Raw genomic sequence first — 135,135 nt, forward strand, 5'->3', positions numbered from 1 at the left:
GTGGTGGTTGGGTGGCTCTGTTGGTTACAGTGCGAGCTCTCAACAGCAAGGGCGCTGGTTCAATTCCCTCATGGGATGGTGGGCTGTGCCCCCTGCAACTAAAAATTGAAAACAGCAAATGGAGTTGGAGCTGAGCTGCACCCTCCACAACTAGATTGAAGGACAATGACTTGGAGCTGATGGGCCCTGGAGAAACACACTGTTCCCCAATATTCCCCAATAAAACTTATAAAAACAAAAACTTCCAGACCCTTTGATCCAACACCTCTACATCTAGGAATAAGTCTAAGGCGGTCTAGGAAGAATAAGTCTAGGAAGAAGATCATTAGAAGCACAAAGATTTAGGTGTCGTAAGGATATTAATCATGGCATTGTTTATAGTAACAAAACATTGTAAGCATCTTAATGTCCAACCACAGAAGAATGTTTAAATAAATCCGGGTGTAGTCAATGACAGAACGTGATGTAGCTGTTAGAAATCTTATTTTTTGCAGAATATTTGATGATGGGAAATGCTAACAATGTAACTGCAAGAGGGAGCTGTTCTATGAGCAGTTAGAAAATAAGTGGCAGCAATCTTGAACTGAGTTCTTGATAAAAATTCCAAAAGATAAATCATAGTATAATGGGAAATTCTGCAGCAGCTGCTGCTTCCTTTAGGGCTGTATTTTAGTTTCTAAACTGTGTCAAGTTGTTATTCTTAATAAAGAAGGAAACGGAAGGAGAAGGAAATGGGAAGGCAAGGGAAAGGAAACCTGTGGAAATCCATGCACCTGACTGAATCCCGAACTTAATGGTACCTCATAAGTGCTCGGGGTCTCACACCCGATACAACAATTCACTTTCCTTAAACTTTCATGAAGCCAGGTCCTCACAACAGCTCTGGAAAGAGACAGCCCCTTTCACAGGACAGCCAGACCGAGGGCGGGGGGGTCACGGCCCCAATTCCTGGATCCAAAGGGCAGGACTGCAAAGACCTGGCCTTCAGATTCTCTGTCCAGTGTCTCTCCTGTGCCCACCCCACCCCAGCCAGGCCCTCCTGGGGCAGTGCAAGGAACCTAGGGTCTCTGAAGCCCCACAGCTGCAAAACCTGCAAACTTGGGTAGTTGCATTGTTTGAACTTTAAATTGGGTAGGGACTGCGCGGTCCCTGAGGGCAGGGAGCAGGCAAGCTAGGTGTGGCAGGGGACCAGGAGGCTGGTCCTCCAGGCTTGGCCCTGGCCCATCCCAGCACAGTGTGTCTGCTGGTGATGAACTCAGCACATCCCAGCTCTGCTCCCCCAAACCTCGGGCAGCTCACCTGGCAGCCCAGTCCAGTCACCTGCATGCACTACTGCCCCCGGGCCAATAGGTAGGAGGCAAGGAGAATCCATAGCATGTTGGTTATTCTCATGAAATCTTTTTTAAACACATATTTAAAAGCAGAATATTTGCTTGGGGAAGAGGACACAATGATACTAATAATACCAGCCACCTCTCGTTGATTCCTTACCGTGGGCCAGTCGCTGTGTAAGAGCTTCGCGTGCATCATCTCACTGGATCTTCAAAATAACCTCACCAGGAAATGTTATTCTTATTTCCACATTACAGGTAAGGAAGGTGAGGCAAAGAGATGGTCAAGCAGGAATCCTAGATCCAGACATGTCAGGGAAATTGGAAGACACGGTTTCGTCTTGTTATGTCCCTCACCTTTCTTTTATAAGAAAATAATTTGTGAAGCCTAAAATAAGTATTAAATGGTTCAAACTAGATTTATCAGCCAATAAAATTGATGTATTTACCTTGCAAAGTAACCCCGGGTCAATTAGACCTCAGGGTTGGAAGTTGCTAGAAAGATGTGATGAAATGTTTTAGACGTTACAGAGAAGCAGAGACCACCTGCTACTTGAATGGCTCCATTTCACAGAAGGAGAAATGTGACTGTCATACAGCAGAATCAGAAAAAGGCAAGACTCAACCCCGAGTCCCTCACTCCCAGTCCAGGGCTCCCTGGCCAGGCCCATGTCATCAGCCTGCCTCTCAGGAAAAGTAAAACTGGGGAGTGGAATTATTCCTGGGGACATTCCATTTCCTATGTCTCTGTAACCTAATTTTCCAGGACATGACAGAGTGTGAGACATGGGAAGCTGCTAGAGTGGTTTTCTAAGCGTATTATGAAACGCCGTCATACCCAAATACTCAGCAATATTTCCGGTTCTCCTCTGGGCATGTGGTAGGATTACACAGGGCCAGCAGGTTGTGGGCAGATGCGACAGGTGTCGCTCCTGGGTCAGAGCATTTAACTGCTACTGTGAGATGCTCTGGTGTGTTCTTTCCAAGCTCTAACAACTGATGATGTCCCAGATGGTGAAGCCTCAATCAGCCAGGGTCTCTGAGGAGGATGACATGGAATAGAGCCCCTGAAAACCTACAATGGTGATGTAACATGAAAAAGAAATAAACCTTTGTCATGGTAAGCCACTAAAATTATGAGGTTACTGCAGCAAAACCTGGCTCATCTTAATTGATTCACGAAGGGAACAGCAGCTGCTCCCTGATGTCCCGTTCTGTGCGCGTGTTACAGAGTCAAAGCTGTCAGTAGCCGGCAGCATGGTATTTTCTAGATACAGACTTATTTCTTTGGGGCCCTAAGCCTGTGGCCTCATGGGCTAGTTCTAATTTCCATGAATGTGTTATGATCAGACTCTTAAATTATGAGGAAACTCGCTCTTCTCCCAATTTAGCTCTTCAGAAAGAGCACCTGTTACTACAGGTAGGAGACTGGCACCCCCAGAGTATTTCTCTCAGCAATCACAAGGGCTGCATTGTTCTGTCAGTGTGTGTTGGGAGGGAGGGTGATCTCAAGGTAAGACTTTTGGGATCAGGATTTTTGGCAGAAGAATAACAGTAGGTCTCCAACGGCTATCACTGACTCCCTGAGTGCAGGCACGAGGGTGGCAGTGATGAGTCGCTGTTAATGGCTGTGTCAGCATCATGTTGTGGGGATGCTAAGTGCTAGGGAGGCATCTGAGAAGACTGCACAGAGGAGGTGTGTGCTAGCTGGGCCTTGAAGGATGAGTGAAAGAGAAAGGCCACTCCAGGCTGAAGAAAGAGTATGAGAAGGATGAGACAGGAGAGTGTGCAGTTTGTCCATTAAGGGGAGTGGTCCAGGCATGTGTGAAGGGATGTAGAGGGAGACGCAGGAGGGTCGGCCAGAGCCTGATCACGAAAGCCCCCAGGGACCTCTGCCATTCCCACTTGGTCTTTTGTTAGAGACAAAGGTGAGGAAGACAGATGCAGAGTCATCTCTACCTGCTTGAAAACACCCCCACTCCTATGTCCAAGGTCAGAATTTGGGGTTTACATAGGTCTTTTTGTAGCAACACACCCAACAAAGAGCAAGCCATTACACTTGAATCTGAAATACTGTGGATACAATTCAGCCACATGAAGTCATAACCTAGAAAAACAGACGCTTTCTTTTAACTTCTTTCCAGATTTCAGGTTTTACTTTGTCTTTATATCCCAGACTCAAAGAAAATCTCAGAGGTTTCTAAAGCCCAGAGAGAGGGAGGGATGTGTTCAAGGTCACTGATATATATATACATATCTATCTATCTATCTATCTATCTATCTATCTATCTATCTATCTATCTATCTATCTATATATAGAGAGAGAGAACTCTGTTAGGGCAGAAGCCATGTCTGCCTCTCCTGTATCCCAGCACCTAGCACATAGTAGGTGCTCAACAAATATTTGTTGACTGAGTGAATGGATGAGCCATCACACTCAGGCAATTCTTTATCTTTTCACCAAATCTTAGCAAGAGAAACCCCACCTTTAAAATGTTCATGTGGATAAGATTTAAGGTTAGTTGCTGACGCAGATTAATCCCCTGCCCCTGTATGTTCCAGAAACTCCATTAACAATCACCCAGATTCTGGCTGGAGGAGGGAAAACCGGCACAGACTCTGGGGAGAGAGGGGGTTAGGACAGGTGCTGGAGCTCTTGTCTGGAGATGCTGAGCGCAGACCTGGCAGGGGCCTGTGGCTGAAGATAGTCTTTGATCTGGAGCCTCGGGGACATGTTAGTGTTGGGCGTCTCACCAGCACCTTCACATGTATGTCTCATCTGATTTACACAGCATCCCTGTTTTTCAAAAGGAAACTGAGTCTCAAGAGAGGCCAAGTGACTTGGTCAATATCACACTCCTAGTTAGTGCTAAAGCTGGATGCAAAGCTAGGTTTTTTGAATCGTGCATTGATTATCTGTTGAGTGACTGTCCTTGGCAGCACTCACTGTTGGGGGTGCTGGAAAGGAGACAGAGTCCTGCTGCCAAGTGTAGTCAAGGAGACAGGTACACAGCACATGAAACAAGAATACAGAGGGATGGCCAAAAGCTGACAGCAGGTAAACTCTGCAGGGGGCAGGAGGGAGAAGAAAGGAGGACAGAGAGAGCTGGGCTCTGAGGAACGAACAAGAAGGCCCCACTGGGGAAGGAAGGACATGCCTATAAAAGGGAACTTCGTAGGTAGAGATGTAGCACTGGGAAAAGACATGGTTTACTTAGGAGAGGGTGAGCCCTTCGACCCGTATAAATAGTAGATGCAATTAAGGAGGAAGGAGGGGAGAAATCCATCCCCGTGCTTAGACGGCGCTCCAGGGCTGCCACAGGACATTGGCTCACATCCATCCCGGAGTGCAGGGGCCAGGGTGGGGTATGATTATATCTTCTGAATGACAAAAGTTCACATTCAGCTCCTATTTCTGCTTTAGACCAGAGGTCGCCTGGGCCATAAGACAGCTTTCCTGCCTAACAAGACTATACAGTGCCTTGGGGACATTTCAGCTCCCTCCTGTGAACACCTGACACTGGCACTTTCCAAGGAGGCAGTGAGACCCACTCAGAAGAGCAGTAAGGCCGCCTGGGAGAAAGCTGCAGCCGCTTCCCATCCCTCCCTGTATAAGGCTAGTCAGTGACTGACCACACCTCTGCCAGATGAGAACCTGGTCTTCCCGGCGTGTGACATCACTGCCCGTATCATTTACCCTAAAAAGCAACAGGAAGGCCAAGAAGGAGTCATTGGCTTTCACGACCAGGGTTAAATCCTGTGACCAGGGGCTCTGTTGGGATATGTATGTTCTTATATGTTCTTCAAAAAATCAACAGACGGTCTATGATTCCTTAAGGAGCGGTGACCAGAAATCAGGCTTACTATGTGTATGGAGCAGAAATGCTCAAACTTTAAGGCCCAAAGGAACACTGGGGGAGCAGCACCCACCACCCACCTGCCTTCCAGCGCTCATCGCACCTAATGAAGGGAAGAGGAGAAGGCCATGTGATAGGTGTGGCATTTTTCTGTCCACTTATTTTTCTTACTGCTGTAGCCCCAGGAGTTAAACAATACCTAGCACAGAGTAGGTTTTCAAAAAATATTCAGCAATGAATGACTCTGAAATACCATGACATAATTCACCATAAGTCATAACCTAGAAAAGATGCTTCTTTCTAATAGAGTGTCAAACAGGAATCCAACTCTACTGTCTCCCCAGAGTCCACCCTGGGGAGAAGAGTGAAGACCCTAAGGGACTCGCACATGCCTTACCTCCCCTAAGTTATGTCACAGCTGCAGAGCTGAGAGGGCCAGCTTATAGACCTGAAGTCCCACTCTCTCATTCTATAGATGGTGTAACTAAATTCCAGAGGTGGGGCTGACCTGCTCCAGCTCACACATCCAGGTTGCTTGGCTCCCAGCCTAGCCAGAGCTTTTTCCAACACCTGTGTGGTCCAGATGCAAAAGGAGGGAGAATGAGATGGGTAAGGCCAACCAGACAACAGTGACAGAGTATGTCCTGCTGGGACTACACGAGCACCGTAACCTAGAGACGGTCCTGCTTCTGCTCTGCCTGGGCGTCTACTCCATGAATGTGCTGGGGAACGCCCTCCTCATAGGGCTGAATGTGCTGGACCCCCGCCTGCACAGACCCATGTACTTCTTTCTCAGCAACCTCTCCCTCATAGACATCTGTGGCTCGTCCTCCTTCGTGCCTCTCATGCTGGTCAACTTCCTCAAAGCCCAAAGGACCATCTCCTTCCCTGGCTGTGCCCTGCAGATGTACCTGACCCTGGCGCTAGGCTCCACAGAGTGCCTGCTCTTGGCTGTGATGGCCTATGACCGTTATGTGGCTATCTGCCAGCCGCTTAGGTACCCAGAGCTCATGAGTGGGCAGACATGCATGTGGATGGCAGTGCTAAGCTGGGGGACAGGCTTTGCCAACTCACTGCTGCAGTCCATTCTCACCTGGAGAGTCCCCTTCTGTGGCCACAGTGTCATCAACCACTTCTTCTGTGAGATCTTGGCAGTACTGAAACTGGCCTGTGGGGACATCTCTCTCAATGCGCTGTTCTTGGTGGTGGCCACAGCTGTGCTGTCGCTGGCCCCATTCCTGCTCATCTGCCTGTCCTACGTTTTCATCCTGGCTACCATCCTGAGGGTGCCCTCTGCTGCAGGCTGGCGCAAAGCCTTCTCCACCTGCTCTGCCCACCTCGCAGTGGTGGTCGTTTTCTATGGGACCATCTCCTTCATGTACTTCAAGCCCAAGGCCAAGGACCCTAACTTGGATAAGATTATTGCATTGTTCTATGGGGTCGTGACACCCTCACTGAACCCCATCATCTACAGCCTGAGAAATGCAGAGGTGAAAGCTGCTGCCATAGCTCTGCTGAGGGGAGATCTGCTTTCCAGGAAAATGCCCCACTTTTGCTGTTGCTCTCCGACTCTATCAGGCAGGACAGGCTAAGTTATATTGTGGCAATGACTTCAAAATTTCAGTGGCGTAAAACCACAAAGGTTTATTTCTCGCCCAAGCTGCAGGCCCATTAGAGGTTGGCTGGCGGGGGGATCTGCTCTGCATCATCTTCACCCCTCTGGGACTCAGGATGATAAAGCAACTGCCATCTGAAACATTGCTGGTCGCCATGACAAAAGGAAAAGAGAAAATGACAAGACCTGCACTGACTCTTCAAGCTTCCACTCCTGTAGGGAAGATGTTGAAGAAAATTTGCCTTCATCGGTTGATGTGAGCTTCTCTTAGCTTTTATCTGCTCCTGTATGTGAGGTGATTTCTGTGCTGTGATCGGGGGTTGAGTAAATTTCCCCTCTTGGTCTCATTCTCCCAGGCAGGGGAGACATGAGATGAGGTCGCTTTTCTGCCTTTTCTGGTTGTGCTGTGATCAGGGGTTGAATAAATTCCCCCTTTGGTCTCATCCTCCCAAGCAGGGGAGATATGGGATGATGTCTGCTGTTCTGTCTGTGCTGTGAGGTGAGGGTTAGCTTAGGGTTAAAGAAATTCTTGATCAGGGGTTGAGAGAATTCCCTCTTTGTTCTGTTTCACCCACATTAGCAGATGAAGTGAAGAAGTAGCTAAGTTATATCAGGACGACGTGACAGGCACGTCGCCAGGCTTTGGAAGACCTTGGGCTGATGGTCCCAAGAAGGAACGGTAGGTATTTCTTGTCCAGATGAATTAGCCCTTCAGCCAGATAAGTAATATTTTTTCTTTTTTTTACCATTGACTGCCAGACCCTCCCAGAACTGGCTATTCCTTGAGAGGGGGAGGCAGGAACACAAAACTTGGCTCTGGGGTGCATCTGAAGTGATATATAAGACAGACCTCAGGTGGACTGATATTGATTGATTGCTGTTTCAAGAGATTGCTATTCAGAAGATACGCTGTTTCAGGACTGCTCTTCAGGATTGGATTGTTTCAGAGTAAGAGATCGGAATTTGCCTCAATGGACAGCAGACATTTCTTTTGTTGATGGATTGTCATCGTTCTAGCATCTTTGGGAACTTGAAAGCAGCTTGCAGCTTGCAGTCTCAGAAGACTTCCTAACTTCCAACAACAATGTTCTTGGGAACTAGCGAGCAGAGGCGTGGGAGACGCCTGAGTTTCTCTCAGCTACAGACCTGGCAAGGTTTGGATTTATGACTTTTCCAGTGTTGTTGCCCACCTCCCCCGGTTTGGTGAGCTTTTGGCATCTACTGTAATAGTTACTATCTCATAAAACTTATTACTGTTCTTGGATACTCCTTACTGATGTTCTTTGTGTATTTAGCCAAGTGATTTTTGATCAATAGTAAAAATGTGTTGGGATCTCTTAAATTTATCTGTATGTATACTCCTTTGACATGACATTGTTATCAATGTATATAGTTTAGTCTTAACCACCTTTACTTTCTGTCATTAGCACATCTATTAATTGCCTTTGTCTTTTGCTATTGCATATTGCTAAATAAATAGATTAGATATTGCTAAATAAATTCATTAGCTCCACTCTAGCCTAGGATCCCCCCCCCTTTTCTTTTCCCCGCCGGTCATTACAACTCTGAAGTGGCATGTTCCCTCCACTTCCCTCTCATTGGCCAATACAAGGCACATGGTCACAGTGAACATCAAGGGGACAGAAGGCACACCCACCACGTGTGTAGGAGGGAGGGCTGAGAAAGTCGTAGAGAGCCTAACGACTGCCACACCACCATCCTATAGTCAGCCCAAGAGCGGTTGCCTTCCTTTGCTCTGACCACCCATCCCTCACTGGCTGCTGCCAGGTTTCCTTCCAGGAAAGCTCTCGTTAGTCACTTGCGGCGGCTTTGTACTGGCTCAAGCTAACTAGGTGGGATGATGCCTCCCAGAATTGCCTTGCCCGTATGGTCTGGGTTAGGGTTGACCGAAAGCGAAATGTGCATGAAACTTGGAAGGCAAAAGTGAAGCTGCGCCAGACACTGCGGGAACACTCACATACTCCTGCTGACCTGCTGGCTCACCTTGTCGTCAGTGCAGCCCCTCCATGTCCCACCAGATCGCCTCCGTCAGCTGTTCAGAGTCCTGTGCCACGTGCAGCTCCTGGCAAAGAGTGCCAGCTTCTCCTGCAGGTCACCAGTGTCACTGAGATCGAAGGCAGTGAGAGCCAGACACAGGTCCTCCTGGGAGCTAGTGTGCCCTTCCCCGCCCCCACGTCGTGCCCACTGGCCCAGCTATCTACAGCAGCTTCAGGCCCAACACCAGATGCAGAGGTAACAGCTTTGCACAGGCTTCTCCAACTGCTCCCAACTGGCTAGGTCCCTTCTCCATAACAAATCCCTTATGTCATTCAGAGTGGCTCTGCTTCCTTGGTGCAATCCTGACTAATTCATCACTCTTTTGATCAAGAACTTCGATGGCTCCACAGCATGAAGCCCCAATTCTCCAGCTGAGTCCTCGGGGCCGTCTGGAATCCAGCTCCTGGCTCCTTCAGCCTGACGCCCCACGCAGCCCCTCACAAGCCCCCTCACTATGTCGCCTGCACCGCCTGCACCACCATCTTGTCCACACTGCCCTCTGGTAGGACCTGGGACAATTGTTCAAAAGCCTGTTTAGACACCACCTCACTCATGCGTCCTTTCCTGACGCACTTTGAAAGTGTTCTCTTTCCCGTTCACCCTACTGCACGATGGGGGAACCTTTCACCTGGTATCTATCCCATTCTGCTTTGCATTCATGGTATTTCACCAGGAAGTGAGCTCCCTGAGCGCAGGACTCAGCCAGGTCTGGCTCATCTCTGCAGCTCCCCCAGATCCTCCCCCCACCCCATCAACATACTCAACACAAAGCCCCTCTTGACCCCTCCCAGCTGGGCGTGTGTGTTGAGTCTATGCCAGCTGTCTCCCTCTTCAGCGCCATCTATCTTCTGCTGACTCTGTCCTGAATCCCAGCTATTTGGGTCAGGCATCCTGGTGACCTGACTCTATACATCTTAATACGACAGCGTATTTCTGACCCAGGAACAGACACCTAGCCCACACCTCTCACTCCTCCTCACCATTCAGTTGGCCAGATCACTCTCTACTCAGTGCCCCAAGGAAGAGATGTGACTGCAGAAACCAGAGAACAAAGGGATGTTGTCCCGGCTTTTGGCCTTCGAAGGCCTGGGCTTGAAAGGGAACAGAAAAGACTTAAGGCCTGGACAACAGATTGGGGAGAAAACATGACAAGTAAAAGTAATCTCAATTGTCACCCCAATAAATTTAATTAAAAAATAAATAAATAAAATAAAATAAAAAAATAAAAAAGTAATCTCCCCACCTGCAGATTAACAAAAGAGTCTCTAAACTCAGGAATAGGAAGAGAGAGGAGGAGGGAACATAATGAGAGCATTGGGCCAGAAGGGTCCAAAAAGGGTGGGGGGGCTCTGAGCCTCACTCCCCAAGCCAAACCCCTGGCCAGGTCTGCAGGACCTGAAAGCTACAGCAACTCATGCCTTGGTGGTCAAGGAAAATCCAGAGCAGGACCCCGGAGTAGAAATGGTCTCTAGGCGTACCTGGTAGCCAAGGTCTCTCAGGTCTTTGCACATGGCCCAGCAGTCGTAGAGAGCATCACACTAAAAATAGTTATACAGACAAGAACAAGAAAGTGCTCTGGGACGGCCTACCTGCACCGCTGACTGGGGGCCAGGTGGAATGATGCAAATCTCAGGGAATGGGTGCCATACGGACCATGGTGACCACTCTCCCAGTACCTTTGCATTATGTAAGACCCTTGGACCTCAGCTGTGACCCTTGTGGAAAGAGAAGAAATCCCAAATTGACAAAAGATTATGTTTCTGACACTAAAGCATCAGAAATGGAGCTTCAAAATAGAAGTTATATTTTTGTGATATTTCTTGCACATCTGAGATTTGTACCTGGTAGTCCAATTTCCTGGGACCTCAGCTTCCTTCCCAGTTGAGTATGGTCACCACAAGGGAGGTCTGTCTCACTGGTTAAAACCATCTCAATGAGCATGCACACACACACTCACACACATACACACTCACACACACACACACACACACACACACTCACAACTCCCTACTCCCAGCCACTGTCGCCTGACATGACGGTGCAAAATCCTCAAACAGTAGGTCCAGCAGCTCATTCCAGCAGGGCTCCCATCACCCCTGCGGACCTCCTCAGGTTCCCTCTTCCTCTCCCCTCCCCCATGCTTGGCCCCAGAAAAAAAGGCAGCGCAGAACCAGCAAATACTTCATTGGAGACACAGCAGACTCCACCTGCATCAACTCAGGATACCAGCCCCAGTCCCACCGCCATGTATCCTGCAATCCCCCTCCCAGCAAAGCACAGCCAAATGCTGCCTCTGGGAATGAGGCCTGAGACCAGAGTTGCTGAGCTGCTGGGGAGATTGGAAGACTCAGTTTCCCCAAGATGGACTCCATTTCCTCAGGCATGACATCATGTCCCAGGAGGGCTTTATCTCCCCAGGAAGGAATCCATGTCCTCAGGAGGGCTCCGTATCCCTGGGAAGGGCTCCTGGTCCTGAGGGGGCTCCAGTCCTGAAGAAGGCCTCCGTGGATACAGGAGGACTCCGGGTCCTCAGGAAGTATGCCAGGTCCCTGGGCGAGTTCCATGTCCTTAGGAAAGATTCCTGTCCTCAAGAAACACAACTTGTCTCTCATCCCTGGAATGGTTCCACATTCCCAGGAAGAACCGCAGGAAGGGCTCTCTGCCCCTAGAAAGGGTTCATGTTCTCCATGGGCCATGCCCAAAGCCCCTCTCAGCTGGCACAGATGCTGCTGACAGTGGCCCCTCCTGAACCCACAAGGCCCAGCTCTTCCTGCTCATTGATGCACAGCTGGTAACCACATCCCCGGGCCCGGGCTCCAGATGGGACCCGGTGGTCAGTCTTGGCACGAGGGGGCAGCAAGAACCCCACACTGCCAGCGATGAGCATATGCCAGATGCTGTGAATGTAGAAGTAGTTGTCTCGAGTCTCCACAAAAGCATAGAGTAGGATGGCACTGCCTGCAATAAGGCTGCCTGGGCACAGGTAGAAAAGCCAGCGGCGCCATGTGGGTGGGTAGCAATGCCTGCGGCGGACGCTGCGTACTGTCTGGGAAGGGCAGAGAAGTGGGGCTCAGGAATGCAAAGCCCTAGAACCCAGGCCAGAGCAGCCACTCTCAGGCTTCTGATAAGCCCTGGTTGTGACCTGCGGGCACCTGCCAAGGCTAGAATGGGCACCGTGAGCAGTGGTGATGATGACAGGGTCTGAGCCCACCTTAAATTTGGTGCCAGATACCCAGGGCCCTACACCCAAGTCCTGCTGGGACACCCCCCTCCACAGCCCTCCCCACCCTTACCCAGGCTGTGGCCAAGATCCCCAGGGCGAAGAGACTGGGTCCAAGCAGATTCCAGAGTCCATGCCGGTCAAGCTGCAGAGCCATGGACAGGAGCATAGCCCCCAACAAATACAGCACCTAGAGAAAGAGGACTCGGGGGCTGGGGCGGGGGTGGACAGAGGCACCCAACGCCCCCGGGAGAGGCTGGGAGTGGATTGCAAGTAGACTTTAGCTACTGTTGTCCCCCAGGGCCCGCGCTGGACTGACCTGCTTGACCACAGGTTGTAAACGAGCCATGGCAATGACAGTGACCCACACAGACATTAAGGAGCCCAGGAAGTCACAGAACTGCAGCACGTCGTAGTCCATGATGCAGAAAACCACAATGCCTGGCTGGTCACAGGCATGATAGAACTGGAGGAAGAAATGACAGGCATTGAGAGAACTGGGGGCAGAGGTTCAGGTCTACAAAACTGCTGTGAGAGGAGCAGAGGTCAGAGGTCAGAGGCTGCACAGACTGGGGCAATGCCTGATTCCCCACTCCTGAGAATATGGAGAGGGGGCCTGGTCTGCCTCAGAAGCCACATGTATCTGGCTGCCCTGACCCTCATCCTCACCGTCCTAATCTTCCTGCTTCTGGAATGTACTGTAGAGAGCACCAGGCCAAGGAGGTCCAGGTCTCTCAAGCTGAGGCCAATCCTTGCCCATCTCCTGGTGCTTACTTACTGTGGGTCCCATCTATAACCCGTGTCCATTGCTCAAGCTCTGGGGCCAGACTCTGGCCTCTTGGCCAACCCAGACCCCAGACCTCCCCTTCATGTCTCCGTCTCCCCTGATAGCTCGGACTCTGAGTTGGGCTTCACCCCCAGGCCTTGCTCTAACTGGCCCTCTTCATTCCCTCCCACAGTAAGAAAAAAGACAGTCCCTAAGGCCATGGAGAAGAGCCTGGCACTTCACACCGTGGGGAAAAACACAGGGACAGGGCAGTGTCCACCTCTCCTACACTGTGGGGAACACAGTAAAGAGCAAGGTGTTGAGGAGCTTCAAAGGGGGTGCAGGGGGCACAAGTGGAATTGTATCAAGCTGTACCAGGAGCCTCAATTAAAGAACCAAGGCCTGCCATCAGCCCCCCTTGGTCTGTGGTCCCAACTCCCGTGTCTGTCTGGACAATGCTATCGTGGCCTCTGGCATCCTGTGTTCCCTTATGTGTGAAAAGGGGTACCCAGGAGTTACCTGAGTCCTCCCTGTCTTGGAGCATTTGCTGACACCTTTCTCTGAACTTCCTATAGAATTCATGTGATCTGAGTACTTGCTGATGCCAAACACTGAGAGCACGTCTGGCTGTAAGAATACCTTTGGTGCAAAGATGATGGGAACCCCTCTGAGGATTTGTCATGTGCCTTATGAGGCCATCCGAAGAAAAGATACTGGACAGGACCTCTGAGGACAAACAGCTCCAGACAGAACAAACACCACAGCGGCAGGCTCACTCTTCCCAACTCCTGCCATCCTCCCTGTTCCATGTCAGGAAAAACAGGTTGCTACAGTGACGGAAGCAGGGTTAAGAAGAAAACTAAGAAGCTATAATGGAAGAGAAATGTTTTCGACCTATATAAACTTGATCAAAATCTATTCATTGCAGCTGAGCCTGAGACATGCCAGCAGATTTTAGGGGACAAAAAAAGTGTAAGATTCTGTGGATCAATCTGCTTAATCTCTGTTCCTGCATGTTACCCAGGTCCTCTGTAAGTTTCTCTCGAAGGGAGAAACAAGTTGGTGTAGTTGCCAGGGTTGGACTGAAACATCAGGATGAACTAAAGCTGGGGCAGGAGGGCTAAGTGCTGTGGCATACAAAGGTGGCCTTTGAAGTGTCTTGATCATTGACAGAAGGGACCCTTTAGGCCGTGCTTTCAGCCCAGGTCAGTTTCATCATCATTCTATTAAAAAGCAACCCTAAGTCACCAGGGCTCTGAGCCCTAAAGAGAAGTAGCTTTACAGACCTCAGTGAGACAGGTTTCCAGGCCCTGCAGAGGTGTGGCCTTGGGTAAGAGAAGAGGGCAAGGATATCCAGTCCTCAGCTGAGGAAAGAGAGGGCTCAGCAATATCGCAAGTCGTTCACTCACTGGCAGCAATGGGGCCTCTGTAACTTCTGGGAGGTATGGAAATGGGAGAACCTCATCTCCCGTTTGAATGAGTTAGAGCTGAGAACAAGAAGGTGGAGACGAGGTCAGGAAAAAGAATTCAGGAAGAAAGAGCATTATATCCCAAACTCATATTACAAACCATGACACCCAACCTTAGTCAAATACCAGGTGGAAAAAGCAGGTGGGAAATTGAAGCAAGTCTGAAAACTGACAGAATCCAGCCCAGATGCAGAGCTGCCACCAACAGAATCGGAAAACAGAGTTGAAAGTTTAGTCTTTAGAGACAAAGGACAAGAAATTGTTAATGTTTCTTTTGAACCTGTTGAAGATTTCATCCAGTCGTTCAAATTATAAAATTATAACTTCAACAGACAAAGTGGAAAGAAAAGATAAATAACTTAAGTGCAGGGAGAAGCTAGGAGTTTTTGAAAAAGAAGAAGAGAACAGGAACATTAGTCCTGGGAAACCCTGGGTTTGGGTCCTTCAGATTTTAGGCTTGAAACTTAAATCTGTGTTCCTATCTTTTTCCTTTCCCGTTACATTGCAGGTAAAGAATGTTGTCCCTTCAGGGAAAGACTGCCTTGAAATGATCGTTTTAAGCGAAGTTTTCCCAGACTTCTGAAAGGCCTTATATGTTTGAGGACATGATTCCCTCTTAATGTATCATTATACTGAGAAAATTAGTTCTTATTGGGAAACTTTGAGAGACTTTTCATGCGGGTCCATGTCAATATCAGAATATTATTGTTTGAATATGCCTAAAAGATGATTATTTTTCAATTCTTTCTATGTGCTGATTAATTGAGAGTTAATTTGGCTCCTAAACACATTCAATGTTTTGGACTTTTTTCTATTTTAGCCATAGGATATTGATTAATCTCTACCTCCAAGACCAGATGTAAGTGCAATAGGCCACTAAATTACTCTGTACTATGTTGGATTTTATTTGAAAGCATTAATTTTACATGTCAGGCTTAACCAAGCACTTGCTCCATATGTCTGACTTTCAAGTATAGAGACGGAAATGCCCAAACATTTCTGGAAAAGGGACTTGTAATGAATCCTTCAATCTTAGCGAAGAGAGGATATATAACAGCAGAAGAAAAGCAAAGCTGAATTACCTAACACTGAAGACACACCTAAGGGAATCATTAACTGAAGGCTGATTTTTCTCAAATTTCTCTGCACTGAAAAAAGAATGGTGAATAATGGAGAGTTTGTCACTGGAGTGGAGAGGCTTTGTGAGGAAATCATCTCACTAATATTCTAATTACAGAATAATAATGACTGATCATTCTTCAAGTATACGAAAAGGTCAAGGAGATTGTTTAAGGTTGTAGAAAACTCACAGGGGTAGAGTTAAATTAAAATTGCAGTGTGAGGGAATTGTTAGTCCACTAACGTGTGGACTAATTTTTAGATTGGTATTGCTTTTGTCAATGGCAAAAAGGGAAGTGGTAGAAATGACAGAACAAAAAATGAAGACTTTAAGACAGACTACAAACTGGCTTCATATTAATATTATTCTAATCTAATTTGATACTTTCCTCAGCTTTGGACATTTCTTTACTTATGAGGTAATTTTAGAAAATTATCCCAGACTATTTTTCTGTGAAATTTTATATTTTTATAACATAACTATATAGTTCACCTAGTGCTCCAAAACGGAGTATCCAAGCACCACAGAATGTAAAATTAGAAATGCTAGTATATTTAATCCACGCAAAGACTGGGATATTTGCATCCAGGATATTACAGAACTTATTGCTGTTCTATTATTTTCTGCTTGCATTTTCTCTTGGAAACAGTCATGGGATTTTGCGAGGGGCCACTGAGAACTGTTTCCCCGAAAATAAGACCTAGCAGGACAATCAGCTCTAATGCGTCTTTTGGAGCAAAAATTAATATAAGGCCTAGTATTATATTATGTTATATTATACTATACCTGGTATATTATATTATATTATATTATATTATATTATATATTATATTATAAAGACTTGGTCTTATATTATAGTAAAATAAGACTGGGTCTTATATTAATTTTTGCTCCAAAAGATGCATTAAAGCTGATGGTCCGGTTGGGTCTTATTTTTGGGGAAACACGGTAGCACTGGGAAGGATAGGTGGCTTTAACTGTACAGGTTAGAGTTGAACAACTGCAATGTTTGATTTATGTTCCCTGATGATTTCTTATATTTGGTTTGGTTCTATTTTCTGATCTTTTGATTGGCTCTCCTTATCTTTTAAGAGATTGAGAACTACTAAACTGAGGTCATGAGTTTCTCTACATACAACAAGATTTCTGAGAAACTGAAGTCAGGTGAGAAACTTATCAGTGCACACTCACTGCCCTGGTGCCAGGGGAACAGCATAGCTCAGTGCTTACATGGGAAGGGTCTGGAGTCAGGCTGAGGAAAAATTCTGGTTCTTCCACTCCCCTTATACCTTAAGCAAAGTATTTAAATTTCCCTCATCTGCAAAAAGGGATGATGATAATAAAAGTACCTATTTATTATTATTGTGAGGATTCAATTAGCAGTGTCTGATGCACAGCACACAGTCAGTAGATGTTATTTTGCTGTTGCCATTATCTAAACTATCTGGCTAGACACAAAATTAAGCGCTGGGTTTGTGGCTTGTGTTTGTGTTTTTTAAATATTGTACATCACATAGAACACATTGTACACGCTTACATCTCGAACTCCTGAAGAACAAACCTACTGTCTGTTCCCATGTCCTGGACAGGATGTGATGCACTGCGCCCAGGTGCAGACTGTCCTGGATTTGGAGACAGAGAAGAAGACTGTCGTCTACTATCCTAGGATTGTGACCTGCAATGTGACCATGAGTCCTTAAACGGAGACTGCTGAACAACGGCATAAGTCTAAACTAAGTAAAGAATGGGAACGGAGGGACTACAGGGAACCTGTCTGGGAAAACTGGAAGATCAGTAGCTCTACACTTTGGCCCCTGTGGAAAAGAACAGGAGTTACAGCAGGACTTCTGATAACACCTCAGAGCCGTTATCTTTTCTTTGCTCTTTGACTTATTACCTTACTTAAGAAAGTAGAAGCTCTGTATGTGGGGCCAGGCACTTCAGGCTCCCTTAGTGTTCCTACTGGGTGAGGGGGGAGGAGGTCTTTTCTTTTCAGGTTATATGCCATTGTATCCAGAAAATGAGGAGTCTCTGGGACTGAACACTGGAGCCAATGCCCAGGCTGCTTGTGCGAAGTGCAGGAGAACAGATACGTTCCCCGCACATGCCCCAGGCTCCTGATACACTTAGCAACTCTTACTAATTGTGAATCACATTAGATCTGCATGTGGCCAAGAGTGGGCTGGTGGAACAGCTGTTGCTACAGAATTTGGTAAGCAACAGTGTAAGGGCATCTGGCAAAAAGAAGAAACACAGTGTCTGATATAAAAATAGAATGAGGCACTGTCAGAGCAGGTCTAAAAAGGGGGCCAGTAAAGCAAAACTGAAGTGTACTCTTCTCATACAGCTTCAGGGCTCAAGGTCTCTCTACATGGCATGGGCACAGCTTACTCTTCCTCATCTGTGGATGAGCGTCTAGAAGGAACCTATGACATAACCCTCCGTTTCAGGACATTTGCCCCTCAGTTTCTCCTAAATGATAAGTAGGATTTTTGTAATTTGGAGATATCTGATCTATTAATACTGAACAAAAGAGCGGCATGTATTGGTTTTCGTGATATGTTTGTTGCCAAAAGAGGAGGAAAGTCTGAATCCATCTAAGATTTTTGCAGTGCTCATAGGTGGGCACTGTATATCATAAGACGATAAGAGCCCAGAGATGAAAAGATTCCTAGATGCAGAATCTCAGGGGGGAAAAGTCTACATGGAGGTTAAGTCACTCACTCCTCTACCTTTCCTTAGAATATCTGTGACTCTTGCTTGTAATATGAATTTTTCCAATTATGGAAGAGTGGGAAGACACAGAGAAGAGACTGTGGAGATTCTGTAATAAGAGGGGAGGGGTTTAAAACGATACCATCTTCATCAAAATATGCTCCTTTTGAGCTAGGATTTTATATCACACTGACACTTCCCACAATGCCTCAGGACACAGTTGAATCTGTAAAGTTCTTAGGATTCTGAGAGCCCGACTGTTCTATAAATTACCTTGTTGTAGAGATCCCCTCTGCCTTCCAGAAGTTCCCATGAGAATTCAAGGAGGCCATGGCTATTGATTGGGAAACTACCTTTTCATACCATAAGAAACAACAGACTAACATCGCGGAAATCCCCACTACAATGGAAAACATGAGCACAGTACAGCCAGCTCTCACTGTGTGAAAGAACATGATAAAAGCGAAGCCTCTCCGTATAACACATGGGTGAAAGTGCACATTTCCTGGCCCCATGCAGATCTTCTCTCACGGTGAATGCACAATTCCACACTATAGGACAGAGTTTCTCCGCCAGCGTACTGAGGTGTATATAGGTCCCCTGGACTTCGGGGTGGACAGGCAGGGTGTGAGACAGCTGGAGACCCCACACTGTCTCCAGTGGCTGATGGTTATTTCAAGTTACAAACAGTCGTGTTCATTGATCCCAATGTGCCTTACAAAATTGACCATATTACTATATTCTACGCATGCCATGATATGAAAGTGGGGAAGCACTTCTGTGAAAGGCACTGAATTGGAGACATCCCCAAACCCGTGTTGAAATTGGTTAAAATGTAGACCCTCACCCACTACCACGGATAAGGATTCGGAGAAGACATCCGCAGGCACATACCGTCGAAAAGAACATGGTGAATGTGTAGACGGCAGCTTCCAGAACATATCGGCTCCGAATGGCCAGGGCCACGGGGGGCAGAAACATGAGATTGCTCAGGCAGAGCAGCAGCGTGGACAGCAGCTGGAATCCGTAGGTGAGCGCACCCGCACTGTCGGTGCAGCCCCAGCCCCGCCACCCTGCGGGTGGGGAGGACCCACGGTGGAAGAGGGCAGAGGGCAGCCATGGGTTCAGCAGACACTTCTGCTGGCGAATTCTAGCTAATTCCTACGCCACCGCCAGTGGAGGGTGTTCTCCGCCCTCCCATTCTCTCCAAACCCAGCCTCAAGGCAGGCTGCCGCCCCTCGCGACGGCCCCTGAAGCCCAAGAAGCCAACCGGCCGGCTCCCTCGCCCGCCCATAGCGCTCACCCGCCTTGCACTCGCAGGCCGCGTACAGGTAGTTGTGCGTGCGCAGCAGCTTGCACTGGCCGTAGGGCCCGCAGTCGTCCACGCACGGGGACAGAAAGGAGCGCAGCCGCACCTCGGCCGTGGCGTTGCGGCACCGCACGAACCTGCGCGCAAACAGGCGGTCACCCGGGGCCTCGCAGCGCACTCCCCGGCCCCGCCCCACCCCGCGCCACTCACCGAGGCCCCGCCCCGCACAGCGAGCGCAGGGTCAGGAACCAGGTTCCGGTCTGCGGGAAGGGGATTCGCAGCCTGGCCACTCGGGAGGTGGCACTGACGGAGAGGAGGAAGCCAGCCAGGGATTCTGAGGGGAGAAGAGAGAAGAAAGGAGTCAGTGAGAGGGAGGAGGGGTCAGTGTGGGGTCAGGACCTAAAGAACCCTTACCTAACTGCCCCCACTTCCCGGACTCCCTAGCCCATCCTTGCTCCTTAACAGCCTCACCCTAACCCCGCCCACTGCCCCGGACTACCATCCGCCTCTTCTCCCTTCATTCCTCACCCTCACCTTTAGAACAGGTCACTGCTGCATCCCCCAGGCTCAAGGGCACCTCGTGAGTCAGGCATCCGAACACTGTCACGTTTTCCTGGCGTAGGGAGCTCTGAGCGCAGGTAAGAAGATGAAGCCGTCACACCCTCCAGGTCCTACCACCACCACCACCCCGACTCCCATACCTGTAAACCCCTCCCCATGAACTCCTCCAGACTCTCACTGGACACCCCAGACCTGCAGGTGCTCTCTCCACACCAAAGCCTCTCTCTCCTCCATTTTTAGAACCAAAAAACTGGGAATCACCAAATCTTCCATAGCAGAGGTCTTTCAAAGACTGATGAGACGGCAAAGCCAATTCTGAATCCTTTCTTTGGGCAGAATTGTTTAAACTATCCAGGCTAGAGAGAACTCCCTCTTTTTCAGTCCTATCAAGCTTGCTGCAGGGAAGGTAAGGGGTGCTGTTGTTGGATATAGAAACTAGTTGTGAACAAAAGTAACTGTAAAGTTTTCAATCATCTTCACCTCTTCACCTGGGCCTGAAGGAGGAGGCCGGTAAAGAAACATACTCTTCCTCACGTGAAGTGATCCCAGTTACTGAAGAGGGGTAATAGAATGCCTGAGGGATTAAATGTAGCAACCTGGCTGGGATTTAAAGAAACCAGAGATCCACAAGAGTAAATGTAAAACGGGTTATCTACGAGAAAAGGTAACAGGATGCCATAAGCTCACCTCATTCAAGAAGGATTTGAGACAGCTTATTAAATACATGTGACAGGATAAAGTAAATGCACAAGGGAAATTTAAAAATCAGGATAGGAAAATAAAGTCTGCCCCTAGCTGTGTGCCGTATGTTTGATGCTGACTGCCAAGCAACCTAAGCAAAGAAGGAAACATGATGAGTGACTAGATTTGTGAGTCTACCAGATAAAAGTTAATCAGAGGCACAGGGGAATATAGCACCCAAAGGGGTGGTTCTCAGGTAAGTCCTCATCAAAGAAGCACTGTGTGCTGTCATGCATCCTGTCCTCAACTAGAGAGTGAATGTCATAAAACTTGCTCATAACTTTCCTCAATGCAAGACCAGCGCAATATGCCAAAGTATTATTCAGTAAAAGTCAGGGGGCGGGGGAGGAGGGAGCCATGGAAAAAAATGTCCTCTAGGTATTCAGTTCTCTGATCCAAATGTCTAGTTCTTGATCCAAGGGCAAAAATCAAAATACCTGGAGGCAAAGTTCAGAGTGGATGTGCCAATATACCTCTCAGAATAAAGACAACAGCTGTCTGAGGTGTGTAGCAAGGGTTATAGCATGCAGATGGGTGGAATGTAAGCAGATCCCATTAGAGTAAACAGACGAGAATAAGGATAGGGACAGGGTGAGGGGCTGGCTTCTACTCTAAGGATACTGAGGAAGAACAAATATGGGTGCAGCTGGTCTCTGATATGGGCTCTATGATTTCAAGGTCAAATCAAGACTTCACTGTCACTGGCAATAAGCAAACACAAAATACATACAGTTTTAGCCAGAACAGAGTCAGACAGCATTTCAGTATGAAAATAAGGAACATCTTTGGGTTGAAGAATTATCTCTGTCCTAACCAGCAGGACCACCAGAAAGTTCTGAGCCATGTCCCATAAAAAAAGCCACATCAAACCACCGACCAAGTCTCAGGTTGGCTCACAGGAAAATGTTCCCTGCCCCCAGAGCTAGGAGACAGTAGAGTTACAAGGATCCCTGGCTGGAGGAACAATACATACATTATTGGATCAACACCAATGTGAGACAGTCACTAATGGCCAGACACAGGCTGTGCCCTCAGCCCACTCTTATTCAATGCTGAAAATAATCACTATGAGGTACACAAGGCTGGCTTTTCAAGTGTGTGAATTACACAAAGCAGAGAAGGCCCAAGACCCAAACCAGTATTAGGCAGTGCTTCAAAGATGAACATAAATTCTTCTATTCAGGTTAAAAAGTTCACTATAAAAATATGAGATGGGAATTGGCAACAGGTCACATGAACCAGGCCCAGGGCACAAAAATGTCTACGCCCCTTGGTTACAACTAGATAAACACAGCAGTTAATGTGGAAAAGCTAAGCAGTTGTGTTATAAGGATGTCTTAGTCTATTTTCCAAAGCTTTACATGTGATCCTATTATTTTTATAATTAAAAGCAAATGGTTACAATTGTTTTGAAGAAAATTAAAAAGAAGGAAAGGAAAAGGACCCAGAGATCTTAGCTCACCACAAGCCCCAGGTGACTACAGTGTGATGGGAGCAGCTGAAAGAGGTAACCTGATCCCAGGCTACCTGAAGGCTGCCTGCCACCCTACTCGGACCACCTCAGATCACTTATTTCAGAGACATAATGACCAAAACTTTGACCAGAGGAGACAGCGGAGGATGGGGACAGTTCTAAAGACACTCATGTTGTTCAGCTTTGAGGAGGCTGAGGGGCATCTGAAGAGCTGCTAAAATAGGATAGGGATGAAACAAATGTACCACGTTAATGCAAGATGCGGATAATAGGGGAAACGGAGGAGAAAGAGGGGAGATATGGGAACTCAATACTTTCCACTCAATTTTTCTGTAAGCCTAAAACTGCTCCGAAAAATCAAGTCTATTTTTTAAAAAAAGAAAAAAAAAAAGGACAGGGATAAATTTACTGGAATATAGCTTCTGGGGTAAAACAAAGATCAGTGGGTAAAAATCCATGGAGGCAGGTTTTGATGGAATGTCAGGACTGCCTTTAGCAATCAGAACTGTCTAAATATGGACTGCATGGCCTCAAGAGGTGGTGAACTCCCCATCACAAGAGATATACAAGAAAAGTCCACACCTGCCATAGAGAGAGGCCCTTAGTAAGTGGGAGGTTAGCCTACAAAACTGGGGAAATCTGGACCACTCTGAATTGCCCTGGCTGACCCAGCCCATTTGTAGTAGAGTCAATACACAGGGCATGGTTGTTGACCAGAATTGGCCTGACATGTTCTTTAATCATAAAGTTTGGTGAAAGCAACCTGCGTAGGCTTCCAGGAGGAGGTAAGTGCCCCCACGCCCCTGCCTCCTTCTCCTTCAAGTTTCCCCATAGGGCAACCTTCCCGCTCTCCACACAGTACCACATTGAGATGGAGCTCCAGGCTGAGGACACCTCCGCTGTCCAGCACTGGCAGCAACCGCAGGGCAAACACGGCCGGGCGCTCAGGGGGGAGGGCCACGCTGGGGCCAAAGAAGATGTAGAAGTGGACAGAGAAGGTGTCCAGCTCATTGCGCAGCGTCGGGCGCACTGGCCAGCAGTGCTCAGGTGGAGATGTGGCCCCAGGCCCCTCCACAGGGGCCCTGAGGGATGGCGGCTCTGGGGGCAGTGGCTGGTTGCCCAGTGACAGGGGCATGTTCATGGCAGCTCCAGGGACCAGGGCACGGGACAGACTGGGCTGTGGGCACTCTGTGGGGCAGACGAAATCAGAACTGAAATCTGCTGTCCTCACAGCCCTGCAGCCCCACCGCAAACCAGATCTGAGCCAGACAGGATTTAGCAAAGGGTGGGGAGGGGTAACAACTAGAATCAAATGTCCCTGGGGAGTACGGGGCATCCAAGGTCACTGGATAGGGCCCACGGGTTTCCTACTGGTCACAGCTAATGGAATGTCATGTTGGAGGGAATCAAGGTCATCTCTTTCTCCCCAAGGACAGTGAAGACACTGTTGAAACAATGATGGGCCTTCTCATTCATTTGCAAGGGCTTTCAAAAGGACAGTGTCCTAGAGGTCCTAGCTGTTCCTACCTACCCCAGGGAACTGAAAGAGAGATTAAATCAAGGAGAGTAATCAGGTCCTTTAGTGAGCCCCACCCAACTCAGGTGCAAAAATTGATCTGAAGGCCTTCCAATGACTTGAAGTTCCAAGTGGGGGTGCTTCAGAGAGTGTGAAGGAGCCTGGGTGGGGTCAGGGAGCTGGTAAGGACATAGCAGAGGGGCAGTGAACACAGCCACTACACCTAACTCTTCCCAACCACAGATGTCAACACAGGCTGGGTAGTGGGGCAGATGTGGGGCTTCTGACCTTGCAGCCTCACACACAGCTGGAAGCGGATGGTTCTGCCAGGGCCCCGGGATGGTGTCTCCACACGCACGTAGACCCAGTGCCCCCAGGGGGGCAGTGCCAGCTCCAGCTGGCATACCGAGGCACCTCCACAGACCATAGAACTTGAGTTGTGCAGGGGTGGGGCCTTGGGACGTAGGCGCAGCATCAGGGGACAGGCAGATGCCCCATGGCCCCCCACACACAGCAGCTGTGCTGAAACCCTATAAGTGAAGCTGGGCACAAAGACCCTGGGCAGAGGAGAGGTTGGGGGTAAGAAACGACAGGGTACAGAAAGGTGGGAGAGACACCAGAATGAGGGAAACACTAGGAAGAAGGGGGCAGAGGAGTAAGGGCCACAGGAGAACAGGAGGCCTTCTCGGTGCCTCCCCTCTGTGCTGGGAGAGAGGGAGGTGGGGGCCCAACCCACCCTGGAGGCTCTGGGTGGCCCAGCAGTCCAGGCTGGCCAGAGGGAGAGCAGGAATAGGCAGGCAGGTAGGCTGAGAGGCCAAGAGAACCCTGTTCCCTGTTTGAGGCCAGGAAAGGAAAAGGGAAAGGACCAGGCCTGGGGTGGTATTTGACTTACTTGTACAGAGCTGAGCGATTATGGAGGGAGAGGGTTTGCTCTGATGGACGGCCAGGCACCAGCACAGCAACGTCCAGCAAACGCCGGACAATCAGCTGCGGCTGGAGGAGGTACTGACACTCATCCTGGAGACCCTGAGACAAAAAGCAGTGGTGAGGGGAGGGGACAGACAGCATGAGTGCCACTAAGGCGAGGCAAACAGCAAGTGCTGCTCATGGGGAACAAACCTCCTCTGGCCTCCTGCTCCCAGGGCCATGACTGAGGTCTAAGTGCTGGGTCCTTCCTAGGTCCAGAGGATCTGCTGTGATCCTCAGCATTGGCTGAGGTTTGGGGATTCAAACCCAGGCCTTCCGGACAATCAGGCCCAGGCTGCTCCTTCTCCATTCTAACCCCTCCTTCTGCTGAGCATTCCAGAACTGCCCTGCCTTCAAGAGAATTTCAAACCACCCCATTCCCCCACCAAGCCCTCAGGAACTTACCAAGTTTCCCCGAAAATAAGACCTAGCCGGACCATCAGCTCTAACGCATCTTTTGGAGCAAAAATTAATATAAGACCCGGTCTTAATATAAGACCGGGTATATAATGTAATATAATACCGGGTATAATATAATATAATGTAATACTGGGTCTTATATTAATTTTTGCTCCAAAAGATGCTTTAGAGCTGATGGTCCGGCTAGGTCTTATTTTCGGGGAAACGTGGTATCTAAGCCCTGCAATTGTAGCAGGTCAGGGAAGGAGGGGCCTCCTGAGTAGGCTTCTGTGATCTGGACAAATGGCCTTGTGCTGGCCTAATAAACTAGAGGCCACTTTTCACTTATGTGGTTATTCTGAGACCTTGTTCTGGGACAAAAAATTTCCAGGCTCTGACATCCCACAGAGTTCCATGCCACAGAACAAGCCAGCCACGGCAAAGCTCCACAGGCTGGAAGAAGGCCTTGAAGGATGATAGGCCAGAATATCTCATTACCCTCTGCCTGGAATGTTCCGGTGCTTTTGCATCATTGCATGCCCAATGCCTAGCACACCGCCTGGCAGACACAAGGTGCTAAAAAATACCTGTATGTTAAAGAATGTATGTCAAAAAGAGTATCTGTTCAGAGCGCTCCTTAACCCACCTAGTTGCTCAGATACCTCCATCTCTGATATGCAAAGCAGATGTCCCTCATCTTGGGTGTCAAACCCTAAGGACCAAAACTACGACAAGTCATTTCATCAACCCCACTTCCTATGGCAGGAATCACCACCACCTAATTTTGTAGTGAATGATCCCCAAGAGTAGAGGCTCATGCTCAGGAGGTGGCCTATTTCCTTGCTGGACAGTCCGGGGAAGAAACACTTTGCTCCACATTTTGCTGGCTGTGGCTTAACTGAAGGGTCAGTGGACATGACCAGCATGGTTAAGAGGTGCTCCTTCCTTAAACTGCATAAGGTGCTCATCCAGTCCCCCTCCCTGTCTGCAGAGGGGGGCATTCACTCAGTGAGACCTGGACAGGCGCAGAGATGCAGCAACCTTCCCCCTGTGATAGAGCCAGAGAAAAGGCACCAGAAGTCAGGTCCTCAAGAACTGCCAAGGCAGAAGCTAAGTGAGACTCCAAACTGAGTCAACATCAGCAGTCGTGGAAGGAACAGGGCCAAAACCAGGAAACTGGAGAAACCAGGAGGGCCAAGTGAGATGTGGTGTGGGAAACAGTCTGATAGATGCTGGAGTAGAAGGCCTTAGATTGATTCCTAAGCTATCTTCGTATGGGTGGGCTGGGTTTCTTTAGAAAGGCCTGAGCGGGGTGGCCTGTGCCAGGCTCTGGATGGGGCTTGGGACTGAAGATGCCAAAGACACTTCGCTTTTGCAGGGGAATATCCTAGCACACAGTACAGCCCCTGGCCCAGTCAGTCCGCAGCAATCAGTGGAAATAAATGAGTGCTGGACAGACTACAGGGGGCAGGAGTGGAGGCAGGGAGATCACTTACGTTACTGTGGTGGCCCAGGAGGAAGCTGAGGGAAGGTGTGCTAAGAGTAGGAACAGCGAAGTAGAGGCATTCGGGGCATGCTTTAGAAGTAAAGTCAACAAGACTTTCCTTTACAGATTGATTGTAGAGAAATAGGGGAAAAGAAGACTCAAGTGTGACAACTACATTTGGGGTTTGAGCAATTGGTGAATGACAGTGCCATTTACTGAGAAGAAGACTAGAGAAAGGAAAGACTTGGACTGGGAGAAGTGAAATGAGAATTGAAGAGATTTTCACTTTTGGCTTTGTTTTGATTTCTACCTGCTAAGTTTGAGGTATTTCTTAGATATCCAGTTGGAGATGTGAAATAAGCAGTTGGATGTAAGTCCGAGACTCAGAGAAATTAGGACTCGCTGAATATACTTGGAAGGCATTAACTAATAGGTAGTACTTAAAACGACTGTGAAGACCCAGCAAGAGAGTGGAGAAAGAAGAGAGGAGCTGTTCTAGGACCAAGCATTGGGGCCCCACATGTGTGGGAAGAGGAGAATCCAGGAAAGCAGGCAGGGGAGTGGGCGGTGGGCAGGAGGAAAACCAGGACAGTGCTGTAAAACCACAAAGGCGCAGAGGAGAGAGTCTTTCAAGAAGGGAACAGTTATATAAGGAACTAGTTAACAGCTAGTTACTCGTTAACTCTGGACAGGAGAAGTGGGGACTGGAAGGAGATGAAGAGAAGAGGAAGACTTACTTTTCACTGCCTTTTGTACCTTTCGAATGTTGTACCAGGAGCATATATTACCTATTCGAAACACAAATAACATCATTGAGGAGAAGGAAGAGCAGGAGGAGCACTGTTAGCAGATTTTAACCCCTTCAGTTGAGCTCCTCAGCCACGCTTCCTTCTGGTTGATGGATTCAGCTGAATCCTTTCTTCAGTACAATGTTCTTTGGTTTCCTTATCATTGTTTTTGTTATTTTACCTGCTTTCATGTACTTTCAAATCTTGGAGCTGGGAAGAGGAAGCCTGCAAGGAGAACTGCGCCCCAGGCATTTGGAGACCTTTCCCTAATGAGCCATTTGGGTGCCAGATGTTACCCACAACCCAAAGGCAGCCCCTCAGAGCAGACTGGCAGCAGAGCACCACAGGATGAACACACGTTCCAAGACAGGAGAGGCAAGGAGACAGAGGGCACGGGTCAAGATGGACGAGATTGAGAGGGAGAAGGAGAAAAGGAAAGGAGGAGAACTGAGATCAGTTTGGGACAATGTAAGTTTCAGAAGATGCCAGAAGGACAACAAATATGCCATGCCCCCACTCTGTGCCAGGCTCTGTGCTGGGTGCTAGGAATACAGTAGTGAATAATACAGAAACAGGGGCTAACAGAAGTGTGGGACCAGAGCTCAGGAGAGTGGCTTGGACCAGATAAGTCACTTCCCTCTTGCAACCTCTTAAGGCTCTCTGTCACTCTCAGGATAAAGTTCAAACTTCTAGGCCCTTCATGATCTGGCCTCTGCTCCCCGCTCCAGCTCCCTCACCTACCCCAACAACCGCCCCCCACTGAACCACCTCAGTTCTCCCTTCTAAGCTTTATCCCATACTGCTCCCACCACCTGGAATGGCTTTCCTTGCTTTCTCAACTTCAGACCTCGCTTCCTAAGTTTCCTAAAACCACCTCTACCATACTACCAAGCTGCATTAGCCATCTGCTTTGTCCTATTAAGGCCTATATCTCCTGATATACATCTTTTTTAAAAATCTGTGTCCCTAGCACCCAGCCCAAGGCCTGGGACAAGGCAGGTACTCAAGGACTAAGGTCTAAAGGGAGGTCTGAGCTCCCCCCAAAGCTGAGGAGAGCCCTAGAAACAGCACTGCCTTCTTACTGCTGGGACTCTTCAGTTCCCACCCAAGAATTTCCCTGAACGCACATTATTTCCTGTGTTGGCCAAGCTCAGAGAAGTGAGGACCATAGTATAAGGAGGAAGCAAGTCGAGAAAATGGAGCCCTGGAGGAATGGTTTAAACAATCCATTCATGGGCTTGTGTCTAGTGAATTAACCAGAGAACTTAAGAATCCTTACGAGGGGGGTGAGGGGATCGGGGGGGGAGAGAATCCTTAGAGGCCCACATAAGATTCCAAAAGGTAATCAAATTCTCAGAGGGACCACAAAGATGATCCTTCCCACCTCCACCTTCATCCCCACACCCACCCCAAGCCTCTAGAACAGGCCTGACTGAAGAGCTACATCTTTTGTGGTGTCCAGGTCTGCTGCCATTCATGGGCAAAGTGTCACTGTGCCCTCTTCTCTCTAATCTCGCCACACCGCAGGGAGCTCTGCTGGCTAGGGCTCCAGCGTACAGAATGAAGTCCCCGAGCCCCACTTGCTGTATCTAGTTATAAATGGATGTCAACCAAACCTGGTTCTGACCTCTCCTAACCAGGCGTCAGCTCCCATAACGCCAGCCCAGGCCTAGGCCCCAGGGATGTCCTGCTCACCCCGAAAGGATAACTAGAGCAGGGCTTCAGAAGGATTTTCCCTGTCCGTTCTCACAAAGGGAGTCCAGGATCAGAGTTGGGATCAGGAATGGGCTCTTTGGGATTTGGTCAAAACCCTAAGACGTTTCCCTGAGTAGAATAACCTTTAGTTCTTATGGCAGTCAAGACCTACCTAGAACCCAGAGCCATTTCCAGGCAAGCCCCCAGCATGCTCTCATCCAGAGGGCTCCCGGCCCTGACAGGAAGTTCTCTTGCATGTCACTCTCAGGAGAAACAGGCCTATCACTGAGTCCTCAAGACACTCCCTCAGCCCTAGTTCCCCTCGTGACAATAGCAGTGCCAGTGCCCTTGTCCTCGTGCAAGTGTCAGCTCATTCGAAAGCATTAGAACACCTTCTCTGAACACTGAGCTACAGCAGGAGAAGGAGACGTGAGTCTAACAGTCACGGAACTCCTGCCCTCAAGGAACTCAGCCTGGAGAGATGTCTCTGAGTCAAATCTTCACCTGATTGGGAATATCTGCCCCTCTCAATTCTCAATGGCCAAACCACACTAGCTTTCAGGTTCTTCAGCATCCTGTTCTTCATCCTCGCTCCGCTCAGGCTTGGTCCTTACCACTGGACCCACACATGTGGCCATCCCACTCTGACAATGGCCTGGTCATCACACCCTTCCCACCAACAGGCAGGAGTAAGAAACCCAGACAGATCGTCCCACTACAAGGAGGAAAGCTCGCCTGCCCAACACCTGGGAGTGGCAGGGAAATCCGTGGCATTTCCTTCCCCTCCAAACCAGAATAGAGGAGCATCCTGACCTTTGAACCTACACGTCAAACTTGGACAACTTCTGCTCTATGAAATGAGTGCAGATATTTGGAGGAAAGGGAGGCAACGGTCAGGAGGGATACCAGCTTCCCAAAGCCTCCTTTGAACAGGAAAGCGCTACTTGCCCCAGAGCGTTCTCTTATGATCTTCTAGAGGGTGTAGGAAGCTGAAACTATGACAGACGAGGAATATATTCTCCCAGATGGACTAACGACTGGGCTGCAGCCTTTGAGAGTCTGCTGGGCTATCATCAATCAAGATGTAGAACAAACCCAGTCCTGGCTTTGTGCAGCAGCAGTTGATCTGCCCCTGGCTGGCGTCTGACCACCTGGATTATCCTCTGAACCTTCCAATAGCAGGGGACACTACTCTGCAGTGCCGGGGCCTCTGGCTGATTGCAGACTCTGGACTTTCCCTCCAGCTTATGTGGACCCACCATGTCCTCCCAAGGCTCCCAAATTGCCTCCTATACATCATGGCCTCTGGCCCACCAAGTGACCTGCTGGCCTCTAGCCAGGTCCCACTCCAGCCACCCGCATGCTGTTGCCCACCCTGGTACAGGCTATATGCCAGGTAGCCCATGGGGGGAATTCAGCAGAGACAGAGAAGCAGCTCTGGCCCCTCTGGCCCTAGAGAGCATCAACCCACCTTGACAGAGATGTGGCCGTGGGCCTGGGGAAGGTGGGCAGCCAAGAACCAGTCACCAGGTAAGGGGCTGCTGACGTTAAAGATGCCTGAGGTGCGGTTGGGCAGTGTCCAGCTGAGGGTCAGTGAGAAAACCCCAGGCACAGCTGTGTCCCCTGGGAAGTGTGTGTGCAGGGGATTGATGACAGGGGGTGCCCCAGACCGGAAATACCTGGGAACGAGAATGAGGAGAGGAGGACAGCAGGCAATGGGGTGGGAGATGGGAAATGGGGGAAAGAAAGGAGAACTGTCACTCATCACCAGGAAAACAAGTGAATTCCCTATACTGACAAATACAACAAAATGGTCCTAGGTCAGGGGTCGGCACACAAGGGATAAAAGGTCAGCTCAGGCATCACACAGTCAAACAGTCAGGAGACAGAGGTTTTGACCCTCACTCAGTCACACTTCAATCTGAACACGGGTCTGGGATCAGAGTCAAGAGGTCAGGTGAGACACTCATAAAGTCATACTTTAGTTTGAAAAGTTGTCTAGGGTTAGAAGTGGGGGTCAGAGGTTAACTCAGACACTCACACAGTCACACTTTGGTCTGGGCAGTGGTCCCCAAAGTTTCCCCCCTGCTCCTTGAAGATGAGGAGGTTCCAAACAGCCAGGAATGTGTCCTCGGGAACATGGAAGTGGAAGAGTTCGGTGCTGGCAAAAGAGCGGAAAGGACTCAGCTTGCGTGGTGAGCAGGTGGAGTAATCCGTCAGGAAGAGGCCTCCTGGGGAGCAGGCAGAAGAGAGAGGAGCAGGGTAGGACAGGCATTTCCATTAAGCAGCAGGCACCAGTCTTCCTCAGCCATAGCACCAACTCAACAAATGCTCTCCTCTGAGCCAGGAACTGAGTCTCATGCTGCCCTAGCCATCAACTGCTAGAATCCTTCTAAGGACCTCAGGAAAAAATGACCTGTTTTTACAGGTAAGGAAACTGAGGCTTAAACCTAGAGCAAACTGAGGATTCAAACCGACGTCTGTATGAATCCAAAACTAGGCCCCTTTCTATGACCCCACAGCTGCCCCTCACTTAGGAGCCATTGTTCTCTTACCAAGCCTGACAAAACAGGGGTGTGGACCGTATGGATGGAGAGTATGTGTGTTGGCATGAGCTCTGAGGCCACTGAGCAGGCTGGAACTCCACCTGTGGGGCTTGGGAGTCGGCACGAAACTGTGTAACTTCCTTGTTTATTTTCTTCCCCTTTCTGTCCCCCTGTGGTCAGGAGCAGTAAAAACCCTCAGAAGCTTCACAAGAGCTGTCTGTATACTGACTTAGGGCAGGAGGGGGAAGGGGAAAGTGTGGTGAGGCTGCAAGGGGCCTGCTTGGGTGGCAGAGGCAAGGACAGGAGCTGGCAGGCCACCACAAGAGCCCCTGGGAGAGGAGTCATCAGGCCCTCTAGGTTTCAGAATGAGCAGCCAGAGGGCGCTTCCCAGGAGGGAGGCCCAGTGACACAGTCAATATGAGACTCAGTAGAATCTCAAACCGTTTGGGAATATTCACATGGAGGGTGGGGGGCAGTCATCACTAACTGAAATACCAAGGTTCCTGATCATGATTGTCAGGAGCAGAGCCAAGGTGAGCAGGAAGGTCTGGTGTCAGCAGCTAGCCAGGCAAACACAAGGTAGCTAGGACAGCTGTTATAGTGAAAATAACCCAGGAGCTCAGCTGGATAGAAGAGAGTCTGAAATGGCAGACAAAGTTCTGGGGAATCTGACTGCTCGGGAGATTTACGACCAGTCCCAGGGAAGCCCAGACAATGCCCACAGGACAGTGAGAAGGTTGGGAACTCAGCAACTTCAGTAGTGGGGGATAGGTAGGGGAGACCCTGGAGCAGAGTTTTCAGCCAAGTGGGAAATATCCACAGGGCTTATCTAGTCTGACAACCGTCCTCTCTGGAAATGTGAGATATAACTCCAAAAATGAGGTATTTGAAATAACAGAGAAAGAGGCATCTGGGAAAGAGAGGCTGCTGAAGGAGGGAACACAGGTTAAGGTTGGCCCTACTGAACTGCAGCAACCTCAAGAGTCACCCTGCAGAGGTGAAGGCCACTGGCCCTAGATTGGCTTGTGCTCATCTTCAAAGACCATGGTTACACCCAAGGACTCGTCTGCCCAGCTCAGACCACATGATCAGTCTCAACTGTCAGCAAGGAAGACCTGCTCCCTTGCAAGCTGAGCACTGCCCAGGAACCAGAGGCTCACAGAGCATCATTCAGAGAGCAGTGGTAATGTATCCAGAAGGGATGAAGGGAAATGAACCAACTAATGGGGAAGACAGGTTTCCTAGGAGCCCTGGCTGTGACAACCGGAAGGCAGAAAGCCTAGAGTTGAATAGCCTAGACACTGCTGTTACAAGAAAGCGTAACTCTGAAGCACCTTCTGCAAGGGTTGGGTGAGGTCTTCTCTCAAAGCTGGTTCCAGAATGGGTCATCGAATGAGCCATTGCTACTGTTACAAAGAAATCTTGGCCAGCCCCCCCAGTGCAGACCCTCAGAGAGCTGAACGACCTTTGGGAAACATTGGATAGACAAGCACAAAGCGTTCTGTGATTCAAAGGAATATGTCACAGCCTGGAGATTTGGGGAACTAGTTAAGCCACTCCAAAAGTGGGCATGGCCTACCTAGGTCACAGAATAGGCTGGTAGAAAAGGGAGTGAGCAACAACTGGACATGGTGGGAGGAACCAAGAAGTTCTGAGAGCGGAAGCTTGAGAAAGCATCCATAGTCCCATTCACTCCAAGCTTTGATTTGGGGTTTCACCAGGACCTACAGAGCTGTGTCCCAGAGGAAGCATGAGTCAGGATCTAACCAAGCACAGATGAACCTATCCTGGATGCCCCAGTACTTTCAGATGAAGCTCAGGTGATTCTCTACCACCTCCTGAAATATACACGCACATACATACACACACACACACCCCAAGGCTGAGGCTGGCCCTGCTAGTGATAGCACTGGGTAGAACAAAAGGCCATTTCCTGGAATGGCAGGGCATGCCCGGGTGATGCAAATGCAGTCAGCTGTGCCCAAGGAAAAGAGCAGAGGATTGGGGTAGGAGCAGGAGACCCAGGGGGTACCTTGCATTCCTGAAATGAGATTGAAGCCAACAGTATGCATTTATTGAGACCAACTGTGCTATGACGGTGCTGTGACAGTCGGCCTCTCCTCACACAAGACCTGTCACCAGCACTAGGTCGCAGAGCACCCCTGCCGGCTAGAGCGCAACTGTAAGGCAGTAACTATTACCAGCACTAAGGGCAGCCCTCTTTTCCGTCTTCATTACAATTCTCTCAAAACACCTGCAGCTGCTTCTGGACAATCATGTTTTCATCTACATCTTTTAGTTTTCTACAACTCCGTGGCTGTCAATCACCATCCCCTCACCAGCTCATGCTTGCTCAATGGGTTCATGAACAGAGAAGCCATGACGACAAGGATGGAAGCTGTGAATTGAGCTCAACAGTATGGACTCACCTTCATCCAAACTGGAAAACTGACCTGGCTGCTACCCCTGCTGAGTGCCCAATTTGCCAGAGCAGTAATCAACACTCAGTCCTTCTGTGGCTCCTTCCTTCAAAGAGTCAGGCCGGGGGCACATGGATTACTTACACTTGTTGTGGGAGGCATTCAACACTGCCTGAAACCAAGGAACTATCTACTGGGAAGGTAACGCTTCAGTGCTGTCTACAGGAGGAGCAGGAAGAGCTGAAAAGGACATGGATGGGCCACAGCATGTACCCTCCCCCTCACACAATAACATAAGCATTCAGAGGACACACAGACTCACATGCACCCCACACAACATACATGTGCCTACACTCACCAACGCACAAGCACGCACACACACTGCATACGCCCAGCATCCCCACAGATCCCTCAGACACATAAGTGCCCAAATACCCATCAGCATACACAGAGAGCTCGGACATCTCTGCAGGGGCAGTGACCTTTGGCATGCATTGGTCTCCTCAAGCTTCTGTACTGAACCAGGCCCCCAAAGCTCACTTACACTCAGCCCCAACCCTCAGCTGCTTTTTTAGTTGTTATTGCCAAAGACTCCCTCAGGCACATCTCCATCCTAGCTAGAGTGCCACCCATCCGAGGTGGCTGGGGGTTAGGGCCATGAAAATCATAGTCGTCCCCTCATGACAGGGCCATCTTTATGGCACATCTCCTATGGCCAGGACCTATCCTCCTCCCACATTCCACCCATTAAGAAGTCAGACCTCTCCCTCTCCTATCCAAATCACTTCCTTGATGGATGATGGCCCTAGGTTGACAACTGGCAAATGAGGAACAAGTTAGTTTGTGGATGAAGCCCTCTTGTGGGCAGACAGGGGAGAGGACAGGTTGTGCTTTGAGCCTTTCCTCACTTGCAACTGTTTTCCTATTAGGCATTTATTGCAGTGGAAAAAACCCATTAGTGTGGGATAGGAATTAGGAAACTTTTTTCTAGCCCCTGTATTGCCATTTACAAGTTGTGTGACCTTGGGCAAATTGCTTACTACTGAGCCTCAGTTTCCCCATCTGTAAAATGGCCTCTGAATTTCAACCCTACTCTAAAAGTATTAGGAATTATTCCTAGGCAAATCACGCTTTCAAGCTTATTGGAACAAAATTCATTACAAGAAGAAAATTTATTATAATGGCGACTAACCCATGTCCATCTGTTTGCTATATGTTATTTTCAAAACTGCTTTCTTAACCTCGTTTTAATGCATACCCAGTATCTCAAAGATTTAGGCTAGGTCTTCCCACACTGGACTAGAGGCCGTCTGGTGTGGGACTATGTCTCCCCCATCAAACTTCACCAAGAGTAGCAAGAATCCCTTGGAAAAGCAATAGTCAAAGTGGGATCAAGATGGACACCAGGAAAGAAAACCTTGGAGTTTCTGTCCTAAGAGCTATCAACCATCTGCTGGACCTCAAGCCCAGTTACCTCTCTTTTGACCTTCCCACTTCCTCTCAAATGTGTAAGACCTCTCTCCTCTCTATTTCTCCTCACTTCTTCCCCAATTATCTAATTACCCAGGTCCCACCTCTGCTGAATCCCTGCAGTACACCCCTCCCTGCCAGAACCGATTCCCTGCCTCAGTCTTTGCTGCTTCTGCACTCACCAGCCCCTGGGCCAAGGACAGAGAACAGCAACAGCAGCAATAGGACTGGCGACAGCTGGAGCCCAGACCTGAGTCGAGGCTGGGAGAGAGGCAGAGTGGGAGAAAGAGGGGTGGGTAGTGGGAAAGAGAGAGATGAGGGCAAAGGACTGGATAATGGGTTGGGCTGGGCTGGGCACTGGGGCTTGAACAAGGGCAGAGGATGGGATGGAAGGAGGGGCTGTGATAGGGACTGCAGCAAGGGCAGGGTTTGGGCCCTGGGCTTAAGCAAACACTGGGGATGAGGTTGGGACAGGGCCTGGGCTGGGATTTGTGACAGGAGGTGAAACAAGGGCAGAGGCGGGGATGAGGGCCGTGCCAGGGCCTGGGACTGGGATTGAAGGGGGGGCCTACACTGGGACCCGGATCTGGGCATTCGCTGGTACCCAGGTCGGGACTGGGATCGATTTGGGAAGCAGGGCGAGGGAGGGGCCGGGGGCCAAGGCCTGGATCGGGATAGGACGAGGGGCCGGGACAAGGGCTGGGCCATGGCCCGGGGCGGGGGCGGGGCCGGACAGGCCAGCGCGGGACGCCCGCAGAGCTGACCCGCGGCTCCGCTCCCCACCCCCGTGGAGTGGCCTCCGGTGTCCTCGTAGGCCCGGGGCCAGGGTTGGGCCGGCTGAAGCCAAGCCGGGGACCTGGGTGGGAGTTCGGGCCTGGGCGACTCCGGGCTGCGCTGAACAGGCGATAACAAGGCCCCGCGGCTGCGGCCTCGGCCTGACGTCGCATGGCGCTCCGCCCCCCGGTCAGTTCGATTGGTCCTTCTCAGCAAAGCCCGCCCCCTGCCCTATTCCATTGGTCTCTCAATTGGTCCAGCTGGGCTCCGAGGACAGACTCCGTCCCAGCCCCAGCTATCTTGAGTCCTTGCTCTCACCCAAACCACCAAGCCAGGATACCCCCTTCAGATCCTCACAGACCCCACTGGCCGCCGCACAGACGTCTCTTAGGAACCCTGCAGAGACGCTCACATATCCAGACCCACGGATGTCCCCAGAGATATCCGCAAACCCTACCTAGAGACTCTGAAAAAGATCTTGCAAACCCTGTTAAAAGAACTGAACCCTCTAGGTTTGTCCTCTCCAGGTCCAATAAGACGCACACAGGAGACCTCACCCACCGGGGATGTGATCAGACTGCTGTTGACACTGAGATTACTGGGCGTTCTGGTTGCTCTGGTGACGGATGCCTTCTCTCCCCTCCTTGGTTCCAGAGGATTCAGTGAAGTCCCTCCTTCATCGGCCCTGGATCCCCTCTTCTCCCCTCCTTCCACCCTTCCCCCAGATCTGGCCAGAGCTCTTTTGCAAATTTCTGCAGGTGTCCAAGTCTCCTCCACAAATCGTAGACTTCAGGCAAGTCCAGTCACCACACAGCGCCCTGAAGCTGGGTCTCATCCACAACCAAGAGCCTTCCCTCCCTCGGGTCTAACACTTCCGCTTCCCAGCTTCAGACAACACCCTGACCTAAGGACTTGTAACAGCCAAGCCAAAGCCCAGAGGTATGTAGTCTCTCCAATGGCCCCCACTCCAAACCCTCATCCTATTTCCCTCCTAACACTTTCTGTCCCTTCCCACCTTAGTCCAACCCCCACCTATTCTCTTTATCTTTACCCTCCCCTTCCCACCAGTTCCCTTCTCCTCTTCTTTTCCCCCTTCCTCTCTCCCATCCTCTGGTTCTCCACCCCCAGGTCCCTTTTTCCTCTTGCTGAAAGTCTGGTCACCTTCCTCCCCACCATCCTACCTCTCCCCCTACTTCCTGTCTTTGGAAAGGCTCTAATGAGTTTAAGTGATGTATTTAGTATCTCTGGAGGGGGGGGGGGAGTAGGGCACAGGGAAAGTTAAGGCTGAAATCCTTAGACACCGTTACAAATGACAGGCCTTGAATGTCAGAGCCAAGAAATTCACACTTAATCCTTAGGCTGAGTCACTGAGTATTTTTAAGCAAGGGCATGCCATTGTTAGACTGCATTTTGAAAGCTCTTGATTGGGTCATTAAGGAGGACTCTCTTTTGGATATAACTTACAAGATAAATTAGGCACAGCCCCCTCCCCACAGCATCCTGGACTTACCCCAGCACAACACCAGCTCATGTGTATTGTCATTCTAGTTAACCTGTCTCCTTCCCAGATTCTTTCAACTGAGTCCAGTGCTTGCACAGTGCCTGATTAAAAGTGTAAGATTAGGCTCTTGATAAAAGTGTAAGTTTTCGATAAATCAATGAAAGAATGGGTGAGTGGATTAATATGCTGGGGAAGGCAGCAGAGGGGCAAAGTTATTACATAATCCAGGTAGAAAATGATGAGAAGTTAAACAAAATTGCAGGGAAAGGAGAGGAGAGAATGGACTTCGGGGATATTTAGGAGAGAGAAATACAGTCCTTCGTCCCTATTTGAAGATGAGGGCTGAGGGAAAAAGAGAAGACTAGGATAATTCCCAGAGTTCAGTTTTAATACCTTGTGAGACATTTATTTAGCCATGTCCAGCGGCAGTGGGGTATGAATGTGAAGTATAGGGATTTAAAGAGGTCTGAGCTGGAATTATGGATTTAGGAGTCATCGGCATACAGCTGGAAATAGTTGAAACCTCGAACATGAATGTCATCCTCAAGGGAAGGTGCGTGTGGTCCCTAGACAAAATTAGACTGTGGACAGGACCCTGCCATTGTGGCATCCTCATATACTCTTGGGAACAAACTCCTACTTTGGCTTGGTATTCCTAGTCCCTAGGCTTCTAAAGGCTGACTCCCAGAGTTCTAAGGTATACCCAGGACCCTGCTCTTCGACTGGCCAAGTTGCTATGTTCAGGCTCCCTCCTGGGGCATGGTCCTCTGCTACCATCTACTGATGGGATTCTGACTGCATCAGCCATTTAAACTCCCGCTCCCTCACAAACCACAGCAAGTTGCCATATGGGGGTCTAGGCACTTGGGTGAAACTCCTGGCACTATACTCTGATGCAGAGTTCATCTTGCTTTCCTCTTATATCTCCAGTGCACTGAGAACCTTATCCTAACTCCATACCCTACTGTGAACCCTGACTTGCAGACCCTCCAATCCCAATCTAATGAAGCCTGTACTCTATTCTACCACTAGATGGAAGCAGACGAGGTCACAGAGGAGCCTCCTACCACCACAGATGCAGAGGAGCACCGTTCTTCAAAGGACCCCTCAGCCGAGGACTCACAGGAGCCTCCTATCACTGAAACCCCCTTGGAACCTTCTGTCCCTGAGACCCCTTTAGAGCCCCTTACCTCTGAAAGTCCTTTGGAGCCTTCCAGTCCTTTGGGACCTTACCAGGTCCCTTTAGAGACCCAGACCTCTGAAGCCCCCTTGGAGCCTTCCATCTCTGAGACCCCTTTAGAGCCACACACCTATGAATCCCTTTTGGAGCCTTCCATCTCCAAGGCCTCTTTAGAACACTCTATCCCTGAGAGCCCATTGGAGAGTCACATCTCTAAGGTCCCAGAGAAACACTTTACTTCTCATAAATCATCACCAGGCCATGTGTCTGTGTCTTCCTCTCAAGTTCTGAAGGAAGACCTCTTCTCTGGGGCTTCGTCCAGTCAGGTCTTATGGACAAGGAGATCCAACCAGATCTCTGAATCTGAGGTCCTTCAAAAGCACTCACTTTCAGGCTCTTCAGCCCAGGCTCACCTGGACACACCTGAAAAGGAAAGGGAGGAGAACGGAGAGGACAGGGAGGGGGTAGATGCCACTGAAAGCACTGCTCACACAGCTCAGCCTGGACATCATCTGGGAAAGAAGACGGAGAAAAAAGGAGTTAGCCGTAATTACGCCTGCCCTTTTTTTCATTCTCATCACTCACTGTCTTTCACCTGCCCTATGAGGAAAGGATTGGGTTACTCTTTGACCTGGCCCCTTCTCTTAGTTTTAGGGCCTCCTCACTTCCCCTTTGTCACTCAGCCCTTCCCTTCCAAGGTTACACAGTCAGCCCAGTGGTCCCTGCTAAGCAGGCAGAGTTGGTGGAATTGGCTAAGGCAATGCACAGAGAGAAGTTTGGTGCTCACGTGAATCATCTTTTCCAATGGGAGAAGAATGCAGCCCTGAATGCCATTCAGACAGGTGAGCCCAGGCAGCCTTCCAGAGGCCTCTTACAGGCCCATGTCCATTCTCCAACCCAATGTTCTAGGAACTTGCCCATTCAATGGATAGCTGTCTCTCATGGAAATAGCAATGCCACCTGCCTGGAATCCGGGAGGGGAGCAGGCAAGTGGGCCAAGGTGGATGGCATGGATGCAAACAAAAAGTGGGATATTCACATAAAGCCCAGGTAGGGACAGGTTGCCTAACTAAAGGTGTTAAAAACAGAAGGGCCACAGGCCAGCCCTAGATCTAGGGCTCAGATTGCCTGTACCAACGGACCCTAAGGCAGAGATGGCCCAGGACCCTACACAATCTCCAAGTGACTTGTTGCTCTTACATGGCAAAAGGCCTTCATCTCCTTGGTGAAACTCCATTAAAAGGCTGTCACCCCTGCATGTGAGACCCATGATCAGTTGGGTACCCAAAAGCTGTGAGTCTCCACCAAAGAGTATCTTCTAGCCCTGTCACTTCCAAGTCTCATTCCAGAATTAATACCCTTGACAGTCCTGTTAGTGGCCTGCTGTGCTTCTCTATGTCTGTATATAAAGAGTGTGCAGATGTACTGCGTAAACACATGCCATCCTATGTACCTGTGTTACTGAACTTCATATCTATAGGGATTACCTTCAGTAAGAGGGCCGTCTGACCTGCTATGAGGATTCTGGGGTTTCTAGATTGAATTCAGTGCATGTCACTTCATTTTGGTTTTTCATGCTTTCTTTCCCCTTATGATGGGAGTAGAGTTATGTCAAAACTAGATGGCCTAAGATATAAAGATAACCAGATAATTCTATGACCTTATACCTCTTCAATGTAACTTACTCTCCTCAGTCCCATTCAGGGACCCCTGGACAAGAAAGTCACAGTGATCTCATTTGTTTCTCAGCCTTCCTTCAGTCATTGAAACATCTTTGTTTGTTTATATCTTCTGTCACTCTTAATTATATTTCTTGCAAACGTAGAGTCTGTTCAGTCCCCTCATTCTCCTTCTCAGAACCTCCTGTCTACGTCCCACTCTTCAAGGCCATTGCACTTCTTGAGATTGGACTTCATTTTCCTGTTAAAACAGGCATTTTGATACTAAAATTTAAGTGTCATTCAATCCTGAACAAAGATATTTGGGGTTCCTTTCTAATACTGGGGCTCTTCTGTCATTGGAAAGTCAGTCTATGAGCTCTGTAGAGAAATATCAAGTGTAAGCTTTTCTCTTATTTGTTTAATATTTATTGAGCACCAGCAACGTGCCAGGCATTGAGCTACCCGTGGAGGTGGTGGTGCTGGTGGAATTTCAAAGACAAAATCCCTCAAACAATTTACACTTTAATGAAAGACACCAATAAGTAAAAGGACAATTACAATTCATTCTAATAATTACTATAATTGAGCTCAGCCCATGAAAAAAGTGGCACCCAATAGTGGGAGCTTGGGGAGCAAGCCTTGGAAGAGAACTTCTCAGCTGAAATCTGTAATATGAGTCAGAAGAGGTAGCCACATAAAAAGTGGAGTATGGTAAGACATGAGAGGGCAAGTCACTGGTAGGGAACTGTAAGAAATGCAGTATGCTTGCTGCATGGAGTGATGGGCAGAATAGCCCAGCTCAGCTCTGAAAGCGCAGCATTGCACAGGTATTTCTGTGCCAAACTCAAGAGCGGGGATTATATCCTCAGGGTAACGGAGAGGCGCTAAAGTATTTTAAATAGAACAATAACATGAACAGATTTGTGTTTTTGAAAGATCCCTCTGGCAATAGGATAGACTGGAGAAAGACAAAATTGGAGACAGGAAGACTACACTGTGGGGCACTGGTAGTAATACAGGTAAAAAGTGGATGGGTGGAGGTAGAAAGAAGTAGGCAAATTTGAGAAATGCTAAGAAGGTAAAACCAACCTTTGGATTACTGGACATGTAGGATAAGAGAGTGGGCCATGCCTGGAATGACATCTAGGTTATTGGCATAAGTAGCTGATTGGATGATGGTGCCAATAACTGAATACCTAAAACAGAGTAGATGCTTGCTAAGTATGTGCGGGATGAACAGAGGATAAAGGATGAGGGCCAGGTTTCGAAGGAATCATTGGATATAACACATTTGAAGTGCTTGTGGAACATACTGGTGAAAGAGTCTAGTAGATAGCTGGCTATATGGGTCTGAAGCTCAGGAGAATGGTCTGGGCTGGAGACATCCTTCATGTAAAAATAGCTATGTGTTGTATGGAGACATTCTAAGCATAAAGAAATGTTCTCATGCAAATGTGATTATGTGATCATGGAATTAACTGTGCTGTACAGAATCAAAACGGCATCCCAGATAATGTCTCCTCCCCCTACCAATCCTTGTCCACTCATAACAGGAAGAAGGTTTGGAATTCAGGGAGAATGTAGAGGGCACCACTCTGGAATACACAGCCAGATGTCAACTGTCCCACTTTAAGGGCACTGACATCTGTAATAGAGTCTGAGGTATAGTTGACAGTCTCCCTGTTCAAGCTCCAGTCTTCATCTGAAAGCTGGGCACTGACTTCCACATCAGTACTTGGACTTGACTCTTCCAGGCCCTCAGGCTGGGCCTTGATCTCTGGGCACTGACCCCTGTCCACTTCTACACCTCACCTGCTCCTCCAGTGTGTCCTGCTACTATGGACAGAATTCAGAATTCCTACATTAGAATCCTGGCTCCCCCACCCACCCCCATTGTGACTCTGCCTATAGCCTATCCTTTCAACCAAGGCTCCCTGGTGTAATGGGCCCTGGCACTACAGGCTGTCAGCATCAGGACAGAAGCAGCAAAGCCAAAAGCCACATCTGAACAGGCTTTAGACCCTGAGAGACCATGGGTAAGGCAAGAAAGCTTAGTCTGACAAGTAGATACAGAATTGTGGGGTATGGCCCTGGCCAGAGCCAAAGACTAGAGGACACTAACTCTTTCTCATCTACCTTATAGAACTTCAAGGTTATGCCTCGCATACAGGTTTCTCTTTCCTCCTGAAGGAATTTGCTCATTCACTTATTGAGTCAGGCCATCTGTGTTCTCTGAGCACCTATTTTGAGTCAGGCCCTGTGCTAGAACCAGAGATATAGATGAAAAGATAGACGCTTCCTTGGAGGAACTCACAGCCTAACAGGAATACAAGTGAACAGTTCATTACAATGCATAAAAGTAGCACAAGGAGCCACAGAAGGCAAGAGGAGGAGGAGGGATTCCTAGACAGGGGAAGTCAGGGACACTTTTTCGGTAGAGGTGACACTTCATTGAAGCCTTTAAACTGGAATAAGAGTCCTAGAGCTGAAGGTCCCACTCCATAGGGACTCATATAGGATTCTTGTAGAAGTTGGGGTACTCTCAGGTCTCATGGAGGATGAGAAAATCTGAGTAGGAGATGTTCTCTGGTTCTCCTCCCACATTTACATAGCACCACTCTTGCCTTGTGGTGAGATTGACCGTGAAGCCAGACATTTTCAGACCCCACTGCTGAAACCAGGCTCTCAACGGTTGTAGCCTCTGCTGGTGCCTGAGCGCAGGTATTCTTCTTAGCCTCACCTTCCTTTCCATGCCTCCTTTCCATGTCTCCCAAGCTTATATTTTTTGGTCTTTGCCACTCATGACTTCTGCCCTACCCCTTTCTCCTGACCCTTGGAGAGCCATAGGCAGCCCTTTTCAAGTTCATAGAGGTCATCAGTTCAATGACACCAGGAACACAGAAGAGAAGTATGAAGGTGCCAACCTGGAGAAGTAAGGGAAACCCTCCTGGCCCCAGCACTGCCGAACCTCCTCCTCTTCAGGCCCCTTCAACAACCGTGCTCATTAGTAGTCAAGCCCCACCATCTGCTCTATACCTGGCCAGTCATCTTCCCTTTCCCTCTTAGACACTTCAAGGAAACCAAGCAAAGTTGAGCTCTAAGTTGGAGAGGGAAGGAGATGAGAATCCCTACAGTCACAGAGAACTCATTGAGATTCATGTTCATCTTCAAACAAAATTTCATTTATAATCATCCTGCTCAGAAACTGAAGACTGTCTTCAATCATCTCTGACAGGCTGACAGAGATAGGGTGGGGAGGGAAATGAAACATTTGTGGGGCAATGAGGAAACAAGTCTAAAGAGGAAAAAAGTCTAAAGAGGTAGGGATGAGGGTGGAGTCCTCATGAATACACCTGAGGGGACAGGTGAGCCCCCCTACCAGGAGATAGGTGAGAACACCTTGGGGAGCTTACGCTATTTTTCCTCCCTTCTCCCTTGTCCTTCTTACTCAATCCCGCCACACCCAGGTCTCTACATTGGCTGGCGCTGCCCCCACTATCTATGGGACTGTTTCCGGATTGGAGATGAGTCCAAGTGCTTTTGTGGACACTTGTTGAGAGAGCACCAGATCATCTCAGGTAGGGAGAATTGAGTTATCCCTCGCAGCCCGTCAGTGGGGAGGGATAACTGTACTCTGTCATGTGTTGGGATGTATGAGAGAAAGTGTGTGTATATTTGTGTGGAAGACTGGGTTGGCATGGGAAGGCCAGGCGCTATCAGGTGCTGGTCTAACCCTACCATCTATCCCCATCTGCACACATAGACTTATCTGTGCCGTGCAAAGTGAGCCAGTGCCGCTGCCTCATGTTCTGCTTTATCCCATCACGCCCAGAGGAGGTGGGTGAGTTCTGGCTCAAGAGACGAGCCACCTTTGACCCCAAGGCCTGGAGGGCCCAATGTCGCTGCAAACACAGCCATGAAGACCACGCAGCTACCAAGTCCCATCCCTGCAGGGTCAAAGGTACCTTCTAGGACAAGGGGAGTAAAAGGTGGACATGGGTGGGGATAGGATGCAAATAGTTTGGGGCCGAGGATGGGGGAGCTGGTAGGAGACACTTGGGTTTGTGGTTGGTGAGGAAGAAATGAGCATATAGTCAGCCCATGGAGAAACCCCAATTCCCTATACTTTTCTTGGCTGTCCCCTTGCCCTAGGCTGTTGCTGCAACTGCTTTGAGTCTAATTTCCTCTGTGCGGCCTGTGACCGGCGCTGGGAGGAACACGAGACTTTCTTTGAGACTGAGGCGACCCGGCGACGAGGAAGGAGGCCTCACGGTGAGGGGGCAACCTGGAATGGGGGCCATTCCAGGGTCTGTAGTCAGAAGGCCAGGCAGGAAGGCACTCCCATCCTCAACCATCCCATCCAAGACTACCTCACCCCCTCACCCCTGCATTCCATAGCTGTACTGGTTTCCACCCCCAGGAGCAGACTATGTGCCTTTTGCAGAGATGGCTACCCTCCGAGAAACCATCATAAGCAACTCTGACTTCGAGGCCCTACAGGAGCAGGGACCCTCTGCCTATCCCAGCTCCCAACCTAGTCCCCCTGGGCCCCCTGGCCTACACAGCCTCCAACCTCCCCCTACATCTGACCCCCATACCTGACCCTTTCACCTGTACTCTTCTGTCCTCCTCCAGGGACAGACACTGTCAACACCTCGCACAAGCCTCTGTGAGCCTGGCTCAGATCAGCAATAAAGGGGAAGCCACTGGAATCTGACCTGGCTCTTTACGGGGCAGCTAGAGCCCAGCCCAGGGATAGAATCCTAAGACTTTAGAGTCAACACCTATTGGGAGTGAAAGACAGCACCACACAGGAAAGAGGCTGCATCCAGCCATCTGCCTCCATCACACTCACATTTAAGCTGCTAGCTCTGGCATTAGAAGAAGAGAGTGTCTTCAAGGAAGCCAAGAAGGGGGTTTCAAGAAGGATAGAGTGATGTTAGATGCAACTGTGGCCTCCAGTAAGCTAAAGACTGAAAAATGTCCATGGGATTTTCTAATTAGGTCTTTGGGGACTTCAGAGAGTATAATTTCAGTGGTGCAGTGGAGGCAGGAGTGTCTTTAAGAAGCTTGGATGAAAGGAGCAGGAGAGAAGTCAGACAATAGCCAGAGGGAGATGTGGAGTCCAGGAATCATTTTTTTTAGGAAGGAAAAGGGGAAGAGACAAGTAGAGAAAGAGAACTTGAAAGATGCAGAAGAGAAATGCCTGTGAGACAAGGTTCCAGAGATGGAGGGGGAGGGGATGAGGTCAAGGCAGAGATGAAGGGATCCCCTCTGACGGGAGAAACACCACTTCCTAAGACCAAGAGGAAGGAAGGAAGGAAGGAAGGAAGGAAGGAAGGAAGGAAGGAAGGAAGGAAAGAAGGAAGGATAGGATCTTCACTGAGCTGCAGGGAGCAGAATCTTGTGGAAGTTCCCCTGGGAAGTAGGAGATAAGGTCAGTCGCTGGAGGGCGAGGAGAGGGATAAGAGTGTGGGGAGTAGGAGACAGGAAAAGAGAGGTGAAGGTTTGGGAAAGCTAATGTGGGGAATTGGAGAAAAACACGATCAGTGGATAGTTAAAGATTCAGGTACAGTTGGAAGCAGGAACCTGGTCAGAAAAGCAGAGAAGCAAAATATTTAGATTAATGGGTGTTGATGGGAGAGTGTCAGGGAGAATGATTGGGAAAATAAGGCTTGAAGATATGTAGGGAGCTGACCATACAAATAGGGAAAGAAAATGATGCCAGGAATCAATTGGCAAATTGAAAGAAGGAACAAAGGGGGCCAGCCCGGTGGCTCAGGCGGTTAGAGCTCCATGCTCCTAACTCCGAAGGCTGCCGGTTCGATTCCCACATGGGCCAGTGGGCTCTCAACCACAAGGTTGCCAGTTCAACTCCTTGAGTCAGGCAAGGGATGGTGGGCTCCGCCCCCTGCAACTAAGATTGAACACAGCACCTTGAGCTGAGCTGCCTCCCGGATAGCTCAGTTGGTTGGCGCACAGGCTCTCAACCACAAGGTTGCCAGTTCAATTCCTCGAGTCCCACAAGGGATGTTGGGCAGCGCCCCCTGCAACTAGAAACGGTAACCGTACCTGGAGCTGAGCTGCACCCTCCACAACTAAGACTGAAAGGACAACAACTTTGAAGCTGAACGGCACCCTCCACAACTAAGATTGAAGGGACAGCAACTTGACTTGGAAAAAAGGCCTGGAAGTACTCACTGTTCCCCAATAAAGTCCTGTTCCCCTTCCCCAATTAAAAAAAGAAAAATCTTAAAAAAAAAAAAAAAGAACAAAGGAATAGAAGTCTTTAATGAGGTCTAGCAGCAGATGTAGTGGTAGGAATTGAAGTACAGGAGACAGTCAGAACCTGCAGAGCATTTCAGCTTTCAGATGAGAGCAACTTCGAATAATCACAAAGCCTTTGACAACTTCGAATAATCACAAAGCCTTTGATTAGAGAAGATTGTGGGCCAGAGGCCAAAATCAGTCCAGAAGCCAAAATCAGTGAATGTGGGGGAGTGGCTAGGCAGTCCATAGATGATTCTTATGGGGAGTAGAAGATTCTGACATAATGGGCTCTGTGATCCTAGGCAAGTCACTTCCCCCTCTCTGGGCCTCAGTTTCAGGATCTATAAAAGAGGGCTAATCTCTGTGCTACCTGCTCTCTATAAGAGCCCAAAGAAATAACCAGTTTCAAAGTGCTTTGTACTCCCCTACCCCTCCTGGCTGGTTTCCTTCATCTTCCAAGATCCCAGCTCCTTTTATCTCTTGCCCTTCTCCAGAGCAGCTCTAGGGAGATGCTGTCCCAGAGGTATGTCAACAAAAGTCACTACCACCAAACCAATGCAAACAGGAGTCCCCAATCTGGGGTGTGTAAAGGGAGAGAAACTTTTCAGGTAAACAGTTTGCAAACCAGGGAGAGAAAACCTCCAACAGAAACCAAAAGTGCACTCTGTCTGGTTTTATAGAGGAAGCTCCTGCCCTATCCCTGATTGGTCTATTTTTATGCAAATGAGGAATCCAAATTTATAGTCTGATTGGTCCAAATAGCACTGTCCTGATTGGTCAGAATCACTCATTCTGATTGACTTATGGATTGCTCTGATTGGTCAGTAAATATGCAAATAAGAGTATAGCTGTGCAGCTCCAATTTGGGAAGGTCACAGCCCATTGGTTGAAAGATGATTCCAGGAACTCCTTTATAAAGGTGGGCTCAGCCACCAGGAACATAGAACAGGACACTGGCCATTCAGTCTGTGGCTTTCCCCTGACATGCAGAGTGTATAAGAGGCCCCTGTCAGCAATGGCTGCTGGGCTCTGATTTTGAATTTGAGCCCAATTAACCACAAGGAGTCCTTCTTGGCAGGTATATTCCTTCTTGGGGTCAACAGGCACCACAGAGAACTGCAGCCTCTAGGGCACTGAGAAAAGGCCAGTTTACATTTCTTCATGTTTGGGGAGGCTGTCTGTCCTTCTAAGGGAAAAAACTCAACCTGGACTGTTAGAACTCCCCGGGGGAATCACAGGGTCAAATGTCTGCCCTTTGGAGGAAAAAGGACTTTCTAACAACAATAATATGGCTATACGAAAGCAATTTACTATCTCCAGAAGTAAAGAGTTCCTTATTACTGGTCATATGCAATTAGCGCCATAATAACCATTCACTACAACTAATTCAGTTAATAGTCAGCAATAAAGGAATGGTTACTATGATAAACTCATTCAAGGAAGTTTTATGCAAACATTACAAAGTATATTTACATAGACTATGTAATAATATGGAAAACTGTGAGACTAAGAATATAATATACAATACATTCGACGCATGTATTATATATAATGAAAGGAAATTAAAGGAAACACCAAATGTAATTCATGCTACAAATAATTATTGAGCACCTATATCTCTTAGGCTGTGTGCTAAAACATAACTAAAGAGACAGTGGTGACTTTTATCTTACATGTTAAACGTCAGACTAAAGCTTACCTGGTGTGAGTATATTAGCATTTTGTGACACACACACACACCCCGTTTCTTATGTCAAAAATATATATTCCAGCAAAATGAAATATACTTCAGATCTAGCTATATAATGCATTTCCCTCATCCTTCTAACTTGACTCACTGGAAATGCCAGGCACAGAGCTAACCGTATCACACACCTTTTCTGATTAGGAAAGAACATTTTCTTATTGGTCGTGTGGCAAAGATAGGGCATTTCCGCCCCCGCCCATTAAAAAAATGCAAAAACCATCCTTAAAACAACTGCAGAATCTTTCATATTGGAGTGAATATGTTAACGAGAACATAAATTAAGGAGTTGCCCTTAGATAAGTTTAAATTTCTGAAATGTTCAAGGGGCTGAAATTGCCCCTGTGGGGGAAATATCTATCTCGCCAGTAAAAAAAAAAAAAAAAAAGGGACCCTATCCCAATTCACCTTTAGCCCCGTCTGCCCGGTGTCCTCCACCCGCCTCTTTTTTCCGGGATTCCAAAGGCCCTGGACCTGGGGTTAGCGGTGGTTCCTGGAGCCAATAAGAGCTGAGTACCATCAGGACCCCGCCCTCCTGCTGGCCAATGCAGTGAAGGGTCTACAGTCTTATTAGAGGCTTTGAGCGGCAGGTGACGGAGTGCTGGCCTCTTCCTCCCAGCCCAGCAGGAGGGCCAAGACCTGACTAGGAGGAGCCAATAACGGAAAAGCCCCACCCACTCGGGCGCTGCAACCTAAGTGCGGCCGATGGTGTGTATCAGAGCCAGCTGAAGGAAAATCCCATCTCTAGGTCTCTTTTTTCTTCCAATGCAGTGAGAAACTATCTCATAGCAAAACTAGTTAGGGACTCTAATGGAAAAGGAACTTTCACGCTGACTAGAAGAAGCCAATGGAGTGGAAAAATCGTCGAGTTGGCAGAAGCAGCCAATGGGCTGAAAAGATTCCGGCGGCGGTCCCAATGGCGTGAATTGAACCACCCTCTGGGCTATGGGGCAGCGTGCAGGGCCAGGAGTGTGACCCAATGGAATGGCAGGACTCGCTCCCTGCGGCTGGCGGAGCCAATGGCTGCCTTTCGCCTGCTCCCTGGCAGCCCCACCTCCTACGGGCCGCAGAGCCTGTGCTGGCCCGGGTGACAGGTTCCCGCGGCCGAGGGGAAGATGGCGGCGGCCTTGGTGCTGGCTGCCGGGCTGCGCGTGGCGCGCAGGGTTGTGGCGGTCGCAGGGCCGCGGGGGGCGCAGGTGAGAAGTGGCCGTGGGGGCGAGGAGGGTGTCCTGCGGGCTCTGACGTCCTCCGGGGCCCGGGGGCCGCGTCCCTCCTCGGCTCCCCCAGGCGCGCGCAGCCCTGCGGCCTCGTGAGGCCCGAGCCCGAGGCTTAAGCTCCAGGGCTGTGCGGTGAGGTGGGACTGGTGGTCGCGGCAGCCTCTCCGAAAGCCTCGCCGCGAGAGAAGCGAACTGGCGATGAGTGACTCCCCGCACAGGCCCGGGCCCCGAGGTCGGAACAGGGTCCACGCGGAGGCTGCTGCCTTCTCCTAAGCCTGCCGGAAGCCCAGCTGACCGAACGCCTGCTTGGAGCAGCCCCCTCAGTGCCCCCTGCAGGAAGTGATCTTTCTCTTCTCCGAGGCAGTATTCTGACCCTCTTCAGGCCCCTGGCCTTCTGCGTACTAGTGTTAACCTCTCATCTTTCCCACTTGCCAGAGCGACTGGAGGGGTCAGATTCATCCCGTCCCTTTGTCCCACAATGTGAGAGCACTGACTTCAGCCTTCCCTGGGTCCTGGAGAAACTTGGATTTCCCTACCCTCAATGCCCTGGGGCTGGGGCTGCTGAGTTCACTAATTCAGGGGACTGGAGTTAAAAGTTACACTAAGAGGTCAAATGTGAAACCCACCGGCCCTTGTGTCAAACAGGGGAATTGTATTAAAACTCGAATAAAGCTGGTAACATGGCTTAAAGATGAGAAAACAATGGAAATAAGAGGAAACATTAACAAGGTAGAGTGAATGGAAAGCTCCAAGTGGTATTAAGAGATGATGATGCAAAGTACTCCCTTTATTTTATATTTGATGCCAAGAGAAGGGATTTATCTAAGGTAAATCAGTGGTAAAATAGGAACTGGGACTTAAGTCTCCAGATTGTCATGCTGGATCCTTTCGCCTGAATAGTGCTAGATTTCCTAGATAATTTAGAAGCGGAAATTAACGACTGCTGAGTCCTGCATTGTAATACTGCCTGTTATCTAACGAGGCCCAACACTCTTTAGCCCTACTCTCTGCTGCTGAGGCTCTGAAATTGAGGAACTTTTCCTGTGGGTGGGAAAACTAATAGGTTCTCAGAAGGGTTCAGTTAATGACTGTCGGTGCCCAGCCTCTGCCAGCCCCAACTGAGCACATGGGAAAGGTATTACCAACTCCCTCCCTTGGGTGTGTCTGACCCACCTTCAGGTCCGAGGAGCTGCAGGTGTGAATGATGGGAATGAAGTGGCCAAGGCCCAGCGGGCAGCTCCTGGGGGAACAGCCCCAACCATCTTCTCCAGGATCCTGGATCGAAGCCTCCCAGCTGACATTCTATATGAGGACCAGCAGGTGGGGTGCCCTGAGGACTCATCCCCATAGGAGATACATATATAACATCTAGTTTGTTGGAGTAACGTGGTGGCCTCTGGCCTGTCCCTGCTCCCAGTGTCTCGTATTCCGTGATGTGGCTCCTCAGGCTCCTGTGCACTTCCTGGTCATTCCCAAGAAACCCATTCCTCGGATTAGCCAGGCTGAAGAAGAAGACCAGCAGGTGGGAAAAATAGGACCAAGGTTTAGCTGGGGGAAGCCCTGAACTCAGGCACAGGTTTTGTTCCCTGTGAATGAATCTACCTGTCTCCTTCCCCTTTCCCTGTAGCTTCTAGGACACCTTCTCCTTGTGGCCAAGAAGACAGCAAAGGCTGAGGGGCTGAGAGATGGATACCGACTTGGTGAGTGATTTGGTGGCCCTTGAGCCCCTCACCTATGAATTCTCATACTTACTTCTCAATATGATCTTCAATCTTTGACCTTAGCCATGATCCCAACCCACTAACTCCAAGCTCCATTTCAGTGATCAATGATGGGAAGCTGGGAGCACAGTCTGTGTATCACCTGCACATTCACGTACTTGGGGGCCGACAGCTCCAGTGGCCTCCAGGTTGAACCTACCAACTAACCAAGGACCCCAGATCTGGATGCTTGGATGGGGTGGAGGGAAAGGGACCCCGTGATGCTAATAAACTTGCTTTCCCTCAATTTTGGATCTTTGTCTTAAATATATGTAAAGATGTATACCACAAATAAGAAAGAAAATTGATTCAAGGTTATGATTCCCCTTGACTATTATCTGAGTAAGAGACACTAAGGAGGCCCGTACTGTAGTTACAGGAGCATTTGCGTAGATCCGTGTGTCCTCATGACTAGTAGTCCACCTGGGTCAAGCTTCTAGACAAGCAGCAGTAGGAATAAGCCTGAATGAATAAGAAGAGACTGAGTGCCAGGAGTGAGATGTGCTCAATCCTGGTCCTTATTCAGCTGCCAATCCAAGTTATAAGAGGATCTGGGAGAAGGGTGGTCAATGTGAGGGCCTTCTATTGGGGGCAAAGTAATCACACCAAAAGAAGCTGCTAATCCCTATAGCTCACCATTTTGCCTTTAAGCTCGTCTGATACATTTTCATCCATAACATGTTTGAAAAAGCTCCCCCCCACTTTTGAGAATGAGCTAAGGTGAAGCTACCGTTGCACCTACATAAATACACTAAGTAGGCTTTTGTCTAATACCACAGTCCTGTGCCCTTCTCCAACACAGCCACCTTAGAAAGGCTCAAAGAATCACGCTTAGGTTTGGAGGGCGAGGCTTTAGACCAGCGGAACCTTAAAAGCCAGGGATGCGGCCGAATGGAGTCCGGAGGGAAAGCGACTTCCCGCACCGCATCAGGTTTAAGACTTCCGCCCCTCAGGGAACTTGCCTCCACCCCCACCCTCCACATCCGCCCCCCCTCCAGTTCTGCGCAGTCTCCTGGAATTATTTACTGTCCCTATGGCAACCCGGTAGCTGGTATCTGAAGATGGAGACCTCTGATTCTACTGAGGGATCGCAGTCGCGGTGAGAGCGGCAGCTCTGGCTGCAGGCATAAGGGGACAAGGAACGTTAGCGGATTTCCTCTGCTGAGCTTTTGACAACTTTGACGCATTCGCTTTCTTTCAGATCTTTACACCAACAGCCCAGCTCCGAAGGGCTAGGGTCAACTTCCGAACCGTTTTCTTCCGATCCCGGTCCTAGGTCGGCCCTGGCAGCTGCAACTGCAGCCGTCCCCACAGCCAAAGCAGCTACCTTATCTGCAAATACTGGAGCGCCCTGCTCTGAGCCAAGTCTTTCCACGGATCCCTCCTCAGACAGTCTTCTTCGGGAGCCCTGCACTGGACCCAGCTTTACCCACAAGATAGGCCATGGGAGAATTGGCTTTAAGCCTGTCTATGTTTCCTGTGTTGCTCGGGATCCCTGTACTACAAATGACCTTAGTTCTAGCCCTGGACCTGTTCCTGGTTCTAGGTCTGGTTCTGGCAGTGGCTCTGGCCCTGGCCATGGCTCTGGTCCTGGCCGTGGCTCTGGTCAAGGCACTGTTCCTGATTCTGGTCCTGCTCCAGTCTGTGACTCTGGCCCTAGTCCAGGCCATGGCCATGACCCTGAGCTCAGTCCCTTCACTCTTCCAGGCGTTAGAAATCCCAGGGCAGACCTGGTCCCTAATTATGCCCCCTGGAATCATCGCCATGGGGAGCCTCAGAAACAACCCTGGAAATCTTTGCAAGTCTCAGAACCTGGTGCCCGAGGGCTATGGAAGCCCCCTGAGGTTGAAGGGAAACGTAAAGTTCTCAGTGAAACATTGCCCAGGGGCCAGTGCCTTCTCTACAACTGGGAGGAAGAGGTATCAGGCTTTGACCTGCTCCCTTTTCCTGAAGGCTCCCCCCAGTTCTATGGGAGAGGCAGCGGTTTATGATGAGGGTGGGCACCAGCAAGGATATCATGGTCACTCAACTTGGGGCCCACAGAGAGCCACAAACCACCTGGATCAAGTCCCAAGCATGCAGGGTTGCTCTGAGGGTTTCTTCTTCCGACATGGACACCAGGGACTGCTAACGCTACAGCGACAGCCATCCACGCCCCTCAGCACCACCCATAAAGACTCATACCAGCCACCAGGAAACCACTGTCAGCCAATTCGAGGTGTGAAGCGTGAGAGAATGGGCCAGAATGAGTCCGTTAGAGAAAAAAGAGGAAAGAATTTCTAGTGGGACTATGGATGGTCCAGTGGGTAGAAGGGCAAAACCCCATGATTTTCCTTCCTTTTCCAAAATATTTCTCACTGGCCTGCTTCTTAACCAGACTCCCCTGCTCTATCCGCTCCCTGCCTTCCCACAGGGAAGCGTGAAGCCATGCTGGAGATGCTCCTGTACCCCCAAATCTGGTGAGAGTCTAGGGGAAGGGGAAAGGGAGGGTGGGGGGAAACCAGGAAAAACGACCTTGACACCCTCAGGACTGTATAGTAAAGAGGTGCAGGCAGAGCGGGAACCCACAAAGGAGTACTCTGAGGTCAAGTCTGTGACACAGCACGACTACCAAAAGGAACTGGTGCAGGCAGGGCCTCCTGCCCCAACCGAGGTAAGAACCCATCCTACCCCACATGCGCAGCTGGGCTCTGGCAGGTGGTGGGAAAGCAGCAGGCCCAGAGGTTGAGAGGGGGAGCTTCAGGCCAAGAGTTATTCAGTATCTCTCCCTTACAGCCTCATGACTACCGTAAGGAGCAGCCCGAAACCTTCTGGATACAGAGGGCACCACAGCTTCCGGTGTGTGAGGGTGACTAGGCACTGGGAGTGGGGTGAAGGAGGAAGGGAAGAGGCTATTCTGTGCTGGCTTGGCAGAGAGTACGATTTGTCCTCATTCTGGCACTCCTGCAGGGTGTCAGTAACATCAAGACACTGGACACACCATTCCGGAAGAACTGCAGCTTCTCCACACCAGTGCCTTTGTCCCTGGGGCAGCCTCTGCCCTATGACCCTGAGAATTACTCCCACCAACTGGGAGAAATGTCTTCCCTTGGCTGTCAGGGCAGAGGACAGGGTGGTGGAAGGGGAAGAACTGTCTAAGGGCTGAGGAGGGAAGTGGGATGTGGAATATGGAATCTATTTCTGTCTGTGCTGGAGATGTGGAGAGGAAGTGAATTGTTGTATTTGGTAAAGGGGCTTTATATAAAGGGTTCTCTCTATCCTGAGTCTGCTAATTCAGCGATTCCCTGAGTTTCCATGTCCGTACCCCATAACCTTTCCTTGGAGTTGCCTTTAACCTAAACTATGACATCATGATGTTTTTGTTGTTTTATACTTGGCCAAAATATTCTGGTTTAGATACAGATATTTACAGAAGGTAGGGAAGAAGGGAACCAGGCCAGAGAGGGGAAGGTATATATACAAGGCTGAGCTGCAAAGGGCAACAATTTCCATATAAGGTAGGGTTTTTGTGCACGTTGGTTTCCACTTTGTATGACAATGTCCATTTCTGGTGTGTGGAGAGATGGTGGCCACTGCCTACCCAGGTACCGGCAGCAGGAGATTGTCTGGCTTGGAAAGAATTGGGGTTTAGAGAAGTCCAGCAGGTCCTTTCCTCTCTCCTAGGAGCCAGTAAGTTCGCATCTTTCCTTTGCCCTGGGAGCGAGGGAGTGGAGATAATTCAGATTCTTCTATGTTATTCCCTTCATCTCCCTCTCTTCCCCCATGATCCCCATAATCACTTTCGTCCTCCCTTTCCATGACCCATTCCCCATGGCCTGCCATCACCTTCATCTCCACATCCCCCCGAAGCTCTAGCTGGAAGCATCCTAGCTCATCCAGGGCATCCTTGGTGGTGGAGGAGACATGGATCTTCAGGGCTGGGGTAGGATGGGGGTATGGTGGAAAGAAGAATCAAAGAAAAGGCAACAGAAGAATTGGTGGTGTCTAAGAGAGCTTTACCCAACCACCACCCCTCAGAAGGCTCTCAGTCTTCCCAGTGCCCATGCACTAGAACCTAAATGTGTCCAAGGATGGGGCAGTCAGCAACTGTGGTCTCAGACTGAGAGATTTGGAGGAACTCTGAAAAGAAGAAAAGGGCAACACAGATTGAGACTGAAGCAGCGATTGAGGGCTAATGGCTCACCTTGACCATTAGACTCCATTCGGGAAGCAGTGTTCACTGTGTCTCCAAAAAGACAATAGCGGGGCATCTTCAGGCCAACGACCCCAGCACAGACGGGCCCTACGAGAAGAAACAGGTTGGGAGAGCCCAGGAAAAGTGGATAGTAGGGCTGGAGTGAGAGTTAACCTTACCCGTGTGGACCCCTATGCGTAGCCTCAGCTGGTCATGGGGTCGGTGGCGAATGCGGAAGGAAGAAACTGCATCCAATAATGCTAGGGCCATCCGAGCAATTTCCGGGGCATGGCGTTGCCCATTTCGGCCTGGGAGACCAGATACCACCATGTAGGCATCTCCTATCGTCTCTACCTGATTGAGAGGGGGATTAAAAGGTCACCTCTATCTGTGTCAGTGGGAATGGGGAAGAGTAGAAAGAGACAAGCTGGATACCACTCACTATGAGTCATCAGAAAGCCTGAGAGGCCAGAATACTGACTAGAAAAATAAGTGCCACGGTCCTGAGACTTTAGGGAGAAGCGAAAGTCAAGGGAATCTTTAAATCCTTCTGCCCCACCCCAGCACCTGGCTAATACTTGGTAAATGTTTGAATGGACACCCTGTCTGCAACAGGACCTGGACAGCTAGGTTCTGCTGTCAGGAATGGGAAGCAAGAAAACAGGGCTGACCTAGAGAACGCAGAAGCTGGTGAGGAGGTTAAGCAGATCCAGTGAAATAGGCCTCAGACAGCCTTAACTGTCAAGGTAAGAAAGCAGGCACTTGGCTTTGTTCATTATACTGAAGCTAGGTAAGAGAATGTCCTTGTTTTTAGGAACTAGACACTGAATTATCCAGGGATAAAGGGGCACTATGTCTGAAACTTACTCTCAAATGGTTCAGAAACTAATATAGATTTTTAAAAAATAAAGCAAATAGGGAAAATATAAGCAATTGTTGAAAATCTAGGTGAAGGGTTTATGGGAGATCTTCGTTACAGTCATAACAGATGGTAGAGTAAGTCCAAAGGGAAGGGACAGGAATGGAGATTTATTATCTGCACAATGTTAGGCACTTTCCACAATTAATCTATTATTCCCATGTGACAGATAAAACATCTGAGGCTCAGGGAGTTTCTGTTATTTGCTCAAGGCCACCCAGCCCCAAAGCCAATATTCAAATCCAAATAATTTTTACTCCCAAAGCACAATAAAGTGCACCCTGCGCCAACCCAGTAACTTCAACAAAAAGCTTTTACAACATAGCTTGTCCCGAACCCCAATAAATCATTCTGTACCCACATCTTGTATGATTCTTCCATGTCTGGAGGAGATAGAGAGAAAAGAATAGATGGATAGGCTGTATTTATAACCCTAGGCAAAATGTAGCAGATAGGGGCTAAATTTCATGATGGTTCCGGTTAGGGAAGCCTAAGTAGTCACAAGAAATGAGAGTGGAATGTATAGAGTGCCAGAGCCTCATTTGTCTACAAATAGCACTCCAGCACGAGGATGCTGGAGGGAAAATTGACCATGGAGCATATAAGGTATGGGGGTTCAGGGAAACTGGGTTTTAAAGGGGTCTTAGTAGGAGGGTAGCCCCAGCTCTCACCTTGTAGACGTCAAAGTTGTCAATTATGGCATCAAAGCAGGTATACAGGTCATTAAGAAGTGTCACCACCTAATGGATGGGAAAGTTGAGGCCTGAGACTTGTTCCAATTTTCTAAGAATTCTTAACCCAAGAGCCATACCAAGATATGGGAACTCCCAAACAAACGAATCTTTCCTATTATCAAGGGTCCCTATGCCGCAGTGAAGCTCCCCCAGGTCCTTATCCCGGCCCCGAATCGCACCCGTGGCTGTCACCTGCATGGGGGTGCTCTCTGCTGACAAAGCTGTGAAGCCAACGATGTCACTGAAGTAGATGGTAACACTGTCAAAGGCCTCGGCCTGTACCGTCTCTCCCCGTTTTAACTGCTCTGCCACGGAACTGGAAAGCAAGGGTGCAATTTGAGCTACACTCAGAAAGAGGATGGGAGGGGGAGAGAGGAAAAGTGTGTGCTGGAGCAGAAATGAGTTCTAACATAAAAGCTGAGCCTGGCGGAGGAGATGGAAGGTGGTGAGGGAGACATTACAGTCTAGCACGACGTAAGGTGGACAGGGATGGGAGGTTGGAAGGGGCTGCGTGGGGATGGGGGTAAATGTCTCAAGTGGGGATTGTTCTGCCTACGCTTGCTGGAGCAAAGGCATGGTAGAGCAGTGTCCTAAGAAGAAGGCAGCACAGCTCAATTGGGGACAGAATGAAAACAGTCTCTAGCCAAAAAGGCTCATTGCGGCCAGATGGAACAAAGCAGGGTTCTAAGAGTTGGGAGGTGAGTTCTCAGGAAACTGATGAGGTGGGATCCAACAGAGCAGAATATCAAAGGAAAATTCAGGAAGGACAAAAGTCTCACTGGGGTAGAATTTGGTAGAGGAGAGCCTCGGCCTTGCGTTTCTCCTCCAGATAAGCCTGTGTGCGTTCCTCCACCAGCTTCTCCAGATTATTGGCATACTGTTCCATGCGCAACAGGAGGTTGTCCAGTATGCTGGTGCCACCCTCCCTGGTGGGGTGGGAGAGGCCAGAATATGGTACCTGTTCCAAGATTCTCAAGACTCCCAGGACTTCCTTCCCAACCCACCTTCTTGGCCCCAACCAGCCCCACCTCATCCACTAAGCCGGATGCGGCTTCTATCGCTGGGAAGCCCCTGCCCCTCAGGGCTCTCTCACTTGTTAAAACGGCGAATGAAGCCCTTAATCTGTCCAAAGTCTGGCCGCTCAGCTGGGTCCTGGGCCCAACATCGTTCCATCAGCAAAACTAGCTCTTCATTCAGTTGGGTCCTGTCAATGCTGGGCCGGAAATATGGCCGCTGACCATTTCTGACCTTCTGGACAATCTCTGAGGGTGATAAAGGCTTTGGATGAAGAACAGGGCCCACCAGGTAGAGGAGGCTGTGGATAGTAGATTGACTCGCACCTTTGGGGCTGAGGTCCAGGCTCTCCAAGTAGAAAGGACCACTGCGAAGCGCGATCTCCTGTAAGATGATCCCAAAGCTGTAGACATCCGCCTTCTGCATGCCCGTGGTTGGCAAGGGGTTCCCGCTGAGCAGCTCTGGGGCAGTCCACAGCTTCTCTGAAAGGAGGGGACAGGCTGACCAACTCCTCAACAGGTATTTCTAAGCCCCCCTGGGCTCCTTCCCATAATGCTCCCCACATTACTGTCACTCCATCACCCTCTCCCACCCTCCGGAGGTGGAAAGGATCAGGGCCAGAGGAGCAATATAAAAGTGGGCTGTGGGGGAAGGCCTCACTGGCATAGAGGGCGTGGCTGTCATCAGGTTCAGCAGTTGATCGGAAGCTGGCCAGGCCATAGTCTGTGATTTTGAGCACAAAACGACTATCCACCACACAGTTGGAGGACTTGAGACTCCCATGTGATGCAATAATGCTGTTATGCAGAAAGGCCATGCCCTGCGGGATACAGAGCAAGTCATGGCATTGGATCATGTCTGGCTTAGGATTCCCCCTCTCCATGAGATGGGCATTAGCTAGCTGTCTACAGATCTCGGGACCAGAAAAACAATACGCTAACTGTGGAAGGCATCCTCTGTGCAGTTTCCACCCAAGGAAGCAGGCAGAAGAGGAGAGTCATCCCTTCCTGGTACCAGATGCGGTTTATTGGCACCCAGGCACCAGAGACAGGAGAAACGCTTAGGAGGAGGGACCAAGGGAGCTATCAATCACTACCTTGGAAAGGGCCGTCAGTCTTCTGAGCAGTGAAGGGAACAGAGCTACGAAGGTGAACTCCAAGAATAAGACACCCGTGGGGGCCTCAAATGCATGGCCACTACTTAGGAAGATATGGCTTGAGAACCAAGTATCATGAATACCTAGAAGCATCAAGCAAGACTAACCAGTTGTAAACGTGAACGTATAACCATGTGCAGGCAAACAAGTCAGGATGGAGGAGGAAAGTGATCTATCAGAGGGAATTCTGGGTCAGAGAGAAAGTGTAGAAAATAGTAAATACAAAAACCTGAACTTCTGGCCCCATGGGGCCAAAGAGGAGAGAACCTTTGTCTTTGAGGGACTATAAAGCAGGTTATAAGAGGGCAGAATGGTGCTTCCCAAAAGGAAACTGTGGGACCCACCCATGTTAGTTCAGGTGTCACAGAAAAGGATACCATGCTCCGTATGCTAACCAAAACTCATCTGTCTATCTGGTCAGCTCTGGACCTAAACAATATATAACTCTAGTCTCTGTAAACTCTTCCTTCTTATTCCTTTTGACAGCAACAAAAGCTTTGGGAATCTCCAAATTTGTGAATATAGAAATGATTAGGCTTCTAGCTTCCGTCTAAATCTGATTTTTCCACCAAATCACTGTTCTCTCAAGAGTCATGTTTTTCTTACATTTATCATCACACCTCTGGTTGGGCACCATATCAACTTTATGTAATATGTTTATCTCTCATTTAATCGCAAACTTTCGCACAAAAACATATTTTTAAAATAACCTCCTGAGAATTAAGCAGAAAAACCAAAGTCAGCTTCAGGTGTGATATGGGCGATCCACTAGGCTAGCTCACTGGCTATAGGACTTGCTTCTAAACACCTGTCCAACTCATGCAAGATTCAAATTTATACCTCCACAAATCCATGGACTTCTTGGTCACCTGAAAATAGCTGAAACCTAGTATATCAGAAGATACCAAAGGTTTAGTATCATTTTCTTCGATTTCTCTTAGTTTTACTAGTAAGTGTTCTTTTTTAAATTTCGGTTTTTCAAAAGAATAGATATGCCAAATATTGGTCAGAGAGTAAGTGATGAGAAAAAAACAGAAGACAAATATGGTTGGAGACCCCATGGATGTTTTCCCTGCTAAAGGATTTTAATATAAGCTCTAGGATGGAGGGAGGGAGAGAGGAGGGAGGGAAGGAGATAGGGAGATAGATAGATAGATAGATAGACAGACAGACAGACAGACAGACAGACAGATAGATAGATAGATAGATATCTGAAATATCTAGGGCAGGAAGACGACAATTCTTTACAAGTACAGGACTCTTTGTGGCAGATAAAATTTATCCCTCCCAATTAAAACCCCCAGATTTTTTTTTACCCATTATTATCCAACCATAAGCATGAGGGAGAGAACAGGACTTTTAGAGGACTAGGAGAAATCATAAGCAAAGATAAAAGGATGGAGCTGTTTTAAAGCAGACGTTCTCCTCAGGAGGAGTGGGGCAAGCTCACCTTCACAAGGTCATTAATGAGCGAGTAACGGAACATCCAGTCCAAGTTGATGCTGTCATTTTCCAGAATGTCCTGGCAGGTGACATGGAATAGATTATATGACTGTCCTTGTCCCAGCAGCTAGCACCTGCACAGTCAGTGTAACGTTGGGCCTATCGCCCCCATCCCTAGAATTCCCACCTATGCCTCACCTGTAAACTCCCGCGAGGACAATACTCAGTGACAATGCAAATGTTGGGAGGGTCTATGCAAGCACCAATGAAGCGAGTGAGATGGTTGAATTGAACATCTCGCATCTAGCAAAACAAAAAGAAGTGTGGGGAGAGAGGACTGAAAAAACTAAAAATCAGATACAGAAATCTACCCCTACATGAGAGGACCTTTCTCTTAATTGTATCTGCAATTGTGAGTCATTTATAAACAAACGCCTTGCCCTCTGAGCCAATTTAACTACTCCACGCCTTCCCTTCTCCGCTTCCTCACCCCTATTTACCCTTCACCCTCAACCCACACACCATTACATACATGTTTGAGTTCAAACAGAACCTGCCGGGTCAGCTCAATGCGCTTCTTATTCACATGTTTGATGGCGACAACATTTCCCTGGTGGTGGGAGTGAAAGGGGAAAAGAAAAAATTAGTATCAGAAGAAGTTTCTGGATACTAGGAATACTGGAGAACGGCAGGAGCATCCAGGAGCTCCGCTGGACATAAAGAGGAGGGTTATGAGGGGCAGAGGTTCACGGGAAGAGGTGCCATATGGGGATGAGACAGGATGAAATGGTGGGGACCAGAACAAGCGGATGACTGTTCACCTTGAAGTGACCGGTGTTGGCAAAGATCTGGTATTTCCCATGGGCTGTCATGAGCGAGCCGTAACTGGATCCCCGCTGGGGCCAAGGGCAACATGGAGGCGGAAGGATGAAAGGAACATTAGATGATGGTGGTAGTGCAGGGGCTGTCATTACAGGCCAATGTGCTGGGAAAGGTCCAGGGTAAGAAAGGACGGGAAGCAGAGGGGAGAGCTGAGACAAGGGCTCACCAGTGACAGTGTGAGGCGGCTGCCTGCACCTTTATGGTATCGCTCGGAATTGCCAAACTGCAGCTCTTCCCAGCGAATGCGCCACAACATGCTGGCCAGCTCCTTCTCCAGCATCAGTTTTCTGTAAGGACTGCACACCTCAGTTGACTGGCAAGCCCCATCCTACCACCCCATAAGCCAACAGCGGGGCTGCAGGGGCTCCCCTGCAGCTCCTGAAGCTGCAATTGTTACACCCAAGAGACAGGACTGAGAGAGGCTGCACCCTCCACATATCTGACACATGCCCTGTGCTCATTTAAAAACACAGAGGCTGAAGGTGAAGGTTATTTCCTAAAATGGTAGCATCTATGGAAAATTCACCTTTGCATTTGTAAGACCCCACTCAGAATCACTAGTTAGTATGCCCAGTCTCGAACCAAAAGTGGGAAAACACCACCAAGGCTAAAAGAAAACTAATGAGAACAGCTAGAGAGGAGGGCGTTAGGTCAAAGAGACAGCCACCAAGTTAAGAGACCTGCCACCCCCACCCCACGTTATTGGGACCCAGTGGCCTCAGCCAGAAGGCTGTGTGGCAACAGGGAGGGAGGGAGGAGGTCAGTGGAAAGCCCGGAACTCACCGGAAAATGAGGAAGCTGGAAACACCAAACATGATGAAGGTGATTCCCGTGCCCAGAGCCACAATGGCCAGAGTGGAAAGTGGAGCTGAAGGAAAGAAGGGGACCCTGAGAAAGACTGTGTGGAGTTGTGAGAATGGGAGGGGGTGATGCTCAGGGTGCAGGCAGTAGACAGATTTCTGGAGGGAAAGAAGTAAGGAGGGGAGGAAGCAGAAGTAGAGGTAAAGGTAGAGCTAAGGGGGGGCGTGAGTGACGAGAGGGAGAAGGATGGAAAGTAAAGGGAGAAGCACTGCTCCCGGTCCCTGCACACACCCACTTTTATCACAGGATGGGTCGTCCAAGTCAAAGGCACAGGGGGGATTGTCCAAGGGGGGTGCCCCCTTCACCCAGGGGATAGGCCGTCCTGTCCACCAAATCTGCTTCTCTGCTCCTGAGTAGTGGGCTGCAGGCTGTGAGGAAGGAGAGAACTGGGCCCACGGGCCTGCTCCCACCAGCCTCCTCCCCCAGACCCCAGTTATTTGGCTGCTTTTCTCCCCAACCTCCCACCCACCCAGGACGCCACTCCAGCAGAGAAAGTAAGTTCCTGACCCTAGTACCTTCGATTCTGCCCCTGCTGAACCCTTGAAACCTGGACTCGCAGGGCCCACACTCTCCTCCCTGCCTCCTCCCCCATCACCTGAAAGTCCCCCGAGTCCAGATCGCCCATGGCCCACAGGACAAAATCAGTCTCCCGGTCATTGTTCTTGTCCATAACGACCAGTCCAGTTACACCTAAGACAGAAAAGCATAACCCTTACTTGGAGACCTACCCTAGGCTGCTCTCCTACCCCGCAGGCCCCCAGTTATCTCAGAGTCCATCCCTGCCCCCGCTCTTAATATGTGTCCACCTCTGCCATGTTCTCTGACCCCTAACTGTCCTCCCTGCCCCAGTTATCTGTATTTGCTTCTGCCCACTCCACTTCTGAACCTGACAGCAGCCCTCTGGTCTCCATCTGACCCTCTTTATTACCCTGGTATCTTCGTCCCTGCATCTTTTCCACAATTCGAAGTCCATCTTCCCGGGTGCCTCCTTCCTGTATTGTCTCGTTCAGGACTTCAGCATATAGCAGGATGCCATCATAGAAGCAGCCAGCGATGAGGTTCATCTGGGGGCGGTAACTTCAGCAGTGCTCTCCCAATATCCTTCCAGGCCCCCACCCCAGCCCCCTTCCCATTGCTGGGGTCTCTTTCTACCTTTTCTCTCCTCTGGTTTGCTTTCTTCCCTCCCCTCATTCCTTAGATGCCATCCCTACCTCACTGGACACTAGGGCAGAAGGAAAAGTCCTGGATGGAAGTGGACAGCCCACAAAGTAGGGCTCCCTCCATGGCCACGGCTTGATGCAAAGTTAGGGAGAAGAGCCTTTGCTCAAAGCCTGGCCTCATTCTCAGGAAAGATAACTACTTACCAGAGAGGGGGCCAGCTCCACACCAAAATCTTCTCGGGCTCTGATCAGCAGACGATTCTGGAATTCCTGATACTCAGGATTTGGGGGTTCTCGGTATGTGATGACCAATACTGTCTGTACCAAGAGCACATGGGGACGAATGAACAGAATTCCAGATGGGCATTCCGGGAAGCGATGAAACAGGACAGGGAAACTTGGTGAAATACACATGAAATACACATGGGTGAGTGTGAAGGCTGAGAGGATACTAAACTCTATGTGTGTGTACCTGTGTGAGGGGCCAGGGGAGGTGTGTGGTATGTGTTTAATCCATCTGAGGAGAGGGAATGGCATGCCTCCATGAAAGACAGATAGGATGGTTCTGGGAAGGTAGAGTCTGGGAAGTAGATAAAGTCAACTCCATCCCCAAAACCCTGCCCCTCGTCTTCCTGAAGCCCCTACGACCCCCTGGGCCTCCCTGCAGGGTGCCACAGCACTCACAGCTCCTCTGTCCCATCCTTTCTGGGTACCTGTTCATTATCGAGGCCACCACTGACCAACAGCTCCTCTATAGGTGTTAATTACTGTTAATGTTATCAGTAAAATGTTTACATCTCCATTTGGGACTGGAACACAGTGCCTCCACCCAGTGAATCAAAGAGATTTTAGGTCCTATGACAACTGAGGGAAACACGTTGAGACAGTGATTCCATCTGTGAGAAGCCGTGAGTCCATTCATTTGACATGCGTGGGACACCTACCATAAGTAGCACCGTCCTGCATACTGGCACGGTCCTACATGTCACTAAGTAATAGACATGTGTCACAGAGAAAACACACAATCACATGCCCACATACATTTCATAGATAAGCCAACGACACATTTGGTCTCAGCCATGCACACATCTCACTGGCCACAAGTCAGTGTGTCTCTGTCTCTCTCTGGGTTGTCTGCCTGGCTCCCTCTCGCCTCACACATTTCCCCTTTCTTAACTGATGGACACAACCAGTGCCTGCCTCCACCCCAGGTCTGAACCATCACTGAGACCAGCCTCTGCCTTGGACAGGAAACTGGCACCACAACGTCAGGGAAAAGCTTCAGATCGATGTTTTGTGAAATGTGACTTCGTGAAATGACAGATTAAAATCTAGTACTTCTACCAGTTTTTTTTCATTCCTGTCACAAAAAGCACATGTAGAGACCATAGAGATACAAGATATATCACATATGGTCTATTATATATCAATTCATTCCAGGTAGGAAATAATAAAGTCAGTGTCTAATATACATTCATTATATTGGACTGGAGTTTGCTTTATATTAGACTGGAGCATTTGCATGCTTGATCACACACTTCTAATGCTCTCCTGCTCTCGGGCAAAATTTAAAAGGAGAGGGGGACTAAGGAGGGGTTGGAAGGGTTTGTTCAGTAACACCTGTTCCAAGAATAAGAGAGAAATATAAGGGCAGGATATTGTTGACAAAAAAATGTAAAAAAAAGTCAGTAAAAGAGCTGGAAAAGATCAGGTTTAGCACAATTTGTTTCAATGTAAAAGCTGATAGGTTTTTAATGTTTGTTAAACCCTTAGCGATTCTCTAGGTTTATTTGCTAGACTACCAGTTCTCAAACTTCTTGGTCTCACTACTAAAAGTTATTGAGGACCCCAAAGAGCTTTTGCTTGTTTGGATTACATCTACCATATTTACCATATTAGAAATTAAAACTGACCATATTTCTAATATTTACCATATTAGAAATTAAAACTGTGTTTAAAACACAAGCACACCTTCCCTAGCTGCCAGTGTGATGACATCATCACACATCACGTAGCCCCTGGAAAACTCCACTGTGCAATCACGGAAGGATGAGAGTGACAGAGGCAAATAACATCTTAGTATAATTTTTTAAATAGTTTGGACTTCGTGGTCCCTGAAAAGAATTTCAGAGGCCCCCAGGATTCCAAGACCACACTTTTAAAACTGCTATGCTAGACTCTGTTTTGCTGTGGTTACTAGCTACTGGGGAAAAAAAAAAAAAAGAAAGAACAGAAAGAAAAAGAAAAAGAAAGAAGAGCCTCCAAAGAGTTTCTGTGCTTGCTCAGGAGCTAGAGAGAAGATGGTGAAGGTAAGTAATTGTGTCCCATTTCAGAATGGACCCCAGATGGCAACAACAACAAGAAGCAAAGGCTGTCCAAAACGGGGTCAGTGGTGGGTGGAAGCCACAACTGCTCCTAGGAAAAGTGCAAGGGCAGCAGACGCCTGCCTCGGCCTGTGGACCCACCCACACCGAGACCTGGCAGCAGCAGGAGGCACCGTCAACTATGGCCTAAAAAGACAAAGAACTGTCCCCAGAAGAGGTTCAGCCTTACACACAGCTCTTAGTTTAGTGCGTTTTCCATTCTAGCTGTTGGTGTCCCCCATCTGTAACCCATCTCATGTTGGTCACCTAGGTTGTGACCTCTGCCTGGGTTTCTGACCCTGTAAGTCCTCAAATGCTCAGCCTGGGTCTCGATCCTTAGAGCCTGGTCATTTGCTGCTTTAATTCCACTGTATCTGCTTATTCTTCCCTATCCTGGTTGATCATCTTGGTTTACAGTACCTGCCAGCTCTACTGCTGTCCAGACGAATTCTTAGCCCTCTTCCCCCTCTCCCTGACACACAACTTAATTCAATTCAATAAATGTGTGCTCAGTGCATGGGATACAAAGATGAATATGATCCTTGCCCTCGAGCAGCTATCCGGCATGAGCTGGTACCATTTTCTTGAGCATGACACCCTCTTGGAAAAGCTTTGGGGATCTGTATTAAGGACTCCTCGCCTCTACTGCCGCCACCTTTTCCAGACTGGCCTGGTTGGGGATCCCTGTGAGCCAAGTATCTCCGGGGTAGGGTGCTCTGCTCTTTCATCGTTGGCTGGAGCTAACTACCCAACTTCCCTCACCCCTGCCCTGCTTCAGCATTAGGAAAAGATGAGAGTAGCTTTGCCAGAGGACACCTCATCACCCCCTCACCTCTGCCCTGTCCCAAAGCCTTGGTTCTCGTCTCAGCATATTCTTGACTGCCTGTTTCCCCTTCGGTAGCAAATTCTCCCTTTTTGTTTTTCTGTCTGAATAATGCCTGCAGTGAGTGGCAAACCTGAGAATTCATTTATATAACTGATTGTTAACTGATTAGATCCCTCCTTCCCCCAGCCTAAGTGCTGGGACCCCGTGGCTGGTAGGAAAGAGAGGAGCTCCTTCCACAAAAAGAACACAGTTCAGAATGGAGTCCTCACATCTGGGCGAGGAACAGAGATCTTCCTCAACCACACTCGCTAAAGTTCAATCCCCTTGTTATTCTCTTCTCATACCACTATTCTTTTTTCTTTTTTTTAGTAACACTTATCACAGTTTGTTCTGTTTGTATTTATTTGCTTCATTTCTATTCTACTAAATGTAAGCTCCAAAAAGGCAGGGACTACTCCATCTGTAATGTTCTCCAGTGTCTACCCATACCTAGCACAGTGACTGGGATATAATAGGTGCTCAGTAAACACTAACAGAATGAGTCAGGCTTCAAATGAATCAAACACTGACTGAATGATGTATAAGTTCTATGTAGTATAAGTTCTACAGAGTTAAGCACAAGAGTAGGAAACTCAGTTCAACCTGGGGATTCAGTTTCCTAGAAGTGAAAATAATTGACCTGAGTCTTGAAGAATAATACACAAGTATTATCCAGACAGACAAAGGTGAAAAGATTGTTTTAGGCAAAAGTTAGAACATGAATAAAACCTGTCCTGCCACTGCCCATGTTCAGGTGTGACAGTCACAGACTCATACTCAGGCATGCAAACAGATAATATCATTCACAGTCAGATACACATTGGTCAGTCACAATCACATATATAATCACAGCCACATCAAACCTTACTCATTGGAGAAGATGACTACCCCTTATGCACATCTACTTAGAGTCAAAGAATCTCAGGGTTGAAAGGACCTTAAGGTTATCCCATACACCACCTCAAATCCTTTTTGGGAAAAGGAGGGATATAGATAAATGAATAAGAAACACTATGTATATAAGCTAGTGAAAAATTTGTGGGAGGATCAGGGAATAATTCATGGGTATGATTTTGAGAGGCAGACATTCGGGGTGAGAGAAGGAAGAGTATTCCAGACAAAAGGATCAAAGAGGGTAAAGGCAGGGGGCCAAGGAGGCCCAGGGGTCAGGGGCCAGAATACTCGATCATGAAGGGCACTAGGAAGTAAAAGTGAAAAAGTGGGTTGAGAACAGACTGTAGAAGGTCTTAAATGTCATGTTAAGGAGTCAGGACTTTATTCTGTAGGAAATAAGTCATTGAAAGTTTTGAGCAGAGGTGTGAAATGAACAGAGCCATGTATTTTCCCTACAAATCGTTTCTCAAATCCATTTCCTTCCATTCCTGCTATCACGACCCTAGTTCAAGGCCATTTCACTTCATTCCATTCTAACCTATTACAGGTGGTCTCCCTGCCTCTAGCCTCCTCCTCTTCCAATCCAACCTGAATTCTGTCATTACACTGCTTCTCACAAAAAAATCTCAAGAACACCACCTTCATGGCCAAGCGCCTTAGTCTTAGATGCAGAGCTCTCCTTAATCTGATTATACCTTTGCAACACCATTTCCTGTCTCTGCTTCAAGCGAACCCTTCTTTATTTTAAGGTCAGTATCTTCTTGGTCTCCCACACACGCCCATTCCTATCTTTTTCTCTTTGTTCAGGCTGCCTGGATCCTCTCTTGCATTCTGACCAAGAATATGACATCTATCTTTAAAGTCACAATAGAGCCGCACTTGCTTTCTAAAAGCCTTTCCTAACCCCGGCCACACTGACTCTCTGTCCTCTGAACCACTCAAGTTCTCACTGTCTGTTCCAGGACACATAATCATATCCCTTCTTGCGCTTGTATATAATTGTACCACATCATGCCTCACCTCGCCAGATCTTTTCGTGTGCTTTTCTCCCCCACACTATAGTCTACTACTGGCACTGAGGAAAGTCATTGTTCCGGGATCTTGGGAGGGAGCCTTGGCAGACACACTGAGAAAGAGTCACAAAGGTGGGGAAGTAAGAAAAAATGATACTCAGCTTGAAAAGCCTCTGTTCATTTCACTCCCGCAGCTCACAATTCCTGCCCTGTTCCTGGGGTTTCTGTGGGGTCTTGTGAGTCCCCTTCTTCCCTCAAGTCTGGCTCAAATGATACCTGAAAGGCCTCTCTGAGGGCCTGGGCCTGTTCCCAGGTGCGATTGTCCTGCCAGGGTCGGCCTGTAGAGCGCGTGGGGCCTGCACGAAGACTCTCCCCAAAGACATCCAGGTAAAAGAAGACATAATCCCCATTGGTCAGGTTCTCCCTCTGGGCTTGAAGCAGGATCTCATGCAGCATCTCCAGAGGGCCGCAGATATACACAACTGGGAGCAGGTGTACAACACAGGGCATCCTGAGAACGGATCCACATCCCCAAACAGCCCCCTCTCTGACACCGTCAGTATTTCCATCTTTAGCAAGGCAGAGAGGGCCCTAACCTACCCACCACCCAACAGATGCTCCCGACCCCTCCCCCTTGGAGTCTATGGCATAAGTACCCTGGGGCCATGTAGACCATCTGGCAGAAGTCAGAGTCTGACCCCAGGCCCCAGAGAAAGGGAGCTATCAGCCCGAAGCCCCTCCTCTTCCCAGAGCCCTGCTGCTGTTCCCCACTCCACCCTCCTCACTCCCCCACTCTGCCCGCCTTTCCCTACACTCAAAGGCACTGGCTGCTCAGAATTTCTCTATGTGAGCTTTACCTGCCTTTCCCAACCCAAGCTGCTGAACCCTAAAGCCCATTTATACAGTCATTACTACTTTAGTGACATTATAGACCCACATTATAAGGGTCTTGGTACCCCAACCTGAGAAACCTCTGCTCACAGTCACACATTTTGGAGCGGCCATTAACCACATCACTACAGGGCACTCACACTGCTCCCCAAATTCAATGTCCCCCCAATCCTACATTCTCCCACCACAAGCTTCACCCCCATACTCCGCAAGCTCCCCTAATATAAGGCCTTGGCCCTCACATAAGTGCTCTGTCCACATGTGCCTCTGATCCTTCTGGATCCCAACCACCACGTGCAGCTCCTCAAGGCCTGGCTCCATCGACAGCGTCCCAGTGCTGACCTCCAGGGAGACAGCGACCCTCCTCCCCTGACCCTAAAACAGCCGGGGCCACACTTACTGCGCCCGTTGGCCCGGATGAAGTGGGTGGCCTGCTCAGGGCCCCCCGGCTCTCGGGCATACACCTGGTGCTGCACACTGAGGTTGCTGCCCTGCAGGGCCTCAAAGACGCCCTCGATGGTGAAGTAGTGAGGCCGGTCGTCTGTGCGAGCATCCAGATACAGCAAGGCAGCACGGGCGGTCCAATTGAAGTGCCCATGTAATGTCACTACAAACTCACCCAGCTTGGGAGCAGAGGGCCCAGTGCGCACCAGGGTACGGTAATGCTCATTCTTAGCCGCAAAACCAGAGGCCACAGCACCCGCAGTCAGCAGGGGAAGGCGCCAATGAGACGCAAAGCGGGCCACCGAGGCAGCAGGATACACACAACCCGGGCCCAACAGAAGGTCAGGGTCATGGTACAGCTTGAGGTCCACAGCGCGCAGAGGTGCCAGGTACTCAGAGCAGGCGCCATCTAGTTCAGAGCTGACAAACCGCAGGTCCACAGGCAGTGCCCGGCCCAGAGCCTCCACAGCTAGTGCCACAGCAGGACCCACCCGTGGCCAGGCCCAGGCATAGCTCAGGTTGTGTTCTGGCAGCACCACTGCCAGTGTCAGATTCCGCGCCAAGGGAGGACGCACCCCACCTGCCAGGGCTGCCACCAACAGCAGGAGTGATGGCAGTGCCATGGGGAGAAAGCAGCAGCCCCACCAGCCCCAGATCCTGGGGCCACTCTGGCCTACCGGGGAGGCACAAGCACCACCCAGCCTGGAATCCGCGGAAGTCGGTCAAGAAGAGAAGTGAGGATAAGCTAGGTAGACTGAGATACGAAAGTGGTAGGGTGGGACAGGAGGAGATGGGAGCAAGGCCCAGCGGGTGGGTAAGGAGTGGGTCTGCCTGCCTTGGGTAAGGACTGAGCACTAAGAGCCGGGTGGCAGGAGGAGGGAGGGACCAAAGGGGCCTGCGGCTGGGATGGGGACAGTGAGAGGTGAAGTAGACTGATGAACCTAAAGCTGAGAAGGCAAAAGGGATCCGAGGCTGGGATGGGGTGGGGGTGGGGGGAGGCTGGTACAAAGAAAAGGCCTGGGGGCTACCTCACAGCTGAAGGGGCTAGGAGGGCAGAGAGCGGCGAAAAGGAGGACCAAGGGGTAAGGTGGGAGGGGGCCCGCACCGCGGAAGGACTGGGACCATGGGCAGGCAGGGAGCGAAGCGAGGCCTGGGCCGGACGGTAGGGAAAGGCACGGGTAAATCTCCCTGTGAAGGCTTCTCCTGAAGCTCCTGCTTGGACTAACGGGCCCAGGGCGCTGGTCCCATCCGGAGCTGCGGCGGCCCCGCCCGTGTCCCAGCTCCTCTGCTCAGCTCCTCCCGGGCCCGGGCGGCCGGCGCTGCCCGGCTCTTCCTCCCGCCCCCCGCCTGGGCCCCCGGGCGCGCCGCTCGTCCAGGTCAGGTCGCCGCGGCAGGGCCCGTCTCCGCTCGCTGCGCGGGCGGCGGCCGCCGAGTGTGACTCCTCGGGCAGGCCGCCTGCCCCCGCCCCCGCCCCCGCCCCGCGCCTCCCCCGCCCCTTCCCCGCGGCCCCTCCTCCTCCCTCTCCCGGCCCCACCCTCCGGCGCCTGCAGTCTCCCCCCCACCCCCCACACGGGCGCCTAGGGACCTCCCAGGTCTCCAACCCACCCGGTGACAACTCAGGGGCGCCGCACGGGGCCTCTCAGGCCGGCGAGGTTTCTGGGCGTCCTCGCGCTTTAAGGGCCTCCCCCTGCCTCCCCCAAGACCATGGGCCACTCCTCTGCTCTCTATCCATCTCACTTTCCTATCAGCCCAGGGCCTCTCTTGTTAGGGTCCCCTCTCTTAACTCCGCTGAGTCCCTCAAATAGTCCAGTCTCCAGGAAGCAGTCAGGAATCCCCAAATATTTGGAATCTTCACCAGTCCTCCACCTAGTAAACCATACCACTCTTCTCATTGCCAGGAGCCTCTCCTTCACCATGCCTGCTCGCTGGAACACTGGCCCCTCCAGGACCAAGGGGTGTCAGTGATCGATTTTTCCTGAGTCCTTACAAAGCCCAAGTCTCCTTTTCCCTTAGGACTCAAAGCTCCAATCTCCTTCTTCCTGTGCCCATGCCCCTGGCGCGCCCTCCCATGTCCTCAGAGGCCCACCGTAGCCCACTGGGCTTCCACCACACCATCTGCTCCAGGGCAGGAGCCTCTAACGGCCTCTTGTCTCTTGTCTCCCCCTTACCCCACACAGCACAGCCTAGCACTTGATAAAAGCTGGTGGACCGGCTATGCAGAACATTCTCCCAGCAATTAAAGCCCATTGTATCCCCCTTGGGTTCCTCCCCACTCCCAAACTTCCAACCTAGAAGGCTCACCCCAGATACCCCATATCTGGATTGCGGATCTGATCCTGAGAAACAGCTTGTGAGGGATGACATCATGGTTGCTGGGAGGGATTACTATGGGACCTTGGGGAGTTTTTCTCAATTGTCATAAACCCATTCTCCTCCCCCTGCCGAGAGCCACAGTTCATCTCCCCCCTTCAAGGCACTTCAGAAATCACAGTGCCAAGAAGCTACAGGAGCGCCCGAGTAAAGAGAGGAGAGGGGTGGGTGTGCAAGGAGAGAGGAGGGGGCGTAGTTTCTCTGAGATGAAGGCGACACCTAGTGGTTTTGGGGAAAATTTTAAGGACAATGCTATTTTATTCAGAGGTACGGTGTTTCTTTATGGAACACTGGCTTCCTTGCACATGCGTTAGGGATGACTACGATAAAAGCTGAATGATGTAGCCCTCACTTTGAGGAGCGTACAGTTGGAACCCCTGAGGGTGCCGAGACCAAAGGCAACCCCCCACCCCAACATATCTTGCCCCAAGCCCCAACAAATGGAAGTAAAACAACTCCTTTTTTGATCACGAAGGGATGGTAACTCCAGTTCCAGCTTCCAACATTGGTGGTGAAAAGGACTTTCATTTTATCTGAGCAAGGAAAAGGATATAATAGACAAAGGGTGATGGGAAACCTAAGAAAAGATGTGGCTCTAACTTTAGACCGACCCAACCAAATAATACTTGTTAAGCAACTACATACAGCTTAATGAGAGAATCAAATCCAAAATGACGCAATCTCTGCCTGAATCACAGAATTTCAGGGCTGGGAGGAGTTTTATAAAGATATTGTTCAATCCCCCATTTAAAGATAATTGAAACTGAGTCCCAGAGGGGGAAGTCACATAGCTTCCTCAGCTGACTCTCTCCCCCAACCCTACTTGGCTTTTAATAGTAGAGCAGAGACTTTCCCGGTCTCTAAGGTGGGGCTCTGTATAGCTATTCTGCTGACTCATGGAACTCACCATATGAAGCCACGCTTACAGGGTAATGGCCACCAAAGACCCAGAGGAGTTTCTCTGGACACCTGCAGACCCAAGTGAGGACCAGTCAGCACTGTTGCCCAGACTCCCAAACAAATTCAAGTGCAACGTATGTCATTTCAAGCATCTTTCCCCTTCTCTCTCTCTTCCAACCGGGCACTGATACTAGAACGTGGGAAAGGGTAGAGAAATAAAAGTTAATCGCTTAGTGTGCCAAAGGCAGTGAAAGGTTTTTGTTTTGTTTTTTCATTTGGGGGTCGTGGTGAAAATTTTAGATAAATGAGAAATTTGGTTATCTATATATTCCAATTATCCAAGAGATCCCTGCTGTCACTGATGCGGACAATCAGATTTGGACTGTATTTGGTGACTCCATGCAACTCACACAAAGCCTGGGAAATCTAAAGATCCTGCTGGCCTGAGCAGCACCGAGCTAGGATCCCCCTTTCTCTCCATAGGGTTGGTAATGCCTCCTTCACAGAGCCTATCTATAATTTCTTCTGGAATAGGACCAGCCCATGCACCTTATTTCTGATCCAGAACTAAACTGCAGAACATCAGATCAGCTAGATGCTGGAAGCTGCTGTGGTTTCCAAACTACCTTGTTCCTTAGTGGAAAGAAATTCTGAGCCCAGTCACACTTAGGCCAAAGGAACTTCAAGACCCTTGCCGAGTTCTGGCACTGCCATGGGATTCTGGCTCATGCTCATCTCCATGGCAAGCTTTGATGTCCCAAACTGACTCTCAGTTCAGCACTGAGCAGTTTTATAACTTACCTCATTTCGCAGCTAACTCTGAACCCTCAGGTTTGCTCTACACCAGACCGTGCCTCCGGGGCTATAAGACGCTGGAGAAACAAAACACCTTCCAGTCTTCTCTATGCTTGACTAACCTGACTTGCAGAGCAAGGCCCTGATTATGTGTGATTGTCTTCTGCGCACAAGACACACCGGTCCAAGAGAACCTGCCAACAGAAGGCAGAGAACAGCCGTGGAAAGTAAGATAAAATAAGGTAGAAATGGTACATTTCAAATGCAACATTTCAATAAGGGAGAGGAGGAGGCAGTGAAACGTATTGAAGGCAAACAAAGACTTTACTAAAATTCTGCATTATTTCTTTTAGCCTCAGTGAGGGAGAGACAGAATCCTGAAAACAGGTCAAACCCCCATTAATGCTCATGTGGCCTACTTCCCCCCGTACAGCAGCACACAGTATGGTTCTAGACCTTGGGGCCAGTTCACCTTCTCATAATATTCAATATCCTTTAAGAGCTGCTGTTATTGTTTAAAGGGTCAAGGGTTTTTACTTTGAATTCACACATCACTTTCTTTTATGAATTAAAAAGTTTTTTAAGTTAAAATATTTTCAGATCAGATCTCAGCTTCTAATTTACCTGTCTAGATAAGTGTTCTAAAAGTTGAACTGGTACCATACTCTGAGGGCCAGAAATACCAGTTTTGTGAAAAGATAGTCCAGAAGAGTAATTTTTTCCCATGAAAAATCTTTCATAGAGAGCCAGTGATTCCTAAGAAGGAATTTAAGAATTGTCAGGAGAATTTATGTTCAAGATGATTCAAGCTCTACCTAGGTGAACCCATTTTTCACCTGTCTGCTCCATCCAAGCCTGGACCAGCACTTCTGTAAGTGTCCCGGAAGGTCCCAGTGGCTTCGATGGCTCTTTCACACTTGCCCTGTTTTCCCATGTACATATACTGCTTCCCTCTGTTCCTATTTCCACCCATCACCATAATTACCAGTAATTACTTACCACCCCTTGGGAGCATCTGATTGCATAAAGTCTCCAATATAATATTCTCTGTTATATTTCCCTCTCCACTCCACTTAAAATTCTTTCTTCACAAAATCTTTCACTGAAAAAAAAAAAGTGGCACATGTTCCCTTGCGTTTTAAGTCCTGCTCAATTTACAAATATCTCACATAAAAAAAGCAAAGGGAGCATGATCATATCAGCTTCTAGAGAACTGAAATGTATTTATCACTCTTTCAATCTTCTGCTCTGCTTAGAATTTTCTAGAGAAGCCAAAGACTGGAAGAGGAGGAGAAATCTGAAGCAAGACTTGACAAAACCGTACTCTGTTGCCTGGCTGCAGTATGTCATGAACAAGAGTAGTCAACCATGACATTCAGTGTAGGGCTGTGAAGACCAGTGAAGAGACTCCTGGAGAAATCCAAGCATGAAATGCTAAGTGCCTGGTCTAGGATGATGGAATAGTAATGGAATGAGAGAAACAAATGGGAGATGATTTGAAGGAAGAAACAACAGGACTTGCTGGCAGACGGAACCGACAGGATAAAGAAGAAAGAGTCAAAGATTACTCTAAGGCAAGGGTCACAGAGGCAAAAGCCAAGCAGAAAATGTAAATGTGAGAAGCAGCTGGATGCAGCCCTTGCTCCATCTGAAGTGGATGCTGCCACTCTGGGATGGAGCCCAGAGCTGCCAGTTCCAACATTTTTTTCCTTTGGACTGTTTCAACAGCCTCAGTGACAAGTCTCTGGGCCTCCAGTCTCACCGCCCTCCAATCCACCCTCTACAATGTGTTTAGATGCCAAAAGTGGCCTTTTGAAATGAAAACCTAATTATGCCACTTCCCTGCTTAAAATCCTTAAATGGTTCCCCATAGAAGCTGTGTTTTTCAAGGTGTTATTTTTAGCAGCAAAACCCTTTCTCCAAACAAAAGTTTAAGCATAAAACAGAAAGAAGCCCAGCTGCTGCAGATGAGGTAGCAGTGGTGGGCCCAGAAACAGGCACCCCCGGCCCTTGGCACCTTCTGAGCCCCTGAACCTCTGGGTGGTACCCCTCAAACAGGGGGAGAACAGAAAGATTTTCCAAGGGGTATGTATGTACAGGTGGTTTCAAGAGAATCCCTTTCCAGATCCTCACCTCCCATATGTACTCTTTCCTAAAACTAATTTGCCTAAGAATAAGCCTGTGCTCACACAGTCCTCTTCCCACTTTACAAAAAGAACGGCATGTCTCTCATCCATGCCAAATCTTACAATGATGAACTGTTCTAGGGTGTAAAGACTGCTGGGACACCAACCAAAAGGGTATATAAATGAAGATAATTGTCTAGGGAAACTTAAAGATTAATCAAAAGTGCCTTAAACTAATGGGGCTTCCAGCTTTTCCCCACCATATACCTACTTCTGTTATGGGTAAAACTTGGTATTGGAAATGGGGTGTTTAGCCCAGGCTGGGATTCTCTATAATCAGCACAGCCAAAGGAGACTACATTAGTAACATATTTTCTTTTAGTAGTAATTGGCATACACAAAAATAGTTGAATCGTACTGTATATAAATTATACTTTGAGGGCCGGCCCGGTGGCTCAGGCGGTTGGAGCTCCGTCCTCCTAACGCCGAAGGCTGTCGGTTCGATTCCCCCATGGGCCAGTGCCAGATGGCTCAGTTGGTTGGAGCGTGGGCTCTCAACCACAAGGTTGCCAGTTCAACTCCCGCACGGGATGGTGGGCTGTGCCCCCTGCAACTAACAACAGCAACTGGACCTGGAGCTGAGCTGCGCCCTCCACAACTAAGATAGAAAGTTACAACAACTTGAATTGGAAAAAGTCCTGGAAGTACACACTGTTGTTCCCCACTAAAGTCCTGTTCCCCTTCCCCAAATATTAAAAAATAATAATAATAAATAAATGAATTATACTTTGATAAAACAAAAAAAATGTAACTGGAAAGTTTTGCAGGCCACAAAAAAATTCAAATACACTGAATAAAATCCATGGATGCAAAATTAAATAGCCTATTTTGTATTTGGTGTGCTTTATTCAATAAGATTTAAGTCTACTTTGTCAAATCATCATGAAATATTTATTATGATTACAGTCAATCGTCAGCTTATTTCAACTTATAAAATGATTAATATATTCTATCTCTTAGTAATAATATATAAATTTAAACTTGTGATAAATGTTAGATTTCAACTGACAACTGTATGAGGGGGTTATTATTATTTTAGGGAGCTCATGAGCAAAAAAATTTTGAGTTCTTTAGCTCAAAAGAGCACTTTGAATATCAATGGCCACACACTGAATGACTCATGAGCCTATCAGACCTAAGTCTCCCTTCTTCTAATAAATATTTTAAATAATAGCACCTTCTCTAACTTAACATGAAATTCGAAGCTAATACAACCTATCTATACACATAATTTCAAAACAACTTAAGTGCTCTAGCTGTTATATAAAAGAGAAATAAAAGACAATAATTTATAATAATAAAGTGATAGGTATTGCAATACATAAATGGTTGGACATGACTATGACAGAAGGCTCGAGGAAGCACTCAGATGCTTGCACCTAACCATAAGAAATGAGTTAGTTAGGGCTTAAGAGACATGAGATCAGAAGCCATTACACTAAAAAAAAAAACCCAAAAAACTACATTAAACACTAGTGTTAGGATAAGCAATAATAGACTAGATGTATTTATATATGACACCCTACACAAATGTTTGGTGGACTATTCAAAAATCATGCAGAACTCAGGAGCTCTAAATCATACAGCATTCAGGACACTTATTTGACACCCAAAAAGTATTGCCAGAGTTGAAGTACAAAGATTAACAAGATAAAATTTGTTCTCTCGTGGAATACATGACCTAGTGGGGTAGGGAGAAAAGAAAATACCTACTTTAAAACAATATGTTCTTGATTATATGGAACTGTTCTCACATTGCACATTGCAGAGTCTAACATCTATAATCCTCAACTACCAAGATGCCAGTAAATCGCACCTCCCATCACTATAGCAATAAAAAATGCCCCACAAATGTCCAAATCGCCCCTCCAGAGTCAGTACCACTGTTGTTAAGAACCACTGGCCTACAGGATAGAGGACAAGCATGTTACCCCATTAGGATCTGGCTCTGGCCTTCCTCTCCAGCCTCCTCTGCTGCCATGTCTGCCTTCTAAACATACAGAACTATTCGTAGTTCCCTAAGTGGGCCACATCAGTCCATAGCCTGAAATATCGTCTCTTCCCTTGCCTTCTGACTAACTACTCTTCTTTGAGGCCTTCCACCCCACGTTTTATAACCCTTAATACATTGTTTTTAAAGTAGGTAGTTACTTTCTGCCTCCCCCACTCTAGATTGTGCATTCCATGAAGGAATGAATTCTATCATGTTTAATCTTTGTACCTCAACACCGGTAATACATTTTAGATGTCAAATAAATGCTTTCTCAGTGAATAAACAAGCATCCAGATAAACAGATTCACTTTATAGGAAAAGATATATTTCCTTCTAGACTGCATGGAAAGACAGGACAATGGATTCAAGGATGGATTTAGTGATACATAAATTTAACTTACCTGTTGAGCATTGAATTCAGTTGGAAAGGAGGGTAAAATACTCCCTGCTAGGCTCATGATTTCCTCCCTTGAGTCATCTTATACCCTACATAGACTGAGAATAAGGTGGGGTGATGAGGAATGGGTGGGTTTAGTGGTTGGAGGTACTCATGCTACCTCTTTGTAAGCCCTGGAGAGAGTATCTGACCCTAATTATTAGCAATTCTTTCTAGAATGCGTGGTACTTAGTGCTTCTTTGTCCCCATCTTTGGACCTTAGTCACCAATTGCAGGGAAATAGGAAAAATGCAACTCAGTATCTTCCACAATCTGCTGAAGTGAAGGAAAGGTTATATGAAATAAGGAGCTCAATTGCATTGCTATATGAAAAAGCAAGGTCATCTTGTCAGCGAGAGAAAGACCCAGGAGTTGAAGGTCCCGGCAGTATAGAGAAAGCAGACAGACACAGACTGGGGATAGAACATCGGATGAAAGCCATAGACACTTTCTCCCCAATAATGAAAAAAAGAAGCACATATGAATATTACATAAAAAATTGTGCATATCATTGTGAATATTTCCTACCCAAAAATGAACTAGACCACACCATCAGCAGTTTGAGGTCATATTCTAGAAAGGTGAAATGTTCTAAAAGAACGAGTTTGCTTATTTTTATACCATGGTGCAAAGGTTTTCAAAATTTTCAGGGCTGATTATTAAAATATGTACATACATATTTGAATAAGAATTGGGTTCTAAAAACAACTGGTATAATATATATGACTGCAAAGACTCCACGTGACTAGGTGAGTCAGTCACTGTCCTCAAACACCTTCTAGGTCCCTAGGAGAGAAAAATGGAGTGATAATGTGATGCTAGCCTCTCCCACCAAATGACAGCTGGGAACATCTCCCATCAACTATTGGGAGTAACAGAACTGTCTAACAAAAAAGGCAGAGAAGGTTGCCCATCATCTGCAGTTTAGAAGAAAACAAAAAAAGAACCCTAATGTTTTTCTGTCACACTTAAGAATTATACTAACCTGACAAAGGTCAAATAAACAGATTCCAAGATCCCCAGGTTAAAACCTACTTACAATGAAAATAAATGTAGAAGGACTTTGTAAACTGTAAAGCATTATATATGTGTTAATTATTATGGTAATCATTGCGAATATTTCCTACCCAAAAATGAACTAGACCACACCATCAGCAGTTTGAGGTCATATTCTGGAAAGGTGAAATGTTCCAAAAGAATGAGTTTGCTTAGTTTTATACCATTGTGCAAAGGTTTTCAAATTTTTCATCTCTTCATTGAAAAGTCTAAGAAGAGGAGCCAGCCAGTCAGTGACACACGCGCAAAAGAGAGTTTAGAAACTGTTAAATTCAGTTAAGTATAACAAATATTTATTGAGGGGCCTTCAGAGGATACAAAGGTAAGTCAGAATATAGTTTCCTGCCCTGCCCATCCTTGAGACGTATACCAGCTAGGAAGAGACAAGAGCCAGTTTATGTGGCAAAGTGATAACATGATTATGGGTGTCGTGATTATGGATGTGCTCCTTCCCACTCCCACTGGCTGGCCCTACCCACTCCTGCCAGTCCGTGACCCATTTCTTATCAGATCCACACCTCTCTCTCTCCAGTGAGGCTGCCACTCACAGACTGGGTCCTCAGCTCCCCAGTCTCTGCTGCATTCGGTCAACGAGAGGCACTGGCAGAAGACTGGAAGTCAGAAGGACGCCAGAAGCCAGAGTATTTCTTCCCCTTCTCTCTCTGCCTTGACCAACATCTCCGACAGAAGCTGTGTGTCCCTTATGGTTCCAGCTTCCCTAAGGTAGGCTCTCCAAAGTTCCAGCTTCTAACTTATCCTGGCCCCTGGGCTTCCTCTGCTGGTTCCCTCAGCCTAGGAGGGATAGAGAATTCCTGCTGTTGTTAATCTCTGGATTGCCTCACCTTCCCCTGAATGGCTTCAGAGCATATCTTTCATTTTTATAGTTAGTTCTCCGGATAAAATTCCCCCTAGTTTAAATACTGAGAGTGATTTCTGTTTTCCTGGCTGGACTCTACATGTGGCAGCTAAACCAAAATGAATTTACTTCTATTGAGAGCAAAGACCCTGATTCTAAAATTGCTAGATTCAAAATTCACTGCTATTGTTGTGAGTCCAGACTGAGTTATACAGAGAAGTGAAGACACCGAACTGATTTTCCTCTTCTCCCAAAAGGACACAGGAGAGAAAAAGAATTTGGGAAGAGAACAGAGCATTATGGACTTCCTATATCCCTGTCCTCAGGACTATATGGGGAGGGGGCCGCTGATAAGGACTTGGACGTGATTGAATCCCCCTTAAAATTTATGATGAGTCAAAGATGAGAATGCACCTGCACAGGGCCAGATTAAGGCCTTTAGAAACCCAAAACGCTGGAAGATTATAGTACTCCATTCCCCTCCCCCAATAAAATTAATCATTTACACTTACCACAGATTCTTAAATTCACATGGGCCCAGAGGGAGCTGAAGACTTTAGAAGGAAAGGTGAGCTGGTGTGCCAACCCTAAGAGGCCTCTCTGGAAGAGCAAGGGGATGTACAGGGTTCACCTGGCAGTGGTGAGCTGTGCAGTAGAGGCATCTCCAAGGGGTTACCCACATGTGGGAAAAGCTAATGCACCATCCATCAAAACCACCACTGGCCATGGCCATCATCTTCTTTCAACCAACTGTGGGGAAGGGGAGAGTGTGACAAGCTGTTGCAGAGAGACGAAATGACCAAGATGAGACCAATAGAAAGGATACAAGCCTGTCCTACAATTGCCTGGCTGTGTACAAATTATGAAGGATAGAACCAAATAGGTAGGGAACAGGCAGAAAACCCAGAGCTAGAGCTTTGAATTGGACTGGGAGTTATGAATCTTAGTATTCTCTCTGTCTCTCTCTCTCTCTCACACTGGAATGGACTAAATATACCTCAAAGGTATACTATCACTGGGGGGGAAATGTCAGTTCTAAAGAATAGTCAGTCAAATATATGGTGACGTAAGATTTCGCTTTGGGTGGTGAACACACAATGCAATATACAGATGATGTATCATAGAATTGTACACTTGAAGCCTACCGTGTTTCCCTGAAAATGAGACCTAGCTGGACCATCAGCTCTAATGCATCTTTTGGAGCAAAAATTAATATAAGACCTGGTCTTATATTACTTATATAAGACCCGGTATTATATTATATTATATAAGACCCAGTGTTATATGATATGGTATGATCTGATATGATATAATATATGATATATTATATAAGACCTGGTCTTATATTATAGTAAAATAAGACCTGATCTTATATTAATTTTTGCTCCAAAAGACGCATTAGAGCTGATGGCCCAGCTAGGTCTTATTTTTGGGAAAACACGGTATATAATTTTATTAACCAATGTCACTTCAATAAATTTAATAAAATTTTTAAAAAGTTAAAAATCTCTGCACTTCCAAGTCTGACTGTGCAACTTGTACCAATTACATATTGGTCCACTTCTGTGGTTTGAGCTAGTGCCAAAGGTTGATAATGCCTAGATTTCTGTCTCCAGCTTTACTTGACTTCACGTGATTCCTGCTGCCGCGAAGACCCTCCCCACTCCCATCCCCTATTTTGCATATTCTTCAAGGTCTGGTTCTAATGCTGCCTTCTCTTAAGAGAATTATCTTTCACCAGAACCCTCACAGTGTTTTATCTGTATCTCTTCTGTGGAGGCTTTCGCTTTCTGCCTGTATTAGCGTAATATGGGTGCATCTCATCCCTCCTGCCAGACAGGAAGCTACTTGAAAACAGAAGACATGCTTTGTTCGTCTTTGGATCCCCTTAGCACCTCCTGTATTTGTGACCAAAAAAACACTATCCTTCGGAGTCTAGATGATTACTCCCAAGATGATGCCTTAAAAAAACTCTTTCCAAATTCCACTTTTGATGTTGCCTTCCGTCAGTCTGTCACACAAGGAAATCAGTCTCACCAATGACAATGGCTAATATTTGCTTTGTGCTTACGCCAACCACTGTGGCATGAGTTTTGCATCTAGTATCTTATTTAATCTGCCTAATGACTCCCTAAGACAGTTACTATTATAGTCCCCATTTGGTAAAGACACTGAGACCTAGTGACATTAATCAACTGCCCAAAACTACCCAGTTAGTAAGTGACAGAACTGGGATGTGACCACTTCAGAGTCACATCTACATTCAATCAAAAACAGTATCACCCAGATTGACTGTTTACTTCATTAAACCGATTTAGAATAATTTTTATTACCTTCAAAGAATAAGAAATATATATACATATATACATACATATTATTTTAAAGTGGCTGGAAAACTTAAAAGGACTATTTTATCTATAAAAATTTTTTTAGAAATAATACCTAATGTTAGCAAGTGTGCAGGAAAGTGGTATTCTTATACACTGCTAGTGGGAGTACAATCTGGTACAACTTTAGAAAGCAACTTGGCAATCTCCATCAAAAGCCTTTAAAATATTTTTACCATTAACCCATCAATTCCACTTCAATAATTTAGCTAAATAAAATCATAGATTTAGCCTCAAAGATACTCAACACAGTATTATTTTTAATAATGAAAAATTAGGAAAGAAAGATCTAAATTTCTAATTATAGAGTATTGTATAATTAAATTATATTACTTATACATTAAAATCCAAGCATTAATAATCTAAACATTATTTCAGAGATGTATGATTGATATCAAAGATTGTTCACCATTTGTCTTTAAGTGAAAACAGAAGGTTGAAAATATGGAACAAGCCCAGTTTCATTAAAAATACACACACAGAAACCTGCAACAGTATAAATCAAAATGTTGAGAATGGCTACCTTTGGGGATAGTATGGTTAGAATTTTATATATAACTATTTTCAATGATTATATACTACTTTAGTAATAAGAAAAATTATATGAGGGTGTTTTCTTTTTCAAAAGGTAGCACAGGGATGAACGGATACCAAAAGATTTTTTTAAATGTCATCAATTTTAATCTATAGTTTCCATTTAAAAATATACCAGTGAAAATTGATGTAGTTTTTATGTATAAACTACCAGTCTGTGTTTATAAAGACATATTACTTTAAACACTTTATGCCTCTTTTCTAACCCTACCACAGTTAGTATGCAGCTCAATAAATAGTTTGAATAGAATTGAAGAGTCTAATGTAAAATTTGTATAAATGACCTAGATGATGAACAACACAGGGAAGTTCATAGTTTACAGATGACAGCAAGTTCCTTCACTATAATACAATCACATTTGACATTGTTGACCATCACCTTCTTAAACTCTTACCATGGCTTCTACCACAGCTCATTCTCCTAGTCAGCCTTCCATCTCAGTGTCCACTGACCTCCTACTCCAGCAAAGGTCCTCTTCCTCCTCTGTGCTGGAACCGTTCCCCCTATGCTGCAGTCCAGCTTTCTGCATTCTTCTATCCATACTCATTTCCTTGGTGAGTTCATCCACAATCATGGCATCACCTCAGCTATCACCTCAATGGAGATAATCTCAGGAACATGACCTTATTTCACTGGGTGTGGGCATGTGCGCTGTCATTGCTACGTATAGAAGGTATTTTGATATTGCACAACATAATGATTAGAATTTTATCGTACAGCTCACCAAGGAAAAGATTACTTGGAGGATTTGAGGAAGAGTTGTGGGCATCAATGGCAATGAACTCCTCCACCCCCCATAAACAAAATAAAAATACATAAATAGAAAAAAGTCAGCAAAGGATGTGTTTAAAAATCTCAGGTTAATGGTCTCATACCTTACTTGGGGAAGGGAGAAACTAAGTAAATGAAATAATTAGCCAACAGAAGATACTTTTAAAGGCCCTAGATTCTACATTTATAAAACTCACTTACATGAACAAAGTACATGTTTTTATTAATCATATCTTTGTTTTTTTATTTTTCTGGTGGTCAGTCCTAGTCAGCAGATTACATTACTCTGTGCACTCAGCTTCAAGACACATCTTCTAACTGCCTCCCCTCCCCTTTCAGAGTTCTGCTCTTAAGCTTCTCCTGCATAGGAATTGCAAGCCATCGCTAGGCTTGCAAATTTATTATTTATACTCAAGGTATGCTAATCACAGATCCTGAAATAAGCTAAGGGCTATCAGCATCCCTCACACCCAGGACACAGAACATAAAGGTTACAGACTTTTGGAATAGGAAGACAGCAATTTGGGGCTAACTTTTGACTAATCCTGGCAGGAAAGAAAGCATGTGGTAGAAAGCTCCACAGACTAATACTGAAAAAGTACATGACGAGGAGAGATAAAAGGTGGGTGCCGATGGAAACAGTAGACCACAAGGATCTGTCCTTACAGGTTTGACAGGGCCAGGTGTAATGGATGTTTCAACCACATGGTTCTTACTTGGCAATCGGTGCAGCCAGTGCTGGGACAGTGGCAGTGCTGAGGCAGGTACACACGGATAAGCAGTGCTCCTGCAGCTGAGTGCACTGAGCTACCTGCTTAGCTAGGCCACATGCTCTGGCATCGATCCTAACTTACCTCAGATGGGCCCAAACAGCCCATCCTGGAAATGGGTGTGGGTCTGCATCATTCCACATTCAGTCCTGCCTTACCTCATCAAGGGCAATGAATGAGCTAGCTGACTGGTACCCTCTACTCACATGAAGGTCTTGTACATCTTCACAGTTGCTCATACCACATCTTTCAGAAGTTCCCAGACCAGTTTAACATAGTCTGATCTGATCATTTAAACAGTCTTTAAGGCACTGCTCAGACTCTCCTGAATACAAATTGCTTGGTCTCTCAGATAGCCCCCTCTCCCGCTTCCCTACCCGACATGCATCAGGATGTACAAGGGAAAGGGGACTTTGTAGCAGCAAGCAGAGAACTTCTTGAGTAAGTGGTTCTCTGGCTTCTTAGATTTCCAGGGCATTGTTTCTTTGTCCCCGTTTGCTGCTTACCCTGCTGGCAATGTTGGCCCACTCTGCAGCTGGTATTATTCTACAGTCTTTCACAGCCTAGAAATAGCCTGAGGTGTGCCCTCTGGCAGAACGCATTGCACTGTCTTCCCCTGACGTTATTTTTCTTAGTCTGGTTGTGATGCCTATCACACCCCTCAGATCATTCATGTAACACATGCAACACACATGCAACAGACAACCTTCATAGTCTCTACTCCAAGGGCTTCCCTGTTGCACACGGGAAATGTCCCACATCTTGACCTCCATGGTCAGACATTTTCAAGAAGCCTCATTGATGCCTTTTTCAACATCTCTCTCTTCTATTATCTAGTGCGTCTTACCAGACTGTCCAGGCTCAGCAAGAATGAGTGCCATGATGGATTAATGATGTCCACTGCAGATAAATGATAGGGGAGTCACACCAGGAATGATCCTTAATCTCTCCTTCCTCAGATCCATTAATCCAAATTAATCTGTCCTCTTTATTTGTATCTATTGAAATCCTACTCATCTTTTACAACTAGTTCAAGCTTTATTTCTTCTATGGTCAACCTAAGCTATAATGATCTTATCCTGCTCTGAATTACCACGTACCGATTTATCTAATATTAGTACCAGTTTCTAAGTGTTAATAGTAAATAGCACTTATTACTGATACTTGAAGTACCTTGAAGAATAGTGGTATCATTAACACAAATAAAGTATGACTGGTTTTAAGGGACATATGAATGGTTAGTTATAAAAGATATCTGGTGCCCTGACCATCAGGAAAGAAACTTAGGAGTTCTCTGAAGATACTATCAATAAACTCTTTTGGCAAAAAGATATCAAAAATAGGGCTGGAGACAGAAACAAAGAGCTTTGCTTAAACCAGAGAAGAGAGCATTAAGTCTGGTCACTATACCTCAATAGTAACAGAAGCGAGATCACTTACTATGGTTTTCCATCCTGTACTGTGATACCACTCTCCATACTGCATTATAGCTGGCGGTATGCAGCCTGAGATCCCCTTTTCTCTATAGACCAGTGACCCTTTATGGAAAAAAGGGTTTTCCTGCTCTATTATACAGAAAGATTAAGAAGAGTGCCAAGGATGTGAAGTACTTCCTTCAATTGAGGAATCACAGATAGAGGCAATAACATTTTCTTCACGTTTCTTCATGTATACAATAGGTTGTTCACTAAAACACAACCTCTCCCATTAAAATGTGAACTCTATGGAGCAAGGACATTGTCTAGTGTGTTCACCACTGTGTCTCCAACATTTGACTCACAGTAGGCGACTAATATGTCGGACAATTAAGTTCGCGAAACTCATCCTAGAAAAAATGCTACACTCCTTATTGCTGATATTCTACAGTCACCTTTGAAGTACTCCCCTTGGGAAACTATGCACTGACGCCAGCACCTAGTCCACCCTTCAAAGCAATTTTGGAACTTTTTCTGGAATGGCCATCAGAGCTGTCGTCGTATTGCCCTTGATGTCCTGAATGTCAATATTTCCTTTATCTTTGGGTAAAGAAGCCATTGGGGGCTAGATCAGGTGAATAGGGAGGGTGTCCCAATAGTTATTTGTTTACTGGCTAAAAACTTCCTCACAGACAGTGCCGTGTGAGCTGGTGCATTGTTGTGATGCAAGAGCCATCAATTGTTGGTGAAAGGTTCAGGTTGTTTTCGTCTTTTTCATGCAGCCTTTTCAGCGCTTCCAAATAGTAAACTTGGTTAACTGTTCAGTTGGTACCAATTCATAATAAATAATCCCTCTGGTATAAAAAAAGGTTAACAACATTGTTGCAACAAGTTCGCGAACTTAATTGTCAGACCTTGTATTTTACTAATGAATAGTTAATAAATATTAAGTGAAGACAAGACAAAGAAACATTTAATATTTCTATCCTACAATATGTCTGTTTTTGAGAGAGGTAATCATCTTCATTTCATATTCTTCTTTTCCTACTGCATCTGTTGTGCAGTGAGGACAAAGTTGTGCATTGAGGAGATCAAATGGGTCATAAACATAAAAATACCGAAACATAAAAGTTAAAACTATAAAACTTCTAGACACAGAACAAAACACAAGAGAAAATCTTTGTAACTTTGGTGTAAGCAAAGATTTCTTATGTAGGACATAAAAAGCACCTATCACACAAGAAAAAAGGAAGAAATTAGATTTCACCAAAATTTAAAACTTCTGCTCTTGAAAGGACACCATAAAGAAAATAAAAAGGCAAGTAATAGACTGGGGGGGAATATTTTTAATTCATATATTCACAAAGGACTTGTATCCAGAACATACAAAGAGCTCTTACAACACCAAAACAAGAGGCAAACATTCTAATTTTTTAAATGGGGGGGAAAAAAAAAAAGATTTAAATAGACTTCACCAAATATGAGATATTGGTGGTAAATAAGCACATGAAAAGATGCTAAATATCATTAATCACTGGGGAAGTGCAAACTAAAACCACAACGAGATACCACTATACACCTGCTAGAATGATTTTTCAAAAAAGCTAACAATACCAAGTGCTGACGATGAAGCAAAGGAGCTGGGACTCGCATACAATGCTGGTAAGCATAAACTTGTACAGCCACTTTGGGAAACAGTTTGACAGGCTTTTTTCTTTACCAAGTCAAACACTCACTTACTATAAAACCTAAGATTTCACTCCTAGGTATTTATCCAAGAAAAATGCAAACATACATCCACAAAATGACTTTATACTAGTGCACTGACTGGGGAGATGGTTAGTTATAAACATCTGTCAAAACTCAATAAATTGTGCACTTAAAATGGGTGCATCATTTTGTATGTACGTAAATTACACTTCAATAAAGTTGAAAAAATAATTATTTTGCAACAGTTAAGGAGTTACTTTAAAGCCTTTTTTTGTTATCAGTAGTGGCCAGCCAATGAATCATTACAGAGGTTAATCAGTCATTGGTAATGTAGGATCATCTCTGACCCATGAGTCTTCTGAAACTTACCAGAGGAATGGATTGTCTGACCAGTGGAAATGAAGTAGGTTAGAGAACTTGTTTTCCAATTCACAGAAGTTAGAGTGTGAATTTGCACACTCTTTCATGATAAACCTAAGTTAATTTTTAAAAAATCAGGCCTAAGCTATGATAAGAGTTGTAAAAGCTATTTTTATCAGAAAGCTAATGCTTCAAAAGTGAAGAATCCCCACCGTGGGAAAACAGAACATTTCTCATACTGACTGGGGCCTGGACCTTCCAGAGGGCAGAGAATCATCTGGCATGTGTACAGGCAGGCACACACACACACACACACACAAACACAAACACACACACAATCACGAACACACACACACACTATCACAAACACACACACACCCAAATGGGCAAAAATGCCTCCCTAGCCACACTCTATATGGCACCGGGGAAGAATAGCTCCGTCATCAGAGGAGCAGGTTAGAATAGCCAGACGTTTTCATCAGGTTTTTATTTGTAACGTGACTTACAAATGTTTATTATGATCACGTTTAAAAGTGTCAGGCACTGGAAAAGCTTTCTGTGTTAAGTACAGGAAGGAGAAAAAGCAAAGTAAAACCTGCTCACTGCCCTCTACCTGTCCTGCCTTGTACTTCTCTCCCCCTCTACTCTTTGCCCCCTCAGTCCCAAGTCAGTGCTAAAACCACACCGGAGGGATTGGGTTGGCCCCAATGTAATGAAAGGCCTAGGATGAAGCTATAGATAAGTAGGCAGAGGGGGGATGAGTTCAATGGACATTTGCCATTTGTGGCTCCTAGCATCCATGTCCCCTTCCTAAGAGTACTCTGGTGTCCTTTCAGGTTTGTTGGGAAAGTGAAATCAAATGTTTGCCTTCTCTTGACAGAAACCAAGGAGTTTTCCTCTGGTTCCTTCCCCCAGATCCTTTCTCCCTATCTATATCCAGACAGAGTCATAGATGGCATTTGACTTAAGCTTGACCAAGCAAATGATCTCCTGGGACTTTACTTATTTAGCAGAGTGAAGTGAGAAGCACAGAAATGGTTTGCAGTGGAACCAGGCAAGACAGCTGAGCAGTTCCGTCCCTGTCAGTTCCAAGCTTGGTCCCTTAGGTTTCCCTTCCATCCTGTGAGGCTCTCCTCAGTGGAGAAAGAAATATTTTAAGTCCCCCTTCCTCCCCTGGCCCCTATCCCTTCTCAATCCCTGTCAGAGTTAACGTCTCTTATCAGTTTGGTGTATTTTCTTCCAGACAAATTCCATACATCTCATTCTTGCTTGAAAAAATACACGTATGTGTCATATATAAATAGGGTATCACCGTATTTTGCCGTGTATAATGCGCTCCCATGTATAACATGCACCCACGTGTTTGGCCCAAACTTTCAGGGGAAAAAATCTTTTGTTTTAATTTTTCAGTTCAAATTTTCATGTTTATATTTAGGTACTTGTTGTTTGTATTATAAAAGAATCATAGCATTTACTTATTTATTTCATTATTATACTTTTAACTCATAAGCATAAAGAATGAAAAACATTTATATAGCTATGGAATTAGTACTACCCATGTATAATGCGCCTCCTTATTTTTCCCTCACAAATTTGGGCAAAAAAGTGCGCATTATGCACGGCAAAATATGGCACACATATTGTTATACAACTTCTTTTTATGAGATGTGATCTTCTATTAATATTTCTTTTGTATCTTCTCATCATCCCTGATTAAAACTGTACATACAAAAATCCTGCCGAAGTTAAGAATCTGGGGGTAGTATTGTACTCATTTAATTTCACTATTGTATAGCCATTCATTACCCATAATAGGATGGATTTCGGCTTAAGTTCAGCTGTACAATGAAGCTCCTAAAGAATGCTAACGATGTGTCAGGCTGAAAAGTTCTCCTAGGCAACATGGAGAAGGTTCCTGAGCAGGGATAGCTTATGATGAAGACAATGTTTCATGAAAAAATAATATGGCAACAGTGTATATGATTTAGACCAGAAGAAGGAGAGATTGGATACCATGCACTAGACCAGTGGTTAATAGAGAATCGTGGATCTGAAGAAATAAAAATCTGGATTACAGTTTATGGCCGGTGAAACGGAGAGAAACTTTTACTGAATTATAAGCTAGACTAATAGAGTGGAGAAAACAAATGATTGGAATTAGAAGAGCTAGATTCAAATTCCAACTCTGAAATTTATTATCTATGTGACCTTTGGCAAGACATTTCCCTGCTCCATACATCAGTTTCCTTGTCAATAAAATGAAGAAGTTAGAATATTAGGGGCTCTAAGACTTTTTTTCAGCAGAACCCTTTTTTTTTCTGGGGAAAAAAAAGGCAAGATTTTTCTGGCTGAAGCATGGATAAAGGGCTCAGAGCCCCAGCTAGCCTTCATTTCACCTCTGTTAGCCACCTCTGAGGCATTCTTGAGGAATCTCCAGAGGACTAGGGAACAACATTTGAGAAATCTCTAAAGACTCTACTACCAACTCTAATATTCAGTGACTCAAGGGGGTTAACTTGGCAGAGGTACCTAGAAAAATAGTAATGGCTTTTCATAATTGCCACAGAGTCATGTAATAGAAAGGGTGAACTGACTTCCGATAAATTTGCCTGTTTCTCCTTATAGGCCAAACCCAATTTAATGTCCAAAATCTCATCCAAACATTGTACAAATGGTAATCTAACATTTATACACACAATTTACTCACAAATAACTCACTACCTAATAATTCAGCTCATTTCAATTTGGCATCCTCTAGTCAAACGGTCTTCCTTTTTAAGCAAAATCTGTCCCCCATTACTGTCATCTGAAAGAAAGTTCCATATTCCACCTTCTGGAACTAAACCAAATAAATCTAACCCCTCTTCCACAGGACAGTCCTTCAGAGCTATGAGGTCTGCCTTACCACGCTTTGTTCTCTCTCTGGCCATGAAATATTCCATGGAGGTGGGCTGCTCGTTTTGGTTCAATTCAACATTTTCTCAGCATCTAAGTGCAAGTAGATTTTCATGTATTCATGGTTTTAAAGACGTAATCAAACCTGATGGTCTTCCTTAAGACAAACGACTAGCTTCATATGAAGTATAAATAGAAACAAAATTCATGATATGGTAACTGTTCTTTTCTTGCTATACATTAGCTGCTCCCTGTATCAGAAGTAGATTGCTACATCTTTTGACCTAAAGCAAATTGTGAAAACATCCAGCCAGGGATCCAGAGAGATCCAAAACTCAAGATCCAATGAAGCAAGTATAAATGACTCTAAAGTTCATAATCTCATCAACTCTTAGGGGAATATAATTCTCACTAGTACAAAATTCAATTATCACAAAAGTGTTCCAGAATATCAATGTAAGAAAGCTTCCTTCACCATTCTTCATCCTACCCATTCCATATTCCATTAAATTCAGGGTCTGTGGCTTGGGCCTAGATATCTGCCAGTCTGGGTAGTTTGAAGATGGGGAGTAGAAAGTATGACTGAGTCCCTAAGGAGAAAGCAGGCCAGCACAGCCACAGTCTGTAATGCCTGTGGGAGCGCTGGGCCTTTACGGTTTCCTGTGCTCTAGTTGTCCTGGTAACCTGAGGCCTCCCTATTTGTGTTGGCATCTTGGGGCCAAGAGCGGAAGCAAAGCTGGAGCACCAGGAAGACTTGCAGGAAAAAAATGTGGGTAATGCAGCAGTTATGCCACAGGAGGGTCAAGCCTAGGGCATAAGAATGACCTGTTTGGGGAGAGGGCAGGGGTAGTATCTGGTAAAAATTTGATTTCCAGATTCTACTTCTAGCGTTTCTGATTCATTAGGTCTAGGATGAGCTCAGGAACTTGCAATACCAAGGAATTCCTACCAAGTAAGACAAAGACCACACTTTTGAAAGCCCAGGCTAAGCAAACAAATCAGTTGGGGAGCAAAAGTATAACCAGCAATCAATTTCAGAAAGCCAATATTCTAGAACAGTAGTTCTCAATTCAGGGTGGAGGAGGTAAGGCGTTGGGGGGAGGACGGAGACTTTGCCCTCCAGGGGACATCTGGCAATGTCTGGAGATATTTGGGGTTGTCACCACTGAGAGGGTACTACTAGTGGGGAGAGGCCAGGGATGCTGCTAAACATCCTAAACACGACAGCCCCCACCCCCCAAACACAACAAAGGATTATCCAGCCCAAAATGTTAGTGTCATGGTTGAGAGGCCCCTCAACCCCATCACCCTCCATCCATAGAAATGCTACAGTTTTAGGTCACAGTATAGAAACGTATGCGAGGTCTCCTAGAAAAAAATTGAAACTTCAGAAATGATTTTAAAAAAAATAGTGAATGTTATTAGAAATATGGATAAGGAGATGAGAACAACAGACAATAAAAGGAGGTAGGTATGGACAACAGCTGTGAGCCAAAAAGGGAATCAAGGAAGGACAAGGCACTGGGTGACAACAGTGAGAAACGAATGCTGCTCCCTCGGTGGGTGCAGCCTATTCATATGTAGGAGACCAGTAAAGAGATGATAAACCTATTAAAAATAACATATAGGCAAAAAAATAAAAAAATAAAATGAAAGAATAATGGATAAAGGAATTGTGAAGAAGTAGTAGCTTTAGGATTTATTAAGCATAAATCTGGAATGAAAAGACGTTAGATACTCTTCTGCAAAACAATGCTAAATAAAGACACTTCAGCAATGATAAGAAAAGAAAATGAGAAGACTCCTAGAAGGAAGTCAAGAATTACACAAGAAAGGGGGAAAAAGTTATTTATAATCTTCTAGCTCTAATCAACCCCAAGAAAGATGGGTCCAGAAAAAGTTCTTTGGGTTTACTGAGCAGAGATAACGAAAGGGAAGAGAAGTTGGAGAGACCTGAGCACACCTCCAAGAAGTCGGAGAACTCTTCTCAAAGGGGAAGAGGGCAGAAGTGGTGCTCATGGAGAGTGGAGGAGTACGGCTCAAAGAGGAGGAGGAGGAAAGATGTTTCTGAGAAAGAAGGGAAAAGAGAAGGGAGAGATTTGGCGGCCACTGTAAGAAGAGGGACTTTAGGTACTCATTCTCCTAGGGAAAGAGAGAGAGAGAGAGAGAGAGAGTAAATGAGGAATTTTTTAAAGTTTTGCTTGAGAGATTTGGGAGATGAGATAAAACCTTCATCTCCCCCCCTTCTGAGAAACCTTCAACAAAAACTGGCATTACTCATCAGGACTTCGGGCTTTGGGTTTATGTTTTTTCTCAGTTGCGACAACATGTAAGACTGGCCTCCAAGCAGATCAAGAGCCTACATAGTTACGCATGCTTTTAGGGTGTCTGAGGTGACTGTAACATTTCTGGAGCAGTCGAAAGACAGCCATGTGACAGGTACTAACTCCCAGAGTTTAGAGCTGGCTAACACAAGAGTCACTCACCTCATCTAGCTACTTAAATTTAAATGAACTAAAATGAAAGAAAATGAGAATTCCAGTTCCTGAAGTCCCACGAGCCACAATTCCAGGCTCAACAGCCATAAGTAGCTGGTGGCTAATGATTAGACAGGCCAGGTAGAGACTATTTCCATGGCTACAGAAAGTTCTATTGGACAGTGCTGGAGTGAACAGAGGTTAGACAAATAAGCCAACAAAAAACAAACCCTTTTCAATTCTGTAAAGAGCTGCCACATTGAAAAAGAAGTAGACTTCTTCCATATTGTTTCAAAGAACAAAAGTAAGGGAAAATATGAGCTGTTATAGCAAGAAAGATGTCAGCTTTAGAGCTCTCTAGAACTAAAGGTAGATAACAGTAGAAGGCGGGCACTGCAGGAGGAAGTGACCCATTCCATTTAGAGACAGACAAGCAAAGACCTACTTGATCATCTTTCAGAGATAAGAATTAGATGCCTTCTGCGTAGCTAGTTTTGAGTCTATAATTTTAAGAGCAGTTTGCAAACAAGATAAAGGTAAGAGTCTCATAAATGGAATTTTAAAAGTCACTACTACTGCCATAGTAGATTATGGGAAGAGGTAGGAAAAGTAAAAGCAAGTAAGAAAGTAGGGAAATTAGTCAAAATTAAGGGACTTAATTACTGGCAATAAGGTCCCTTGTGAATGCAATGATTTGTAAGCAGAAAAAAAATAAAGCAAAATTTGGTGAGAATGGTTCTAGTGGTACAGAGATGGCGTAGGAAAACTTCAATATGGATTATCAATAGAAACTTGACTACTTGTATAATTGAAATCAGTACTACAACCAGAGAATCTTTTATATTCTTTGCAAGAGAGAATATTGGCCTGTTTGGATATAACAATTATATGTTCTTGAAACTCTGGCCCCTCCTCCCCTCCACTGCCATTCACCACAGCCTTACAAGTCATCTCTCTCAGTTCCAGAAACTCAGCCTCCTTTAAGAAGTCTTTTCATCTTCACAGGAATGACTCTCCCCTCATTCTTCTCCAGTCTGAATACAAAATGCCAAAGAATGCTGTCTCTTAAAACATCTGTCCTCACTGTGAATTTAACACACCCTCATCTTCCACCCCAAAATGCATCTGGCTTGATTATAACGTAATACACTAAATATACATATATTCATATTCATATATTGACTTAACGGTTCTATTACCAGTGCATGTTAGTTTGTGTGCGTGTACATGAGAACATTCATGCACACACGACAACATCTATTGTTGGCAAGCATTTAGGAATCTGACCCTAGGATTATGAAATTCACTATACAGTGCCTAGCCCAATACTGAGCTTAAATGGTCACTCGATGGACTTTACAATAATGGACATGTCATGCGTCTGGACACAGAATGTAGGAAGAAGAGACTCAAGCAAATGTGAATTTCAAAACTTTTTTTCGTGTAGGAAAAGTAATGGAAACCTAAGTATCTTTTGCTGTATCTACAGAAAGAATGTTTAATAACAAACAGAAGACTAAAGTTTTGATAAAAGCAAGAATAGAGTTTACAGAGTACAGAATGAGAAAAAGGTGATAGAAGAGGAAAGAAGACAGAAATGGATCATGCAGAATAAATAAAGACTAACCTTTTAAAAATCTGAGGTCTTCCCAAAGAGAAAAGAGGAAAAAGAGAAGATTTCAACAAGAGAGTGTTAAAGATGGAAAAGAGCCAGAAAGGGCTGTGGGCTTAAAAAAAAAAAAAAAAAAAAAAAAAATCAATGAAGAAGCAGTGGTGTATGTTGGCAAACAGAAGTGTAGAGTTGAGGGGAGGGAGAATTTATAGTAGAGGAAGTTGGTGTGAAGTTTTCCTCTAAAGATGCCCAGCAGAGCAAAGAAGGAATGAAGGCAAAGGCCACTGGCAATAAGGTAGGGCTGGGCTGAAACAGCACAGGAGAAAGCAACAGGGCCCAAAGTAGGAATTTTTTATTTTTAATTAACTGACCCAGATTTTCTTGTTTGGGGCCAAAGGCGACTGACTGCAGGGTTTAAGGATCTTTAAAATAAATTATAAAGAGCTTAATCCTTGTAGTTGCCTTTGGCCCAAGATAACATAAATTATAAAGATCGTGATAGAGTTTCTGAGACAAGTACCAAATACCATTAGAAATACCAGCTCGAATAAAACAGCTTTAGCTTTCTCTTTCTATCAGCCACATACATACAGAAATTTTATAGCTACATACATGTCCACAGAAGACAGTAAGTAACCTAACATCGATGGTAAGCCTGAGTTACCTGTCTCTGTATACTGTAGCTCAGTGCCCCCATCCCAAGAAACCTTTTACTTGGTTCAGGATACATAGTGCAGGTTAAAGGGCTGCACAGAAAAAAATTAAGGTTAAAAACCAAGACTGTAAGATGCAGGAGAGGGAAACCAGGTATGCTATGCTACTGATACAGAAGAACAGAGGCATTAACAACAGAGAATTCAGTCAAGTCAGTGAGGGAAAATACAGCACAAAAGCAAGACAAAGGAAAAGACTAAATGCCATTTAACTATTCTTGATAGCCTCACTTTGGGTTTTAAATCAAATATTGAATCAGATTTTTCAACTTTTCTCTTTAAAACTTCAACACAATTAAATTGTTTGATAAATGTAGTCATGCAATTTTAAATGACTATAAAAATAACAGATCAGTGTCTCCCTTTTTGGCAGACTGAATCAAGCCGTAATGCTACATACAGATAACCTTGCCTTGAAGCCACTCACTACTCTTCCTGCTCAGAGACCATAGATTCTACCTGTAAGGTCAAACCCCAATTCCTCATCCAGGCATTCAAAGCCTTTAATGACCTAATCACAACTGTAACCAAATAACTTTAATTCCGGCTACTCCCTAAAGCGCACAGGCCTCTGGACAGACCTTATCTCTGGGGGTTGGTCATCCCCACCTTCCTACCTGAGGAGGCAGTCTTCACCTACCTTTGCTGGCCGAGGCCTGCGCTGGTGCGGTACCGGCCTGCAGCCCGTTAGTCCCATTGCTCTGGCCCCACAGCCCGCACGCCTCCATCCTGGGCCCTTTTCTGGGCCTCGCCGACTCTCCATTCTATCCAGGCCCCTTTCCCTCTCCACACGAGTTTCCCTCCCCAAACAGAATACTTGGGGCCTTCTCCCTGTTCCATAATGTTCTCCCAGGGGCTCGCTCCCACCTGCCCCCATTCAGTCACAAGCCCTGCATTCGCGTCTACTAGGTGTTTCCCAGGTGGGGTGAAACGAGGACCTGCACCCAACAGGGACCCCTCCCCCCTCAACTTTCTCAGGTGCTTCCACGACCCTCCCGAGGCTCCGGTCCCCCAAATCTCCCCACTGCAGCCAATCTAGCCTATCCGGCCAAGGCGGCGGGGGTCAGCGGTGACTCACCGGAGGGCCAGCGGCTGGGGGGCCGGAATGCGCTCACTTCCTCACCGCGCGCACCTGCCCGGCCGGCACTGCTGGAGCGCAGCCCGGCCGGGCCTCCGGCGGATGTTTTCTGTCCCCGCGCAGGCAGCGCGCGCCAACCGCCCCCTCTCACCCGCGCGCCAACCGCTACGCCCCCCACAACTGGCATCTCCAACGGCCGCAGGAATCACCGGGTTGTGCCCTAACCACTGACACCCCCTACACATATGCATGCACTCACACACACACCAACCAGAAGTGTGGCCTCCATTCCCAAGAAGCTACACAGGTACACACAGGAGCGCGTGCGCGCCAACAGGCATGCAAGTGGGTTCAAACAATACCTCCTCGCTGCTCCCCAACTTCTGGGAAAGGGACCGTGGCTCAGCCCCAGCCTTTCTTTCCAGAAGCCCCCTTCTCCTGTCTGTGTCCGGCCACCTCTTCTTCATTAGGGACAGCTCTCACTCTCAGTCCCCATTACCTCACACCAATCCCCACTGGGCCCCTTTGCTTCCAGCATCACCACCACCACATTCATGCTCCCTAGCTCCCCACTGTGTCTGACCCCTATTGGGTTGGTTCCAAGTTGCAGGAGCAGAAGGTAGTCTATGGTCCAGATTCCTAGGGTGTCAGCTGGTGTGCCTTCCTGAGAAAGGTGGCGGAATAGCTTCCAACCACTGTCAAGACTTCTGGACCCTTGTGCTTGACAAGCCTTCTAATCCGCCTGTTCCAAACAAGAAAGCAGTCCCAGGCCATGCCTCCCGCAGACCAGCCTACATCAGGGCACCCTGCTTCAATGGTGAGTTTTCTATCTCTTGGCATTCCTCTGAAATGGAAAGGGTATCAGACCTGACTAAGGTGAATGTGTGGAATGGTCTGCATCTCCATCCACTGAAGCTGTTTTCTTGGAAGAGAACAGATAGGGAGGTTGAGGTGGACTGATGAGTTATTTCTGGATGGTGAACAGGTGAGAGGCAGGGAAGCCCTCCACAAAAGTCAGCCAGAAGTAGTATCTGATTCACTGGGTGACAGGAGTGGGAGTCTTGGAGTAAATGGGACTGGAGACTTAGAAGGAAAAACACAATAAATGCCAAAGCGATTGGCCCTGTGGATATGACAGGAATACTTGGAACAGGGGTCTCTGGAGTGTAGAAAAATGAAAGAAATCCAGTTTGGCCTGGGGCCCGGCCATTAGTACCCAAGAGATGGTCAGCATTAGTCAGAAAGGAGAATTTGAGAGTTTGCATCGGTGGGGAAGGGCATAAACGGATGAGAATCCATGAGAAAAAGGAGTCCTAAAGTAAGCTAGAAGAAAACGATACCTCTTCCCAGGGTGGAAGAGAAGGTAGTGTGCTGTAGGTTTTATCAGCAACAGTTTCTCAAACCAGACACTTAGACTTTCAAGGATACCAGGAGCAAAAGCAAACCCTGGAGGGAGTTTTTGAAGTAGGTGGCAGGAATGACATGGAGAATGAGTGTCAAAGGGGCAGAAGTCTATGCTTAGAAAGAGCAACACCCAACTGAGGCCTTCAGCTGTGCACAGAGCTGCTCAATGGCATTAAGACTATGTCTACCTATTATGTCTCTAAGCGCTAGCACCAGACACAATAGTAGCCAGGATTTTCTGAGGGCTATGTGCAGGGGACAGAGCTAAGAGCATTACAAGCATTATCTCATTTAATCCTTAACAACCCTATGAGTTGGTATTACTATCCCAATTTATAGATAAGGAAACAGGTGTAGAGAGATGAAGTAACTTGCCCAAAGTCACATGGCTCTTAAGTGGAGTCAGAATTTGAATCCAAGTAGTCTGACTCTACAACCTATGCTCTTAATCACCCATCTTGAGGTTCTCCAGAACCTGCAGAAAACCCAAAAGAAGATGTCAGAGGGTAAATCCCTAAATCCCCATTCCATAACATACGGGGTACTTCTGGGAAACTGGACTGACTCATACCACTAGGGCGTTATACAAGATGTTCCTCTTTGAAAGAACCATCCCCAGATACAGGGAGATCCTGTATCTGCTCTATGTTTAGGGGTGATGAACAATGGACAGTCCATCTGTAGGAGTCCTGTGGAAAAGAGACCCCCTCCAACCTCTGAGGGGCATCCATGTTTCCAGGATACTTCAGGGAGACCCTGCCCTGGGGTCTGAGAGAAACATTCTCCACTCCAGGTGCCCGTTCACTCTCCTGTAGCCTCTGGCCGGCGCACCCTACTGCAGCTCCTCGGTTTGGCTGGGGCACAGGATTAGCCATCCCCAGGAAATGCCTCCCTCCGGTCCAGGCAGGGATCCCAGCATAGCCACCCCTGGAGAGTGTGTATGTGTATGTGTGGTGTTGTGGGGCGGGGAGGTGGGGGGAGATGGTGGAATGCTCTCCAGGTCAGGAAGAGATCTGGGGACCACCTGGGGACCCTCACTCCCCCCACCTCCTTGCTGGGGAAGTGCCCAGTCCAGTGCCCCTTCCATGGCCACCTCCCTCCCCCTAGCTATGCGGGGGCATGAATCAGCTCTCACAGCTTGTTAAAGCTAGACCTCTTGTTTTCATGCCCTCACCTCAGGAAACAGAGTTACAGCTTTTCCAGCTCTACTCAGCAGGGGGCCAGGGTCCTCACTTTATAAACATCTCCAAGACTGTGAGAGCAGAGGGCACGGAGATGGTGTGAGACAGGAGCCCAGGGGAAAAGACAGAAAGTAAGACTCAAAGAGAGAAACAAAGAAAAGCCAAGGAGACAAGACCACAGTAGCCTGAACAGAAGCCAAGAAGGGTCCGAAAGGGCTGTGCCGAAGGAATGGCCCTAAGGATGCTCTGGGCTGGACAGGCTAAGGGGATCCTGGGAGGCCGGGGGATCATCTGCTTGCTGATGTCTCTGCTTCTCCAGCACCCAGGAGTCCACAGCAAGTGCTACTTCCAAGCTCAAGGTAAAGCTGGATAAGGCGTTAGGAAACGACAGGAGCAGAGGGCATTGGGAGGAGGGGGGCTTAGAGATGATCCTCTGTCAGAATACCCAGACTCCCTCCAGCTCGGAAACAGGAGACTAAATATAGGGGTAGCGAGCACTTACTTTCTCCTACTCCAGAGTGATTCCGTCTGCCACCACCACTTCCCCACACACTAACATTTCCTGTTCTTCCCTAGCTCCCTGCCACTATGATGGGAAATATTTTACCCTGGGTGAGTCTTGGCTCCGCAAGGACTGTTTCCATTGCACCTGTCTGCATCCTGTCGGTGTGGGCTGCTGTGACACGTGAGTGACTGAAGGTGGCCAGAGAGAATGGCTCTGACATGAGTGACTGAGAGATGGCCAGGGCAAGACTAGATTGCTGTCATGTGAGAATGAACAGGATAGCAGTAAGGCTGGCTGAACCTGAAGGTACCAACAAGAGTGTGAGAGAGTAAGGCTTCAGACCACAAAGTGAGGGAGGAAGGGGTAGATCCCGAGGGAAAATACTCCTGCTGTGCAACGACAAATCCGCATTTGGTAGGTGAGAACTTAGCTGGCGGACCAGGGGAAACTGAGGGAAGACATGGGAGGGATGCTGGGAGGGGGGTGTGAGGGAGGATCACTGCGGCCCTTCACTGTGCTGACCTCTTCCCCATTCTTTGGTTCCCCAGGTCCCAGCACCCCATCGACTTCCCCGCTGAGTGTGAGGTACGACAGGAGGCAGGAACTTGCCAATTCTCCCTGGTGCAAAAATCTGACCCTCGGCTGCCCTGCAAAGGGGGCGGGCCTGACCCAGAGTGGGGCTCAGCTAACACCCCTGTTCCTGGGGCTCCTGCTCCCCACTCCAGCTAAACTCAACTGATCACCCCTCTGCTGACTGCCCACTGCTGCTGCCACTTCCAGGGAAACCACTAGCAGCTGCCAATTTATTCTGAATAAATAAATTAATGCTACAGCTGAAAGCCTCTCATTGTCCGTGCCATTGGACCCCAGGTGGGAAAAATGGGCCCTACTGTAGTCCCGGTGCTCAGTTCTCAGTATCCTGACGAAAGGAGTGCCATGTAGGCCAGTTTCAGATGGTTATGGTGCTGGTGCTAGGGCCTGGAGCCGCGTATGAGGCCAGGGTCGGGCTTGTAGGCAGCACCTTGACGGGGAGGTCCCAGCTGAAGGTGTCTACAGGCACTTGCTCAGGCCCTGTCCAGGTGACCGTCTCGGGCTGGTGCACAGGAGGCAGGAGCACCAAACCTGGTTCTCGGGATGTTACAAATTCAAAATGCAATCTCCACTTCAGGGACACTGAAAAAACAGACAGAGGCAGAGACATTAGAAGTCGAGAACAAAAGCCAATGACAGGGTGTGGTCAGCAAATGAGCATAAACCTCTACTCGGGAAGAGGGGGAGAAAGCGAAGATCAAGTGTTTCTCTGAAGAAATCTAGTGTATGAAGCACAAATGTGACAATAAGGACAGCAGTGTTAAGAAGTAATAACCCAAGTGTGAGATAGTCAAGACGGGAGTGTGAAGTAACATTGGTGGGAACCAGAGATCAGTGCACCACAGGGTCCCAGTAGGCAGGGCTACGGAAGGAGATCTGCAAAGGTGGTAAGAGTTTAGGGGTCAGTGCATCTAGGAAACAATTTGAAGATGTGAGCAAGTGTTAAGGGTCAGAGACTGGATGTGGGTATGTCTGGGAGTGTGTTAGGAATCAGGATCCATTACACTCCACCTAAGCACAGTATTTTAGTCTCTCTCCCCACCTATTTTATTCGCTCTCCCCACCTCCAATAATAATCAGGGTCTCACCAATGGCTGTGCAGAAGCCTGGGGTGGAGCTGAGAGGGATGGGGAGGGAGAAGCTGGTTCTGGTTGTATGTAGGCAGGACTCCTGGTGCCGGGCATGAGTCACGTGGGACACAGAAGGGGCACCCCCTGCCCCTCGGCGCCGCTGGTACTCAGGCTGTACACACTCCTCGGTCTGTAAGCTTACTGAAAACTGGGAGCAAGAGAAGCGCATGCCAGTAGGCATTGGGGAGTGCTGACTCTAGCTGAGGGCAGCCCAACCTCAACCTGTTTTACCAAAGAGACCCTACTGACCCTACTATCCACTTCTACATACCCCCCCTCTTTATGCAGGCCCTTCTCCTTCACCCTAGCCCTTCAGACCCAGCGCCCCAAAAGCCCCTCTCCCTTCTCACCTGCAAACAAGCTACAGTTCCTTCCCCTAAGTTTAAGGTCCCCACCACGTCCTCGCCGAGTCTGTATACAGATTTGAAGATGCCAAATGTCCCAACTTTTCCTCGACCGTCACTGATATTGTACAGATCTGGAGAAAATGGGACACTGTAAGCGTGGAGTCCACACTGGGGAATGTCTAGAGCTAGGAGGCAGAAGCCAAAAGGTGGGGCTGCTTTTCTTTATAATCTGGGGTATCAGTGGATCCTCAGAAGTATATGGCAGTTAGGAGAACCTGCCTCTGAGAAATACTATGAGGGGAATACAGGGTGAGGCATTTGGAAAGGATTCTCACGAAGGCTTCGGCAGGATGTGGCAGCCATGAGGCGCTCCCCAGCCAGCTCAGTTAGCCATGAATCCTTCTTCCCACCTTCATCCTCCTCCAAGAATGGACTGGATGGGGCTACAGCCTCATCCTGGGGAAACCGAACGTCCTGAAGGCCTGGAAAGAGAATGAATGGAAAAGAAGTGCTCGGCAGGAACAAAGAGCAGAGGTTAGGGTTTTAGACTCCAACCTGAGAGGGCTGAAGGTAAAGGGAGCCACAGCTGAGGTACACATCTCAATCTATTCTCCAGAACCCTCCCTCCCCAACTCTGTTGCACCTTCACTAAGACCAGGAAGCTTCCCTCCAGCCCCTCTCACAAGCTCTCTAAAGATGATTCCTGCTTTGGTGAGGCTCTTCCCCGGCCCTTCCCTCCAGGAACCTTTACTTACCAGTCAACACAAGAACCCTCAGAGGGACCCTGAGTAAAGTGATGGGTGAGTTGACACGCTGGCAGCCAATGGTCAGTTTGTAGACATACTTGACTGACTGACCCCGAAAGGAGGGTGGTCCCTCTATGGGCAGCACTTCGCTGTAGGAGTCTGGTTGGGAAGTAGTAGTCAGGGCAGCCAGAGGCAGTCAGAGAAGTCCTCCCTCCAGGAGCCTTAGAAGGCAATCCAAGGGTGGGAGAAAGTCACTCACATGATTTGGATTCTCCAGGGTCTAGCCTCAGGTCACAGAATAGGATTTTTGGTGGAGTGGAAAGGATACACTGACCCCTCTCACCTGAAAAACATAAGGACTGCAGTTTAATGACCTCATTCTCCAGTACTGGATGAGTCTAGCACATCAAATGGGAGCAGTAAGCACTGCTAACAAAGGGCAGCCCACAGGAAGCTACTCCTCTCTTCTTGCTGCGAGGTAGCAACAGTCTCACATACCCAAAGCAACAATTACATTCCCCCACACCCCCAAGTCACAGAGACTATAATGACCCACCCAACGATTTAATAACTTCACCCTTCAGGGACAATTCCTCCATTTCTCTAACCTCGGTGTGGTAGAAAGACAGTCTGGCTGTCAGGCTGAACATCTGGCTGACTGGAGTCAGGGGGAGGCAGTGCTACTCGACTCTCACTGGCATGGAACTGGCAGTGGATTTGGGCACTGGCCCAGGCCAGAGCCTCACTATGGGAGGAGGGAAAGGAGGCATCAGAGGGGAGTTCCCGACCTCACCAATGCTCTTCCAAACTCCCTACCACATTATCTGAGACCAACATGGTTGAAGTGGCTGTCGTAGGGATCAGGGAATCCAGAATCCCAAAGAGAAACCGTTAAACAAACAGAAGCACACTGTGGGTAAAAAGGGGAATGGGAGGGGGGAGGGAGGAAAGCAGAAAAAGGGTATGTCAACCACATCTTCTGTTAAATAGCTCTTTCCTACAGTGAGAGCACCATGAGCAGGAAGGTGGATGTAACTACGAAACAACCTGAGCTCTGGCTTAGCACTGTAGATACCAAGCTTCCTCCCAGAAGGACCACCTTCTTCGGTACCAGCATCCTCACCTGGATGCAGAAGTGGCTGTGGGGGGCAGAGGGTTGGTGACTGTCACCATACACTCCAGCGCTTCCCCCGCCAGAAACACAGGACCTCGGCTCAGCTCTGCTACCACTTCAATCATGGCAGCTCCGGGATCGGATCTAGGAGACGGGGGGGGGGGGGGGGGGGGTGGGGGGGGGGGGTGGGGGGGGGGGTGGGGGGGGGGGGTCACAGGTCAGTACAATGGCTGGGAGGGTGTCTGAGTGAAGTCCAGGGTTGAGAACCGAGGAGACAGGCAGTCAGCACCACGGTGTCCAAAAGAAGCGCCTGGATTTGGGGACAAGGAAATGGACGGGAGGTACCGGGGGTAGCTGACTCAGTACTGCCTAGGGGGAGGGCGTCGCTCAGGGTCCCAAATGCCCGCTCCTCTCGGCATCGGGTTACTCCCCCTACCCCCCCCCCCGGAACCCCAGCCCGGCCTCCGCCCCGCTTCTCTCAAGGTTCCGCGTCCCAGCCCAAGGCCACGGACCCCCGTCACCTCGTGCCTCCAGCCCAGGCACCTCGCACGGTCGACACTGGGGGTCTCGGCACACGGAGACCCGCCCCTTCTGGACTAGGCCAAGTGCGTGGCGGCGTCCGCAGCAGAGGCGGGACTTCCCTTCAGCCCCTTCCCATGACCGGGCCCCTTCCGGCCGGAAGCGCCGGGCTGGCCGGACCGGAAGGGGCTCGAGTGCCGCCGCCTTGGGCCAGCTTCCCACGGCCTGGCCCTTGGGCGCGGGCGCTTCCCCAGACACCGGCCGGCGGAACCCGGCGCCCAACCCTGGGGGGTCTGGTGCTGCGGCAAGAGGACGCGGCTGAGTGTGCCGCGACCTCCCAGGCCGGTCCCGGGGGCGGTGCCTTTCGGGCTGGCTCCCCAGGCTCCTCCCCTTTCCGCGGGCCCAGTAGTCGCCCTTTGGCCAGGCAAGCTAATCATCGCGGCCCAATGACGACGAGGCCCGACCCTTCCCGCCCAGGACCCAGAGAGACGACCGAGAGGGAGCCCGAGGCGGCTTCATTGCTGTCGTCTCTGCCGCCGCTGCAGCAACAGCTCCTGGGTTCCACAGAGACACCTGCTCACCTCTGCTTTCCCCTGCGCCCGGCCCTCCGGGACGGCACCTAACAACCGGCACCCGCACCTGGACTTGGCTGGCGAGTACTTTGTACCGGAAGGCTTGGGACCCGGGACCATCGAGGTCGTGGGGACCCAGGATCCAGGGAACATGGGAACTGGAGTCCCATCCTCGGAGCAAACCAGCTGTGCCAAAGGGGATCCACAGGTTTATTGCTCTGAAGGTGCTGGGGGCACTGAAGCTGTGCAGGTTACTGATTGCGAGAGCCCTGAGGATGGTCGACCCCAAAATGAGCCGAGCCACCGCAATTCAGAGGACTCTGGGCAGCTGATGGCTTCCTACGAGGGTAAAGCTAAGGGCTACCAGGTACCTCCCTTTGGTTGGCGCATCTGTCTGGCTCACGAGTTTGCAGAGAAGAGGAAACCCTTTAATGCCAATGACATCTCCCTAAGCAACCTGGTAAAGCATCTGGGCATGGGCTTAAGGTGAGTAGATCGCATTGTCTTAAGTACCTTAGGCTTCACTTTGTCGCAGCACAAGACTTCCAGCAGAGATGGGAAAGGTGAGAAAGCAGGTAGGTGCCTTGTCCCAGTCAAGTAGTCCCTATCCCCAACATACTCTTAAGGCCTGGTTTTGGAGGGTGAGACCAGGTCACATCTTTTTGCAACTCCCTTCTTCCCCGTAACTTTTTTAGCAGGAAAGAGCGGAAACATCTGGGCCTGCAGTCAGCCTTTCCCATGTTGGCTCCCTCTCACATACTCCCTCTTTTACAAAGACTGCCCTTTAGAATTAGCTGTACTTTGTGGCAAGGTAGAAAAGGATAGTCTGGCTGTTATAGTACTGACACAATGTTGTTTTATTTGGGAGGGGGAGGTTCTCAACCCCAGATTTCCCTGAGCTGCTGGGGTAGTCTCGGTACCTCATTTAGACACATCACATTACAGTCCCAACATCCAGGAGTTTCTTTCCTTAAGCTTTAGCTCCAGGGAGTGGCGGAGATCCTGCCTGCTCTCAACCCTAAGGAGAGGATGATGAGAAGGGCCATTCACTTTATTCTGGGATAGACAGCCCCTGATGTAAGAAAAAGCAAGGACCTCTGACCAGAGAGGCACTGTCATAGGTGTTGCCAGGGCTTTTAGTAATAGTGTTCCAGAGCCTGCCGCACTCTTCCCCCCACACTCCCTACCAAAGGGTTGCAGACACCCGAAGAGCTTGTCCTAGGCTGTAGAATTCCTCTAGATCCCTCCAGGTCCCCACTGAGTTCAAAAACTAGTGATGAGAAGCCCATACCTATGAGTATTAACAGGAGCAGGTGGATGTGAGGACAAAAAGCATCACCCTGAAGTCATCCTGAGTCAGTCCACACCATAAACACAGAGCCAGGGAGGGAGGCATAAAGGCTGGGAAACCCAGCACTGACATCCTCTGAAATAGGGGATCCTTCCCTTTCCCAGTCAGTGCTATGGGGTTGGGGTGGGGAGTCTGTTTACCTAACCCCAACCCTAGGCAGTAGGAAAGGCCTGGCGCTGCCTAGGTAGCCAGCTCCTCTGCTGGTCCCTGTGGTTGGCTTGTACCAGAGAACGGTCATCCCTCCAGGTTGCTTCTGAAACTGACCTAGCCCAGCTTTGACCCCAAAAGCCTTTGGGTCAAAATAGGATCTAGGGCTAGGGTGCTGAGAGAAGCACATTGGGGTGCCCATGGTGGGGACAGTGAGGTCAAAAATAGGTGGGCATCCTAGCCCCCTCAGTCTCTGTGAGCTGAGTCATAGAGGCCTGAAGTTGAGCTCAGCCCCCTGGACCTCGGCTTCCCATACCTGGATAGGGTGGAGGCCACTGACACCAGGCTTTTGGAATGGGATGAGGTCCTGCATTAAGGAGAAAGGAGTGAGACAAGGAAGAACTCTGAATGATAATTCTTAAGTTGGGGCTAAATTATGGAGAAAGCCAAATATGGTAGGAATGACCAGCCGCTAAATTGAAGGAGTGAGAGAAAGGCAGACCCTAAGAGAGAGCTGAACTGAGGGTCCACTGATCAGAGCTCTCTTGGCCTCAGTGTGGTAAGAACTCAGTTGTGATCGCTCTCCCTTCCAGACAGTGTCCATTCATTCAATAACTATTTATTGAGGACCGGCCTGGTGGCTCAGGTGGTTGGAGCACCATGCGCCTAATGCCAAGGTCGCTGGTTCGATTCCCACATGAGGGCCAGTGAGCTGTGCCCTCTATAGCTAAGATTGTGAACAACAGCTCTCCCTGGAGCTGGGCTGCTGTGAGCAGCTGGAGTGGGCTACCATGTGCCGCCGTGAGTGGCCGGCAGCCAGCGAGAGCGGCTGTGAGCGGCTGACCAACGACTGCTGACCAACTGCCTCAGCTCAGGGAGCGCAAGGCTCACAATACCAGCATGGGCCAGGGCGCTGTGTCCTACACAACTAGACTGAGAAAGAATGGCTTGAACCGGAGGGGGGGTTGGGGGCTTGTTCTATGCCAGATACTCCTTTGTTCTGCCTATCCCCATATCTTGCATTTCTCCCTCACTTCTCTAATCCCTGCCGCACCCTCCCTCCCTTCACCAATCCTTTCTGGCCTCTAGTTTCAAAGTCCAGTTTCCTCTAAGCTGACAGGATCTTCTGACTTCCCATCACCTCATCCTTTGTCTTCCTTTCCTCTCCCCCACCCTCAGAAGGTACCCTCCCTATTCTTAAAGCACATTTCTCCTCCCCTTGCTCCTGTCCATGGTCATCTCTCATATGCCCCACTGTTTGTAAATTCAGCGAATAGTAATTGAGTGCAGACCACATGCCCTGCCCTGTGCTTGAAGCTATAAATAATAATCTACTAGTCTTTGTCACTGTCCCTTTCCCCAAGGATCTTAAAAGTATGTCAGACTCATGTGAGGAACACTGAAATAACAAGACAGCATATGATTGGGAATTGAGATAGTGTATGTACAATGATCACACCTGACACAGGTATTCTGTTTTATGGCTTTCCTATTATATCATTTGCTCTGTCAACCATTCCATGAGGTGGGTAGGTAGGGCAGGGGGTATCCCCATTGTAGATGAGGAAACCGAGGCTCAGAGGGGTTACTTACACAATTATAATACATGATTACAAGTGTCATGATTGAATAGTGGGTATAAAATGGCTGGGTAGGGAAGAAAGTGGCATTAGGAGAGTCTGGGGTTGCTTAATGAGGACCCACGCTGAATGGGAATTTGTAGAAAGTTAAGATTAGAAGATGGTCTGGGACAGATGTGAGAACTTTGAATGAAACCCAAACAGAATCATATGCCTGTTGGATATAGAGCGGTGACAAGACCAGGAAAATGTTGGGATTTTTAGAAGGCTTTACTGGGGTATTATGAGAGAGCAGAATCACAGAGCTTACAGTTTAAATCCTGAACTTAAAGAAAAGAAAAAGAAATACCCCAAAATGTAAACACTGGTTATCTATGGGTGGGATTTTTTTTCCCTCTTCCACCTACTATATTCTACAAATTTTCACCTTTTATAATCAAGAAGAAAAATCAATTTAAAAAGAAAGTTATCCCAGCAGCCCATGCCTATTATGGCAGGTGGAGGGGTTGTATGTCAGGAAACCATAACTGGCCCATTCAACACCTCAAACAAAAGCTCCTGGGCTAAGCTAAAGCAGTGGTAGTGGAGTTAGAGGTGAGGAAAGATCAGAAAGCACCTGAGGAGAAGACAGAGGAGAAACAAAGGCAGTCCCACACTGTGAGCTCGGGTGACTAGGAAGATGAGGGGGCCTTGAACTGTGGAGGTGTTGAGAGGAGGAAAGGTTTGGAAGCAAAGGTGATGGATCCTCGGGACAGTTAATGGGAAATCACAGCTGGCTTTGTCCAGAAAGGTAGGTGACTGCAGCCCAGAAGGCACCGCCCACTGCCTCTTCTCACACTGCTTCTTGCTTCTCAGGTACTTGCAGTGGTGGTACCGGAAGACCCAGGTGGAGAAGAAGAAACCTTTCATCGATCTCATCAATTGTGTGCCCCTGAGACAGATCTATGGTGAGCTTCACCCCAGCTCTGCCCTGTTTAGACAGGGCCCAGCCTCCAGGTCTACCGCAGAGCTAGGCAAAGAGGCTTCCAGCTTAGGCAAGCTGCACTGCCCCCATCCCCTCAGGGTGTTTTCCCATCTTTATTGAAAATATAATTGACATATATAACACTGTATAAGTTTAAGATGTACAATGTGTCAATTTGATATTCCCCTAGTTTTTAGAGGAACCTATCTTTATAGTCTAGAACAGGGGTGTCCAAACTGCGGCCCACAATCCATTTTTAATTGGCCCGCAGCAAATTCCAAAAATATATTTAGTTTACTTAAATAAACCAGGAGAGACAATACATACTTCACCTCAAGTGAGTTGCCCGGCTGTTTGTGTATTTTACCGCATATGGCCCTTGGTGAAAAACGTTGACAAAAGTTTGGACACCCCTGGCCTAGACAGTGAGAAATGGGCTTGTCTTCCTTCCCCGCCCCAGTAACGGTCCTGATTCTCTCTCTAGGTTGTCCCTTGGGTGGCATCGGGGGAGGCACTATCACCCGAGGCTGGAGAGGCCAGTTCTGTCGTTGGCAGCTTAATCCTGGCATGTACCAACACCGGACAGTCATCGCTGACCAAGTAAGAGCCAAGAGGTGGAGGAGAGGTCCAGGACAGGACCTCCCCAGGTCAGGAAAGGCCTCTTTGCTAATGTAGGATGTGGCAGTTAGATGTGTACTGGTTCAGTCCAATAAGTTTCTTCAGGATGCTTTCCACGTGCCCAGCCCTGTGCTAGGATGTACTGTATGAAAGAGACAGAGAGCACATATTCCTTGAAAGAGTAAACAGCCCTGGCACCCCTCTAGTAAATGCCTCTTACCTACTTTGCTGCCCTAGCTCCACTAGTTGAGCAATACACAGCCACGGAGAGCAGAGAATTCCCACGTGACTTAACCTGGTTGAAAGAACATGTAGTAGGACCAGAAGGGAAAACAAAACCACAAGTCTACAAATGTGTGGGGGAAAAAAGATGTATAGAGCACACACTGCTCACCCTGATTTGCCAGCCACCAGCCAGAGGTCAGCTCTTCTGCTGGGGATCAGATCACTCTTCTGGAGGCCTCTCTGGCGGAAGCCCTTCCTCTCCCAGGCATAGACCTCTAGCCTTCTTCCCTTTGCTGAAGCTTCGCTTTTTTTCCCTCTGTGCCTTCATCACACCTGAACCTTGTATTGCCAGAGGCATGGGATCTACCTTTCATCATCTCTCTCTAGTGCCCTCTCATGTTGGGTTGTCCACCAAGTTCACATTTCCTGTTTGAGGGACGCCTCCAGCTTTCAGCTCACCTTCAAAGGAGAAATGACTAGCAGGCCTTGAGTCCAATTAATGACAGTGCCCTTCCTAGTTAGCTTACTAGCCCTGCCCAATGCCCCAAGCTTCCTCTCTGGCTCATCCCTTAGGTATCCCGAGGGGAATGCCTTCCAGAATCGTGACTCTACACTTCAAGTAATTACTGCATGCTTAACATGTGCTAAGCTTTTTGTATAATATTTAATATTTAAAGTCAATCCTATAAGGTAAAAAGTATCATCATTACTGTGCGTGTTTTACAGATGAGGAAACTAAGATCCAAAGAGGTTTAGTAACATGCCCAAGGTCACATGGTTGGTAAATGGAAGCACTGGGATTCAGAACCAGTTCTGTCTGTGGTTAAGAGCCCCTGGTCTTAACCATTATCTGGTATTCCAACAACATAATTTTAAATTTTTACTAGGGGAATAGGACTTTGATAAAATGGAGACTATGAGACCACATCTGTGCCAGAATGAGAGGGACAGATAGTACACTAAGAAAAAAGGGACACTGCTGCAGACTTTGCCCATTCTCCCCCTACACGTGCCAACTCTGCCTGACTCTGATGTGGAGTCATAGGTGGAGAGGGGGACCTCAGTGAACTAGAGGGTCCCTGCCCTCAGAGAACCCATAAAGCAATCAGAGAGTCAGAATGTAAATAAATACATTGTAACATGCTACACTAGAGGGTTAGGGGGACACACGGGAGAATGACTCACTGTTTGAGGAGAGGAGATGGCGTTTGACTTAGGCCTTGAAGGATGGGGTGTTTCACCAGGAGAATGAGCATGAGCAAAGTCCCGGAGGGGGACCTGTGGTGTGCTCAGTGTGATTATTGAGTGTCTGATATGACCAGAATATCCGTGCTTGAACAGGTAATGAATCTGATGGGCAGAGAGAGGCCAGATCAAGAAGACCTTGAAAACCAAGTAGAGTTTAAACTTTAGCCTGAGGGCCATGGGGAGTCACTGAAACATTATAAACACAGATTAACATATCTTGATTTGTTTGTAAGAAATATCATTCTGATACCTAAAAGAGCAAGGGCAGAGGGTAAAAGCAGCGACGGTTAGGGTTTGGGTTAGGGCAGTAAGACCACAGTAGTGAGAAGGGCGAGGAAGCCTGGGAGATAGATGGAGAAAGAGGCAGGAGTTGGTGGTGACTCACTGATCTTGGCGGAAAGGCCTGAGCCAGGGATGAGGAAGGCTGTTACTATGGTAACTAAGCATTGCAGGCTCTGGAAGAGGAGGAGCTACTTTGAGGGGAGGGAGACGAGTTTGAGGTGCCTGTGGGTTACCCCATCCTAGCCTGTCTTCCTTCCTGGTTAGTTCACAGTGTGCTTGCGTCGGGAAGGGCAGACTGTGTACCAGCAGGTCCTGTCCGTGGAGCGCCCGAGCGTCCTGCGCAGCTGGAACTGGGGCCTGTGTGGGTACTTTGCATTCTACCACGCCCTCTATCCCCGGGCCTGGACTGTCTATCAGCTTCCCGGCCAGAATGTCACCCTCACCTGCCGCCAGATCACACCCATCTTGCCCCATGACTACCAGGTGAGATTCCCTTCCTGTGTTTCCTCCATTGTCTTCCCCTCCCTGGGATCTGTCTCTGCTGGAAATCCCCTGACCTGTGAAAGAAGGGGTTGGAGGTTGAACATCACACTGGTTTCCCAGGACTGCCGCCCAGTTGGTCTTCTGTCTCACGGGAGACAGCCTGCGTAGGAATGGGGGGAGAGGCAAGGGGAAGACAAGAGAATGAATATAGTGGGAGTTTTTGAGTCAGGTCCTTGATGCCAAGTACTGACCCTGGGGGAGCGGGCCCAGGAGGCGCTACACTGGGACCATCTGAGTCTGATGTTTTGCTCCCAGGACAGCAGTCTGCCTGTAGGAGTCTTTGTGTGGGATGTGGAAAACGAAGGAGACGAAGCCCTGGATGTGTCCATCATGTTCTCCATGCGGAACGGACTAGGAGGTGGCGATGATGCCCCAGGGGGTTTGTGGAATGAGCCCTTCTGTCTGGAGCGTGATGGGGAGAGTGTGCGGGGGCTGCTGCTGCATCATCCAACCCTTCCAAACCCCTACACCATGGCTGTGGCTGCGCGGCTCACGGTACGGAGCAGTGCCTGGACCTTAGCCCGGGACCCCACCCTCAGCCTGGTCCAAGCCCCGCCCCCACCTCCCATCCCACAGGTCTCTTCTTCCTTTCCTCAACTCCCGAGTCCCACCCTCCCCACAGCCTCTAGAACTTGGAGGTGGGAATATGTAACAGGACCTAGAGTGTTTGTCAGAAGCCAGTGTACTTGCGGCGTTTCCCCTCACAGTCTTTGGCCCCTTAACAGGCAGACACGACAGTAACGCACTTCACAGCCTTTGATCCTGACAGCACTGGGCGGCAGGTGTGGCAGGATCTACTTCAGGATGGACAGCTGGACTCCCCTGCTGGTGATGGGGGGTCTAACAGGGAGGTGGTGGGAAAGAGGTTGTCCCTGTTTCAGGAGCAAGGTGGGAGGCCTGGTAAATGACTAGGCCTTGTTCCCACATTAGGGATCCTGGGGCTGAAGGGGTACCTGTGCTAATTCCTCTTGTGCTTCTCAGGCCGAAGCAACCCCTCGCAGAAAGGGGTAGGAATCGCTGGGGCTGTGTGTGTTACAAGCAAGCTACCACCTCGAGGCCAGTGCCGCCTGGAATTCTCACTGGCTTGGGACATGCCCAGAATCATGTTTGGAGCTAAGGGCCAGGTCTACTGCAGGTGAGCGCACTGAGAGAGTACAGGGATCCAAGGTGCTAGGGCTCTGACCTAGAGCCCGTGTTCTCACCCTCCCCTTTTTTCCCCATTGCAGGCGGTACACGAGGTTCTTTGGCTCAGAAGGTGATGCAGCACCCGCCCTTAGCCACTATGCACTGTGCCGATACGCAGATTGGGAAGAGAGAATCTCAGCTTGGCAGAGCCCAGTATTGGATGACAGGTGCCAGTGGGGCCCATCGCTTGCCTTTCTCCCAGGCACTCACACTCCAACTAGGACTCCTTGAATCACTGTCCACCCATCAAAGTCAGCAGAGTTGGGCTGGGATTCACTTGATGCCCCCACTCTGCCGAACCCCAGAATCCTTCCTTTCTTGGAAGGTCCACACTCATAAGACCGTTATCTCCTCCTGGCTCCCCAGATCCTTGCCTGCCTGGTACAAATCTGCACTGTTCAATGAACTATATTTCCTCGCTGATGGAGGCACAATATGGCTGGAAGTTCCTGAGGACTCCCTACTGGAAGAGCTGGGGGGGAACATGTGTCAGCTCCGCCCCACCCTACAGGAGTACGGTCGCTTTGGCTACCTTGAAGGTATGGGCTCCTGATGGGCCGTGGTATGGCAGGCTGTGTCTGTAAGGCCAGGGAGTGCCCTACCACCAAGCAGCATGATGGGTTTTACCTACCCCAAGGTATTGGTTGGGATGAGGGGGGTAAGTGGCAAGTGTGGAGTATAACAGTGCCCCATCTTCAACTCTGGAGGACAAGCTAGGGAGGGGTATGTGAAGGGGAAGCAGGAATTCTGGCAACAATCCTGTGTCTCCCCCATTCCTCCAGGCCAGGAATACCGCATGTACAACACGTACGATGTCCACTTCTACGCTTCCTTCGCCCTCATCATGCTCTGGCCCAAACTTGAGCTCAGCCTACAGTATGACATGGGTGAGGGTCTCTTTTGTGCCCCTTCCACCCTCTTAGCTCCCCAATCCCCTTAACTTTTGTGGTCCCTCAGATTGTCTTTTCCTCTTTCCCCCAAAACATATCTACATCCTGTGTATTGGTTCCCCTCTGGGGTCATCCATATCTGTGTGCCCCACCTCAAGCCTGCCCATTCCCTGCCCCCCAACTTGTGTGTCTGCTCCCCCAGCTCTGGCCACACTCAGGGAGGACCTGACATGGCGACAGTACCTGATGAGTGGGGTAATGGCACCTGTGAAAAGGAGGAATGTCATCCCCCATGATGTTGGAGACCCAGGTAAAAGTCCCTCTACCTCAACTTGCCCCCCCACTACCCTCCCCACCAACGCACGTGAACCAAGTTCCCTTCCCTCCCGCAGACGACGAGCCGTGGCTCCGGGTCAATGCGTATGTGATCCATGATACTGCCGACTGGAAGGACCTGAATCTGAAGTTTGTGCTGCAAGTTTATCGGGACTATTACCTGACGGGTGACCAGGGCTTCCTGAGGGACATGTGGCCTGTGTGTCTGGTAAGGGATGCACATACAGTGGCCAGTGTGCCAGTGGCACGACTGGTGTTTGGAGAGAGCCCAGCTGGCTATTGTCTTTCCTTAGTATCTTGGTCCCTCTCTAGGCCGTGATGGAGTCTGAAATGAAGTTTGACAAGGACCAAGATGGACTCATTGAAAACGGAGGCTATGCAGACCAGACCTATGATGCCTGGGTCACCACAGGCCCCAGGTTGGGGGGGTAGAGATTTCCAGGGGACCTGAGGTGGGGAGCTGGGAACCAAGGCTTTGTGGGCTCAAGGAATAGTGACCCATTGCCTGTTGTATTGCATGTGAGTGGCTGGAGCTGCCAGTCTGACCCCCAAACCTGTGTCCCTGATCAGTGCTTACTGTGGCGGACTGTGGCTGGCAGCTGTGGCTGTGATGGTCCAGATGGCTGCTCTGTGTGGGACACAGGACGTCCAGGGCAAGTTTTCTTCCATCCTTAGACGGGGCAAGGAAGCCTATGAGAGACTGCTGTGGAATGGTGAGTTGAGGGATTCTAACTAAGGAGTCTTTAAGACAGCTATGGGGACCAAGGAGCCTGAACTAGTACTTCCTCCACTCCAGGCCACTATTACAACTATGATTGCAGCTCTCAGCCTCAGTCCTGCAGCATCATGTCTGACCAGTGTGCTGGCCAGTGGTTCCTGAGGGCCAGTGGCCTGGGAGAAGGAGACACTGAGGTGAGAGAGACTAGGAAGAGGAACCAGAAACGTGGGTTTTTCTTGGAGGTGCAAAGTAAGTTTGAGACTGTTTCTGCCTTTGCCCCTCTAGGTATTTCCTACCCCACACATAGTCCGTGCTCTCCGAACTATCTTCGAGTTCAATGTCCAGGCCTTTGCAGGAGGGGCCATGGGGGCTGTGAATGGGATGCAGCCCCATGGTGTTCCTGACAGATCCAGTGTCCAGTCTGATGAAGTCTGGGTGGGCGTGGTCTACGGGCTGGCAGCTACCATGATCCAGGAGGTAATGCACTCCCTTCCCCATCTCTCCACCATCTATACCTTGGCCCAGCACACTTCCTCAGCCATCAAACTTTTTACAGCCTAACCCAATGCCATCTTATCTCCTGGAAAGCTTACCCCTTTTCCCTGGCATGCATTCCATCTCCTGCCTTCAGTCTTCTGCCTGTGGGTCAAATTTATCTCCCCCACTAGTTGGGAAATGCCTAAGGGCAGGGACCCGCCTAAGGGCAGGGACCCCTTTGTATCCATCTGTCCAGCTGAAGTGGTTATTCAGGGGTTGCCAACTAATGTGACCACCATCTCTCCTCACAGGGCCTGACTTGGGAAGGCTTCCGGACTGCTGAAGGCTGCTACCGTACTGTGTGGGAGCGCCTGGGCCTGGCCTTCCAGACTCCTGAGGCATATTGCCAACAGCGGGTGTTCCGCTCTCTGGCCTATATGCGGCCATTGAGCATCTGGGCCATGCAGCTAGCCCTGCAGCAGCAGCAGCATAAAAAGGCCTCCAGGCCAAGAGCCGAACAGGGCACAGGACTAAACACAGGGCCTACACTCGGACCAAAGGAAGCCATGGCAAACCCGAGCCCAGTGTGAGCCCTCTGAACTGTGGGAGGGAGGGTCTAACAGCTCAGCCTCTAGCCTCGCCTTTCCTCCTTCCCCTCCCCAGTCTCCTGCAACCCTGAGCCACCAGGACAATCATGCCCCTTCCCTTCTCCCCACCCAACCACGCCAGTAAAGAGGGGTTGAGGGTGACCCAAGCATCAGAATCACTTATTTATTTCTTTCCTCACCCCATCCCCTCAGTGCATGAAATGTTCAAGGTCAGTTGATCCTCCCAGGCCCATTCACAGGGTGATAGGCATCCATGGGTACAAATAAAAGACCCAGAAAGTTGGTTAAGTGTGGTGTATTTGAGCCCTCAGGCTTCCTGACGGCACAGAAGCTGAGACCAGCCCTCTCCCATTCCTTTTCACTTGGACACGACTGGAGGCATCAGGCCTCATAACTAGCCTGAGTATCTGCCCTGCAAGATAACAGATACGGGGCTATGGGTTGGGAGCCATCCCCTCTCTCTTGTGAGATTTGCATGCAGGGGATGGATGGGACCAGGGCAGGACTCTGAGAAGGGGCCAGGGAGTGGCAACTTCAGGGAAGGCTCTGGGCCAGGAGCCTGAGGCATGTAGAACAGGCAGCAAGAGTTGCCAGGAGCCTGGAGCTCATGGTATGAGCTGTCCTTTGGTACCACTGACTGCAGGGCAGACACCTCCAGCTGGTGAGGGTCCTCACTAGGGAGGGAACGAAGCTGGCGGGATAACACTGAGGAGAAAAAGACTCTTCAGGAGCAGGCCAGGCTTTTCGCCCTGGACTCCCCTTAATGGTATCAAGCCTCTCACCTCCATGCTCAGCTGGCAGGCTCCCCCTTGCGTCCGAGGAGTACATAGCAGGTACAAGGAGGAGACAGAAGGAGAACAGTAGGACCTGGAGCACAGGAAAAGGAGATGATGAAGGGCTCTGGATTGTACCCATGTCCCTGCCACCTGAGAGAAAAGGATCTCTTCTTCCATCACCATCCTCACCAAGACACAGGAGCTGCTGCTGCTGGTTTTGTTTGATATCTGAATCACCATGGCCTGGAGTCTCCTCAACTGATCCAGGAGAGACCTAGGAGAGAGGACAGTGAGCAGCCCGTCACCTGGCACCTGAGACACAATGAAACTCCTATAGAGGCCACCCCTCCATCTATACACTAGGTCCTCTTTTTTTTTTTTTTTTTAAGCAGGAGAAAAAGTTTAATAACATATACCCCATGTATACACGAGACCCAGAAGTTCTAACTCGCTTATTTTTTGTCCTATTTTTGCAAATAGGACATTTTGTCCTCTCTGTGGACAAAATGCCTGAAGTTCCTCATTAAAGCAAATACACGCCTCTGCCCTACCCTGACTTAAACTCTTGCAAAGTCAGTGGTTCTATACTGCCTAAGTAGCTATGCACATAAACCTCACCAGGCAGCCTACATTCTCCCTTCTGGCCCAACTCACCTATGTTAGGATTCCAGCCAGACTAACCTGTGCTGTGTTCTCCCTCCCTAAAACTCCCTAGCCCCAAACCCCCCCCCACCCCCCAGAATCCTATTTACTATCAAATGCCATCTGCCCTGTGAGGTCTTTCTTACTCCCTCCTTTTGTCTTTCTTGATACTTAACTTATGCTTGGTTACTTGTGAATTTAATCCCCATTACTGTGAACGTCTTAGAATCAGACCCACTAAAGGCCATACACCAGACCTTGCATGTGGGAGCTGCCCAGTTGGAAATCAAATGTAGAGCAGGGAAAAGAGTGAAAGCGCATTAAATGGAAATGAGAAGAGACTGATATTAGTTGCTTACAGATTCTGTTCTTCCAGGAGCTGTACTTTGTTCTGTAACTCCAGGTTCTGGGCTGTGTATTTCAAGACCCTGGGGGAATAACAGGGATGTGGGGATATGGCCTGTATCCTCCCTTCAAAAACATATCACTTCCAGCTATTTCTGTTCCACCCACCCCAGAGCCCCTCTCCTGCTTATACCTGCTCTCTAAACTCCCCAGGTACACCTTCTTCTTCCTGCGGCTCTCTTGAGCAGACTTTTTATTGCGAATCTTCCTCCGCACTCGTTTCAGAACTTGTTCCTCCATCTGAGATAATACAGGGAAAAGGGGTATCAACACAGGAACACTGGACCAAAGAGTTGGAAGGCAACTGAGTAATCTTCCCAATGCACGAATCCCTTCTACAGCTTCCTTGACCAATAGGCACTTGGCTTCTGGCTAAATGCCTCAGAGGACCAGGTGTTAACACCCTCATAAGCCAGACCATTTTTAACAATTTTATTAAAATTAATCTTCCCTTTCCTGAGCCATTATCTGCTTCGATAATTCTATCCATTGGATTTACCTCGTACCTAATCTCTGGAGCCATACAGAACAAATGGTCTTTAGCTATTTTAAGACACTCAACATTTCCTCCAAGTAAAGATAAATCTGGGCAACTTTTTGGGTGGTGGGATAAAATGTTTAACTCATCATCTTACCTCCTCAGGATGGACTGCATCCTTTTACTCCTTTTACTATCTCTCCAAGATCTGGACTCAAAACTTGACACTAGGATATGCTCTGACCAGTATAAAGGAGAGCAAGAGAGTCACTGCCCTTCCAGAGGAAACACCTCTATTGATACAGCCTCCAAACCCCATTCACTTCCTTAGTAACCATATCACACTGCTGACTCATCTTGTACTTTTAAGAAACTCTTTTAACCTTTCTGTCAATGAACATTGATCTCATCACAGTATCACAATATTGTGCTTGTGAGACTGCCACTCATTGCTTCTTGAAACTTAAAACTCAAGATTTTACGTTTATTGTTATACTACTTAGTCCAGCCTTGATGAACTCAAACTTAATTCGACCTTTCGGCTAGATATGGTAATCCACCTAGTGAAATCTAAGTGTCAGAGCCCCTTGCTTGCACGGTCCTTTCCAAGTCCATATACTAATGCACTGGTAATTTTGAATTCTTTCCTACAAAGAATACCAAAATTTGTGTAAGCCCCACAAAACCAGGATCTGTCCCTGCATCCAGTATATGACTACATCTCCTGGCTTCCTAATTAGCAGCAAATTTGCTTAATTTCTCACTTCAGTCCTTTATTAAGTTACTGATGAAAAATTAACAGAATTGGACTACTTGGGACTCAACCCTCACCCCTCCAGTCTTTGCTCCACTACTGGGAGTCTTACCTTAGTGAGAGGAAATGTTTCTGGCAGAGTAAGCCCCTCCTGCTCCAATAGCCTCTTTTCTTCATCTGTCAGTATCAGCCTAACAATCTCCTGGGGTTACAGAAAGGTGGGAGGCAGAGTCGCAAGGGAGCGTGTCAGAGCGGAATGAGGAATCCTGTCTGCACCCGTGCAATGTGGGAATAATCCTCCAGTAAACAAAGTACCTGTTCTGCGGGTTCCTCCATATGTAGGGGAGTCATGTGGGCCTCCTCTTTTCCAGAGCTCCCACTATCTGCAAAAGGGAAAGTGAATAGCCAGGTTCATGGGTCCCCTCCTCCCCTCAGAATTCATTTACTTCAGACTCACCTAGATCTATAGTAACATGTTCTTGTGGGAGAGAATAGGTGTGGTCATGATGGACAAGACAGGGATTCGAGCTGTTGAGAACGTTCGACGACGCTGGGAAACTCGTCAGGCAGCTCAGGAAATCTTCTACATCCCAATCGCTCAGTGCCTGCACAGGATTCAAATTAACAGGCCTTGACCTATCACCATCCTCGTGAACACCCCGCCCCCCACCTCCCGGACTCAGAGCCCCCTCCCACCTCGGAAAGCGGCAACTCCCAGTCCAGCGGAGCCTCGAAGGACTCATCGGACGCCACCCCCAAATCTCCTTTTTCCTCTAGTAGTAAGTCCAACAGGTCCTGGTCACCCGAGTCCCACGCCAACTCCATCTGGGACACCTACAGAAGGAATGGGCACAAGCGCAGGAGTTCACCCTTCCACCCGGCCCCATGCACGACCCTCACCGATTGTGAGTCAGCCCACCTATCCGCTAGTCCCTATTCGGCCGGCTTTCCCCGTAGCTACTAGTCGTAGCTGTCAAACAAAACCCGAGACTCGGTTCTCCGCAGCTTCCAACACAACGGAAGTGACACGCCTACCCCAAAGCATCCCGGGACTTAAAGTTCTCTAAACGCGGAAGTGGCTTAGGTGCCGCGCCACGTCCCGGGCGCTATGCAAATACAGGGGAGGTCCCTGCTGCTTCCTCACACCCTGAGGGCGGGCATTTTGGGGAGCCGGCGCCGCCTTTGCCCCAAGCTAGAATAAGGAAGGATCAGACTCCAAAGGAACTGCGGCGCAGTTCGGCCGTTTTCCCGGGATTGCGCCGCACCCTTGCTTCCTGCGGGGGAGGGGCAGACGGTCCTCAGCGCGCTCCCGAGCATCGAGACTGGGGCCAGAGCAGCTTCCTGCAGTCCCCCGCAACCATAGAGCGCGGGCCCAGGGCGCCGCCCGCGGGTGGGGGACGTTCCGGGGACGGAAGTGGCCGAGAGAGTGCCGAAGGGAGGGCGAGGCCGGAGCCCGAGAGCCATCGGGAGAACAGACGGGCTAGCGGGCCAGCGGGCGGGGCACAAGCCGGGCAGCTCAGGTAGGCTGGACGGGGCCAAGCGGGAGTCTCAAGGTGGGGCCTCGAGGCCATGCCGGGGAGGTGGGTGGGCAGGCGGGGCCCCTAACTCTCCTGCGTCTCCTGTTTCGGGTCTTGTTGGAGGGGTCAGCGTCCAGTGCATCCGGGCTTGGGCTCGGAGTTAGGTAGGCCGTTTTGCGGGAGCCAGGCCCTTCCTGGGAGCAGTCTTCTGTCTGGGATAGGTTTTGGGGAGGATGAGAAGTAGGGTGGCAGTGAGGTGCAGGGTGGGGATCGGCTTTGAGGTTAGCTGCTAGAGGCTAGGAAAGCTTTGGGTGAGTTTGGGATTAGGTGAAGTTAGATTTAGGAGTCAGGTTAGCTTCAGGAGTTATAGAGCCAGGGTTAAAATTTGCAGTTATTAGCCTGAGCCAGGTCCGTTTTATAGAGATAAAGTTTGGATTAAGGTCATTATTTTGTTTTCTAAGATGGCCAGAGTAAGTCAAAATTAGAGTTCAGGGTCAACAACAGGAATTAGGTTAGAAGTTCAGTTTCAGGGATTAGAGAATCGTGGCGTATTAGGGTCAAACAGTGAAGGGATGGGTCAGGAATCAAGTGACAAATAAGCTATAGGTTTAGGGTCAACATTTAGGGTTAAGGTCAGAGGATCTAGTGCTAAAGGTAAAAATTCTATCAATATTAGGGATCAGGGATTGGATACAGGTATCTTCCCAGAAAGGGATGAATGTCAAAACCAGTATTGGGAAACAGGAAACAAATTAGGGTCAAGGATAATGTTAGAAATCAGGGGTAGTTTTAGAGGTGGTGGTTGAGGTTAGGGTAGTGACTTCAGGCAGGTAAAATTTACAACATTGGCAGTAGGTGGATGTCCTTGTTTTGCGGTGGTGAAGTCTCTTCTTCCTATGTAGTTGCAGGGGCTTCTTTGACCTAGAGAAGTGACAAACTAATTTCAAGCCATAGTTCTGGACTTCAGCTAGAATTGCAGGCATCTGGGATTCCACCTTCTTTATTACTCTCTAAGCCCAAGGCTCTTGCTGTGGCCACCACAGTTGAGAGGCAGGGGTTCCCAGACTGTGTTGTTTACAAGATAGGCGGTGGGAGACAGGTCAGGAACTCAGGAGATGTACAAGGCCTAGTCATAAGTGGGGGACTGCCTAGGGGAGAAGGGACGAGTGACTAAGAGGGAAGTAGACCAAGGAGACACTGTTGCCAGGGAAGAAAGGGATGACTGAATTCTCTGAAAGTTCAGCCCCACTGCCTCCCATTTCCTTCATTATCTAGATATTAAGCCCTCCTCTCCAACTCTTATCACTGGCCCTGCATGTCACACACTTCCTGCACATCCCTTTACAGAATACTTACCTTGCCTTTAATTCTCCCATGCTCATCTTACCATCCATTCCTAGCTTCAGGTCTGCCTCCCTTCCTACCTGTTAATCTACACATCCTACCTTAATTTACCTTCACCCAAATCTGAGCTTTCCCGTCATTTTATAGCACTCTCCCACTATTTTCACCCACTCATTCACCTGCATACCTCTTAGTCATTTGCTGAATACCCCACCCCCAGCCCAACACAACTGGCAAGTACCCCTCATCCCTGCTATGTGCCATTCCCTGACTCTAAGCCTCCTTAATTTCTTGGTCCTGTTGTAGATCCCCTTCCCCCACTCCCTAAACAGAAAAGAGGAAATGAGACCCAAAGAGGAAACTGGGTCTTGCTGATCCCACGCCCAGGCAGGCCACTGACCACACCCCCTTTTACTCCCAGCCTGACCCTGCCATTGACCAGAGCACTATCCCCTACCCAGCCTGACCCAGCCACTGGCTGCACCCCATGCCCTGCCCCACCCCAGCAACTCCAGCTTTACTTAGACACTACCAGTGTCCCTTTACTCTCCCTCCATCCCAGCCTTCCTAATTTAGCTCCTGACCACAGCCCATCTCTTCTCAGCCTCCTGTAGCCTGACCTAGCCTCTGACCTCACTTCATCCTTCCCTGACTTAGCCGCTGTCCACAGAATGATTCCTCTTCCCCAGCCTAAAGTGGTGACTGATTACATATGTATTTTTTCCTACTGCCATCTTCCCCCACGTTTCTCTGTGCCTTGTCTTCCCCATTTCCAGTCCAGTCCAGTAACTAACCTCATCACTTCTTTTTTAATTTTATAAGGAGGTATGTAGATACATTGTATTTTTTAAATTAGTTTTCCAGTTACAGTTGGCATACAATATTATGTTAGTTTCAGGTGTGCAACATCGTGATTAGGCATTTCTACACTTTATGAAGTGACCACCCCGTAAGTCTAGTACCACTTGAAACAGAACACTAACCTCATCCCTTCTGCTCCTACCTGGTACCATCCACATCCTCACCCCCTTTTTCCCACAGCTTAACCACATCCGCTAACCACAGCGCATCCTCACATTCCCAGCTCAGCCTGATCCTTTCTTTCCCCCTTCCCAGTTTCTTACCTAAACTCAAGCTACCCCAGCCACTGAGGGGCCACTAATGACAAGAAGCCTGACTTTGGGCCCTCGGCCCTGAGGGGTGACAGGACAGACTGTCATTAGGTCCTTTTAGTTCTATGTCTTAAAATTTCCAATGAGTAACATCCTTCTCTCCACTATTCTATTTCTGGCTTCACTACACCCCACTTGTGCTAATGCAGTGTCCTTCTAACCAATCTCCAAAGTAAGTGCCAATTTTTCCCTAAAATCCAGTTCCTGTGATGTCCCTTCCCTGCACACAGCCTCCCTTGGCCTTCTGTGGCCCTCCAGGAGGTAAAATCTCTCATACTTCTCTCTAGTCCTCCCTTGCCTTTCCATCCTAACCCTAACTTCCCCATCACTGCTCCATTGCAGGTACCCTGTGCTTCAGCCAGCCTGTCTGCTCACTTCTTGAATGTTCCTCCATGGCTTCCTGCTTCTCCACCTTTGCTTATGCTATTCTCTCTGCCTGGAATGCTCCCCTTGACTCGTCTCCGGCTGATGTAGTGGAGAGAGCTTGGGCTTTGGAGTCAGAGAGACCTGGGTTCGGATCCTGGCTTCACACCTTATTAGCTGTGTGATTTTGGACAAGTACCTTGAACAAATTTTTAACTTCTTTGAGCCTCCGTTTCCTAATCTGTAAAAGTGGAAATAATGACGCCTACCTTGCAGGGTTGTTGTAAGGATTACACGAAATTATGTATACAAAGCAATGGACATATAGTCAATAAAAAGATCACTATTATTTTTTATTATCTTTATTTTTTAAAATCGTAACTTCAAAAGACAATTTTCATGGAGACATTTTGGTCCCCTTTCCCTTACCTAAAGGAATCACTGCCCTGAGCATACACCTCTTGGCTCTTTACATCCTTCTCTCTGTTATAAATCTGTATTTAGCTCATCCACTTAGCTGAGTGGGAGTCCCTTGAGGGCAAAGGCTAGGGCTTACTCTTGGTTCCCAGCCCTGAGGGTTTGGCCCAAGGCCTTCCCCACAACAAGTCTTCAGAAATGCTTGCTAAATGAATGGAAGGAGAGATGTGGGGTGACTGTTGTGCTTGCTGATAGAGGTATATTTGTGGGGAAGCTGAGTGCGTGGGGTTTTTTACGGAAAGATAAGATGGTTGTGATGGGATCTGTGTAGGGGCTGCGTGTATGAGATAACATGTATGTAGAGACAGTGTAAGTAGCTTTGTGGGGAAGAGCTCTGTGCACAGATAGGCTGGGGTGCATTTGCAGAGAATGAATATGTATGGATAGGAGAGTAGGTGAGGAGGGGCTGTGTTGGGGGAAGTCAGGCCCAGCCCTTCAGCTCCCCAGTCCATCCCTTCGGCTGCCCGGTCCATCCTTCGGCTGCCCGGTCCATCCCTTCGGCTGCCCGGTCCAGCCCTAAATGAGCCTCCGGCAGCCTGAGGCTGGATATGTCAGTCTCACCCACAACCCTCACCCCCACCCCTCGCGGGTTACAGACTCAGAGGCCAAATTTGGTAACAGGCTGAGTGTTACTCCCCCAACCCTCTTCCATTCTGACTCTGTCTTCAGCGTTCTCTCTCCCTTTGTCCTTCTCTGTGACTCCCTGTCCTTCTGCAACTCCCTTTGGAGGTATCTGCTCTGGCTATATTCTCCATGTACCCCAAATTCCTTACCCCCTGTACACTTACATTCCATTCCTTGCTGGGATTTGACCTTCTGTCCTCTATTCCCCCTCCAATTGCCCAACTCCTCTGGAATGCATCTCAGGAATGTCTTGAGGGAGGAGGAGTTCCCTGGGAGGGGGACATTGGGGGAGGGGGTGTTGTTGCTGTTCCATAAAACATGATGGAAAGGGGATCAAAGTTCTCAGACCAGAGCAGGAACGGGAGAGCTTCTCCCTGTGCTTCCAGCGGCCTTGTTCTATGCCCGTATCACCCCCAGTTCACGCCTCAGTGCCCCTTCTTCCTCACCCCTTGTAGCTATGTAGTTGTCCACTCCGGACAAGCCTGAGAGGAAGGGTAGGCATGACTCAACTCCCTTATCGGGGTCTCACCAGAGGTTTCCGTACTTGAGGAAGAAGGGGGTGTCCATGTGTCCGGAGGAAATGGGGGGAGATGTGCAATTTTAGCTTGGGGTGGAGGGTCCTCTCAGTCCTGCCCTCAGCGCCTCTGACTCCTCCAGCTTTGCTCCAGCCCTCCGGTAACCCCACAGCCAGGTCTGTCCAACTCCTGGGGGGAGGGGGTGCCCGAGGAATGGGGATATAGGCAGAGAGCTGGAACTGGGGGGCCTGGGAGGCCCTCTCTTGTTTGGAAGTAAGAGTGAGCTGTGATCTCTTCTCTTTTGAGACTCTGGACTGTTTAGAATGTCAGAAATAGTCTACCAGATCCTGACCCAGACCTTTCCTACCTAGACCTACCCAGACCAGGCCTCTCGTCTCTTGTTTCTACCTAGATTTTCAATCCCCCTCACCCTGTCCTCCCTAACCTCTTCACCTCCAAAAAACATACCCCTTCCCAACTTCCCTAGTTCTCAACTGGCTTCTGTATCCCAACACTCCACCTCTGCTTCCAACCTTCCCTCTAGTGCGTTCCCCCTTGGGGCTCGCAGTGCCAGGAAGGGAACGGGCAGCCTGCATGTGCTCACTCTCTATGAGGCACCAATCCCTGCACCGAGCTGGGTCGCATCATCAGCTGCCAGGCAGACTTATCCACTTGTGCACTGTGCGCCACCTGCCGCTTCCAGTAGCTCCTCCAGCCCACTGAGGTGGTGCCAGGAGGGCGGGGGAGGGCAGGGTGGGACTGGTGTCCTGAGAGGCACTGAGATAAGAGGACAGGGTCTGAGAAGGACTTACTGAAGAGGAGCGGCCGTAGGAGGAGTTGTAGTGAGGACTTGGTGAGTTGGACAGAGCAGGGACTGAGAAGAACTGGGCTTTCTCTGACCTACCTTGTAACGCCTCCTCCCCCCACTCACCACAGGGTCTGATTCTCCTCCAAAACTGAACAGTTGACTAGACAATTTCTGAGATCCCTTTGGATTAGAGAGTCAATTCTAGCTTGGGAAGCCAAATATGGGTCCAAGCTCCGGGGGGGGGGGGTTGGGGGGGAGGTAGCATCTCAGGAAAGCTGGAACAGGAGAGGGCCTGGATGGCTTGAATATCCAGTGTTTGGTCTCTCTGCCAGACTAGCCAGAGTCAGTGTCTGCAGGCTTGGGGAGCCCTTGAGGATTATCTAACACAACTTTCTTCATTTTGTAGAAAAGTTGTGAGAGGAACGGTCACGTGATGAGTCAGGGCAGAGCTCTGAAAATCCCAGCCAGGAAAGCCCGCAGGATTTAATGAGAGACAGAGAGAAAAAGACTGAACCAGGAAAAGGTGAAAACAAGGCAGCGGCAGGGCTGGGAAAGGGGGCAAGAGAGGGACACTTGGAAGAAAGAAGGGAGGCACAGAGTCCAGTGGTGACAGAGCACCGTCCTCAGCTAACACTGCGTTTCAGACCTGTTCTTGAACCTTGCAGACCAGCTTCTCCTTCAAATGACTTAGGTATTTAGGACTGGTCCTTTTGATGTAATTAATCTTTTACACTTTAAAATTATTGAGTAAAACAAAAACAACCTCATTACCATGTGCTTTGGTGAGTCCCTTTCAAAAACACTCCTCCCTGGGACTCCATCTGGGGGACCGCCTCTCCTCTAATGCGGATGTTCTAATGCCCTGATGCCCTGGGCCAGGTGTAGCCAGGCTGGAGAGAAGAACCTGCCACCATGGTTGCACTTTCGCTCAAGATCAGCATTGGAAATGTGGTGAAGACGATGCAGTTCGAGCCGTCCACCATGGTGTACGACGCCTGTCGCATCATTCGTGAGCGTATCCCAGAGGCGCTGACTGGCCCTGGTGAGTCTGATTAGCCAGGTGGCTAGGGTGGGAATCCTTGATCCCTTCTGTTCCCAGGCTCTTGGCCTTGAGCAATGACCCTATTGTCCCCCAAGGCTACTTATCCCTCGGGTCTATGCTCCGTGGTGCCCTCCTTCCCCTTTAGGCCCAGAGTCACTGAGGAAATATTAATAGTATGGGGCAGTGGTGCAGCCATTTAGCCACACTGGGGTCCTCGTAAGTCTGAGGTGATCCCTCCTCTCTTTTAGCCAGCGACTTTGGGCTGTTTCTGTCAGATGATGACCCCAAAAAGGGTATATGGCTGGAAGCCGGGAAAGCTTTGGATTACTACATGCTCCGAAATGGGGTGAGTATCACTTCATCAAGGACCACCAACATTCTCTTCCATCAACTTCCCCATTCCCCCTTCTGTTTTCAGGACCCAAATCTATTGTCTCTGATCCCTTCCATGCTTTCTGTCTCTTACCGGTGGGCCTAATACCCTGCTTTTGAGTGAGCCATCGCAGCCCTCCTTTTAGTAATCTCCTTCCCTCCCCTCTGGCCGTGTAAGAAGGAAGTAATACCTCTAGCTTAAAGTGGGCTCCTACCTCCTATTCTTGCCCCAACAGGACACCATGGAGTACAGGAAGAAACAGAGACCCCTGAAGATCCGGATGCTAGATGGAACTGTGAAGACTATCATGGTAGACGACTCTAAGACTGTCACCGACATGCTCATGACCATCTGTGCCCGCATTGGTAAGGGGTGTCAGTCCAGCTCTGCCTGAAGACATGGATGCAGTGCCTGGCATGCTACCAACCCCTCCCTCTCCCCTAGGCATCACCAACCATGATGAATATTCTCTGGTTCGAGAGTTGATGGAAGAGAAAAAGGAGGAGGTGACAGGGACCTTACGAAAGGACAAGACATTGCTGCGAGATGAGAAGAAGATGGAGAAACTCAAGCAGAAATTGCACACAGATGACGAGTGTAAGCAGAAATGGAAAAAAGAGCGCACTGGAAATGGTCGGGTTGGGGAGTGGCGGGGGCAGGGGATAGCCATTTATTTATTACTTGTTAAACACCCGTTCTTGCAAGGCACCTTTTTAGACACTAGGGATGCATCAGTAGTAAAACAGTCTTATACTCACAGAACTTAGCATGTTATTGAGAGAAGGTAAGAAATTAAGAAATAAACAAAAAGCCAGAGACCAGTCAGCATAGAAGCCATGGGGGCTTGGCATTGAGGGGACTCTCTGTGTCCCAGTGAACTGGCTGGACCATGGCCGCACACTGAGGGAACAGGGAGTGGAGGAGCACGAGACGCTTCTGCTGCGGAGGAAGTTCTTCTACTCAGACCAGAATGTGGACTCCCGAGACCCCGTCCAGCTGAACCTTCTCTATGTGCAGGTGTGGAGAGGACTTGCCCGAGGGAGCGGAGGTAGGGAGTGGGGACAGAAGCGCAGTGAGGGGCATCCCTTCGCCCACACACAACATTCGCCTCCTTTCCCTGTGCTCTCCAGGCACGAGATGACATCCTAAATGGCTCCCACCCTGTCTCCTTCGACAAGGCCTGTGACTTTGCTGGCTTCCAATGCCAGATCCAGTTTGGGCCCCACAATGAGCAGAAGCACAAGGCCGGCTTCCTTGAGTGAGTAACTCACATCCCACACCCTGTCAGCCCAGGACTCCCTGCCATTGTGACCCCAGTAGGCCTGTCTCCATCCCAGGCCTTCTCACCTCATCTCTTCTCCTGAGGTACCAGGGTTTGACCCACATGAGTACCTTTTTAGCTTCCATCAGCCATTTGTCTCCTCACTGGCCCTATGTGGAATATGAATGTGGTCCAAATTTCTGCCCCTATCACCTATGTCTGAAGCAAGCACGTAACTTTGACATTTTCTGAAGAATTTTACCGCAGTAGCCAGAGGGCTATAGGGTACATTTTTACTCATAGGGAACATTAGATTTAAAAAGTCTCACAAGTCTTCACTCACTGGTATTTCTCAGAATGTAGTTTGGTGTGGCTCTCTCAGCTTCCTACAGGCATGGTCATTCTTCTAGTAAGCTCCTTCTGCTCTTGGTTCCCTGAAATGATGCTCTTGACCCTCTTTCCCTCAGGGACTGAGCCTCCAACTCAAGTTCCCTCAGTCCCTTTCCCTGTGGGGAGAGACACAGGCTGCATTCAAGAGCTAATGCTAAGTCACCTCAATTTCAGAGACAATCCAGACTCTGTTCCCTCACAGTCTTCATTCTCCCCAAAGATGACACCGTCCTAGACATGCCCTCACACCCCTAAGCCCACAGTCCATGGCCAACATGTCCCCGATGCTGTCCACTACATGCTGACCCTCCCTTTTCTGGTATAGCCTGAAGGACTTCCTGCCCAAGGAGTATGTGAAGCAGAAGGGAGAGCGTAAGATCTTCCAGGTGAATGGGGACAGGGGAAAGTGTTTGGGATGACCCGGGAGCTTTGCTGCTTAATCCTACTGACTAAATGGACCCTCACCCCCTCCCCATCTGCTCCCACCCTGCTTCCACCCACCAAGCTGTTCTCCCACCTCTCCTGTGCCAAGAAAGCAGAAGACCCGGGCTTTTAGTCTCAGCTCCATCACTGCATTTGCCATGGGATTCAATTCAATATTTTTGTTTTCTTTTGTTTGCGTCTAACATGATAACAGTACCTGCTCTGTGTAGGATTGATAGGAAAATCAAATGAGACCGTATACCTGAAATTACTGTGAAAAGTATGTCTTTGAACAAATGTAAGGTGTTACCCCCACTCTTTGAATACTCCGCCCAAAAGGCCTTCTATCTGACCTACTTCCTAATTATCCATTCATGTCTTCAGAAGGTTCGCAAGTTCCTTAACTATATCCCTTGAACCACCGCTTCTGCAGATCCTTTTCAGCCCCCAGCCCTGTCATCCTCTCATTTCTCTTATGCTGTACTCCCTAACCTTTCCTGTGTCCCCATAATGCTCGCCCGTTATAGTTAACATCCCAACTTAAAGCCTTGTCTGTGGTATTATCCTCCCGATGTTTTGCTAAATCTTTCCCCGTGTCATTCTCCAAGGCACACAAGAATTGTGGACAGATGAGTGAGATCGAGGCCAAGGTGCGCTACGTGAAGCTAGCCCGTTCCCTCAAGACATATGGCGTCTCCTTCTTCCTGGTTAAGGTGGGTTACCGACCCTTCTCACCGCCCTCCTCATTTCCGTCTTACCCTTTCCTATCTGAAAATCTCCGACCCTACCCTCATTTCCCAGCATTCCACAGGAGCCCTGTTCTCTACCTTGTGAATACTTGCCCATTGTCAGTTCTCCACCATCACTTCCCTCCCTACCCTGCACCCTGCATTTGTCCATCCCTTGACACCCTAGCTTAGCGTGGTGCCCCTTCCCACCTCAGCACCCCCTTGTGGTCTTGATCTGATCTGACTGATCACTTCTCATTCGACCTCTGACCTGTAACACCAATAATAACCTCTGTCTAACAGGAAAAGATGAAGGGAAAGAACAAGCTGGTGCCCAGGCTCCTGGGCATCACTAAGGAGTGTGTGATGCGAGTGGATGAGAAGACCAAAGAAGTGATCCAGGAATGGAACCTCACCAACATCAAACGCTGGGCTGCCTCTCCCAAGAGCTTCACCCTGGTGAGCCGGGGGACGTAGATGAGAAAGGGCTTTGGAATTTTCAGAGAAAGGGCAGCTACAGAGGTCTTTCCACCTCCCTTGGGGCAGATGCACTGAACATGACTCCAGAATAAAAGAACTTTGGAACTATTACAGGAATATGAAGGTTAGAGTAGTGGAGAAGCTCCTGGAGAGTGAGTTATGCTTAAATGAAACTTTTTCTTTAAAATCAACAGAACAAGATTGTAAACAGTAAGCTGAGATCACAGGAAACTTGGGGAGAGGGAAGAAAACAGTGATAGAAAAACAGGCCTTCCCTCTTTGCAGCAACTACGTGTTGTAATTTTCCTCTCTGGCTTTATATGTTGGTGTTATGAATTGAAGCTGGTACCAACTTGATGAAGTGCCCCAGTGAGAGAGCAATTAGTAAATGCTAGTTTTCCATTTTAGGTACTGGTGCTAACCTGCAAGTGTGGTCATGTAATGGTAAATGTTAGTGTCTCCCCAAGTATATTATCAGGGTGAGAGAAAAGAGATTTCCTGAATGGCATGGATTTGAAACTATGTAGCATAAAGGCGACTTCTGAAAAATAAAATATTTCCCTCCAGAGAGGAAAATAAAGAAATGGGCTTCTTCCTAGAGGGCTGTTGGCATGGGAAGACACCCTCATCTGCTCGACCTTGAGGGTGATTTCCAGCTTTCCCACTGAGCCCCCACCTGTCACCCTAGGATTTCGGGGACTATCAAGATGGCTACTACTCGGTGCAGACGACTGAGGGGGAGCAGATCGCACAGCTCATTGCTGGCTACATTGACATCATCCTTAAGAAGGTGAGCACTGCCACCCCCAGCTTTTCCTTACCTTCCCGTACCTTCTTCCCAAGCCGGTCCTTTAGAAATGGGGACCCACGTTCTGGAAAACGGCTGATTGGGGAAAGAAGAGTCTGCCTTTCCCCCACTTCTTCTTCTTTAACTCTTATTACTTTTTTCTTCCTACAGAAAAAAAGCAAAGATCACTTTGGGATGGAGGGAGATGAGGAGTCTACTATGCTGGAGGACTCGGTGTCCCCCAAAAAGTACGAAGGGAGCTGGGCTGATCCATCCCTCAGGGGCAGGAGGGCCAGGCTTGACCCCAAGGACTGTTGGGGTGGGGAATCCTTAGGCTGTAATGAGACCTCACACTCCCCCGAGAGCACAGGACCTGCAAAGGCGGTAGAGCTGGGTAGGAAGCGGGGAGAGGTGGAGGACCTCTGAGTGCTCAGTATGTTCCCTCTCCAGGTCGACCGTCCTCCAGCAGCAGTATAACCGGGTGGGGAAAGTGGAGCATGGCTCTGTGGCCCTGCCGGCCATCATGCGCTCTGGAGCCTCTGGTCCTGAGAATTTCCAGGTGGGCAGCATGCCACCTGCCCAGCAGCAGATTACCAGTGGCCAGATGCACCGAGGACACATGCCTCCTTTGGTAAGAGTGCCACCACGGTACCAGCACCCCCACCCAACTTCCTCTCAGCTGGGCCTAGCCAGAAGTTAGGCAGTCTTTTCCCCTGTCCCTGTTTGTGTTCCTCTCCCTCGCCTCACGTTTCTTTTTCCCTTCTCTTTCCTCTGAATGTGTCCTCTCCTTGCAGACTTCAGCCCAGCAGGCACTCACTGGAACCATCAACTCCAGCATGCAGGCTGTGCAGGCTGCTCAGGCCACTCTGGACGACTTTGATACTCTGCCCCCTCTGGGCCAGGACGCTGTGAGTATGAGACGGAGGAGAGACCAGTGGGACTGAAGCTAGGACTCCAAGGAACAGGGTTGGGGTTAACCAAAGCGGAGCAGATCTTAAGGTTTGTTTCTTTCTCTCAGGCCTCTAAGGCCTGGCGGAAGAACAAGATGGATGAATCAAAGCATGAGATCCACTCCCAGGTAGATGCCATCACAGCCGGTACTGCCTCCGTGGTAAACCTGACAGCAGGTAGGCTGGACAGCGGCTCATTGTGTGTGGTGGGCGAGCGAGTGCAAGCAGAGTGTGACTGGCTCAGGAGTGACTGCACCTTGACTCATGGAAGGGAGTGTGTGTGTATACGTCTCTCTCAGGAAGTGTGTGTGACTAACTGCCGATGATGCTGCTTCTCAGCCTGTCGTCTAGCCTGGCCTATCTCTCACACACACTCCTCTTCCTCCTCCTCCGTCAGGGGACCCTGCAGAGACAGACTATACTGCAGTGGGCTGTGCAGTCACCACCATCTCCTCCAACCTGACGGAGATGTCCCGTGGCGTGAAGCTGCTGGCCGCCCTGCTGGAGGATGAAGGCAGCAGTGGCCGTCCGCTGCTGCAGGCCGCGAAGGGCCTTGCCGGGGCAGTGTCAGAACTGCTGCGCAGTGCCCAGCCAGCCAGTGCTGAGGTCAGGAGCCATGGGGCTGGCGCTAGGGAGCAGCAAGGGTTCAAACCCAAGGACAAGGGGGCGGGCAGCCCAAGTAGCAGGATGGAGGTGTGCGACCCGTGGGCACGTAGTACCCGTGGGCATGTGGGCAGGGGTTGGGCAGCTTCTGACTGGTGTTCACTCTCCACAGCCCCGTCAGAACCTGCTGCAAGCAGCTGGGAACGTGGGCCAGGCCAGTGGGGAGCTGTTGCAGCAAATTGGGGAAAGTGATACTGACCCCCACTTCCAGGTTGGTGACTTACCCAACCCCCAGAACCCCAGTTTCTAGGAGGTGACCTGATCCTGAGACCAGCTCCTAGTCCTGCTACTCTGAATTGACCCCTCAGAGCCAACCTGAACCTCTGTTTCCAGAAATGACACTGGGAACCTCTAGTACCTTTTTGGAAGATGAGAATTCAGGACCCCTGAATCCAAACTTAACCATTAGTTCACCCTTGGCCCTAATTGATGATATTTTTTAGCCTCCTGTCATGTTTTCCCTCTTTCCCATATGTAGCCCTTGCCCCAGCTTGAGGACATCTTGAACCCCCTCCAGCCCTTTAGATCTTACCACCCGGGACTCTGTTCCTCTAGCCCACCCTCCCCACCCCATGCCAGTTTCCTCAGCTGACTTGTCATCCTGGATTTCCCATGCAGATATGTGCACCCAGAGGGTCTGGGGTTCGATCTCCCTCTGATCCCCCCACGGTAACGGCCTCTGGCCTGGGCCTTCCCAGCTTTGTCCTCTCTGAGCCGTATACACTCGCCTTTGCTCCTCTCCCCCAGCCTCCTGGGGGAGCAGGACATGATAGGAGATGGGGAGGAAGGGCTCAGGAAGTAGAATCAGGGAGGGTAGTACAGGGACTTGTTCCCAAGACTCCAGGGTGACTGCTTCCAACCAAGATTGAGGAGGAGTGGAGAAAAGCTGGGGATGGGAGGGCTCCCCAAGGTACCTCCTCTCTCCATCCCCCTGTGACAGCACTGCCCTTCCCTCCCATCGCCACCGAGTGTATCCGCCTCGCACGTTTCTCCCTTTGGTGTAGGCTCTGTTTCTCTCGGTGTGTGTTTGTTCCGTGGTGGGGGTTCTGTCCTACTGGGCGCTCA

General features: G+C 48.5%; 11 protein-coding genes and 1 long non-coding RNA gene across 34 annotated transcripts in view; 7 read left to right on the forward strand and 5 right to left on the reverse strand.

The window, feature by feature from the left end:
• Window positions 1–5,536: 5,536 nt before the first annotated feature.
• LOC109446138 (olfactory receptor 13C7-like) lies at window positions 5,537–7,009 on the forward strand. The gene has a single exon (XM_019729263.3). It carries the CDS (start codon window positions 5,794–5,796, stop codon window positions 6,778–6,780), a length of 987 nt encoding a protein of 328 aa, XP_019584822.2. The 5' UTR covers window positions 5,537–5,793; the 3' UTR covers window positions 6,781–7,009.
• A 4,019-nt stretch (window positions 7,010–11,028) lies between these two features.
• Window positions 11,029–36,262, reverse strand: TMEM8B (transmembrane protein 8B). 5 transcript variants are annotated; one of them, XM_019729080.3, is made up of 13 exons: window positions 35,705–36,262; window positions 31,128–31,317; window positions 30,558–30,765; window positions 24,645–24,778; window positions 24,041–24,309; window positions 23,099–23,424; window positions 19,995–20,088; window positions 19,671–19,794; window positions 19,455–19,597; window positions 19,046–19,224; window positions 12,401–12,547; window positions 12,155–12,271; window positions 11,029–11,907 (listed from the first exon to the last, which is right to left on the reverse strand). In XM_019729080.3, exons 1-13 carry the CDS (start codon window positions 36,228–36,230, stop codon window positions 11,572–11,574), a joined length of 2,793 nt encoding a protein of 930 aa, XP_019584639.2. In that variant the 5' UTR covers window positions 36,231–36,262; the 3' UTR covers window positions 11,029–11,571. The 5 variants fall into 5 exon arrangements, 3 of the variants coding, with proteins under 3 accessions (XP_019584639.2, XP_074186794.1, XP_019584638.2); XM_019729079.3 differs by having other exon boundaries at window positions 11,393–11,903; XR_016019288.1 differs by having other exon boundaries at window positions 11,767–11,903; window positions 12,155–12,293.
• Window positions 36,263–36,359: 97 nt separating this feature from the next.
• On the forward strand, window positions 36,360–45,350 carry FAM221B (family with sequence similarity 221 member B). Of its 2 annotated transcripts, none has more exons than XM_088793085.1 (7): window positions 36,360–36,485; window positions 37,055–37,235; window positions 38,830–39,523; window positions 39,676–39,819; window positions 44,106–44,216; window positions 44,402–44,599; window positions 44,791–45,350. In XM_088793085.1, the coding sequence occupies exons 3-7, from the start codon at window positions 38,830–38,832 to the stop codon at window positions 45,120–45,122; spliced, it is 1,479 nt and encodes a 492-aa protein (XP_088649211.1). In that variant the 5' UTR covers window positions 36,360–36,485; window positions 37,055–37,235; the 3' UTR covers window positions 45,123–45,350. The 2 variants fall into 2 exon arrangements, with proteins under 2 accessions (XP_088649211.1, XP_019584643.3); XM_019729084.3 differs by lacking the exon at window positions 36,360–36,485 and having other exon boundaries at window positions 36,529–37,235; window positions 44,791–44,910; window positions 45,274–45,350.
• Window positions 45,351–49,238: 3,888 nt separating this feature from the next.
• Window positions 49,239–51,876, forward strand: HINT2 (histidine triad nucleotide binding protein 2). Of its 3 annotated transcripts, none has more exons than XM_074330705.2 (5): window positions 49,239–49,360; window positions 51,049–51,189; window positions 51,287–51,391; window positions 51,497–51,569; window positions 51,692–51,876. In XM_074330705.2, the coding sequence occupies exons 1-5, from the start codon at window positions 49,358–49,360 to the stop codon at window positions 51,781–51,783; spliced, it is 414 nt and encodes a 137-aa protein (XP_074186806.1). In that variant the 5' UTR covers window positions 49,239–49,357; the 3' UTR covers window positions 51,784–51,876. The 3 variants fall into 3 exon arrangements, with proteins under 3 accessions (XP_074186806.1, XP_074186805.1, XP_019584644.1); XM_074330704.2 differs by lacking the exon at window positions 49,239–49,360 and adding an exon at window positions 49,400–49,848 and having other exon boundaries at window positions 51,317–51,391; XM_019729085.3 differs by lacking the exon at window positions 49,239–49,360 and adding an exon at window positions 49,439–49,848.
• Window positions 51,877–51,980: 104 nt separating this feature from the next.
• On the forward strand, window positions 51,981–54,886 carry SPAG8 (sperm associated antigen 8). Of its 6 annotated transcripts, none has more exons than XM_019729072.3 (7): window positions 51,981–52,728; window positions 52,831–53,548; window positions 53,673–53,847; window positions 54,007–54,088; window positions 54,168–54,282; window positions 54,405–54,467; window positions 54,579–54,886. In XM_019729072.3, the coding sequence occupies exons 1-7, from the start codon at window positions 52,511–52,513 to the stop codon at window positions 54,765–54,767; spliced, it is 1,560 nt and encodes a 519-aa protein (XP_019584631.3). In that variant the 5' UTR covers window positions 51,981–52,510; the 3' UTR covers window positions 54,768–54,886. The 6 variants fall into 6 exon arrangements, with proteins under 6 accessions (XP_019584631.3, XP_074186797.2, XP_074186798.2 ...); XM_074330696.2 differs by having other exon boundaries at window positions 54,043–54,088; XM_074330697.2 differs by lacking the exon at window positions 54,168–54,282.
• Window positions 54,887–54,980: 94 nt separating this feature from the next.
• On the reverse strand, window positions 54,981–71,911 carry NPR2 (natriuretic peptide receptor 2). 4 transcript variants are annotated; one of them, XM_074330690.2, is made up of 22 exons: window positions 70,399–71,911; window positions 69,384–69,589; window positions 64,177–64,290; window positions 63,741–63,876; window positions 63,408–63,502; window positions 63,048–63,180; window positions 62,735–62,819; window positions 62,118–62,247; window positions 61,891–61,965; window positions 61,602–61,679; window positions 61,268–61,372; window positions 61,077–61,148; window positions 59,131–59,290; window positions 58,797–58,952; window positions 58,550–58,718; window positions 58,236–58,382; window positions 57,649–57,772; window positions 57,394–57,462; window positions 55,983–56,157; window positions 55,813–55,911; window positions 55,455–55,546; window positions 54,981–55,322 (listed from the first exon to the last, which is right to left on the reverse strand). In XM_074330690.2, exons 1-22 carry the CDS (start codon window positions 71,063–71,065, stop codon window positions 55,257–55,259), a joined length of 3,153 nt encoding a protein of 1,050 aa, XP_074186791.1. In that variant the 5' UTR covers window positions 71,066–71,911; the 3' UTR covers window positions 54,981–55,256. The 4 variants fall into 4 exon arrangements, with proteins under 4 accessions (XP_074186791.1, XP_019584628.1, XP_019584629.1 ...); XM_019729069.3 differs by having other exon boundaries at window positions 62,118–62,238; window positions 70,399–71,910; XM_019729070.3 differs by lacking the exon at window positions 61,891–61,965 and having other exon boundaries at window positions 62,118–62,238.
• Window positions 71,912–72,006: 95 nt separating this feature from the next.
• LOC141571152 (uncharacterized) lies at window positions 72,007–78,322 on the reverse strand. Its single transcript, XR_012495842.2, has 5 exons — window positions 77,052–78,322; window positions 75,507–75,609; window positions 74,514–74,701; window positions 73,720–73,902; window positions 72,007–73,345 (listed from the first exon to the last, which is right to left on the reverse strand). It is a non-coding gene; the product is annotated as an uncharacterized LOC141571152 (long non-coding RNA).
• A 13,041-nt stretch (window positions 78,323–91,363) lies between these two features.
• On the reverse strand, window positions 91,364–105,516 carry RGP1 (RGP1 partner of RAB6A GEF complex). Of its 4 annotated transcripts, none has more exons than XM_074330699.2 (9): window positions 105,357–105,496; window positions 104,845–104,979; window positions 104,330–104,466; window positions 103,981–104,064; window positions 103,731–103,880; window positions 103,311–103,457; window positions 102,979–103,106; window positions 102,587–102,776; window positions 91,364–102,080 (listed from the first exon to the last, which is right to left on the reverse strand). In XM_074330699.2, exons 2-9 carry the CDS (start codon window positions 104,958–104,960, stop codon window positions 101,857–101,859), a joined length of 1,176 nt encoding a protein of 391 aa, XP_074186800.1. In that variant the 5' UTR covers window positions 104,961–104,979; window positions 105,357–105,496; the 3' UTR covers window positions 91,364–101,856. The 4 variants fall into 4 exon arrangements, with proteins under 4 accessions (XP_074186800.1, XP_074186802.1, XP_074186803.1 ...); XM_074330701.2 differs by having other exon boundaries at window positions 101,697–102,080; window positions 105,379–105,516; XM_074330702.2 differs by having other exon boundaries at window positions 101,697–102,080; window positions 105,364–105,495.
• MSMP (microseminoprotein, prostate associated) lies at window positions 100,632–101,661 on the forward strand. Its single transcript, XM_019729078.3, has 3 exons — window positions 100,632–100,761; window positions 100,979–101,087; window positions 101,456–101,661. Exons 1-3 carry the CDS (start codon window positions 100,632–100,634, stop codon window positions 101,634–101,636), a joined length of 420 nt encoding a protein of 139 aa, XP_019584637.1. The 3' UTR covers window positions 101,637–101,661.
• A 452-nt stretch (window positions 105,517–105,968) lies between the features above and the next one.
• Window positions 105,969–117,381, forward strand: GBA2 (glucosylceramidase beta 2). Its single transcript, XM_019729071.3, has 17 exons — window positions 105,969–106,412; window positions 109,860–109,951; window positions 110,453–110,568; window positions 112,606–112,824; window positions 113,140–113,379; window positions 113,610–113,712; window positions 113,866–114,019; window positions 114,111–114,236; window positions 114,436–114,608; window positions 114,852–114,956; window positions 115,162–115,269; window positions 115,352–115,503; window positions 115,608–115,714; window positions 115,866–116,008; window positions 116,092–116,207; window positions 116,299–116,490; window positions 116,802–117,381. Exons 1-17 carry the CDS (start codon window positions 106,078–106,080, stop codon window positions 117,078–117,080), a joined length of 2,760 nt encoding a protein of 919 aa, XP_019584630.3. The 5' UTR covers window positions 105,969–106,077; the 3' UTR covers window positions 117,081–117,381.
• CREB3 (cAMP responsive element binding protein 3) lies at window positions 117,248–121,326 on the reverse strand. Of its 2 annotated transcripts, none has more exons than XM_074330703.2 (10): window positions 121,189–121,326; window positions 120,850–120,987; window positions 120,611–120,758; window positions 120,469–120,536; window positions 120,266–120,355; window positions 119,055–119,161; window positions 118,876–118,944; window positions 118,064–118,148; window positions 117,881–117,965; window positions 117,248–117,803 (listed from the first exon to the last, which is right to left on the reverse strand). In XM_074330703.2, the coding sequence occupies exons 2-10, from the start codon at window positions 120,976–120,978 to the stop codon at window positions 117,493–117,495; spliced, it is 1,092 nt and encodes a 363-aa protein (XP_074186804.2). In that variant the 5' UTR covers window positions 120,979–120,987; window positions 121,189–121,326; the 3' UTR covers window positions 117,248–117,492. The 2 variants fall into 2 exon arrangements, with proteins under 2 accessions (XP_074186804.2, XP_019584634.3); XM_019729075.3 differs by having other exon boundaries at window positions 121,073–121,212.
• A 207-nt stretch (window positions 121,327–121,533) lies between these two features.
• Window positions 121,534–135,135, forward strand: part of TLN1 (talin 1) — a 31,584-nt gene continuing 17,982 nt past the window's right edge. The window contains exons 1-19 of one of the 4 annotated variants that reach the window (XM_019729067.3): window positions 121,534–121,673; window positions 127,380–127,496; window positions 127,853–128,015; window positions 128,264–128,361; window positions 128,624–128,753; window positions 128,833–128,985; window positions 129,263–129,405; window positions 129,519–129,646; window positions 130,365–130,425; window positions 131,071–131,175; window positions 131,494–131,649; window positions 132,359–132,460; window positions 132,629–132,705; window positions 132,908–133,088; window positions 133,252–133,365; window positions 133,476–133,584; window positions 133,805–134,013; window positions 134,183–134,281; window positions 134,689–134,739. In XM_019729067.3, coding sequence (XP_019584626.2) covers window positions 127,886–128,015; window positions 128,264–128,361; window positions 128,624–128,753; window positions 128,833–128,985; window positions 129,263–129,405; window positions 129,519–129,646; window positions 130,365–130,425; window positions 131,071–131,175; window positions 131,494–131,649; window positions 132,359–132,460; window positions 132,629–132,705; window positions 132,908–133,088; window positions 133,252–133,365; window positions 133,476–133,584; window positions 133,805–134,013; window positions 134,183–134,281; window positions 134,689–134,739 — 2,046 coding nt within the window. In that variant the 5' untranslated portion in view covers window positions 121,534–121,673; window positions 127,380–127,496; window positions 127,853–127,885. The remainder of the gene's footprint in view (window positions 121,674–127,379; window positions 127,497–127,852; window positions 128,016–128,263; window positions 128,362–128,623; window positions 128,754–128,832; window positions 128,986–129,262; window positions 129,406–129,518; window positions 129,647–130,364; window positions 130,426–131,070; window positions 131,176–131,493; window positions 131,650–132,358; window positions 132,461–132,628; window positions 132,706–132,907; window positions 133,089–133,251; window positions 133,366–133,475; window positions 133,585–133,804; window positions 134,014–134,182; window positions 134,282–134,688; window positions 134,740–135,135) is intronic. The other 3 variants (XM_074330689.2, XM_019729066.3, XM_019729068.3) reach the window with 3 other exon arrangements.

This window comes from Rhinolophus sinicus, chromosome 16 (genome assembly GCF_057876585.1).
Source record: "Rhinolophus sinicus isolate RSI-liver-muscle chromosome 16, RSI-T2T, whole genome shotgun sequence".
Lineage (NCBI taxonomy): Eukaryota > Metazoa > Chordata > Mammalia > Chiroptera > Rhinolophidae > Rhinolophus > Rhinolophus sinicus.

What these genes read in the sequence shown, in the direction of transcription:
- GBA2 (XM_019729071.3), top strand. Translation starts at nt 106,078, where the DNA reads ATGGGAACTGGAGTCCCATCCTCGGAGCAAACCAGCTGTGCCAAAGGG. An exon ending in CCATGATGTTGGAGACCCAG is followed by an intron (nt 115,270 to 115,351) that starts GTAAAAGTCCCT and finishes TCCCTCCCGCAG; the next exon opens with ACGACGAGCCGTGGCTCCGG. An exon ending in TGGGAGAAGGAGACACTGAG is followed by an intron (nt 116,208 to 116,298) that starts GTGAGAGAGACT and finishes TTGCCCCTCTAG; the next exon opens with GTATTTCCTACCCCACACAT.
- HINT2 (XM_019729085.3), top strand. Translation starts at nt 49,768, where the DNA reads ATGGCGGCGGCCTTGGTGCTGGCTGCCGGGCTGCGCGTGGCGCGCAGG. An exon ending in TTCTATATGAGGACCAGCAG is followed by an intron (nt 51,190 to 51,286) that starts GTGGGGTGCCCT and finishes CCCTGCTCCCAG; the next exon opens with TGTCTCGTATTCCGTGATGT. An exon ending in GAGAGATGGATACCGACTTG is followed by an intron (nt 51,570 to 51,691) that starts GTGAGTGATTTG and finishes GCTCCATTTCAG; the next exon opens with TGATCAATGATGGGAAGCTG.
- FAM221B (XM_088793085.1), top strand. Translation starts at nt 38,830, where the DNA reads ATGGAAGCAGACGAGGTCACAGAGGAGCCTCCTACCACCACAGATGCA. An exon ending in GGAGAAAAAAGGAGTTAGCC is followed by an intron (nt 39,524 to 39,675) that starts GTAATTACGCCT and finishes TTCCCTTCCAAG; the next exon opens with GTTACACAGTCAGCCCAGTG. An exon ending in CCTGAATGCCATTCAGACAG is followed by an intron (nt 39,820 to 44,105) that starts GTGAGCCCAGGC and finishes CGCCACACCCAG; the next exon opens with GTCTCTACATTGGCTGGCGC.
- MSMP (XM_019729078.3), top strand. Translation starts at nt 100,632, where the DNA reads ATGGCCCTAAGGATGCTCTGGGCTGGACAGGCTAAGGGGATCCTGGGA. An exon ending in GTGCTACTTCCAAGCTCAAG is followed by an intron (nt 100,762 to 100,978) that starts GTAAAGCTGGAT and finishes GTTCTTCCCTAG; the next exon opens with CTCCCTGCCACTATGATGGG. An exon ending in GGTGTGGGCTGCTGTGACAC is followed by an intron (nt 101,088 to 101,455) that starts GTGAGTGACTGA and finishes TTGGTTCCCCAG; the next exon opens with GTCCCAGCACCCCATCGACT.
- LOC109446138 (XM_019729263.3), top strand. Translation starts at nt 5,794, where the DNA reads ATGGGTAAGGCCAACCAGACAACAGTGACAGAGTATGTCCTGCTGGGA.
- NPR2 (XM_074330690.2), bottom strand. Translation starts at nt 71,065, where the DNA reads ATGGCACTGCCATCACTCCTGCTGTTGGTGGCAGCCCTGGCAGGTGGG. An exon ending in CCCTCAGAGAGGCCTTTCAG is followed by an intron (nt 64,291 to 69,383) that starts GTATCATTTGAG and finishes CTCTTGGTACAG; the next exon opens with ACAGTATTGGTCATCACATA. An exon ending in TTCTGTTTGAACTCAAACAT is followed by an intron (nt 61,373 to 61,601) that starts GTATGTAATGGT and finishes TTGTTTTGCTAG; the next exon opens with ATGCGAGATGTTCAATTCAA.
- SPAG8 (XM_074330694.2), top strand. Translation starts at nt 52,511, where the DNA reads ATGCGGCCGAATGGAGTCCGGAGGGAAAGCGACTTCCCGCACCGCATC. An exon ending in ACTGAGGGATCGCAGTCGCG is followed by an intron (nt 52,729 to 52,830) that starts GTGAGAGCGGCA and finishes GCTTTCTTTCAG; the next exon opens with ATCTTTACACCAACAGCCCA. An exon ending in CCACTGTCAGCCAATTCGAG is followed by an intron (nt 53,848 to 54,006) that starts GTGTGAAGCGTG and finishes CTTCTTAACCAG; the next exon opens with ACTCCCCTGCTCTATCCGCT.
- CREB3 (XM_074330703.2), bottom strand. Translation starts at nt 120,978, where the DNA reads ATGGAGTTGGCGTGGGACTCGGGTGACCAGGACCTGTTGGACTTACTA. An exon ending in TGGAGGAACCCGCAGAACAG is followed by an intron (nt 120,356 to 120,468) that starts GTACTTTGTTTA and finishes CTGTAACCCCAG; the next exon opens with GAGATTGTTAGGCTGATACT. An exon ending in AAACATTTCCTCTCACTAAG is followed by an intron (nt 119,162 to 120,265) that starts GTAAGACTCCCA and finishes GTATTATCTCAG; the next exon opens with ATGGAGGAACAAGTTCTGAA.
- RGP1 (XM_074330699.2), bottom strand. Translation starts at nt 104,960, where the DNA reads ATGATTGAAGTGGTAGCAGAGCTGAGCCGAGGTCCTGTGTTTCTGGCG. An exon ending in TGTCTTTCTACCACACCGAG is followed by an intron (nt 104,065 to 104,329) that starts GTTAGAGAAATG and finishes TATGTTTTTCAG; the next exon opens with GTGAGAGGGGTCAGTGTATC. An exon ending in GAACTGTAGCTTGTTTGCAG is followed by an intron (nt 102,777 to 102,978) that starts GTGAGAAGGGAG and finishes TCTTGCTCCCAG; the next exon opens with TTTTCAGTAAGCTTACAGAC.
- TMEM8B (XM_019729079.3), bottom strand. Translation starts at nt 36,230, where the DNA reads ATGGCCCAGCCCTTGTCCCGGCCCCTCGTCCTATCCCGATCCAGGCCT. An exon ending in TGTCCTTGGCCCAGGGGCTG is followed by an intron (nt 31,318 to 35,704) that starts GTGAGTGCAGAA and finishes CCTGCTCCCCAG; the next exon opens with GAGGCCTCTTCCTGACGGAT. An exon ending in CCAGACCAAAGTGTGACTGT is followed by an intron (nt 30,766 to 31,127) that starts GTGAGTGTCTGA and finishes TCTCGTTCCCAG; the next exon opens with GTATTTCCGGTCTGGGGCAC.